The 144,179-nt window shown below is 38.7% G+C and overlaps 4 protein-coding genes across 8 annotated transcripts in view; 2 read left to right on the forward strand and 2 right to left on the reverse strand.

The window, feature by feature from the left end:
* Positions 1-16,169: 16,169 nt before the first annotated feature.
* Positions 16,170-70,940, reverse strand: BZW2 (basic leucine zipper and W2 domains 2). 2 transcript variants are annotated; one of them, XM_017836267.1, is made up of 12 exons: positions 70,801-70,940; positions 52,667-52,731; positions 46,166-46,342; positions 44,965-45,068; positions 41,591-41,656; positions 34,577-34,712; positions 31,542-31,651; positions 29,697-29,867; positions 29,079-29,225; positions 24,850-24,988; positions 18,267-18,389; positions 16,170-16,627 (listed from the first exon to the last, which is right to left on the reverse strand). In XM_017836267.1, exons 2-12 carry the CDS (start codon positions 52,722-52,724, stop codon positions 16,599-16,601), a joined length of 1,260 nt encoding a protein of 419 aa, XP_017691756.1. In that variant the 5' UTR covers positions 52,725-52,731; positions 70,801-70,940; the 3' UTR covers positions 16,170-16,598. The 2 variants fall into 2 exon arrangements, with proteins under 2 accessions (XP_017691756.1, XP_017691754.1); XM_017836265.1 differs by lacking the exon at positions 70,801-70,940 and adding an exon at positions 70,230-70,297.
* A 215-nt stretch (positions 70,941-71,155) lies between these two features.
* On the forward strand, positions 71,156-92,049 carry ANKMY2 (ankyrin repeat and MYND domain containing 2). Its single transcript, XM_017836264.1, has 10 exons — positions 71,156-71,342; positions 74,526-74,590; positions 81,019-81,157; positions 82,980-83,078; positions 85,157-85,317; positions 86,178-86,392; positions 87,507-87,642; positions 89,408-89,536; positions 89,947-90,088; positions 90,511-92,049. The coding sequence occupies exons 1-10, from the start codon at positions 71,276-71,278 to the stop codon at positions 90,732-90,734; spliced, it is 1,377 nt and encodes a 458-aa protein (XP_017691753.1). The 5' UTR covers positions 71,156-71,275; the 3' UTR covers positions 90,735-92,049.
* A 1,266-nt stretch (positions 92,050-93,315) lies between these two features.
* Positions 93,316-112,334, reverse strand: LRRC72 (leucine rich repeat containing 72). 4 transcript variants are annotated; one of them, XM_017836268.1, is made up of 10 exons: positions 112,094-112,334; positions 110,388-110,461; positions 107,001-107,070; positions 104,190-104,271; positions 102,846-102,959; positions 98,507-98,596; positions 96,382-96,546; positions 95,346-95,441; positions 95,153-95,180; positions 93,316-93,582 (listed from the first exon to the last, which is right to left on the reverse strand). In XM_017836268.1, exons 1-10 carry the CDS (start codon positions 112,124-112,126, stop codon positions 93,417-93,419), a joined length of 918 nt encoding a protein of 305 aa, XP_017691757.1. In that variant the 5' UTR covers positions 112,127-112,334; the 3' UTR covers positions 93,316-93,416. The 4 variants fall into 4 exon arrangements, with proteins under 4 accessions (XP_017691757.1, XP_017691760.1, XP_017691758.1 ...); XM_017836271.1 differs by lacking the exon at positions 102,846-102,959; XM_017836269.1 differs by lacking the exon at positions 98,507-98,596.
* A 30,335-nt stretch (positions 112,335-142,669) lies between these two features.
* The window catches only part of SOSTDC1 (sclerostin domain containing 1), a 4,148-nt gene continuing 2,638 nt past the window's right edge, over positions 142,670-144,179 (forward strand). Inside the window, exon 1 of the mRNA XM_017836272.1 lies at positions 142,670-143,296. Coding sequence (XP_017691761.1) covers positions 142,978-143,296 — 319 coding nt within the window. The 5' untranslated portion in view covers positions 142,670-142,977. The remainder of the gene's footprint in view (positions 143,297-144,179) is intronic.

Genomic DNA, 144,179 nt, shown 5'->3' on the forward strand with positions numbered 1-144,179 from the left:
GTTTTCGCTTACAATTATTTCACTTTACAAAACCGTCTATCAGTAATTTCCTGCTATTCGGTACCTAATTCTTATTGCTGTTCTCAATAGGCTCGAGTGGTGTCCCTCTTTGCTAGAACTCTCCAAAATCCTGTCTCCACAGTCGCCATGGGCTGGGCTCTGCTGAATGATGCTTTATAATAGCTACAATAAATCTAATAACTGACAGCTATTTCAACATGGGCATGTGTTGCAGGATTAATGTCCAAGACAGTTTCTTATCTTTTCTGCTGGGATTCACAAAGAGACAAGGAGACACGTGTTTCTCCCTCGGGATGTCTGTAGGGGTACATCACACAGTAGTTTTACTTTATCAGGGTTTGGTGTAAGAGAAGAAGTTGGGATGGTCAGTTCCTAGTAAGCAGAGGAAGCTGCATCTACTTTCTGATAAATTCACAACAATTCTTAATAGGAACTTGTCATCAAAACAGTTCAAGGAGGAAATTCCAAAAGCATTTTGTTTTCTGTAATTTGGCTGGCCTTCATCTGCTAAGGGAAGCCCCAGCAGGCAAATAATCTTTGCCAACAGTGAGACAGAGAGCAGTTGAACAGCAGCTTTGTCTTTCCTAGTCTGTCATTCAGATCTTTTGTTTTTCTTTTTTTATTTTAAACATCTTTTTTCCATGCTCTTTGATGTTTTGCCAGACTTCTGCAATTAAATATAACACACATTTTTTTCTCATGCAATAGCAAACACTCATTTTTTTACTGATGTATATCTACCTCTCAGCTGGTAGGCAGGCAACAAATTAAAATTCTCCAATATTTGTGACCACAAATTAAATCTGAAAGCTCAACAGCTGCTGAAGTTTTATGTATGTTTGTTTCTAAACTTGACAGACACAGACTATCCCTGCTGCTGGAGTTTTGTGAAGTGACAGGAGGAGTTACAAATCTGTTGGTTTGTTGGGGTTTTTTTTCACCTTGATAATTAAACTGACTTGACATTGTGGCTAATTTGGTCTATTGGAAATGCAGATTTAATGACTGGAACTACTGCCTTTACTGGTCCACGCTTCTGATCTTTTGGGCCCAAATCTGGCAGAGCATAAACCCAGTATAAAGTCATTTGGTTCAGTGCAATTTTACTGGCTGTTTTTAATTTCTTTGAAAATACCAGTTTCAGAAATTCTTTGATGTCTACTCAATAGGAAAGACTATCTTGAGTGTATACCCGTTGCTGAATACAAAAAGCCATCAGCATATCAAATGTTTTTGTTGGATTTTGTTGCAAATGCTCACGTCTAAAGTTACTGTACCATTGTTCCTTTGGTTATAGTGCTGAATTATTCAATATTATCATCCGCTGCCCTTGGGCTTAGGAGATCTCTTTCACAGTTAATTATTAAAAGATATACCTCCACTTTTTTAATTAATGTTGGTGTTTCTTATTAAGGGACCCAGCTCCTACAGCCCTTTGTGGGTGGGAAGTACCTCTTACATGTTTCCTATTTCATGTTCAGGCAGGCATCGAACCATGTCTAATGCAACTTGGTTCATACCCACCTCTGACCATAAACTCTGGGGCACAATTCAGCTGGTATAAACAATCAAAGGCTCCAATTAAGTAAATAGAGCTATGACAAATGAATGTAGGAGGGGTCTAGTTCTCCCTCCCCCACCCCCTTCCAATTTTGTTTACAAGTTATGGTACAAATTTGGATTTAGAATAATACTTTTGCTGATACAGCAGTTGTCTGTGCTGACTGCTGTAGTTTCTGATAGTGGTTAGGAGTACATCTGTGCTCCCATTCCACATCAGACTTCAGCACTTAGCTTGTATTTTGGCTGGAACTAAATTGGCTTAATTCTTTTAAATGGCTAATTATAATTTGTTAGTTATGGAAAGAGTCTCCTGGAGTTGGAAGGAAATCTTTCTCCCTTTGTAGGGAAAACATAGATAGTGTTTATTTGATTTTTTTTTTCTTAAGGTTATTTAAATAGCTGGTCCAAGTGAGGATTCTAAGTGTTTGTCTCCTCAGCCTTCGTCTCTGTAGGGGATAAATGCTGCACTCCCATCTGTTACATGAATTCAGAGCTGCCAGACATAACCAAGAGCAGAATACGCCTTCTCCTTTTCTTCCCTCACTTTTTTTTCTGATGCTTGTTCTCTGCTTCCTTGCACAGTCTTTGTTCTCCTGACCTTCTTTGGTGTATTTCAATGGCACTGCTGGCAACAAGAGGGGCTACAAACAGCGTGAATTAGTCTTTCTTTCATGGGAAACTGCAGCGGGGGGAGAGTACACTGGGCACTTGTAATGCTGCTGATGTGCACTTACAAGACAGCACAAAAAGTAAACGCTCCTGCAAAGGGAAAGGGGAGTGAAAACATAGAGTTAGTGGGTCTCAATGCTGGCACACTTCTTACAAGTCAGAAAAGCTTCAAATGAAGTTGTTTGGGTAGTTTACACTTCTTTTCCTGGTAAACTCACATCAGCTACAGTGGTTGTAGGAGGTTTTCTGCATGGGGCCTTCTGCTGAAACAATGTGAATGCAAACTCAGCTTGTAGGCAAATCTTTTCTGTTTCTGTAGCCTGTGACCCCATGATTGCCGCTGGTTTCTTTTATTTATTATGTGTGTGAAACTTTAAGGTCTGTATCACTTCTGAAGCACAAGCTTGAAATGTAAAGGCTCAAATATATACAAAATTCTCCTGAAGTATATACATTGTCTTAAAATTAGGAATGTGTGACCTCCTTTCTTTCTCTCTACTATTATGGCATGTCTGAAACTGTGATTGAAACATTGTTTGCAGAAATTGATTTTTATCACTTTATTTTTCCCAGGTTTACAATGAGTTGTTGACAGCACTTTGAGTATTTTATTTCACTCTTTGTTTTGCAAAGTCATTTTTCTTTCCCTGTTGTTTGTATGAAGTCTCTCATGCACATCAAAATCAGGGAGGGGAAAAAGAGGGTTAAAAAAAGCCAGTTGTTTCTATGAGTAGTATTTATTGTGTACAGTTGACATATTTAGATGTTAGTTTTGAGGTGAACAGTGTATACGCACAAAGGGGCAGGGTTTCAGCTGGCTTAACTTGGAGTAAATAAAGGCCTTATCTTACCTTTGCAGTTGACCATTAAAGTATGTTCCTGTCCCTGGGCCAGTTAAGTATGTCTGAAGTTTGATGACAACTGTAGAATCTGTCAGCAAAGTCTGTGAAGTAAAATGCTGGTTGTCATCAACCGTGTCTCTCAATGGATGTAGAGTTACCAAGGTCCTGTCATTTCTTGTGTCGTTGAACAGGGAAATCTGAGTCATCTCAGTCACCTGAACCGCCTCAGTTATTGAGTCATGTCAGTTAGTCACCTTAGTTGTCAGTAACCTATGACTGAATATACGGAGTCAATAAAACATACACTTGAAATGTTATCTGCAGTAACAATCGAGATTTTTTTTTTTTTAATTCAGCACAAATGTCCTGCGGATATACCACAGTTATTTCCTGATGTATTAGTAATGAATTGGCTGTGCCATGTTGTTTCCATGCAGTCATGACGTCCTCCCTGCTTCCTGGAACAAAACCAGTTCCCAGCACTGCTGTTGCGCTTGTGCCATCCCATCCTCCAATTTAAAGAAGCCCTTTCTGGCACCAGGGAGTGAGGAATAGCATGGGTAAGTGTAGCTGTTGGGTTAATCTTTGCTGTCTTACAGGTTGACACAAAGGTGTTGTGGTAGTGTTTCATGATGATCATTACAAGCCAGACACGATGGAGAGACAAGTCAAGCATACAGAATAAACTTGTTTATGTTGTTTGGACTGGAGGTACTTCTCTGCAGAGAAGAAAAAATGTACAAAATTGTTTAGCCTTTTTTTTTTTTTTTTTAGTGCAGTGGAGCATTGTAGATTGAGAAAGGGAAATTAGGACAGGAAAATAGGCCATTTAAGTACCGTGGCTAGAGCAATCCACAACTAGGTCAGAAATTAGCTCCTCCAAAAGCACAAAGACATAGCACATGTTCAATTTAATAAAGGTTACAAAGGAAATAACAGTTTGTTCATCTTTGCTCTTGGAGAGACAGATAATGAATCTGTTCTTTGGCAAACTTTCTGACCAAAATCCAAATGGCATAAAGCTCCCGCATTAAGCCTGGGAAGTTAAACTGCTATTAGAAAACTACCTAGAAGAGAGACTCATTCAAGCAAAAGCAGTTACAGGCAAGTGCAAAACTGTTGCTCTGGATGGAGCGTCCAGATTTCCAGTCTTGCATTTTAAGCCTTTCTTTATGATTTCCACCAGATCTACCATGCAGTGGTTGAAAATAACATTGGAGTGTAACAACAGCATGTCTACTTGTTAATTCGGTTGATGCCCATGTCTTTTGATTGTCTCATGAATAGCACTTGCCAGACAAAATATAGGCTTGTTTTTTCCCTCTAATGTTTACAGACAGGTGAGGGGGAAAAAAAACCCAAAAGAACAAAACAAAGAGCTAAAATAGCCCCAGAACACATTATAATCCATTTTTAATTAAGCTTATAGAGGATTAGGATAAGGAGAGTTTGTTTCATCTAATGTATTAAAGAAACAACTAGAGGCTGAAAATACCAGTATAACGATATTTCGAATAGTAGTATATGTGAAAGGCTTGACCTAAAGCCCAGTTCTTCTGTTCAAGACCAGGATTTGGAAATGTTCTGAAATTGGGCTGTTTCTAGGGAAGTCGGGAAGAGAAAAAGGCAGAATTCTAGATCCAGGAAGTGAAGCGATCTAGTGCTTCCTGCAGACAAATCCAAACTTACTTGTCCTGTTACGTATAAGGCACTCACATGTCTCTCTGGAGAGGTGGATAACTGCTGGGAAAGTAGCCTCTGGAAGACTGTGTGTATCATACTCTGCTTTCGCAGGAAGTGGGTCAGAGCAACACGCTGGCACCTGACCCATCACCACGTCTGTTCTTCAGGTCTGAAATAAACCCAGCAAACTTCAGCAGCAAACATAAGTTAAGAAAATAACTTTGTGATTAACAGGACATGTTAATGCTTGTGGACTAACAGTGGGGTGTAAGCAGCAAGAGAATAAATAGTTTTCAGATTAATTGCAGGTTTTATTGGTTTTATGTTATGTCTGCTGGAAGTTCTCATTACCATTGCATCCCAAAGATTTCCTATTTATCACATTCAGGTGGAAACCATCACCCTTTGATTTTGGTTTAAAGGGAAAATGGATACCATCTGCCCAATGCCCTCCCAGGTGATTCCCTGGGAGACTTCCAAGAAATCCTAAGAAGCAGAAATCCGAAGTCTTTACAAGTATGTAGCAGAACAGTAGAGGATGGTTTGAGCAAGACCTTGTACAGTGGGAGCAATAAGGGTGGGGAGAAAAGCTGGGTGTTACAAAGGAAATTTGAGCACCAAGGCTCTGATGTAAGCTGATTATTTAAGTGATAATCACCAGGTCTGTCTTTTGGCTGTGTCACTGCTCCTCCTGTGCATGTGAGCTGTGACAAGTTGTGATGTGCCCATCACAGAACCACAGAGAGCACAGGTTGGAAGGGACTCCTGGTGGTTGTCTGATCCAACCTTCTGCTCAAAAGCCAAAGCAGTTTTGTCAGAGAGATGTTCAGTCAAATTTTGAACATCTCTGAGGATGAAGGGCCACAACAACTTGTTCCAGTGCTTGAGTACTCTCACTGTGAAAACTATTCCATTATCAGAATTAACCTCACTGCAACTTGTGACCATTGCCTTGTTCTTTTGCTGTGTCCATCTGAGAAGTTTGGCTCTGTCTTCAGTCTAACTCCTTTTTGAGAGTGAAAGACTGTAGTCAGATCTACCCCCAGCCTTCTTCTATGTAGGTTAAATAAACACAGTTCCATTGTCATTCCTACGTCATTTGTCCAGGAGCCAGAACAGTAATTTTTTTCCCTGTGACATCATGAGCTGGTATTTTCCTTTGACATCCTGATAATGTGGGGTAGATCACTTCTGAGAGAACAGAGACATTTCATTCAAGCCAGCAGTCCCCAGGTGAAACAAATTCACAGGATAAAGAAAAAGAATGCCAAGCTTTGTTGTATCTGTTGTTTCTTTCTGTGTTTTATGTAAAGCACAGTCAGTGTGCTCACCCTGCTCCATCAGTGTGGCTTAGCTGTGGTAAAGTTACCTATTGTGGTCCTGTGGTGATGTAAGAATCTTTCAGAAATGGACGATTTGGCTATGAGCAAAACCTTGAAAACATGAGTAGTAAATGGCTCAAAATTCAGAAGGTAAATTTAAAGAACCTAATTTCTTTCTTAATATCAGATCTTAAACCAGTGTCATAACTAATTTAGACACCTGACATACGTTTTGAAGCAGCTGGTTCAGTGATAAAAATATGTGCCCTTAGCAAGTCATCTTTCTTTAAACTGTCGCATTATTAGAACAGTCTAGCTTCTTTTCTTGCAAAGAGAAGACCTACAGCCACGAGCTGCCAGTATTGTGAATGCAGTGTTTCTGAGCAGGCGTGAGGAGCATATAGAAAAAGCTATGACTCTTTAGTTAGGAAAACAACCTGCTCCTGCCAGCCAGTTCTGCTGCATCACCGCCATCATCTGTGCGCAAGCTGGGGACAAGCTGGAAAGCAGTTTCATCATCTGGTTGTTTCCCTTGACAGCACTAAAAGCGTATCAGGCCCTCACATAAAAATTTAAAGCAACATGAGTGCTCAAGAGTATGTTCATCTATAAGAACAGCTCCTTATTTTCCAGTAGTCTTCTTGCAAGCAGGTGACACTAACAGCAGAATGGGTATCTAGTAATTAGGAAATAAAAGAAAAAACCTTGTTTGTTACTTCAAGTGTCAGGTGATATCCAGAGTTTGACAGTGAAACCCTGAAGTCTCATGTTTATTCTGAATTTTCTGCTTTGCTCTTGAGCTATATAAATCCAGCTCCAGTACAGCAGCAGACATAACACTTTGAAAATCAGCCTATTTGTCTTGGTGTGGAGTGCACTTCTGACTTTATGTAAAATAGGCAGTATATAAGGTTGCACATTTAAACTTAGCTTCATATTTTATCCTACAAGTTAGCTGCTTATGGAGTCTAATGTCAGTGCTTTTTGCTATCACTGCCAAAACATCTGCATTAGGGACATTACACAAGCTGACAGGCAGACACTGGTATCTGCAATAAGTAATTAATCCCTTAAGCACACAGGAATTTTCTATCAGTTGAATTGACTTGGTACAATTTCCCTAAAGGAGAGATAAAGCTGATGGGGCATGGCTTATCTTTCACCAAAATTTCTTCTTGGAGTCCCAAGATTTGCCTCTTTATTGTCGCCCTACCCAACCTGCCCTGACAATTTAGGGTTTGCTCTTTTGAAACTGTGATGTTTGTGTTTCTAGTTGGTGCTGGTCAAGACAGCCATCACTTGAAAATGGTTTTACATGAATTGGACAGGTATTAGCTTTGGGTTGTTCTTTTTTTCTATGCAGTTTTTTCTTACTGTACAGTTTACACACAGAGAAGAATGTTCTGTCAGTGTGCTAATACAGTTTCCATTTAATTGTGTACTTCACAGGTATAAAGGACCATTCTGCAAGAAAGTAAGAGAAGCAAACAGTTAAGAATGAAGAAAGGACACAATGGGTTTTATACTGGTCTGTTTTCTTTTCTTCTTTTTTTTTTTAAGGGAATAACTGAAGAATCCTTAAATAGAGAATACTTGCAGTGACTGTTCTTTACAGAATGTACACTGACTGCTAATCATATCTAAAGGTAAATCTAAACTTAATTCTGCTGAAAAAGTTTAAAATAATTAGTTTACTTCCTAGTATCAGCTGGAAAGTGTTTTTGACACCATCTCGTGTTTTATTTCCACCTTCTATGTATGAGTGAGAGATGGCAGCTCTGGAAGCTGCCAGCCTGTCGCCACAGGAGTGGCTTTTCTTCTAGAGGTGTTTTGAAACTTAATGGCACGGTTTCCCTACAGTAGCCCAAGTCATGGCAGCTTGCAGCATGCTTGATTCTGCTTGTCTTGTTGATGCCACTGAGAGAGCCACAGCAGCTGACAAAGCAATAACTGGGATGCTGATGAAAAACAAGGCTGCTTCAGCAGTAGCAAACCTTGTTATATATGAACCCACCTTTTAAAGGATCCAGCCTTAAATTAATATTGTGTACTCCGAATAAAGTGCTCTTGAAGGCTGCTTTTCCCCAGGAAATATTTCTTCATGTAATTTAGAAAGAGCAAGCAATCTCATACTAGGAGCGGACAGATCTGGAGCGCTGAAACCTGTGGGTGCATTGTGATGCTGCTTTGCACCTGTTCAGTGGGATTGTTGGCATGAGTGATAAAATATATTATGAGTGCTATCAGCTAATACAAGTGATATTGTGATAGAAGCAGGCCAGCAAATGTCAGACAGACTTTATGGCTCTCTCCTTGTCAGCAGCAGGCTAGTGTCTATTTCTAGTCTCAACTCCGGCTATTGGTGCAAAGATTTTCTTTGAGAGAGAAAGGAGTGGACTTAGGTCTCTTTTTCCTGCTTCCCATTATTATGTCTGTGTTGGGGCTGAGACACTGCAACTTCATCCTCCTAAGTCTTTGCTGTCAGAATTCATAAAGTATTTCCTGGTGTCTTGATGTCTGCCTTAATTGTCATCTTTATCTCTGAGCCAAAGGACAGGAAAGTCACAGGTCTGATATAAAAAAGAGGAAGATCCCTCAGACGGTTTACTCCGAACACCGGGTAAACCCTTAACTGCTAAGACAGTTTGTCCTTCAAATTGTATGGGTTTTTTTATTTGACATTCCTGTGTCAAAGGCATGTACCCTGTACTAACCAAATACTGTAGGCGCCTCTGCATTTGTGGAGCAGAGCACACTTGATATTTTTATTCAATAGTTGAGGTTTTTTCACAGTACTTTATCAGATCTGTTTAATATTATTTTCCTGAGCTGGGTGATTTCTGGTTTTTGTTTGCCTCTGAAGAAGAATGTAGTTCTGCTCATTACAGACTAGACAGCAGTGAAACCTGGCTGGGGAGAGGTGGTTGAGTAACATAATGATACCATCTCCAAATATTTCTCCAAAACTAGAAGGAGTCTCTGGTTGTGATTGAGGAATCTGTTTCATCTTGGGGGAATATCTTAATTTCCAATGCTTCCATTTTATGGGGTGGAGTAAGAACCCTTGGGAATCAGAATATCTCTGGGTTCCTGATATTTTAAGTGACTTCTTGTGAGAACAATTAGCATGAATTTCAGTATGGAAACAAAATTCCAGCATAAATGTCATCTACAGCATGGTTCAGTTGATTCAGACTGAACAGACTGAACATTGTTGCAGGACTGGCAAGTTTTTGCTCTGCTGTCACTCTCTCATTTATGTTTGTAGAAGGCCACGCTTTTATGCTTTTCCTCTAGTTTACTTTTAGGTTCCCATCTATACTATTAAAATTGGCCCTAGTGGATTCTTCCATTGATGTGGGAAGAAGTTGTCCTTTTTCTTCCTCTCTGAGGATTAGCATTTCCAGGAAGACCACACTTTTCCTCTGTGCCTTTTTCATGTTACAGCTTCAGAGTTGCTTTGCAGCATCAGCACCACCATGTGTTTCTCTTCAGTCAGTTGTCCATATGTTGCTTACAGCTTTCAGACCTCTCCCAGATCCCATGGAAGCCATTTGGAGTTTAGGGTCATGAGAACCAGTCACTTTAGGACATCTTTAGTAGATATATTCATGTCTTTGATTTATCCATGCTGATTCTTCTTGCCTGCATCTGATTCTTGCATTTCATCCATCCTACTCAATTTTAGTAATGTATAAAGGTGAAGTTGCACACAGGCAGAACACAAACAAGTGTCTGTTTGCTTTTCTAGTCCTTGAAGGGAGGATTGTTTTATTAATAAGTCATCCAGATGTGTGACTGTATCATTTGAGCTGCGTTTTGCCCCAAGAATCCTTCAGTTTAAAGGAGCACCATGAGCTGCTGTTTCAGGAAGGTTTCTAAAAAAAAAAAAAAATTCAGTTGCTGTAACAACCACTAAATTATAACATAAATATGACACAAATGCTAAAGAAATCACTAAACTATAATCAGTTATTATAAAAATACTAAAACTAACCCACACAAACAAAACTAAGAAAACATACAAAGGGAACTGTGAATGTGATTATGCACAAAATGCTGTTGAAAGCTGAAATAGAAGAAAAAAATTGAGATAAAGCAGTCTCTGCTCATCAGTAACAGGTGTGACTGTAAGAGGAGCAGTGCATACTTGCTGTTTGGTGCAGAATGCACATGACCTTGAATGATACAAGTATTCTGAATTATCTTTCTGTCCTGTTTTTTGTGTGCTGTACTTCTCTTGGGACTGCTACTTTCCTCTCTGTCTTTGCAGTGTTTGCTGCTGTTTTCCCTGACAAGCTACTGGCCTATTTGGTGTCTCTGGAGACTGCATCCCTACAAGTCTGGGCTGCTGTGATTATTTTAGCACTCAATGCAGGTTTCCCTGAGGAACAGTGGAATTGTGCCAGATGTGGTTCATGTGCTCTGCTTCCCCTGGGCTTGGCAGGGAGGCTGTGTGCCAGCTGGAGGGGTACCAAGAGGGGACTGAAGCAATGGCACTTGGTCCCTGCCCTGGGCCCTGGGCAGGGAGGGATCCCCTTTCCTTCCTCCAGGCAAGGGGCTGCAGGATGTGTTGCTGCACAGGCTCTTCAGCAGCATGGGAGGACAGACAGCTCTGATTGCAAGTCCAGAAGTTTACCTGAGTGTCACAAAATGTTTTCCCAGTCTTTCTGGAAATCTGGGCCAACCTGTGATGAAGAGGAAGGTGAGAGGTGATCTGTCTGGGAGCAGAAAGCATTTCCATGTTGGATTTATTGAATTATGTGTGGTTTGTGATGGGAGAGAATTCAGGACGTTCCCAGCTGGGGACGGGATGACATACCCTTTAGTTAGAAATCAGCCTTAATGGGTTCTTCTGGAGCAGCTTTTACAGGTTCAGAGTTTTCTGGATTCACTAATGTCTTAAGCTCAAAGCAAAATGCAGAAAATATGAAGTCTGTGATAACAGGAAGAAATACAAGGTTGTTTCTATTAACCCCTGAATCCAACTGTCTTGATAAAATCACAGAAAACTGTTTTTTTTTATTATTTTCAAAAGGTAGGAAAAGTGCAATCTTCCACATCTGTCCATATACTGCTTCAATTTCTTGATACCAGAAAAATTTCTGGTTGTGGAAGTATAAGTGTCATTTCCAGGCTCTTTCAGATGCTATCTTTGCATTGGCATTATCTCAGAGCCTGGATCATAGGGACAGACTTGATGCAGGGATGGGCACCAAGCCTCATGATAAATACCATTTTATTCCTAGCTGTTGTTCCTCAGTGTTGGCTGAGACTCTTGAGCAAAGGTGGAAAAGTCTGAATTTCCTTTATTTAAACTTCTTTAGGTGATCAACACAGTAAAAGCGTCTGTGACAACTTTTAACCTTTTCTTTCACTGACATGTCCTACTTATTCTATGAACTCATCTGCCTTCTCATTTCCCTTTAGAATCTCCTTCAGTATCACAGTATCACCATCTGTTTTCTCTCAGGTGGTCTTATTAATACAAATCTAACTAAATTTCAGATCAGTTGTTCTCAGCTGATTTTTATTTTTTCAAGGCTGCTGTTTCTATTCTGGACCTGGGGAAGGACTGATGTATTTGAAAGCTTATTGATTTTTCCCAACTAGACTAGTGGGTTTAATAACATAGGTCTGGCTAAAAGCCTTATTTTAGTCCTATCCTTGGATACATCAACAACACTGTTTCGTTATTTCTTCTGGAATAATTTATGGCTGTCAGTGTTATGCAAATATCCCAGCAATAGCTAGTAATGATATGGACAGTGTTATGTTGGCCTGTCAGCAATGTTCCTAATCTTCATCAGGGAAAAATAAACAGAAAAATCTCAGGCAACTGATGTACTGGAAGAGACTGCAATGCAAAAGCACCTTCTTGTTATGAAGTTGCCATGATACAATCATTTGTTCATTCTGGATTGAATCAATCTTTTTCTTATTCCCGTGTTTTCCTACATCAGAGGAATTTGGTATTCAGGGTGCGTTTCTCCCTGTTGGTGGAGTTTCAGAACAGTTTGCAGTTTCCCTGAAGTCCCTTGGATGAAGGGTGCTGGACAGTATGGAAGCAGACACTTGAGTCTTGTAACACCACTAGTAGAAGAGCTGTGATGAGTGTAGGATGAAGTGGCAGTCATTAATGTTGAACTGTTAAATGAGGTACTTGGGCTGAGGTAATTGAGTTTCTGGGAGCCAGCAGCCATGAGAGTGACAGATCCAAGTACCAAAATGCTACCTGTCTGTGCAGCTGTGTCATATTAGCATCTCCAGCACTGGCCTCTTTCCTCATGCTAACTGGGAAAAGATGGTGGATCTTGGCAACCAGTCCAGCAACAACTCTTCAGTGGGTAGGGGACATGTTCTGTATGTCTGTAAAACAGAGCCATCCGTGTGGTCCTGCTTCGTGATGGCTGAGACGGACAAGTGCATTTCTCTCTTGCATCCATGTAGGAGAGGCAGTGGGAAAGCAAGCACACACTCTTCACTCTGCTAATCCACATCTCCTCAAATGAGTACAAGGGACACTGCTCTTACAGCATGGCCCCTGGTGCCCCAAGGCAGCAGGGAACAGTGGTGAGGTGAGAGTCCAACCTGCACAGCTCCTACTAAAGCTCACGAGGTCCCTTGTAATCCTGTAATTCTTTCTCATCAGAGAACAATGTTGGTAAACTGGAGAGACCCAGAGGGGGCCAAGCATCTGAACCTGCTAGTGTGTGGTGTGACGTGAGCTGTCAGGCCTCTGTGGGAGGAAACCGAGGCCACCACAGTGCTGTTAATCAGATTCCCAACAAGAAAAAATAGTAAGTGAGCAGGTCATCCAGGACACCAGCACAGCACTCTGTGACATGGGCCAAATATAGGTTATGTGTACAGCTTGCGAGTGCTCACCTGCCCCAGTTGTGTCTTCAGGTGTTGGCATTAACTTCTCCTCCTGGGATTTGTTTCCATTTACATGAAGTTTTAAAGGCCCATGTGGCTGGTAAGGAGCAAGAATTAACTTTTCCTTAAAATACCATAGCAAAAACAAAATCAAAAGCCTGTGAAAAGTGAATGAAGCCAGCTCTGATGATTTGCTTTTCCCCCCTCCAAAATCAAAAGATGTGGCTTTTTTTGGAAAACGTATACTTACGTAATTTGTCCTCATTTTGGTTCTTAATAACCAGCACAGCTCAGCAAGTGCTGACTGGTTGGCTGCAATTAACCTGTGTAATGTTATTTGTGGCTCTTTTTGAGAAAGAATTGGTTTGTCTCAGCCTACAAGCCTTATTTTAGATAATCCCCATTTTAAGTGCAACTATGATTTTAAAGGTAGTTACTTTTGTCCATGAACGTGATAGGAGCTTAAAGCAAAGCCCTTGAGATGCCAGAGGAGACCCATTACAATTACCAGGCAGTTTACCAGTGGCTCAGTAAGGGCATGCTTGGGAGAGACAGGTTTTATTCTCCACCTGCTGTTTAGACAAACCCAGCAAGGCTGAATCACCATGTGCCCTACATCTGCAACCACTCTAGGCCTGAAATAGCTGGTTCTGGAAAGTCACATTTTGAACAAGGGGTTCAAAACAGCAACCCCGCACCCACCCTTACATCACTGAATGTAAGGGATTGGGCCACCTTTTCTAGCTCTTTGGTTGCTTTGAAGTGCTGGTTTGTCATTGCTGAAGTGCAGAAACTGTCCTGAAATAAAATTGTGCCACTCAAATCCCAGCGATGATGTGATCCCTCTCCTGGAGAGCACTTGCACACCAGAGGAACATTTTAAAGCAATATAATTGGCTTTCTTAGTTAAAACCTCAGCATGATTTCAGAAGGCAGAGAGGCCAGAAGGGAAGAATCACCTTCAAATTCAGTAATCCTCATTTTGAAGTGCACCCTATTGCAATTTATTGTCAAGTAAAAGATGTATGTACAGTTCTGACATGTAGATTGCACTGATGTTTCAAAATTGAATGCAATATATTATGTGAAGCACATTTTCTATGAAGTATCTTTGTATTTTTACAAGACGGATTCCTTATTTGAAAAATATATATAGTGCTGACTATAGCTTTCATTTCTCTAGCAGAGAAACACTAATTCAAGGGTTGTGTTGAAGAAATGCTTTGGGTTGGGAACATTTTTAACTGAAAAGCATTCTGTGAAGGCTTCCAGGGAAGGGCACTTTGCCTGAAGAGAGTCACATCAAAAGCTCCACCTGGCTTCTAAATCACAGGTTTCTTGAAAAACCTTATCATTACACACACTTGTACTGAAATTCAGTCTGATACAAACCAGATCAATTTGTATTTGTGCCCCTACCTCGTTCAGTTACGAGCATATATGCAAAATGCTCAATGAAAAAATACACGTGCATTGAAAGTCCCCATCTGAACTGATCTCAGAGATTTGATGGGGAAAATTCCTGAAAACTAGATACAGAAACACTTAGTGCCTAATAATTTTGCTGGGAGGAGGTGGGCAAGCTGAGAGGGGCTCCCAGAAGCTACACATTAGACATGATATGAACACAGAAGATGCTGGATTTTGGGTGATCTGTGACTGAAAAATGGACAACTCCTGTCAGCCCAGAGTGCAACTCCTCACCCTGCTCTAAATCACAAGTCTCAACTTGGCCAGCGGCCCTGTGCTAAAAACACTCGTTTCTCTCCAACACAACATCTATAAATGGAGCTGGGACAACTGTGTCAGCCATCACAGAATATCTCAACTTGACAGGGACCCATAAGGATCATTGGGCACAACTCGATGCGTGCCTGGCTTGTAGGTACCTGAACTTCAGTGAAGTGGATCCCACTGAACTTTGCTTATATCTGCAGGATGCCAGGGACACAGTCACAGCAGCACCCCAGATTTGCTGCCTTTGGCCTCAAAGTGCCTCCTGCTGTTGATGATCCTTGTCTCCAGCAGATGGCCCAGCCAGCCCGCAGCCAGCCTTGCTCTCCCTGGCAATCTCACAGCAGGCACATTGTGTTATTCAAGACTGGCATCTCTGAAGTCAGTTTAAGTTTCAAATAATACAGAAAAGTGGTTTTACGTACACCAAGCTAAATATTCATTAGTACCTCAAAAAATGGCAATTTTGAATTTGAAATGTTTTTAGCAGTAGTGGCTCCATAACAATGACTCAATAGTACCATGTCACTGCTGCAGAGTTTGTGAAAAGATGGTCCCAGGACAGTCATGCCCGGCAAATTTATTTTCTGTAATAACAAAGAAAAAAATGAAAAGCGCACAGCTAATGCATCAGTTCTACTTTTTAATATGACTATCTTACGGTTTCCTCTAAGTTACTGGAAATATACCCATGACATATTTCCCCATCCAAAGATCAATACCTGTTACAAAAATAAATGCTGTTCTAGATGAAAAGCTGGCATTCAACAGCACTTATTTCCACTTGCTATTTGCTGTTTCCAGTAAAAGCCAGATATATACTGAGACAAGAGACTTAGATATGACCTGTGGTTAATATGAAGTGCTGAGTTTCCTATAGAAAAATCTGTACTATCTGTTAGCTTATTGGTTTCTAATGACAAAATACACCACTTCATTAGTTAAATACGCTCTTTCATGCTTTTCCCCTGTAAGAATACAAGCCTGTCTTTTCTAAACCTGATGTAAATAAATTTCAGATTTCACATGTAATGACTTCTGGTCATGCATGTTTTGAAGCTAATACTTCTAAAACGAGATGATTTGTCTTGCAAAACTCAGCAATCACCAGAAACCGAGTGTAGTTTGAACTGAGAAGAGCACATTATTCTACTTATCATTCACATAAATTGTACCTGCAAAACAGCAACTCCACAGATTTGTTCCTGTACATTTTCTTTGAATTAATTAATGGAATAAATCAACACTTGCTATGGAATATGGTTAATCTGTCCAAAGTTATATGGAAGGACAGGAATAAAGGTTTGATAGTGATCCCAGTTAACTATGGATGCTGTTTTTTTGGGTAAGAAGTATGAAAACTGTCTCTTGACATTCTTGTGTTATTTTCACTTGAAGAATCATAAAAACTTTGGCAAGCCAAATTGAGAAAGCATACACTTTAGCACCACAAAACTAAGATATAAAAGCCATTTATTCAAAAAAATGTGGTGGTGTCAAATCACATACACAAGCCAATATTGAGCTACAAACACAGACCAAACAGTTCTATAAACAGAAATTGGAGTGTTCATATACCATAGTACCTGAAAAAGACCGTTAATAAAAAGGAGTCCATAAGTATTTAATTTCACTTTTTCTATATGGCTCCTTGCTGGATGTCTTTGCCTAAGTTAGTGTACGATGAGCCAGAGGTAAGAGTCCCAAGTAAAGCATCTAATGCCTCAGGGCTCCATTAAAAACCTTTATTCTTCTAAACAAAAGGAAAGTCTAGTCTATAGTTTTCTGTATGACACTGAAGTAAAGCCTCTCTGCTTGAACAGTACGGCATTCCGAAGCGCATTTGGCATTAACCTAGATTGAGACTGGGCTTTGTGGAACCATCTCAGTTCTCCTCCCCTTCAGACTCCGACTCTGGAAGAGAAAAAAGTAAAACACATCATGTAGGTTGCACAAGGACAGTGATGTGAGTTATTCTATAAAAATAACAAGATATCCTTCCAAACTGAAAATTTTCATCGCATGTAGTACTTCCTAGGAAAGGCTGGCAGATCAGAGTAAGCCAGAAGCAAACACACAGCTTCAGAAGAGGAAGGCCTACTCTGCTGCCCTCCACAGTGGAGCTCTTCATTTACAGATCTATCACTGTAATTTTCACCACATTGCTATGAATGATTCTGGCCCTCATCTGCAGAGCCACACAATGCATATCTGAGCTGAGTTTAATAAAGGATCAGCATTATTTGCTCACTCTTCTAATCTCTACGAGTAGACGGTACTGCTATCATCCAGGAAGCACCCTTAAAACTATTTGCTCTGCAAACGTCACTCAGCATCATTATCCAGACTATCTAGAAAGGCAGAAGTGGTGTTACCCTACAGCAGGTATGAAGCCTGTAAAAACAAAATTTTTTTATGATTTGCACAGCCTAAGATAAAAGTCATTTAGAAGTAGAAGCAGAAGTAGCTTAGAAATAGGAATATACATGGTGATTTTGTCACCTAAAGCTACTTTGCATCATATTGTATTTCTGTGTTCACCTGACAGGAAAGGGCTCACTGCCAACAAATACTACACCATAGATCAGATTTCTCAGAGCAAACATGGTCTGTGTGTTCCTACAGAAACCTTTTGTCTCCGTTTGTACTGGACTTTGTAATGAAGACATCTGGCAGAGGGGACATGCAGGAAAGGATAAAAATAAAGAGCAGCCAAAAGGCATACAATCAGAAAATTAAAAGGGGAAAATACTGCTTAATTAGACCAAGATTGCCCATCCAAAATCTCAAGTGTGAAAGGAGCTGCCATTTTTATACTGCTATCTGAACGTGTGAATTGCTGCAAAGTTTTATCTCTTCCTTGGCATTTCTACATATTCCCTCCAAGTTTATAAAACTAATTACATTAAATATATTCAAATGAACACTAACAATTCTATCTCTATCTATTACACATGGATTTATCTTCCCAACTGATGCAGAATTCTTTTTCCGTGCAAAAAAAGGTAATTTACATATTCAGTACAAACTAAAGTATTTTCCTACGCAGAACATGAGAAAAACCAAGTTAGGGACTAAAGGAACTAGTTCCTCTCCCAAATAACCATTTTAAAGCAGCAAATACAGATCACATAATCTTAGTCTGAAGATTCAGCTAAATCCAGTTTCAAGAACCATGGCACAGGCAGGCTTATGCTATGCTCATGTTGCCATTAAACATGATAATAGCAGAGAAAACACCAAGACAGAAAACTGTTTGGTAGTGTGAGCTAACACTAAGGTACTTCATCCTGTCACCAGTGCAGAGTTCCTCCCTGCAGAAGCTTAAAGATCTTATCTACAGACAAGTGGTACCTGATGATTAAAGGACTTCATAGGGATACCACAATCATTAAAAAGCAGCAAATGTTGCCAAGCTTGTCCAGAAACAATTTGGACAGTGATGACTGCTGTTTTCTATTCTAAATCCTGTATATGCCTGGTACAACTGAAATCTGAAAAAATAAAATTGTTTTATAAAGAGACTACCATAGTTCTTCAAATGAACACGTACCTTCTTCAGCGTTTTGCAGCCACTCCACAAATTTCTTCATCTGGTCAAGAAAAACACTTTTGCCTTTAGCAACATGTGCTTCTTTATACCATTTGAGGATAGCTTCTTCGCTCAGAACATCAGCTGAAATACAGATCAGTGTTTGTAAAAAATCAACGTATTTTTTAGAGATTAGCAGATTTCAAACATGAGAGGAGATTTTTTAAAGGCAGCATAAAATAAGTTAATATGATCGCAGTGGAACAAGCTTTGCATGATCTATATTAGGCTACAAATACAGAATATTTGATGCATATTATGGGTTCCAGATGCAATAAAATGTGTAATGCATTAGGCTTAAAATAAAGTATTAAATATTGTGCCTCTGTAAAGAAGAGTTCTCTACTCATCTGTTTTAAATACACCACATTAGACAGTTAGATAAAACAAATAAAATAATCAGCCTGCACATCTTGGAAGTTACCACAATAAGAATTACCATGCTCTTTCTTGCTGTTGTATCACAGAACTGCGCATGGTTCTAGAAACCTGAAGTGTACAGACACCTCCTGACTGAACACTTAAAAGACAACCAGTAGGGATTTTTGCAGTCCCTAAAGGCTTTATATTGATTTTAGCTAATAAGTTTTAAGTTCACTGTTCAGACCACCCATTTTAAGGGACTGGCTTGGATGGACAGCACAGCTGACATTCTTATGACAAGCATCAGGAACAAAATAGCTCTCAGTGAGGAAATGTGAGGCTGAGTACGATTCAGAATAAAGAAATACTAATAAACAGCAAGGACACTTATTGTTTCCAACAGATGCAAATTTAGGTCTAGCAACAGACCTCTAGCCCCAGGACAAAGCTCCTGTGATCCAGCCAAGCCAAGTATCTCAGTAATTGACAGCTGTGGAGGCAAAATCTGGGATCGACAATGGTATTTTGGCAGTTATGTAATGCAAGAGGCAAGAACAAACAACAACATCAACCAAAAAAAAAAATCAAAATGTGTTCTATAAAAAGACTAAAGACAGCTTTCTACACCTCATTAAAATTTCCATTCTTTTTGTCTTTGAACAAACTGCTCTCCCTCCCTCTGCAAAATCAAGGCATTTATGTACTTCACTGCTTCCTTGAGCTCCTCAGTGCCATCCCACCCACTGGGTATTTGCTTGCCAAAGCACCGACCCTGATCACCACTTTCTGCTTCAGCCTGAAGTTACAGCAGATGTGGCAGGGAAGGGAAGACGACCAACTGAAATAAATGACAGCAGAACTCCAAAGCATCTGATCAAATGAGACAGAGGAGACACATTTCACATATGCTGTTGAATAATAAACAGATGGAAGCAACAGGGATACGTTTGAACTTAATCAAAACTATCCCAAGACATCCAACAGTAACTGAAGTCTCCCTGAAAATCAGGAATTTAGTAAGTGCATGTGACTGGAAATTTCCTTGTCTCTCAGACTCTTTTCCAAAATAAAACCTCTTCTGCAGTTTGCTGCAACTGATACTAATGCAGAGAAAATGCAGGGAAAACAGGACTACACTGGCTCTAGGCTTTTTTCCATACATATAAATTGTGCTTAGTGAACCCTACAAGTGGCACACAAAGCCACTACCTTTCTGAAATCACAACCTGCCACAACGAACTTTTTCGCCAATGCTACAGAAATGCTGGAGCTAAGAAAGAGGTTTCTAACACGTTGCATTAAATACTTGTCAATAGTCCTTAGCAACGGCTCAAAGGCATTACAGTATTTAACAAATCTAGATTTTAATTTAGCAAACCTGAAAATATTTAACATGGGCTCGTGAATCTGCAGTTTAATGTAAAAATGCATGTGAAAAGCTTATATTTACCACAGAGTCCTGAAGTTCCAACAACTACACCTGCAAAATTACACAGGGTATGACACATATTATGAATCTTAAGGACTGGTAAAGAAAATCATGGGAGATTTCAGAAAAAAAAAAGCAAAACAACCAAACAACAAAAAACCCCCAAACCAACAACAAGAATAAAAAAAATTAGTAGAGCAACCCCCTCCCCAGCTCAAGCTCTGGGGTACTGTGGACATTTACAAGCATGAAGTTGCTGTATAGAACAAACTGCTGAAGCTGTTGCTGCATGACAGTTCACATTATGATACTGTACAAGGCAGCTGGTGGGCACATAGCTCAGTTCAAGAGTAATAGAATTTAAGTCTGGCTTTTTGATTTGCAGTCTGTAAGCTCAATGGTTTTGTTGCCAAAGAGGAAAGGGGAACTTCTCCCTCTCTCTCCAAAAGCCCAACCTGATAATAGCAGCATGCAATCTCAGGTGTACCTTGAAGATTAAAACATTCCAAGTCCGGAGGATGAAAAATTTGCCTGTATATAACTCCAAAGCAATAAACCTCCGACCCTAACAGGGAAGACCAAAATGCACTGAACTACAAAAGTGACAACTGCAACTCTCCTTTCATTTCTGAGAAATATTATGTGTAATACATTCATGCCTCCAGTGGTCATAAGGGATGACATTCTCCTGTCAGCACAGAGATGCTCAATCCAACAATCATGCAGGACAGGGTGTAGTTAATTGTACCTCTAGGTTGCTTTGAAGCAGTGGGAACACTGGAGAAAAATGGAAGGAGGATGAAGGGAATGATTCATTTTGTATATATATAGTTATTCCTCATTAAAGTTGATTATAGATATATTATAATGGCTGAAGCTGAACACTGTGGCTTGTGGGCGTGTGCACATCATTTTCACTGCAGTCCCAGGTGATGTCAGCCTGAGAGAGCTGGTTTTCCTGCAGGTGCAGCCAAGTGCCACTCAAACCACCCATGGCCAGAGCCTCCAGGGATGTCCCTCATAAAAGGGAGAAGCTGCACAGCAAAAAGACTGAACAGCCCAGTGTCTTTACTTCAGGGTTAACTGGATAGTTACTTGAAGTTCAGGTCTCAGCTTTGTACTCAATCACCCAGTTCAAATGAATTTCTGCTTTCAACTCAAACCACATAGCCACAGGCAGTAAAGGGAAAAGCACACCCTGGCAGCTGCCAACACAGTCAATCAATCTGTAAAATTCAACTCTATTGCAGCTAACTCAGCTGGGAGAACAGAGCCTTAGGGCAAGGGTTCTTTCAATGCAAGGAATGTCACCCACAGTATAGTTAAGGCCTTTATGGTTTGGTTTGGGTTTTTCCCAGGAAAATTTTGCATCCAGTACCACAAGAAAGTACTTTAATTATGAAGATATTTAAAGATAATTGTGATCCATCAAAAAACAAAACTTGTCTATGAAGTGGAACTTGAAGATTCCAATCATGTAAGTGCAGAGTTCCTGCAGTTTGAGAATCTCTTGACAGTCTGCATCATTTGGTCACTGTATCTCCATACTGCAAAAGACTGTATCTGAGACCTAATTATGCCGCAAACCAGTCTTACTTTACGTGTACTTGTGACCAATTATTTTTTTTGTATTTTGTAAATGTTGTCTTGAATTCTAAAGAAAAAGTACACAGAGGTTTTGTGTTTTCTGTTCAAAGGGTGAAATTCTGATTCTCATGAAAGGAATGGGTATTAATTTCAACAGCACCGATTTCACATTTGTAATTTTAAGGATGGAAACAAACTAAAAGAAAGGAGTTTCAGCAGATGAATATGATATATAGCATGTAACCCAATGACAACTGTGCTTGTTTTACCCACAGTTATGAAACACACCACAACACAGAATAAACTAACAAACAACATATAGGAGGAGATGGGCAAACTTCTTGGGTGTCACTCAAAAGAATTCAGAAATTCTTATTCTGCAACTGGCTTTTAGATTATTGGTCAAAATGCAGATGGCAGATTAACAATTGTACTGGCTTTAAGTGAAAACCAGAGAAGCAACATCATAGGCGAGGATCAGTACAGAATGGCATAGCTGTCCTGGTTTCAGCTAGGACAGACTTAAGGTAGCATAGATCCAGTCCATCCGGGCTTACAGTCACGACAACAGCTTATTTTTCTCTATACTGTATCAGAAACACAAAGGTAGACTAATAATAATAATGATGTCAACAAGCTTTAACTGACTACATAACTGCTTTTGCAGATTATATCTACAAGCTGGTAAGAAGCTGCTACTACTTAAGGGAAAATAGGGCTTGGGTTTCCATTAGGGAAAAAGTTCCTTCTTGTTGTAGAGACAGAATAATAAACAAAAAAATCAACACCAGAGGCTTCCAAGAGCTTTTAGGTGCTCATGAGCCCCAGCTGTCAATATGTTTAGGTATTTCCAGGTAATTCACAAGAAAGTAATCCAAGGACTATTTTATGATAGAAATATGGAAAGCACTGAGATGCAAGATGTTGGACATGCTGATGAGAGTAGTCATAGAACTAAATGTGTCAAAACTTGACTGGCATCTGGTGCTTATCACCACGGATGACTGTTTTCATGCCCAGGAAGCACTCCCTCATAATGAGTAACAAGCAGCAAACTGTCCACATTCATACTGGTAGAAAGCCAATTCACAGATACTTCAGATACCTTTATTTGTCACTAGATAAAGTTCCTTAGGTACCTTGAAACCTCTCCAGATCCTATGCAGGTTACACTTCATTAAAACAGAAAGGGGAATATGGATGGATGTTTGCTGTTCCCTCACCACTGCCATGGCCAGTAAGCAGCTTTAGGGGACTGTTTTCCTTGACTATTAGGAAATAAAAGACATGCTGTCATCAGCAAATGATCTACAATAAAGTGTATGTCTCTAAAAAGACTTGGTGGCTTGTTTCTCGTGGATAGGTATGAATGGGGAGAAAGAGAGGGTGAGATCTACCAGCATCGAAACAATGAAGAGACAGGCAGCATGGCTCTGGACAATCCAAACCATGATCCATCAAAGCTCAATAGCATCTTGTGGGAGAAACAGGAATTGAAGGACAAGTGCTCCCAGAATCTTCCCTGGTTAACCCAGGAGCATGTCCTCACCCAGTGGACACTGTTTAACTCCAAAGCTGCCATAAACAGATGGAGCTGACTACTTCCTCACTGTGTCCAGAGCTCAGAAGGGCCCTATGGAAGCAGCTGTAAAGTCGGGTGAGCAGTTTCCAGCAGGCAGAATTTTGTTTGCCAAACAGGACAGAGCCAGCTTCAGCCTAAACGGGGCCAGGAAGGGCTGGCAGCTGTGTCACCACATGACTGCATCAGATGGCAGAGAGGCAGGTGCTGCTCCATGCCTGTCCCAGATATTCAAAGCAGAAATATAGGTACAGTGCGTATTGCACGTTCTGGACCTGTTGAACTCATGGCTTCCAGTGACAGGCCATACAGTAGCTCCAAACACTCTTCTAGACATCAGGTGAATCCTAAACAATATTGTGGCACCTGTAGTGCTGAGGCTAAAGTCTTCTCATACCTCTGAACAAACCTGCCCAAGTACATCTCCAGAGTCAGAACAAGAACATGTGGGGTGAGCAGAGTAGATGGGATGTTTCATATAGAATTTAGTGATTTATTCTCTTTTTAATTTTTAAATGCTTTGGAATGTTAGGGTTGCTCTTGCAAGCTAACCCAGTAATGAATCTACAAAAATTCTGAAGGCAATCCTACACAAGACTATTTCTGGTTTAACCATCGCTTATGCTCTAAGTGCGCAGCAGTTATGCCTCTCATTCATCGTGTCTGAAGTGAATGTTCTTTTCCAAAGAAAACTGAATAAAGTGCTTGCTGCAGATTGCAGTTTCAAGTTGTTCTACATTCATTAATAGTATTTAGGAATTGTAGAATTTCAGGGCAGAGGGACAAGGTGTACAGATTTTTCATTTATTGTTGAGGCCACACTATATTGTCACAAGGATGGAAATAAATCCCCATGATTCCTCTTCTGCCTTCTGAAGCCATGAAATTATTTTAACAGTCTGAACTTGTTTGTCTTGAACAAGTACCTGGACTCAACAGGGTGAACAAAGATCAACATTGGGTTTCTACTCTTGATATTTCTTCTTCAACTATTTATAGCAAGAACGTCAGAACAAACTGTTTGGCGCCCACCTATCACATGCAGTGCAAGACCATTAGTCTCTATGACAACCTGATCAGAATAAACTTGTGAAGAAGTCAATTTCACAATAAAAATTAAATCCTTCAAACTACAGCACCTGTAAGAAATTGGCAGGGAAAGAAGAAAAAGGAAAGCTCCTTCTGGCAAGGAGTGAGTTGAAAAAAAACAGCTCCAAAACCCTGAAGGATCTTCCTGACAAGAAGGTTTTCACTTTCAAGGTTTCTTAAAACCAAGCTCTAATCTACTTTTTATATCTGCCAGAAGTTTATAGAAATGTCTTCCTAGAACTGGTTTTATACAAAGACTAAACTGCACTTAGATAGTCTGGACAGTGCTTGGATCCTGCTCATGATTCCTGACTATAGGATAAGAGCAACAGAGAGAGAAAAGGGCTTCTCCTGCTGCCACACACTCCTTTGAACTATCAAAGCATAACATATTTCAGAGTTCAACACAGTCTTCTCATATGCAATACAGAGTGATAAGTCATAGGTTGGCAGAGAGAATCCAAGCACAGAATACAACAGTGGATATAGACTTTTACCTTTATAAAAGAGTACCACTATCTTCTGAAAGGCTTTCATGAAGTGGATGTTATCATAACAGTACTCCTGCACCTTCTGGAGAAGGATCAACTCTGACTGGCCTTGAGTGCTGAACACAGCAAGCAGGGGGGCATATTGCTGAAAGGCAGAGAAGGTAAAAAACAATGTCAGTATACTAAAAATAAAAAGAATTTTTTAAAATATGCATTATGAATTTCATCCCTGAAAATCTGTTTCACTGAAACCTTAGATTTACTTGCACACCGTATTTTCTTAAACACACATGACGGATATACATAAATATCCATGGGTTTTTCTAGCATGTGCTGCATGCTGTAAGCTAAAATTCAGTACCACTTAGATACTGCATTTTATAAAATAAATTTATAAAGCCCACAGTCTGGGAGTACTACTGTCACACATTTCAGCATGCTGCTGATTCAGGAGTGATGCTTTACTGAGGTTCATAATGTAAGACATCCCAAGATGAAATGCATGAAAATAAAAATCTCTAGTTTCATAGGGGTTTCAGAAGTCTCAGGAAACTGAAATAAATTAAATTATTCCAAGTGAACTGTGATCAAGTGGCATTAATTTTTCTCATTAACACAATCAAGAGTATCATGACAACCTTTTCTTTGGTAACAGCAACATTTTTCAAGTACAGTATTAACTGCTAATGTTACTCTGACAAGACAGTAATAGTACATTTCACTGTCTTTTCCCGGAGCCTATTCATATAATAAAACATAAAGCAAAAACTTACTTGTTATGCAATTTCCCCCTCTTATTTCAGATGTTAAAATTAAAAATTCCATTAAAGGACGATATCATGTTCACTCTTCCTTAAAAGCTAGTGTTTATATCCACATCTCTCTAATTTCCTGTCATCTTAGCCTGTGATGAGTCCAGCTAAGACTGCAATCTTCAGGTAATATTAAGAGCATGTTTCAGAGATGAAGGGAAAACAAATTACCCTTGATCTTCAGAGCCCCAGGCCAAATACACATTAATGTCACCGTTTAAATTGTTCTTGCACTGACCAGCTCAGCCTTTCTTAGTTGTTTTCAGTAACACTCAGTTTGACATTTTTCAGCTGCATTTGCAATGGCCTGATATCACACAGTTCTGGTATGTGAGACCAGGGCTGCTGATGGTCTTGGTCAGGTAACAAATCACCCATCACTGATGGGCATATTTAAAAGTACATACACTTCAGCACTTCTCTGAAAGGGACTAAGTCCTGAGGGTTTTACCCAACAGAATCCACGGAAATAATTATTAAAATGCATGAGAATCACTGAAATTTTAACAGTTGGTCAAAAAAGTATTTTTTAATAATTATCCGCTATTAATTTAAAGACAGAGAGAGAGCAAGAAATTACACAGCAACAGTAACGAGCAGCTCAGCAGGCAGACAGTATTAGTACTTAGGGAAGAAACTCCCTTACCTATGAGAAATGGTGAGATCTAGCTAACAACAGAGGCTAAGTTTTTCCACTTCTGGCAGGTATAGCCACATCTTAATAAACAATGTCACTGCTTTGGTAAAAGCACTGAAAAACTTGTGCAGGTTTTGGGTAGCTTTTTTTCCCATTTTAGCCCTTGCAGCATCCAGCTGTTGCAGGGAGGCAGGGCAATATACATTGCAGTTGGTTTATTTAATAGCCTCAGCAGAACTCACCCCCATCCATACATTCGTGAAGAGCTGCTGTCTATAAACATTAAGTAATTTCTAATAATAATCTTATGTTGTCAGTTTAGAAGTAAAATATCTCCATTTTGTCACATCTGGCTTGACTCCCTTTGCATTCCTCTCTCACCTCTCAACCAGTACAGACTTACAGTTACAAGTTTCACAATGTCTAAATGATTAAGAATCCATAAAAGTAGCTTCCTCTCATTGCTGGCTGAGCTGAGTGGCATTATTTTCCATTTGTGCTAGGTTAGGGAGCATCGAGTCAGCACCTGCAGTGTCATGAAGCTCACCACAGCCTTGCCTCCAGTGAGAATTGTCTGGAGGATTCTCCCCATCCATAGAGAACATCTCTTCTCTGCATTGGAGGTGGCCTAGGCGCTATACCCCAGTGTCATAGTGAGGTTACTGGGACAATGAGGAGCTTATTCAATAAGATTCAGAGTTCAACAGCTTGCCCTGTCTCCTCCTGAGTTCAGCTCCTGCCAGTCCTGCCATATGGATGGGACACATGACTTTTACTGCACTGCCTGAGTATGCTGGGTCATGGCTGTCCACCTCCTCCATTAGGTAGCTGCCCATCCAGCAAGGCTTTTTAAGGTCTGTAAACTAGGTCAACATTCTGTTCCTTGACACATCTTTTCAGGGGTGCCTCATATACAGCTTACCAAAAGAAATCTAATAAATTAAAGAGACTGGTACCCAGATGTCAAAGCTTTTGGAATGTGCTTTGTGAAGTTATCTGTCAGTTAGAGCCATACAAGAATAAATTCCACCATCTGACATGTTGCACATCAAGTATGTATTTATACACATCCTGACTCACGCCACCAGATCAAAGCAACCCCCTGATTGTTTTCTACCATGTCGATGCACAGGAGGGCCCAGAACTAACGTCTGTATCATACTAACACTGTTAATCCAATTTCTGGAGTTGGCTCACACACTGGGTCAGCTGAGAGCCCAAAGAGAAGAATCCAAGATCTGCCTCCACCTATCCTGAGGAAGGATGTGAAACAAATGCTCTTAATTTTGAACACTGAACTGCAAAAGAAGCAGCTATCAAAGTTTAAATTTTTATTTCTAATGCTTCCATTAAAATCTTACCTGTAAGTGCAAATAGTAAATACCCCATACAAATTCATCCTCTGTTTTTAGAAAGTGGATGTAGCTAGAAAGTTGCCTATCTTAGGCAAGATGCCTTACCTAATTCAGTGAGAGTACATATAAAGCTGGTGGCTTGGGTCAGTGAGATGCACAGGACTAAACATCCAGTCAACAATATTTGCACAAAGCCAGCTATGTTTTTTTTTTCCCAATGTTCAAATATTCCAGAAAGTGTTTCTTAATTTGCCCTGCAGCACTAGACAATAAATCTCAATGGATACTTTGTTACAACTCAAAGAGATATAATCAATTTTTACATCAGAAGAACAAGAAAAACAACGTCTCCTCCTTCTGGAAACTATCTCATCTCTACTGCTATTTGGGTCACTTGAGAAAACTTCAAGGCTTTCAATCTTACCATCAAAGACTACACAATATCCCAAGTGACCACATTTCTAGGATAACTGACTGGGAAACCAAATTCAGATGAAAGGACAGCAGTAGTAGGAGCTAAACCAATGTGGGAACTCCCAAGTATGGAGAGACATCCAATATGAAAAAGAAAGATCTATTTTACCATAAACAATAAAGAACAGATTGCTTTTGTCCTAGGGCAAATCTTTACAGCCCTGGCTATGAGAGAGTATTCTCTTGGTCATGGTTTACCATCTTAAAAGGAGTAATTCTGCTGTAAAGCCTCTCTGCCTCTGTTCTCAGCTCAAGTGTCTTGTACTGCACAATTCCTTCAGACTTAGATGAGGAATACCAATGATGGGAATGACTCTGCATGGGTTTTTGGTTTGGGGATTATTTTCTACTTCAAGTTCTTGAGAGTTTTTGTATCAACATGCAGTTGGTGATTCCCTCATCCACAAGGGCAGTACCTGGATCAGAGAGTAACAACACTAAACAGCGTACACAGTCCCAGGCCAGCTTCTGGCTCATTAGTTGACAAGTTGCGGAGTATCCAAATGGCAACAACCATTGCACAGATTCTGGCCTCAGCATTCCTGCCTGGATCTAACCAGCTCTGTGCAAAGCCAGCACAGATGCCACCTCACCATGCTCTCAAAATGTCTTTGCTTCTGGCAAAGACATTCCAAAGGCAGCTCCTGCAGGCTTAATAGTCAGATCTGAGTAGGCTGAATCCCAGCAATTGCTTAGCATTGTCCCAGTGCACAACAGAGAGGTGCTCAGGCTGTGATCACCTCAGTTCCCCTGGCCCTCTGCACTGAATGCCTAAGGGCACTCAGTGATCTGAACTACCTCGGGTTTGCATTCATTTGACTGAAGTCAGACTACACACAATGCTTGGTGTGCTCAGCGTCATACTTCAAATCTCTACATCTCCTGGATTTAAACAGGTAAAAACTTGACAGCCATAGGATGTATCGTTAATTCACAACTTCCTTCCCATGCACGCACCTTCAGATGTTTGAGGGCCTGCTCTGCAACCAGTTCCTCTTTCTTGTTCCATTCCACAGCGTTCATGACACAGGTCCAGAGGAGACCGATCACTGCTGGCTCTGGCAGCTCATTTCTTTTCATTTCCTCCTTTACATAAAGCACTACCTGGAGCAGGGAATAAGCGACATTTCCAATGAACCAGAAATTGCTGACTTTCCAAATACTTGCAGTCATTTACAAGTGACACCATGGTGTAGAAGTAATAAGAAAGAAATTAGAACAAGAATAATAAAAAGGAAGAATTTAGCATGACATTACTGTAACATGACTACAAGTTTTGTCCCTCCCCTCAAATCTAACAGTTAATGCAGATAAAGGAAATACTTTCTCAAGCATAAGGGAATGGAAAAAAAAAAAACAACCCACCCCATAATCTGCTGCACTTGTAAATCCAGAGGATATTTTGTTGCTTTAGCCTTAAGCACAGAATGAACAGATGAATAAATTAAAATAATTTAAAGAAAAACAGAGGAAATCTATGAGGAAAACAGAGGAAATGTGTTCCTCTCTACCTAGTGTTGATTTAAGTCTTTGGCTATGATTATATAAACAGAAGTTATAAAAAAACACTTTTACCTCTTTAATTGGGCATTCCTGAGAGAGACGTTCTTGTAGTTCTTTTTGAAGTTCTTTACGAGTCCCCAGTGACTGCTGAACTCTAAGGAAATCTGAGAGTTCTTTTAGACCTGCTTCAGTAAAATACTTGGCAAAATGGTCCACATTCTGCCGGTTGGCTGGAAAGAGTTCCTAAAAAGACAGGAATGCTCTCTGTTAAACAAATAACCAACTATGACTCTCGACAGAATGGAAGAAACATTTTTTCACAATGAACAGTGGGAACAACCTGGTACTGCACTTAAAAAAAAGTGAATGCTTGTATCCACACTGGAAAAGTCAACACTTCATTCATATTGCTATGTTTCATTATAGTGGAGAGAATGCACAGCATGTTTACCATGCCCTCCCAGTGTGTCCATACATTTATCTCAAAAGAAAAATATGCTCAGCAATATTCAATAAGTGGCCTAAGTACCCTGGCCTACCACTAATGCATCGTTTTAACAAAAATCGCAAAATCCACTATGTACAGTTAACATTAACTCCTGTACGTATTTCTCATTCAAAGACACTGTCAATTTTTGAAAGTCCAGCTACTTAGAAAAGTTAAAATTATTCTTAAAAATTGCTATAGCAAATGCCCCATATTAGCAAGGATTCAACAGCATTTATTTACCACCCAGTTCTTGGTGTCTTAACAATGATCTGTGGGATGGATGGCACATTTTTTTTAACAAAGAAGCTAGAGACTCTCCATCTGTTTACTTACTGACTCATGAGATTAAGACTACAGTTTTATGAAGGCATCTGTGCTAGGTAACATCATCTGATACTTTATAGTTGTTTAATATAGCAGCATAATAAGAGTCAACAGCTGAAAGTTTTAGTCAGTCAAGTTTGAAATACAAATAAGATGCAGTTTGCTTTTCATCGCTCTCTAATAAACAGCGTAATTAGCCCAGTTCCCAGCTTAATGGCAAATTATTTATAACTTGGACTCTTAAAATCAAATACATCAGACATGAAGGGGTCTGGAATGTTGCTTCACTTTTGAAAGATATTTGTTTAATTATAAATTATTGAAGCAGAAACAGGAAATACTGCTGAGTCTCCAGGCAGTGCTGCTACACAGGATGTGTATTTGATTGGATTATCGCAGCAGCAATCTTTTAGAGGTTTAAAAAAACCCTACTGATCTTCAGAAAGACACTGTGAGAGAAAGGCACATGACATTGCTACATATTCATATATTCTATCAATACCTTGCTGCAAACCCAGAAAGCAGGTTTTGAGTTCAAAGGCTGAAAGCCTTCCTGCACTGCACCTACTAGGTCTGCTGCAAACACTGTAGGACCATTTATGCTACCCAGATGGCTAGTGCTGCAGAAAATTAGCTTACTGTGCATTCACCATACTATTTAAACACTGTTGCTTCAGAAACTTACATTCTAATCATAATCCTTTATACTTTATTTATTACTTACAAAAGGAAAATATATTAAAAAACACCAACTTCTCATGCCCTGATGGTTGAGATGTGTGGTTGCTGGTGATGTGTGTTTTCTTAGCAGTAGTTAAGAAAAAAACCCATTTAATTAATCCCCAAGCCCCATATATACAGTCTCTCAGAAGGCACTTGACTACAGGAAAAATAGACAGAATGTAAAAACATGTGATATTTAATATTCCTGAACCTGTATCAATGCTACAGCCATAACAATATTGCTGTGATTCAAAATATTTTAAAAACTCTAACAGAGTCTGAGGGGGAGTTAACATGCTTACAGCAACCTACCATCTGCATTTTATTTCCTTCTTTTTCCCTGGGAGAGATAAAGCTTATTGAAAATATATTGTACTTACTAGCAATCTCTTATCAAGGTTGGCTTTTCTTAAAGCAGAGGTAACAGAATTGGCATCTTTCTCTGCCATCCATGCTTTAAAAAGCTTTACAGCAAAAGAGGCTGCAATCCCTGTTTGAGAAAGGCATGTTTCAGCGATTTTCAACATGAATTAGAGTTGACTATAAGAATTATAAGGCTACAAAAAAGTTACAAGACTATGGAACGAAAATACATTTACGACTACAGGACCAAACACATAGAGCTGAAATGCTTGGTTTTTTTCTTTAATGCAATACTAATTTTCTGAAGTATGTGAGATTGAAAATCTTTTCATTCTGTATCACCCATCTCCATTCAATTGTTCAAAGATTTTCTTTGCAATTATTTTTCCTACATTCTCAATTCACAGACTGAGTCGAATGCAAAAGGAAAATTAGGCATTAAATCAGTTAGGAAATGATGGCACAAAACAATAAAGGATAGTCAGGAATAAGAACTGAAAGAACAGATTTTCAAATGGTTTTTTAGCAAGCCCTGGAATAGGGTTAAAAAATTTTGGAACTTCAAGGTGACTGATTGTATTATGTCCTCCTAGGAGGCATTTAGTAGCTGGTAGGACCAGCCACAAATACTATTTTAAGTGGAAGAATTCCTTCCTCAGGGCACAAGTTAGTATTTTGTGCATTACATCACACCTCCACTAGCAGGGGAGCTAATACACCATCAGGCCCATATCTCCTATTTCATAGAGCTGCACCACCACAGCTCTGCTCCAGCTTCTTGTCTGCGAGCAGCAAGTGCAGGGAGCTGAAGGAAGCTGAAAGGTCTCAGAGATGGAGGCCCAGCTCATCCTTGAGCTGGTCTCCTGCAGGTCAGTTATGCTCCTCTGTAATACACTCATACCAGCCAAGACTCACAAACCTGGTCAACCAATAGGTGACTTAGGAATAGCTTCCACCTGCAAACACACTTCAAAATATCCAATATGTGCTTATGTGCCCAATATCAAAATTGAATGGAATGGTCTCTGTCACCAAGCACTGTCCTAATACATGTCCTAAACACTTTTTCAAGTTTCAGCTTAAAACAAAGTAAGTTTTACACCAGTATCAGTATTTGAGGTTGTTCTAGGGCTTCACTACCCACATATGTTCAAACTTGCTTCTAATTTACTGCCCAAATTTATCACTGGCCAGTTCCTATACTCTATGAATGTATTGCCAACTGTCTTTGCTTTTAAACAGCTCTTCTCTTTTTAATTTTTTTTTCCCTATTTGCAGAAAGTAACTTCAGCCATTTATTTTATTGATTAACGCCATTAGCTGCTCCTTGCATTTGCATTGTTTTTCTAGCATGGGTGACAAGAAGGGTACACTTAACCCTGATGAGGTTCCACCGTGGCCTAGACCTTTCTCTGTCTCTGCTACAAATATGTCAGCAACCCACAAAGGACATCCTTGTTTTCCATCTATATATGACAGTAAAAGTAACCACAACACTGAAATGGGTAATCTGAAAATAAATTAGGTATTTGCGCTCCAACTTGTTAGCTCTCCTGTCTGAACAGTCTACCCTTGTCTCACTTCCAGCCAATTCTTTGCCAGTGTTACAATTACCAAGCTGATCAACAACTCTCTCAGCTCACCTCATTGTTTCCTTGTGTATTTTAACCTTAATTGCCTGCAGTATTGTTTTTTTGTAAATCAAAAAAAGCTTCAAGTTTGTTAATACGTGATCTACGTGTTTTGCCTTGCTCTTCTTCTAATTTTTCAATTATCTTTGCATCTTTAATTATTCTTCCATACAATATCTATTCCAGGACACTGACTGAACAATCTTTTCTCAAATGCTGTTACAGGTACATTTTTAGTACATATAAACCAAGAACTAAAAGTGTATGTAAGCTCCTAATAAAAGCTGAGGGCTCCTAGAAACTTAAGTTCATAATGCAAATAAGAATTGTATTCCTAAAATATTAAATTTAAAACATAAAAATTTACATGATTTTTAAAAATTTGAATTTTCAGATGGCTATTGTCTTCCCATAACTAGGAAGACTTCAATGTAAAAACATTGCAGACAATCACCCTAAAACATAGATTAGTGCTTTTGTTTGATTTTTTCCTAGTTTAATTCTGATTCCAAAAGCTGAGAATGATGACAGAGCAAAGCTGCAGCTGTGGCTTTTCTTTCTGCAGCATTTAGAAAACAAATATAATGGTTAGCATGCTGCAAATGAGAACATGAAGTTAGAATAATTTTTTTTTTAATCTAAGTTAGAATACATTTTAGCTAATACATAACTCTTTAACAAAACCAAAAAAAGGGTCGCAAAAACTGTTCCACACTGAAAGTACATTTGCAATTATGTCAGGTAGTCAGTAACTGTCAGAGAAAGAAATTGTTGAGCAAGCAGATGGAAAATCAGGATTCCAACGTAGATGGCTACAAATATATAACGAAAATCCTTAAAAAAAGTCATCTGGAAAAGGCATTATACCCTAAGACTGAAGAACATTTATGTTGTATTTACCAGCATATGGTAAATACAAGTCCATGGAAAGTTTATCAATCACTGATCACTACTAGTATGAAGGCAAAACGAGGGACTGATTTTTTTTCTTCTGCAATATCCGGTTGGCCTGCACATGCTCCCTCTCCCACTTCCCACTCACATGCAGAAGATACTGGCAACGCTTGAAAAAACGCTCGCAGACATATCTCTGGGATAGATGTTATACTTCACACCTTTATAGTATCACAGTAATACATGCATTCTATAATTTGGCATGCACAACTATGACTTCCATAAAAACACAAATCCTTCGGGGTTTGTTTTTGCTATTTGTTGCTTTTTTCTATGTTTGACTGTCCTCTTAGTAGATTCCACAAAGTAAGTTGGTCGTTGCTGTCTGTATATGCTTCTGCTTTGAAATACTGATTTCTGTTGTAGTCACAAGTTTCTAACTTCCATTTTATTGCAACATATATATTATGTTGCAACAAAATACATTTATAAAAAAGCCAAGTAATAAAAAATGTACAGAAAATTACCTTCTTTGACTATATTGTCAGTGAAGAGGCTTGTTAAAATTGTAGCAGGAAGAGTCCCATTGGCTAACAGGATGCCAGAAAGCATTGCCAGTTTTGTCTGCTCTGTCTCAGTAAAGGCTTTAAGAAATAGCAGGAGCTGTGGGTCAGAGAAGGAAAAAAAAAGATATATATTTGAGGCACAGGCAATGATAACAGGTAGAGATGAATATTAACAATCTAATTTTTTTATTTCTCAAAAGTCCCACTACAAATAATAGCAATCACATCAAAATCTATCCTGAAGCATGGCAGTGCCACTTCACTGATCCCCTGTAATTTTACTTTCTGTAAGGACACAAGCCAACACCTGAAGTGAGCCTACAAGAAAGATGAAGAGAGATTACTGACTATTTACAAGAGCATGTAGTGACAGGACAAGGGGGAATGGCTTCAAACTGAGAATGGGAGTTGGATTAGATATTAGGAAGAAATTCTTTACTGTGAGAGTGGTGAGATACTGGAACAGGTTGCCCAGAGAAGTCTCATCCCTGGAAGTATTCAAGGCCAGGTTGGATGCTGCTCTGAGCAACCTGGTCTAGTGGACAATGTCCCTGCCTATGGCAGGGGAGTTGGAACTGCATGAGCTTTAAGGTCCCTTCCAAACCAAACCATTCTATGATTCTACATGGCATATGGCCTTAGTCAGGTAGAAAAGACCCGTCTTCTCCAAATATATGTATATATGTGTAAAGATAAAAGTGCTTGCTACAGGCTTGAGATGCACAGAAATCACAGCCAGGAGCCTGCCTATTCACATCCTCAGAGTTCCAGCCAAGCCACACAGAGTTGCAGTTCATTTTCTAGCTTTCAAAAACTATCGCTCATGGGAAGAATAAAAGGATGAGAAAGTTTCCTGTTTTCTTTTGGGGAAGGGAACACAGCACAATTACAATAGATTTTTTACTGGTTAAAATAAGAAATATATTTCAAGTTTAGACATTCTCAATAAAGCTGACAAAGGACAGATAGGTACACAAGCTGCTTTAAGACCTTCTTACCATTCCCACCACTAATTACAAGAGAAACAAGCAGGTTGGGAAAAAAATTGCAAATCTCATTGTCTGAAGTGTTAGAAGATCTAGACTACATATATACCTCTTAAAAGTCTAAAAATGGCAATTAAGCCCTTATTTTTAAAATCCTAATTTCATATGTTAAGATGAATGACTTGAGAGCGTACTGATGAAGTACATTACACCTTTTCCTTTACATCAGAAAAAAAGTCGTGCAAAATGAGATTTTGTCAATGGCATTATTGTTAAGCAATCACAATACAGATGATGGGTAAAAGGAGATGAGACAACAAAGGACAGCTTCATTCAATGCAAAAGGCTGCTGACTCCATCAGATGCTGGCTTACAAATTTACCACCACCACAGAAAAAGAAAGGAAAAAAAAGAAGAGAAAAAAAAAATACTGCAGATACGATTTTCTGGAGTTAAAAAGGAATTAATTTTCTTCTTCATGAGGAAGAAGAAATGATACCCCTTCAAAAGGCTGTCATGACCTTCTGCTGTCATGACACCCTTTTTCCTTTTCCAAATGAGCAACAGATGCAATCAAAGCAAAACAGCTTGTTTTGATGGAAAATTCCCACCAGGTTTCCACATTACGCATATTTCTTAATTACCAGATTCCACCCATACAAAAGGACAGAATACCACACATGTACTTGTGCTTGTTTGTTACCATAGTCAGGAGAGATCTTCTCCAAGATATCTAAGCAGCTTATTAACTATAAGCTTTCTGAATGCAGTGATGTTTTAGAAATCCAGATAACTAATGAAGTTATTAAAACTCATGCAGTGTTTTATGAATAGTTCTGCTCTGTATCAGAGAACAGAACTGAAAAAGACCTCATTCATACAGCAGTACTTACGTAATAACATCAGCTTTAAATTACAGCTTACACAGGCTTGAATGATTCAGCCACAGACAAATCATTTGGGATTTTTTTTTTAGTGGGCTTCAGCCAACTCACTGCAACACGCACTTTTAGTTTAAAAGAAATATTATGAAACTATAAAATCTCAAGGTGTTAAGTTTATTTCAACAAACTGTGACTCAACCCAAAAAATATACAAAAATTTCGGATACAGAAGAATGGAATTATTATTTCTAAATATATGAATGAGAAATAAGTGGTGCGCTGTATTTCCAAATGCAGTAACTAACTGATGTATATAAATGGTGCAGGTAAAGGAACTCCAGGGCCACATTTAAAGGGAAGATTGAAAATATTTTTACAGAATTTCAATCTAAACCTAGTGTAAAATGGAAGCCTGGGGATTTAAAACTTTCTTTATACAAGCTTTGTCAACAACACTGTACTAAACTGAGATCCCCACAAGAAAAAAAATCAGAATTAGACCTTTTGCTCTTTGCTGTAAGTACCGAGATTGTTAACAAACAGCTTCAGATTTCTGTGTAGCCTACTTAACTCTTTTTTCTTTTGCTTCTATATAAGCAAATAGATAAGGATTTTGATTAGAAACTGGCCACACTGACTACTTTACCATGACAGACTGGGTTTTGACATACTTCTGAGCTGTAACCTTCATTAGGTTTTGCCAGTAATGTGTAGATCATGCACAGTTATACCCATTCATGCCAGATTTGAGTCAGGAAAGCAATGATGTCAGGAAATCCATCTGCAAAACCAGAGTTACACAGTCCAAGGCGGAGACGGAGTTTATGAGAAGGACATCCAAAAATTTATCAAGTCTATTTTTGAGAAATCTGTATTTGTTCAAATGTTTTAGAAGGTCTGAAATCACATATCTATGCAGTTTGCAGCCTTATCTTCTTCCCTTTCCTCTGAAATGTGCTCCTTGCAAGTCTCTTAGCATGACTGTGGCTTCTGGTGTACCCCACTGCAGTACGTTTTAAGCAGCACCCTCATCTTCTACACATCTCTCACTACCTAAAGTATTGTTAGTGCTACTAGCATAATTTTTGTTTTACTACTGTTTCTTAGAAGCGGCTCAAACTTTGACTTGTAATTTTCTGCTACTTAAGGCAATTATTCTATATTTTCAAGCAATTGTGAAGCATAGTCTAATTTAGGGGGAGACTGGGTAATAGAAAGAAACAAAACCTTTCATAAACCCATTTTAAAAACATCAAAAGGAACGAAAATCTCAGTCCAAGGTTGTTATTTCAGATTTTTATTGCTGATTATTTAAGAGCTCTTCTTTTACCATCACGATTACAACCTCAGCAGGGAGGTCACGAAATGTCCAAGTCACTTCAGAATAGTACCCAACCACCCACAGAACATTCCCCAAGCTGATGCTTCCCTGCTGTTAGCCAAGCATGGACATTACTGCTTTCATTAGAGATACAGACTGATTGCAGGCATAAAAAGCGCAATTCTGGCTCACAATTTTGTATTTCTATTATAGCTATAAGAACTCCTACCTGCGTAAGTGGGAGTTCAGAATACCTAATAAGTACTAGGCCAGACCAAATGTGCTGTTCCATGCTATTTTTGTCTTTTAAGCTCAAATTTTGGGCATAAAAGATATGTACAAGTTAAGACACACATGCAACATTAAAAAGCACGCAGGAAAAACTTCCCCTCTCCTCCTGCGATCTATCTTAATGGTGAAAATTAAGGAACTCTACCAACACAGGGAGCATGGTGTCTTTTTATATCTTCATTATCTGAACTGGTCTGTTGCTGACAGTTGATCACATCTGTAGACAGCACTGAATTGTCAGCAGTAGCGAAAGCAGGTAACATAACAACAGATTTCTGTAGGCTGATTCTTGCCTTTCATTTAGCTGACTTAAAGCATCTCTGTTTACGCCCCATTTGATCTCAGAAGGTTATTCTCCTCCTATTTCCTAATTCTTAGCCTGATTTATGGTTCTTTCATCAGGAAAATAGGAACACGAATAAAGGACATCACATCTCTCAGTACTTCCAACATCCTCACATGGCTCAGTAATATTTACCACTGTTAAGATCAAAAATAAACTTACCTGTACTTTATCCCAATTTTGATAATAAAAAACCCTTATAGAACCTATATACTTAAACATGCAAAGACACTATACATACAGCTAATATTGCATTCTTCAACCACTGACCTAAACAGAAGTACATATGTAAAGAAAGATGAACACAAATTTGGAACTGAGAATTTTACTGAAATTATTGCAAAATGTTGTCATAGGTCTGCCAGTACACTGGGCAGTGCTCATATGAACTTAAGCTGCCTACATCAAAAAACAGCAATGCATTTAAAAGTATTTGTCTTCTGTTGAAATCACTTGCACAAAATAATTTAGATGTAAGACTTTAGAGATATGGTTTGCTTATGGCATTAGAAAAAAGAATAACTGGCAATTTTGGGAATTAAGAAATAAAACATCTGAAAGCTAGAAGCAGACAAAAAGGGGAAAGATGCTTGAAAATAATGTCCTAATGGCAAAGTTATGACTTAGAGGACAAATACTTGTGCAAATACTGCCATTTAAGATAATCTCTCTTGAAAGAGAAGTCCCACTGACACCATCTGCTTCTTTAGAGTGAAACTGCTGGTATTGCCTTGGTTTTTTAGCATGCCTTTTTCTGCAAGAAGAGCTACTTTTCCCCCAAGTGCTCTATCTGCCTAATGAGTATGCCAGAAAAATCACTTCCATTGCTGGGACAGTGACCCATGAAAAAAACATCAAGGAGTCGCTCTCTCGCATTTCTAACCACCACTAACTGCAGCAGTCTTTGAACTACTTGATCTTGCAGAAACACCTTCTAAAAATACGAATGTACCTATCTTCTGGCCCTCTATGGGCAGTTACTCCTGCACAAATTACAGCACACAGGGATTAAAGGATTAACTAGTTAAAAACCCAGCAGACTCATAAATGAGAATACAGTCACTTGGTGGGTTCCCACAAGCAGGGGGAGAGAGAAGGTAAACAAAAGGCACCTAAAAATAGTTTCAAGGGTTTTAAGGGCAATAGCAGTGCAGGTGCAATACAAAGGCCCAAACACCTTTACAATCACCTTCTTAGGTTCTAGTTCTCTAATAAACTGCATTAACTAAGGAAGAGACTGCACCTGGCAACCCCCAGGAGCCACACCAAGATCCGCACCAGTGCCATGGACGGTGATGGAAGGGCTGATGGAAAAATTTCCCCTCAGCCTAGGACCACTATGCAAACCTCATCCTGTGATTTGTCATACAAGATGTAATCGGACACTGAAAACTACAAAAAAAGCATGTACATAAAAGGCAGTCTGCAAGGTGAACAAGCCCACTCTGATCCTGTGCTGCCATGGCTAGAATGTTTCTAATGGCTTTAAATGAGTGGCATGGCTCCAGTCATACTGCTTTCTTTTAAACTGGCATATGGCTAAACTTCACATCAGAGGCACTTGTTCCTCAGCTGAAGAGTTAAATTATTATGCATTAACCACAGTCTCATCTTGTCACTAAGTGTACAAAGTGAATTTTTAAACTCAGAGGTTTCAAAACCAAAAGCAAGTTACAGAAGAGAGAGGAGGCGGCTTGAATTGACATGGCATTTGCTTAATATGCTGAACACGCTCTGAAACTTGAATGCTGTGAGTCAGCGCTTCTCATGTCAGTGATTATAGTAATTAACAGCAGGAACATTAGATTTGTGTGGGGATAGAGGTAAATTTAGGTCTTTAGAATGATGTACTGAGCAATCAGCATCAGTTGATAAGCATGCTGGCCATAAGTGTAAAAATAATTTCCTATATGAGAAAGAATGCATAAATCAGAGCCAAATTCATTCAGCCACAAGAGGTGGTGGTGAGGCATCATGCTCCAGGCATGCCCTTATTTGACCCTTGCAGAAATCTTTCTAATGTCTAAATAGTATGAAACCCATACCTTTACATTTGACAAACATGGTATTTTAGTCACAGGACAGGTTTTGCCATTATCAGCATGCTAGTTAAGTTACAGTACAGTACAGTGTTTATTACTCCTTCAGGCCATTAGAAAAAGATATTTACATCTGTTACTAGGAACTCAAAATAGACAAAAGAAATCTGTATTTTGTTTTTCAAACACTTCTACCCTGGTTTCTCCTGTCTCTTTAGAATTCAGTATCACAAAACAAACCAATATCCACAAATATCCACTACAGTCTAACAGGCAAATCCTGAGCACACTGCCAGTGGTGAGGACTGGTCTCAAAATACAAAATACAAAATACAAAATAACTGGTGGTTAGGATGCATTCCACAAAGCAGAAGTGGTTTAAAACTCATACATCAAGTGACAGTCTGCACAGCAGATTTGCATCTATTCTTTGGAAAAAAACAAAGAGAGCTTTTCTATTAGCAGGACAGTAACACCACCTCTCTTTAACAACTACACCCCAAAGTTGTGCACAAAAAAACTGGAATAGGAAAGTGATTTTGGTCAGAGCAACTAAAAGAATAATTAATTCAGAAATACTCTACATCATGTGCTGCCTGCAGTATTCCCACAGAGCTAAATTTGCAGAGTAAAGCTGCCCTCCTGTAGATTCCATCCTCTTTTCCAGTAGAGCTAAATAAAACACCTAACAGTGCCACATTAGTACATGAACAATTATATAAGAAATAATAATGGCCAGTCTTCGCGAGCGAAGATTTGGGAAAGGTCATTGACCCTTCGAGCCTGCGCAGTGGATTTTTTAGGTGAGACACAGCGTGCGCTGAACTGAGCCCACCCTTTAATCCTGAGGTTCATCTGCCGGGGCCGAGCAAGCTTGGACAGTGGCAGTGAGGTCCCCAGGACGTAGGTTTGTTTAGAGTGACCTTCTCTTAGATGGATTGCCTCACAGGGCTAACGAGCTCCATCTGCCCGGGGGGCTGGGAATCGAACCCGGGTCGCAGCGGTGAGAGTCCTGCACCCTAACCACTAGACCACCAGAGGCCCCGTATATAAGAAATAGGGTAAAAAAAAAATATTAACATTCCAGGAAAGATTGCCATCTCATCATTACCTTTTTGATTTCATCTTCAAATGCTTTCTCCAGATATTTGTATCTCCTGATAAGTTTATTGAAGACCTAAAGAGAAACACAGATTGACTTAAAAAGTGTAACAATTGCAGCCATCTTTCTTTACAAAAAAAAAAAAAGCCAAAGGAAACAAGACTGCCACTACTGAATCCATAAAGCCCATCTTTGACTAACCCGTGACTTTTTTTCTTTTTACTATCTCCACAGCAGGAAAGGAAATGTAGAAAGCACTGCTGGCTTCTCACATTCTTATATTCCACTGCACAGTTTTCTTTAGACATGTTTCCAGGAAATAAGCAGCTTGCAGAATGGTATTTCTGCAGTTATCTATTGCATTGTTTGCCTCATGGAGACCATGAAACATTCTTCTCTATCAGTTTGTCCACAAATGGAAAAATACAAGTTTTGAGATTCTTGCTTCACAGAGCGATACTTGAGTCAGGGAATTTACTGCAGTTTGAAAGTCTTCTTTTTGCATTTCTCAGAATTTTATTCCTATTCTACTTTTCATCCTATCCATAGATCAAAAGCAAGGGAGAGGAGGAGAAGGTTAACTCTGCACCCTTCCCCTGGTAGTGCAGCTCTGGGGAAGTTGTCAGCTGAGGCTGATGGAGTGAGGCAGTCAGGATGCTGAGCATCTTCAGCAGATGCAACATCTTTGCAATTCAACTAGCATAAATGTTTAGAACAAAACACGCTCCTGCCAAGGAAAGAGGAAGAACATTCAAGAAAGCTTTTACAACAATTATGTTATTGGAAACACTTTTTCTACAGTTTTCACCATTTGTTTCCCATCATGTGACCACAGATTATGAAACCAGCAGCAGCACAGGTGCAAAGTGCATTAAAGGTGAAGAAGGAAGAGATAAGAAATTAAATAAACAAATAATTGCTCGCACTACTGTACAAAGGCACAAAACATATGACTCACTGTCACAAGTAATAGGGTTTATGTGGAGAACAAATGACATTATTGCCACATAATGTCATGGATGGGGGGGAATCAAGCTTAGAATGTTTCAGTTCACTTTTCAGAACATAAAATACATTCTAACATCCTAAATGGAAGTATTCTGGCTCAGAACAAGTGAAAAATCAAGGTGTGGCTATGCTGAAAAGCAGAGACACAAAAAATTCTAATAAAATAAGGTGTAAGATGAAAATGTAAGCTACTTCCTTGTTCATATTTCCAAACAAAAGTTTGTATATTTTCTTAAGTCCCTGTAAATGACAGAAGTGTGCTTGATATGCGTATAATCTGCTAAAATATGAGCATTAGTCTTTTTACTTGATGACTTTTCACTCTTCTAATGGTTTCCATGACTAAATCCACAAAAAAACCACGCTACTGGTTTATTTGGGAGTCAGAGTAAGAAATTACCTTATAGGTATCTTCTAGATAAAGAAGTTCTAAACACTGTTTTAGACTTACTCCACTTTTTGATAACAGCACAAGAACTCTATTTTCTATTATGCATGGAAAAAAATCTGGCACACATCTCTTCAGGCATTAATTACAAAATGTTGACTTATTTTGCTGGCTTTTGGTTTGAAATGCAGAGAATACACTTAAAATTCCACTGCTTCAAATCCTGAAGTAAAGCCTTCTTTTCCATTTTCCAGTGTGCAAGTTCCACTTTAAAGTTAAATTTCTTCTTGGAGGATTGGTACTGCCAATTTTTGTTACAAAATCATTAAAATATTAAAATTCAAGAAGACATAATCAATGCTTTTACAAGTAACATGGATTTTCCTGAAGCAGAATACCCTGTTTTAAGAAGTTATAAAGCTGATGCACAAGAAATATTGACCATTTTTTCAAAAAATAAGTATATTTCACTTCTTTAGATTGTCAGAGATGTGGTTTTAAAGAAGCTTTCTGCTATTAAACAAACATTTGTTACTGATGCACATTTTGATCCCAGCACCCTTAAATCAACCAAGTACCTTTCCAGCAGCTTGACGCTCTAGACACCTTAGCAGGGACAGTGGTGTTTATGCATCTACTTGCTGTCTTTAGCATTCCAATAATAACTAGTTATTTTATTAGAAGATATTTTATTAGGAAATAAATATATTACTTAATTAATGAAAGATTTCTGACATCTGGGAATTGCAATGGTATTGCATTTTTATGCCACCCTTCTTATATCCAGAATTGAACAGTGGATTTGAATTTTCCATAGAATTCTTACTGTACTTTCTCATATAATCATTATCTTCCGTTAAGGAGTTAGCTTCTTGTCATGAATGTTTTAGGCTTCATTGCTTTTTTTGTGTTAATTTCACATAGGCCTATTTGTGCAAGCCTTATTCCTGCAAGACGAAACCATATATCACATACGTAGGAGAAATGAAAGCTCTTGGAATATATGCCCAATTCCTAACTAAATATACAACTAAAGGTTGGAGGCATGAGCTTTTTACTTTTTGTCATTTTTATATTCACAGAATTGTTTAGGTTGGAAAATATGTTTAAGATTATCAAGCCCAAGCGCTAACCCAGCACTGCCAAGTCCCACTAAACCATGTCCCTAGGCACCATGTCTACCCATCTTTTAAATACCTCCATGGATGGTGACTCCACCACTTCCCTGGGCAACCTATTCCAATGCTTCACAACCCTTTCAGTGAAGAAATTTTTCCTAATATCCACTTTTAACCTCCCCTGGCACAACATGAGGCCATTTCCTCTTGTCCTGCCCCTTATTACTTGGCAGAAGAGACCAGGCCCCGTCTTGCTACAACCTCCTGTCAGGTAGTTGTAGAGAGCGATAAAGGTCACCTCTGAGCCTCATTTTCTTCAGGCTAAACAGCTCCAGCTCCTTCACCCACTCCTCATAAGACCTGTGCTCCAAACCCTTCAACAGCTCCATCTGCCCTTCTCTGGACATGCTCTGGCACCTCAATGTCTTTCTTGCAGTGAGGGGCCCAAAAATGAACACAGGATTTGAGGTGTGGCCTCACCAGTGCCAAGCATAGGGGAATGATCAGGCTGTATTTCTGATACAGTTCATTTGTTTCTAAAAATACGTTCATATAAATCTTTCAGTCTGCATACAGAAAAGGTCAACAAAAATAATAAGGGTGGTGTCCAGAAATAGACCCAAACAACAGCAGACTGAGATAAGCAAAACTGCTTTCTGTAAAAGAAAGCATTGCCGACTGTGATAGGATTATCTTAGACATCCTATTTTTTTACCTAAAATGTACAGGTTAGGATAGATTACTGATTAACTGGATTTTTCAACTGGCCTATAACTAGCCTACTGCAGCCTAGACAGTCTGCAGATGTTCCACTGTAATCCCTTTTGATACATAAATGGAAAACAGTAATCGACTATGCCTTAACTGACCTGAGCATAATTTCGGATGGCATCATGATCTTCATCTGCAAAAAATACACAGTGGTTGGTCATCTTGGTCTTATCATTGTCATCTATGCGTGTGCCTCCAGGAGCTAGAAGAAAGGGAAAAAAGGCAAGGAACAATTTCTTACTTTAGAGGATGTTCTATATGCAACATTTAATAAGTCTGGTCAGTCTTACGTTAGTATCACTAAGGCAAAAGGCCAGAGTAAGAGCTGGAAGGGGAAAAGGAGGAATGGAGAGAGACCAAGGTTTGCTAAGCTATGGTGGCATCTGACAGAAGGTAAACCTGGCCAATATGCTGCACCTCAGATCACACAGACCTCACAGGACTGAGTGATTCAGTTCTCTCACATCTCAGTAGGTTTTGAGAACACTGAGAGTGATCAAATAAGCATGGGTTGGAGGACGACCCTTGTGCGTATTTCAACTACTGCTTTAAACACCAATGAAAATCCTTTCCAAAGAGAAAAGTATTAGCACTCTTAGTAATTTGAGGACTTGGAACATCCTAGTAATTCCTTTAATGCTTAGCAGGCTCATGTAAACATTCAAAACACTAGCTTATTTTGTTGAGAGTTTTTTACCTAGGTATTTCCACTAGCTTTTGTTTCTTGCGTTACCTCAAACCTTACAAAAACATCTTTTCTTCTTACATACCAAAGACCAGGAAGCAGGAATCAAACCAACATGACCAGTAAAAGGAGCTAACTTATTCAAAATACAGAGGAAGGTGAAAGGCACGTTTTTGCCAAAGCTGCCACTGATACCTGGGAGAAATGTCCCATGAACATCCATAAAGCACTCCTCATTATCCTTCACTTCTCCTCTCAGCTAGCCTTTGTTGCAACATCTACAAAGGAAGATTTGCAACAGCTGGAGTGCTGTATTAGCCTTTTTATGCTAATAAGTCCCTCTGTTTCCCCTAGTTAGTGTATCTCTCATTTTCATTGTTGCAATTATATGCTGGTTTAGCTCAGATACTGCTTCTCAGAGCAGTATCCATCAAGTGCCGAGGTGTTACTGCATGACAAACAACAAACAGTGCTATGATATGAGATGCAAGCAGTGTCTAGATAAGTGAAATTGTAATACAGGTTATAATTTCCACTGTAGAGGAAGACAGAATCTTGAAAGAAGCAAGCAAAGCTGATCATCAAAATTCTCTGTCAGATATTCTGCAGGTTACCTAACATGCTGCCAGCTACCAAAATATCAAAGAGTGTGTCAGCATAGCGGCGATAATCAAGCCGTGAGCCTGCTGCATCCAGAAACTTGGCTATAGCCTCCAGGTCATTCCCAGCTTCATTGAGGCCTTGGACAATTGTATCCCTGAAGACTGTGGGTTCAAATTTCTCCTTTTCATCTGAAACAGAGATAGGAGAGAAAGAAAAGGAGAGAACCAGTTTTTAAACTGTCTGTTAAAATTCTGTATCAGCCAGCAACCGAAATGATCATAGCACCTAAATATATTCTTCTTATTCTGGTCAACACAACAAAAGTTTCTTTGTTTGGCTTGTACTGCCTCTGGAAATTCTTCAGTGTTTACCCTTGCTTAGCTCTCTTCCTCATCTCCCAACACCAAAACACACACAAATATATCACAATAAATAAATAAAGGAAAGGAAAAGCAACTACTGAAATTGTTTTCAAACTTCATACTCTTACTTCTCTTCTTGAAGGTATTATCACGTGTGTATCACTGTGCATTGCTAAATCTGAGAGCAGACTGAAGGGAATGTCAGCTATGCGTACATAATGTCACTGTAGGAACACTCCATTTTTCATTTCTTGTTATTTTTCTTTAAATAACTATGGTCATACAGCTAAAATGTTTTCAAAAAGACAAGTCTTCAGGAAAAGAGACCAAGGTATTAATAAAACTAGTTTTTGCATAAACATTTAGGATGAGGCAACACAGTGTAACCAAGAATTTATCTTTCATATTCACAGATCTAAGCAGCACTAGGAACACAGAAACACAGCACTCACATTGCATTTTCTACAGCTGTCCCTTGTTGCACTCTATTAAGGTACAGACAATGCCCTATGTCAATGTCATTACTCACAACAGACATAACTGCAACTTCCAGATAAATCTACGTAGACTTACTCACACCTCCTGTTCCCTTTTCTGCAGGCTGTTAATAGCTTACTACTTGAAGCTTCTTAAGAAAAAAGGCCCTGGCTTTATGTAAGGGCACGTATGAAATGCCTGTTACTGTCAAAATAACTGAACTTCAAAAACAGAACTGCCAACTGGTCTGTACACTCAAAACCCAGGTTTGTTATCACCTGCTGACACAAATATTGATACAAGTTCTTGAAAAACCTGCAAATACTATCAATCAGAGAATCAATCCAGAGATTTTTACTTACTAAGATAAATGAGGATTGGTTAAGAGATCTTGCTTTCTAATAGCCTTTCTTCCCCAATCTCTTCCCTCCTGCCACAGTAGTCTTATGGCAATAACTATTTTCCACATAATTCCTACTTTAAATAATTTTTTTATTTCTAATACACAAAAGACTTTCTCTCTCCTTGTTCCCCTGCTCGTACTTGGGGTGTGCTCATTCTACCATCTCAGTACGTCATTTGCACATTCTCCACCACTTTCAATGCATCTCCTTCCTCCATAACAATCATACCTGGAAGGCACAAAGCAGTCCCTTCCACTCAAGTGTCTCAGGCCACTGGGAAGCTCAGGTGACTAGTCAATCTGTCCTTCCAAGGAGCCTGGCAGCACACAGCCAACTGCAGTTCAAAGGCTGTCTGTCAAGCATGAAGCACTGGAAAACTGTAGTATCCCTTTATTTTCCAGAAATCCCCTGCTTCTAGTGACTTACTAAGTCTACTTCCCATCTCCCTGTGGACTGCTTCCCCATCCTCTAAAATCTGGCATCCTCAGATCAAATCTGAGGATTACTCAACTCCATGGACACCCATATATATGCTCATGAAACCAGCTTATCCTGAAGTGATGCACACAACCATAGTGCCAGCCTAGATTCTCCCCTACCACGCTCTCATAATCCAATACACTACTTAATATGCCCCTTCTCTGGAGCGCAAATGACTTCTTCCCAGGCTTCTACTTCACACCAGATCTTGGAGACATTCTGGCTCTCAGCTGTGTTACCTTGACTTCAGCTAAAATCTGGAGTCTGCCATTAGAGCAACCACCTCTCATATCTGCAGGGTACGCTCGTGGTAGACAATCTGGAGAGGGTTGAGGGGGGAAATGGAGGAATGTGCCTTTGCTCTGGGGAAATGCCTACAGAGAAGCATACTACTGGAATCCCATATGAACAATCAGATCTACTACAAAATACTCAACTGCAGCTCTCTTCCAGCTTGAAGTACAAAAAACAACCCAAAACAAAGAACAAAGCAACCAACCGACCCACAAGCAAATCAGTCTTTTACTGAAGTGTAAGTACTCCAGTGTGTGTACTTCAGGCCGTTTTATTTGCTCAGAAGAAACACAGTTACACCCTTAAACAAGTATTTGAGTATAATTATTCTCTTCTGCATTATCAAATAAGTATCTATTACTTGCGAGGTAAAAAAAAAAAAGCTCAATGATACATCAACCAACAAGAATACAGTTCAGTCTTAAGAGAGGAGTTAAAAAAATAATCCTGTTTTACCTTTTCAAATGTATTTTGTCTAAAAATTTAAGATGTTCATATTTAAACTGAAAAGTGTTATATGCTTGGTATCATAGGTACGCAATGCTCAGTACAAACACCATGATTAATATTTCTTAACTCTTTTAAATATTCTTCTCCTGCCCCAGAAGTCCTCCTCTCATCTGTAGTACCCTACTATTTTCTTGTCTATCACAATCTAAAAATTTTACACAGGAGGAGAACTCATTGCATGAAAAATTATTTATAATTTTACTGAAACATTTTCCTACCAAGCTAATGTACTGAAGAGGAATATGCTGATGTAGTACAAGAGGGTGAATAAGAAGCCATCATCAAGAAGGGGTGACAGTATGTTGAGCTGTCAGAAGCACAATTACTAAACAAGCACAGCTCCAATCACAGGCTAGCAGAGGCAGGTGTAGCTTGCAGATGTGATGCACACAATATCCAATGACGCAGTGCTATACACAGCTTTTAATTTTCTCCATGTTCCCAGATCCTTATATCCTTTCTTCTGCTTCTAAGAAAATCACAAAGTACATTTATACCCCTCTCCTTAAGAATGAATTTTAACTACTCAACAGAACGCCCACAACTGTATTTCTGTGGGAAAAAACAGATGCCTTGTTTGGACCCTCTTCTTAATTCATATTAATGTAAAGGTGTTAATATTGACTTCTTACTAGATAATTTTCTCTCTGAAAGTGTTACACATCATTTTGCTTAGCTTATTTTGCACCATTTTTTTAGCATATATCGATCCTATGTTATCTACACCATAGGAATAAACTTAGGTATCAGGTATTGCCTGTCAGCTTACTTCAAACAACGTGCACTGTTTGTTCCTGTTAATGCTTTGTGATGCTTTTTGTCTTTCACGTATTTGTCAATTGTCTGGATACATAAATTTTCCTTTCTACCTACTGGCATTTTTGCTACTCCTATTTCTTGCTCTTCCATTTCAGAACACACAAAGACATTACTCTGCACGCATGCATGCAGTCAATGCAGTCTGCATCCCATGTATCTGCTCCATAAACACAAGTACTGCCCAGATGCCACTACTGCTCATCACCAAAACAGCATTATTCAACAAGTACAGAAACTATACTGAAAACTAACAAAACTACTTTCTTTGCCTAAATTGCTAAAACCCTGATATGGAACTGCAAGATGCCTCCCTCCCTGGCAAAGTTTTTCCTTTAACAACATCATTCTTCCTTCAAATCATTTTTAAGCAATTTTCATGTCTGCCACTACGTATGCTGGAGGCAAGGCTTATTCCTTTTATTTGGTCAACTAATAGAACTGGAAAGAGTGGGATTTACAAGCTCCTCCTTCATAGTCCTCTCTCAAAAACGTTTTAGACACTTTTAAACTTTAAAGAAAAAAACATTGTATTCTTCCTCTTTTGCTCTCTAAAAGCTCAGAAGTTGTTCACAATCAGAGACTAGTCACAGCTAGCTGACCAGTGATAACAGTTCATATAGGCAATTAATTTTATTAGTTGCCTGACTGCAGTGTCACACCTCACTGTCTCCCCATAGGGCAGTGCTCCAGGGAGCTGCAGAAGGGAAAAAAGGAGTATCATGGGACACAAGTCAATTGGTAAAAACACGCCATCGTCTCTCAACCAGCACACTGCCTGCAGCATTTGTGCACTTCAGACCCCGCTACCTGCCTGCCTGTTACACACAACAGAACAGTCTCTGACAACTGAAATGTGGTCAAACCACAGCTACTGCACTCTGTCCTACCTGAGCGACATTTCGGGATCCCCAGATATACTGAAAGTCATCAAAAAAGGCCTAATCTATCTTCTAGTCTAAGTCCAAGACATAACAGTCTGTGACACTGCTGTGATATAAAAAGTATATGCAAACAGAGGGGAATAAACATACTTGGAAACCATTTCTCTTCTTCAAGCCCTCTGCTTCTAGAAAGAAACAAGTATCTACAATTTTCTAAGCAGGATATTCAAATATTAAGGCAACCAGGATCCCACTGTGTTTGAAGAAGAGATTTTATGCTTCGAGCACAAAAAGAAATGTTTGCATATTAAAATTTCTATATTAAAGCTATTTAATATCCACCATTCTGTTTAAGTAACCTCTCTGAAGAAAACTAACCAAAAACCCACCCCCCAATCTTTCAGACCCCACACCATGTCTCTTACTTCTTCTATGTAACAAGTGCCACTCCCAATCACTGTAATAGCAATCCAAGAGATAGGCACTGAAATACAAATCAGATCTCTTTATTTATTCTAATTACTGCTTGTATTAAACAGGAGTCAAAGACCAAATTATGCCACAGTGCAAAACACGGGCTGAAAGTCTTCATGAGAAAGAGGACATTTTCTGAGACAATTTTATCAAATAACATGTACCACAACTGACTGACCTAGACTGAAAAATACATAGCATCAATCCAGAAGTGTGCATGTCTCATTGCTTTCACTGGTGAATCTGACAGATGTATTTTTTAGGGATTGTTAATTCCACTCCTCCAGCTATGTCTATGTGGTTGCTAGTTAACACAGTGTACAGCTCCTATGGAATAACGCTCTGCACCATGTTCATGGAAAGTTAATCCCACTAATTACTGGAACATCGTGACATTTAATTACAAACAATACTGGTTTCTTTTTTAATGAGTTATACTTACAAACGTTGTATATGTACCATAAAAAATACACTTTCCATTTAAGACACTCCATCAGTCAAACAAACTGAAGAAATGCTGGGTGCAAGGAAGTAAAGATGACAAAGCTGGCGCTGCTTTTTATCATGACTGACATCAAATAATTTTGCAATTCTCTTCTAAGCTTCGTGATCATCCTTGATCTCACGGTACTCACTCATTCGGCTCTTCAGACTCGTGACAGAAGTTGCAATTTTCTAAGAAAGGTTACCAACTCCTTTTGTTTCTCTCAACCACACTAAGAAAAATGCTTGTATTTACATTTTCTGTCACAAGAGATTAAGACTAGGTGTTAGTTTTTGATTAGAAACAGGGAAGTCAAGATGGAAAAAGTCTGTTTCATGACAGACAGGATCTTCACCTGTGTCTGCTGTAATAATCTGCTGTTACACCAGTAAAAAATCTGAGCTTTCTTTTCATAAACTAGACATTTTTTTGGTGGGGGGAAAATAAATTATTACACATATTTTTGCTTTCTGCCTCAAACTGTTGGGCATTAATCTCAGCCACCTAAAACATGACAAATGAACTCTGAGTATAGTATCACCAAACATGTTAGGACGACACCCACTGTACAGAATACTTGGATAACCAGTATAATTAGCACCATACAGCTTTTTTAAAAAATTGATGCTTATTGTACATAAGGAAAAAGTGTTGGTCATGTTTACAGAAAATCAGTATCACAGTGGGATTCACACAATGGTAATTCCTTTATTTTAACAATAAAAAAAGACTACACTAACACAGTAAAAAGAAGTATTTCTGAAAAAGGAGCTTTCTCACCTCTGTTGTTACAGAAAGTAGGGTCAATGAGATGATCTGACCATCTCATGGAGAAGGAAGGTGAGAGAATTCCTTTCTAGATATGAAAGGTTCATTCATAGACATAGCATTGATTTGAGTCAAAGAAATAAAAACCAAAAATCAAACCCCAAAAAGTCAGATAATTTTCTTTACACAATCTTTAAATAAAAGTTCATATTTTGCTTTCTTACTTGAAAAAAAATTTTAAGAAAAATGCAAAACAAACATCTAATAAATTTTCATCCTTATCTGTAGATATACTGTAAACTCAGAATTCCATTTTTAATGGAGGCTTCCACAAGATTTCATACCTAAGAAACAGAAATTTTAAATAAAGTCCTAAGATATACAGTGAAAATAATAAAATTCATAGAGCTTAGTTAAACATAACATCTGCAATCTTGACATGACTGAAAAGAAGGGGAGAAAAACTTTAACGTTATTGAACTTTAAACTATTCCACCTGCCCTGTTTGCAGTCATTTTAACAAACAGGAAAATAAAGTAAGAAATGTAACGCAACCTACCCCTCTTCCTAGTTTTGAACCGCTGGCCTGTTAGCACCGGCTTCTGATTCTTATTCATAAAATTTCTGGAGAAAGAAAAAAAGGAAAAATATTTTTATTCTGGCATTTACAGACAACAGTTTAATCTAAAGGCAAAATAAACACTCGCTGTAGTAAAATCCCAACATGTGAAAGGGCAAGAGAGTTCCTGATGCATATTCAAAAAGTAATTCACATTATCTTAAAGATGAAGAGCACTACAATCCAAGAATGACTTTGACAAGATGTGCTTCTGCCAAAACCTGGCTCTTGGCATCTCTGTAAAAAACCCTGAAGGTTCAAACCTGGACAGGAAGGTGATGGAGCCTCTGCCCTTACTCCTGAGGCAGGGGTACAGCACCACTGCCCACCCAGCTCATGGGGATGCTGTGGGCACAGAAGCCACTGGGGCAAAAGTCTAAGAACCATCCTGGTGGGGCTCGTCATGGCACAGGTCTCACCCTCGGGAATGTTCAGCAGGCAGATCAATCCCAGGGCTACATACTGTCCTGCTAAAGATGTGACTTTGTGGTCTAACCATAATTACAATGTTTTAATCATCAAATCCCAATAAAATTCTTAATAACATTTAGTCCTTAAAAGCAGGTGGGTTTTGTAGAAATAATAAAAGATAAACAAATCCCTTGCTCCATCAACTTTGTGCATAAATATACAGTTAAGGACCTACATGGCACATCATGTAACAGTAAAAAATATTGGGCTTGTACAACTTCAGACCTTAACGGTGAGTCTCGACAGACAATGTCAAAAAATTTGGGAAGTGCTGATATATTAATGCCATTTGATCTAAAGAAAACAAAACTATTTTTCAGCTTTGGATATAGTCAGTTTAATCACACAGACACAGCTTCCACAAAGAGCAGCTAAACCGAAAGCTGAATGAAAACAGCAGCGAATAAAAGGAAGCTTTGCTGCATGCAGAAATCATCACAGGTCATCCCCCTGTCCTGCCAACAGCAAGTGCCAGCCCTGAGACTCAGAGGCCACCTATTTCACACTCTGCAGGTCATTAGGACACTGTTACGTATGATTTGCTCATCCAGAATTAAGCCTTCCCATGCAAGACTTTGAGCATGTTCTTCTAATAACTTCAGTTCTTAAAAAATCTGTATTATTTCTATTCCTTTATTGTAGACTCTGTGGGTCTAGTTTAAAAGTACACACATTTCCAATATTTCTTCCTACTATGAATGAAAAGAAATTCAAGCTCCACGGCTAGAAAGACTCCATCAATCACATGTTACTATCCAAGCAATGCTCTTTCTACCCCTGAAAGTTCATTTAACTCTGTTAACAATGCTACAACGTGTTACTATTTGCCAGACTTCCCTTTCTAGTTGCAGCCTCCCTAGGTGCCCACTCTTGCAGCATTTCAAATTGTTAACCTGGCAAACTACTGCTTTCTAGTGTAGGCTTATCACTTATCCACAGTCAAAAACTGCCCACATGCACTGGAAATAGCCAGTAAAGTTCAGAGTCAAGACTGGGTTTGCTTCCTGCAAGTCATAAAAACACAAAGATATAACAAGCAGTTAAACTGAGAAGTTCACACTTATGCCTGAGGTTTAAAGTTGGAGTTTTAACAGACCAAGGAGCATTTCAAAACAACTGCAACACTAAATGGCCTTCTGGAAAAATGATTTGCTCATCTGCAAAGAGAGTTAAACATGGCAAACCATGATATCATGGGATCTTTTAAAGTGCTGTAGGACCCAAGATCTTTTAAAGTGCTGCAGGACTCCCTTCACAGTAGAGCCCAAAAGGCTCTTTCCCCTCCTGAGCTGTCTCAGTGGCAGAGAACAGGAGGTGCTTTCCAAGTTAATTAGGCAGATAATCCAGCAGTCTATAGGGATAAGCAATAGCCCAGCCTTTAGCCACTGACAGGCTAGATTTGACATGCTTGTCTGGTTTGTCTTTCTGACCTTCAGTTATTTGTAAAGAGACTGATCTATAACATTCACCCAGGCACTTCTGATTTGTTTTTATACTTGGCCTGGACATCTTACGCCTTGTTCTGGGTCTGAAAATGCCCAAGAGATGGCAGGAGCCCATGAGGTTTGGAAAGAAAGTGTCAAGCAAGTAACGCAGCAGGTAAGAATTAATCTGCTCGCTCACAGATCTTCCTGAGCACAAACATGCCATCAGGCTGGGATGCACAGTGCCCATTTCCTTAATGAACACACAAAAGCCTTCGATGCAGCCATACTGGTACAGTTTCCCAGTTTCTATAAACGGCAGAAATGCATATGCTAAATTTTTAGCACCAGTCTTCTCGTTCCCTTTGATGCAGTGTATTTTTAAACTGCAAGAGTTGCATGCACCTGAAGCATGACTATCGAACATGACTGTTCCCTGGGAATATAAAGTATGTCCTTTAAGATAGATGGGAACAAGATTTAAAAAACCCGAAGTTGTTAAAGTAAAACTCACCACTTGTGGCAGATTTAATGACCAGAGGTTCAGTACAACAGAAGAGACTCTTTAATAGTTAATTACCAGGAAGACAGGATATGCCTTCTTCTATATTTAGCTTTACATGCACTGTGCTCTAATCTGCTACAGTGAGGGTCTGGCTTTATAAGGCACTGCCTCAAGCACTGGCCCAGGATCTTTCATCAAGAAATGGCAGCATGAGGCTGTGCAAAACCAACCCAGTGATTTATATGACAGCCCGGGATATATCTATAATACAAATAGCAGCAGCTCCTGCAAATGAGATTTTAAAGTGCTGTTGCCACCACAACAGATGCCTGGATTTTTTTTTTACTTTTTTTTAAATCAAGAGCACACCAATAACAGGACAAAAGTAATGGCTAAAGATTGTAAATTCAGGGTGGCAGCATATAAACTTGCACAGCACATTTGATTGCATCAGAGTGCAGCCAGGTGTCTTGTTGCTGTAAAACCTTGAAATCACAAGGCCTTGAACTATTACACATATTCTCCATTCTGAAAGGTACAGCATGTGGGCAGGCTAAAGCCAATAGCAAATTTTGAAATGGCAGCTAGAAAAATCATAATGGTTAGAGAATAAAGAACTTAGGGACAGATAGAGGTAGGAAGGAAATAGCCTCCAAAAGAAAACCCAAACCACTAGTTAAACTTGGATCTTGCAGCCCAACACCCTCCAGGACTCCTATGAATTGTCAGCAGGAAAACGAGCGAGTGTGAAAATGAGAGCTCATTCCTTTCACAGACTCCACTCTTCTACAGAACATGGGAGGGGCTCAGCAATGGAAGCTTTACTCTCAATTTACCGTTCGATACTCAAGCGGATGTCAGAGAGCAGTACGGAACCAGGCAACATACTCCAGTGTGGACATTTTTCACACAAACCACAAATGTCTAAGCCTGCTAATTGCTAACTTGCAGCTACAAAATTCATCAGAAAATAAAAAATACATGACTTAAAAGTCTCCCAAATTCCACTCCCACTCTTGTTAACGGGCTTGTATAAAACAGATTCATACTTTAAAAATACGTAAGTTGGTGAGCTGGTACATTCTCCTGAAACTGCTTGAAGTCCACATGCTCAGCTTTCTCTATTGCTGCTCCTCACTTACATGCTAAAGACCCTACACAGTTAAAATAAAATGGAAGGACATCTGCAGTTGTAGACAACTAGACGTATTATACAGTAGTTGCTTTAATCCACCAATCCTTCTCACACAATTAATAAAAACTGTAACAGTTTTAATTACTAAATCCAGGATTAATTAAAAAAATTAATTTAAAAAACCCACAACAGATTGTAGAAGTTACTTTAGAACTTCAGCAAGTATGAACTTGCTTAACAAGTTAGAAAAATGCAGTCTTTTATCCATACCACAGGGAAATTCTTATGATGATTAAGTTCTGAATTATTTAAAACCTTGGTAAGGCTGAAGTTTCTACCACACTAAAATACTGGAAGCACTTGTTCTTGGAAACATATTGCACAAAGTTAAGAAAAAAAAAATACTGAAAACCTTTATTCAAAGCAACATGATTTTTCTAAGCATCATTTTATACTTCCTTTAACCAAAATCTCAGAATCACCTGAGATTCTTCAAACATTAACATGCTCAGATGAATTCAGGAACAGCTGTTTCACAGCAGCGACACTCCACTGCCCTAGGTATGGAGAGAGGGAAATCAGTCCCAGACAACATAAGAACAACAGTTCATTATTAAAGTCCTTACCAAGATTTTATGGCTCCATGTACACAGAGCACCAAAAACAGTCCATGAGGGCAAGCAGTGACCCTTTGGGTGGTGCAGCGGAGGGGTGGCTTTGGCAGCATTGCTCCACAGGACGCTGCTGCTGTGGGGACTGGCACCAATGGCATTTGACTGACAGGGAGATGGAGAGAGATGCCAGAGCACCACCAACACAGCACCACTAGCTTTCACAGGAACAGATGCTTGGCAGGAATTATTTCCATCTCCTTCCCTTGTTGAGATATCATGTAAGACAGGGGCACTCATCAAAAAGTCAAATAAAATAGAAGCATAGATGGAGTGTGTTGCTATGAAGGAAACACCCCAACCTACAAATCAAGGGCAATCTTTTTTTTTCTCCAAAGACTATCTAGGACTTTACTGGACTTTAAAAAGGACTTTAAAAGGCTTTATTGGGTCTTTTTCATCCACCAATGTTACTGGGCATTTTCATCCTCTCACAGTTCCACTTCCAGGTAAAGAGGGTTTTCCTCTTCTTCCAGCAGCAAGGCAAGAAGTTACATTAAGAACAAATGACCAAACTTGAGTAGCACGGAGGAAAAGCTGCCCCTGCACTTCTGCTGGAGAGGAAACATGTCAGCACACAGCCAGTAGCTGTCTCTGCTCTCTGGGAAGGCAGCAGGCAGCTAGATTATGAGCTAACAAAATCCGTAGGTGGAAACCATTTAAATCATTACCAGCACAGAGGAACAAAGCGACGTGAGGGGACGACAAGACAGAGTGGAAGCAATGCAGCCACCAGTTCTCACCAAATCCTCATCAGGCTTCCCACTTTCCACTGGGACACTGAGTCCCTCTGGGGACTCTTTACAGTCCTCCTTTTCCACAAGCACTTCCCAACACCCGGGTGCGGCAAGTGATCCCACTGCACATTGGTCACGCAGCCTACATGGTTGCTGCAGTGTTCACTGCTGAGACAGCTGTGAAGCATCTGCTGCTTTAATACAGTTTTTGCACCCTCATAAAGCTCTGAAATCCACCTCAGCTCCTGACATTTCCCAGGATTGGTCAATGTGAAGGAAAAGCACTTTATTTCCATATTCAAGGCAGTACAATGGCTAGCCCACAAGGTGAAGAGTAGTTCCAATACTCCGTATCTCCTGCTAAAGCTCGCTTTGATACTGTTGAAAAATAAGAAAATAAGCAGCTCTATTTTCTGTTTCCCAGGATCCCAAGTGCTCAGAACAGGACCAGAGTGGTGTTAAGAAGCTACCTCTCCTCTCCTTCATTGCACATCTGGGGAGATGGCAAGACCAAGTATCTACACTTAGTGAGACACACCAGGTTTTCTCTGTGCAGGTTGACTTGTGCCATTTCATCAGTACTTTCTGACTCTTGCCCCCTGTTCCTAAAACATAGGGGTTTTTTTAAGAAGTCACTGATAAGCTGGAGGTCTGTAACCTCAACCATGGCACAAATCACCAGGAAGGGCAACACTGGCAGCCACAAGGTTTATCTTGCTGTTTTGCCCCCAGTTACAATGTTTATGAAATCTTTACTCCTAACGTGCCATTCGCAAGGGACAGTAAAGCCGGAGCCAGGCTCTCACCACATTAAAATCACCTCACTGATTTTATTGCACAAATGGCCTCAACAGCAACAAGCAGGGACTAAGCAGTCATGTAAGGATGTGCAGCAACCTTGTGTTTTAATATTTACAAGAAATAAGCATATTGCTAATCCACATATTTACAGCTGAAAATACCTTTGATTGCATACTTGTAAGCATGCCCTAGTCACCAGTGGCTATCATGTACATAATCTTAAGACAGTGTTGTAGCAGGTTTTCAACACACACTGAATGCCCTGTCTTTCCCAAATGAGCCTTCTAGAAGCATTCAAGGCACTTAATTTTTTTTTTAAATGTTTATTTTTTCATCACAGAATAGTGTTTGTCCACAGCAAGAAGTCTCTACTGCAATAAAAGTACTAGTTCTTTATTAGTATGCCTAGTGGGAGAGAGAAAAAGACATGAAACAAGTGGAATTGGTTTCATTCTGCAGGAAGTACAAACAAATACCTAAAGACAATGAAACTTACTACGCATTAAATAAAAAATAAAAACCTATGCTCATGCAAGATTCTCCAGCCAAGAATTGTGCAGGCAGCCTGGGAGTAGTTATCTTGAAGAAAAGGAGGCTGAGGGAAGACCTTACTGCTCTTTGCAGCTACCTTCGTAGGCTGTAGCCAGGCAGGGCCTAGTCTCTCCTTCCAAGTAATAAGTGGCAGGACAAGAGGAAATGGACTGAAGTTGTGCCAGGGGAGGTTTAAATTGAATATTAGGAAAAATTTCTTCACTGAAAGGGTTGTGAAGTATTGGCATAGGCTGCCCAGGGAAGTGGTGGAGTCACCATCCCTGGAGGTATTTAAAACACGTGTGTATGTGGCACTTAAGGACATGGTTTACTGATGGCCATGGCTGTGCTGGGTTAATAGCTGGACTCAATGATCTTACAGGTCTTTTCCACGACTCTAAGCCGAGAAAAAAAATGAGAAGACAGACTCACCAAAGTTTGCACCATAAATCACATCACCTAACTGTTAAACTGGGATGCGTAGGAAGACGTTTCTTGAAAAACAGTCAAAAAAACCCACTTCCCACTGCCATCAATGAATGTACAATCACACACTGCATTAGAGATTCACCTCACTGCACCTATTTCAGGAGATTGGGTACTTTTTATGTCATTAACCAAAAATTTCTACAGAAGTGGCTCAGATGAATAAGACTCCTGAAGCACTCCAGATGCACTTCAGAATGTCAAGAGAACTGTAAACTGAAGCACCAAGACAAAGGACTTCTCTGTGTTGTAACTAGCAACCATATGAAAAATGCATTAGTCATGGCAAAGTCAGAGAAAGAAAAAAAAAACAGAGAAAAAAAAATCTTAACAATTGACAGGTAGAAATACAAGTCAAGAAAATAATCACACACTCAGGCTGACACACATAATGTTGTCTTTCAGTAACAAGGTTTCTTTCAGCAACTGAAGAGGAGGAATTAGATGTAATTCTTCAAGGACAAGGTATTAGTAGGAGCTTTTCTCACTGCTGAGAGCTCTCTTAGGCGCTGTGCTCTTAACTGGAGTAGGCTGAGATAATGGAGATGGGGTATTGCTACAGATCAATTCATATCCAATTAACCATCATTTTAAGGTGATGGCTAGTCATCCAACTCCAAGCTTGCATGCCTTGGCAACGGGAAAACCTCTTAGAAAAAGAAGGAGATAAAAAGGATTGGCAGAGATCCGGGTCAGGTGAACTGAGAAAACAAGAGGAAGACAATACTCTTCCAAATCTAACAAGGTTTTTTCTTATACAAGATACCATATACATTTACACTTTCAATGGACTGTGTAAATGTTAGAACAGGATTCTTGAATTCAGAGGGACATTGGATGCCCTGTTTATCCTGAAAAGAATTATTGTCTCAGCAATTGCAGTAGAGATGATTTCACTACAGGAAAAATGGTATAGTTGAAATTCTGCAAAAACATTTTTATAAAGGTACTGCTGCAACTTAGCTCAAGCCTTCATTAATGTTTGGCAAAGAAACTGCAGCAGCCACTGTTCACAGAACACTTGCAAAAAATCATTAATGGAGTTACTTTATAGGGTCCCCTTGAACTAGGTCTCCAATAAACCAATATACACAAGTATTTGGAAGAAGACATGTCAAAAGAATTACCAGAGAAGCTTCATTCCAAGTGGTGAATTTTGTCAGATACAAGACAATAAAAAACAGTTCAGTAATAAAGGCCACTGCAGGAAGAGCAGAAGGACACAGCACTGCAGCACCTGAAAACCCAAAACTGCCTTCAAAATTACAAAGGCTAAGCTTAAAAAATAAAAAAAAATAAATACAATCTCTGCATTCTCCAGAAAGCAATGCCTCCCAGTTGCTAACAGTTTATTATTTCATGAACTAAATACAGTAATTGGAGGAGGGATATATTAATAGCCAGCACCTCCTACACACTTGCAAGTGGTGAAGGCCTTGGCTTTGACAGAACAACTGCTGTAAGCATTAAAGCAAGTTTCAATTTAGACCTCCCTAATTATTTCTTCAAAGCATGGTGCAAAGAGTTCACCAAGGTAATGCACAGTTTTTTACCTGCAGAAAATTGAATCAGCTTCCAGATATCTGAATTCTGATCTTTCTGGCACAAAGAGATGGCACAAAGGGCACAATGCTTTGCACCATGTCAAGTATTCCAAACATACCAGCTAACACCAATTATGCTGTTAGCAGCATTCACTCGGACAAAAAAAGAGTCCATAACTGACTTGTATCACTCTGCATCCCAAAAGCAATACCATGTTCCCTGTGGCTGCTTCTTCCTCCGCAGGGCAGGTTGAACATTTTGACAGAACACACTAGTTTTGGTGAACAAAGTCCTAGAGTGAGGAATAAAGCAGTCAGTGCTCAGACTGCTTCAACCAGCAATTATTTTCTAGGTAGTCATGGGTACAATTCCTCTCAGATCAAGCTAAGAGAATTCTATGGCAATAGATACTGATTCATATCCAATAGGTGTTGGGAAAAACAAGAAACAAAGCTCACCCAACAGTATATGGCACGCGGTGCCTACAAAATCAACTACTTTTTAGGTGAGTCAGAAAAATAACTATTACAGACTGAGCACACAGAGAGAGGGCACTCACTATCCTACCCATAGCTTGGCAGCTCACATACCTGGTGCTCCCAGGTTTACTTCAGAAAGGCACTTCTTCACCTCTGTGTGGAGGCCTGGTAGCTCTTAGATGAATTCATGGAAGAAGAGTCTACCAAGGCTATTAAAAACAGGGATGATAAAACCTTCTAAGTTTGAAAATTGCTGTGGGTTTGACAGGGCATGAAAGAAAGAAATGCAGAAATTCATACCACCACGTTCTCCTACCTCCCCATTCTTTTTTTTTGTTTTATCTTCACATCTACCCAATACTGCAGGCCACTTTCAGAGACAAAACTCTAGACCAAAGGCAAATTTCTCCCAGTAAGCCAAGCTTTGGCATGAGAAGGTGCTCTCTTAAATCCACAAACACACAAGACAAGCATTACTCGCCCATGACAGCATACTCCACTTAGGTGTATTATGGCAACAGCACTCAGAGCTGGGTGGCAACTGAGTAAGGCCAGGTGAGGAAGAGAAGTAAAACAAAAATCCCAAGAGGACTGTCCTGGGTCAGCTTGTTGTACTACCAGTTTTGTAGCTGGACTTCACGTTGCTTCTTCTAAGATGAGAGAAAACATTCAAACTAGTTATCTTCAGTGATGAAAACAAAAAGTTTTGAGCCAGTCTGTACAGAATATTGTGATTCAACCCACCAATGTTTCTTCCCAGTGATTGCGAACGCCCAGCATCGTGCCCAGTGAGCACCGTAGAGACCGATAACAGCAACCACACTGATATTATGATTGAACTGTGTATTGCAATTGCTTTACTTTGTTACATGCATTTAAAACGGTATTATGTTTTCAGCATTATCTGTATTACTCTGCTAAATCATATATCCCATGTAATATCAGCTATCTCCAGATGAGGAAATTAGATATTGAACATCACATCCTCCACATGTGGAATATCTAAAATTTGCTGATCAGAGAGTACTGGACTCTGACACTACTCACATATCAGAACTGGGAGATCAGTCTTGGTTTGGTAACGAAAGACTCAAATGCTAAGCAATCATGTTTCCCTTATTTTGGTACACCATGCACAGACACAGTCACAGAAGTGCTCAAAGCACCACATCTTCTCTCAATTTTAACAGTTCAACTTTGCTTTTCTTGATCTTTTTCCACGCTTTATCCAGACATAATTGACATTAAATGCAACACTTATCTGAAAACATAAATGCATAAACCCAAGAATATGTCTTTGTTGGTAATCCAGACTCAGAAGACTTTTAATTCCATCACACTAAACCCAAAGAATTCACAGTCTATCTATAAACACAACATTTCAAACAATGGCTATTATGAATGCATCACAATAGTTTTGCTTCTCAAAAAGTTATAAGCAATTTTGATAATAATTGCACTCAGATGAAAACTCAGTTCTCAAAAATAATTTATATACACAGGTAGCCAAAATCTCAGAATTAAGAAACACTGCCATGAAAGGAAGTCGAATAAAGAAGCAATGCAAATGATGTGAGCTAGAAAAAAACCAGAGTAACTAGCCGGTTGTGTCAACAATTTGTATCTATTTTCCAGTATTAGCGTCATCTCCTAACAGCATAATCACATCACAAGAAGTTATTGAGACATCTGTTTCACCCAGATGTAGACCAGAGCAGGTATATAATATCTTACCCCACTCCATCACAGGGGCAGCAAATCCCACCAGCTGGCAGTGCTGGATACACTGCAGCACATTGTGCCCACACACTGGTAATGGAAGCATGGACAGCCGTCAGTCAGCCCAGTTCAATGCAAAACCCAGCAATTTAATTGATACTACTGGGTTTGAGGATCACTTCCTATTTCACTGTCCATGATTTCACAAGGCAATCAGCTAAGCCAAAACCCATATCCACTTTTCTCAAACAAACAGCCAACTGTCAGAACCCAAAAATGGGGTGCATTTGACCTAACTTTAAAAATGAACGGCAACAGACATCTCGGTCTGACCCTGCAATCCTTGCCTCTTTTCAGCATGACGAGAAACATAAACATTTCCAGAAAACAGCTAGTCTAAAATATTCTGCTTGCCCATCTTAGAGTGAAATGGGTGAACAACTTCACAGCTTCAGCTTTAGGCACTTTTTAGATATCCGAACCAGATCAAACTTCACACCTGCAGATTGGCCATCTGTGTGAAAGTCAGTGATGCCTATAAACATCTCAGGCAAAGAGTTTAGTTACCCACCCAAAATTAACTATAGGGCAATTACTATTGGTATATTATTCAGTTCTATAGTTAATTCAGCACACCTGCTTGTTTATCTTTCTGAAACGATTCACAGAATTTTCATTGTTGGCTGAGAAGTTTCAAAATCCAGAGTACCCCAAATAGGCTGTGAGAATAGGCTCAGCATAAGACCACAGCTACCCACCCACACCCAACTCAGTTTCTGAAGCCAACATTACTGCAGGAGTTATGGATTTCTAACTGGAATAGGTTTAGTATCTTTTTTAAAGGGCATAAAACATCACTATGCCAAATAGCCTGGCTTCCTTCAGAGAAAGCACTTGTGCACTTTGTGGTTGTTTGGACTATATCAATGCCAGCTTGGCACAATGCTATTTGACACTATTAACAGAGAAATCTATTTCCTTGTTTACAGCATCACTGTTCATGCACTGAAAAGACCAATATCAGCAACCTACTTCTGCAGATAACTCAATAAAGGTTCCATGGAATGTGTATTAGTAGGTGTATGTGTATACATCTACATAAAAGAGAGCAAGAACAATAAAAGCTACATTAGATTTCTACAACTCACTTCCTATGAGGATGCAAGATATGAAGAATTTAAAACGTTTACTAATGAGACAGCTAAAGGGTTTTTTTTTTTTTCTGGACTGAGAAACCACAATGAAAAGCTTGCCTGGTCTCTCTGAGGCTTCAGAAGGACATGCCAGTCAACCTTGGGCTCTTGAATGTGCATCTAGAAAAACATTCTACAAAATACATGAACTTCCAGTGAAAAAGGGGCACACACCTTTCAGTTCTACACTGCCTTTCCTTTTAAAAGGAACAGAAGCTCTTTAATAGCCAAAAAATTGTTAACAGCTACTGCATCTATCATAAAATGAGGAAAATAAAAAAATTCTAATTTTAAAAAGCGAATTGATGCGAAATCCCAAGATGTAGAGCTGTTCAATCATGGACACAGTCAAACTCTCCAAGTCAATGAACTGACTGCTGAAGACCATGCAGACCACAGCCTTTGCATCCCACCTCAAATGTTGCTCTTCCTAGTTTGATACTCTCTGGAGAGTTTAACTGTCATATGTTCTTTGCTAATGGAGGATACAAATGCAAAGGTAGTAGAAGTGCCAACCTAAATTAATTTTTTCTTAATTCTAGAAGAGAGCAGATATTCAGTATGACTTTCAATTGGGGGTTTTGCAATAGGTGGGGGTTTTTTTGCTATCCTTGACAATGCTTCAAAAATAAAGTTGATATTTCAGATTAAGAATATGTTGATATGGGCCTTTATTAACCAATTGCTAAGGACACAAATTAAGGTAGTTTATTCAGTAATGTAATAGCCTACTTTTCAACAGGAATTGAGTAACTTATATTGGGATTACAAACAAATAATGGAAAAGTACGTTGAAAATAATAAATGGGGAACGTGGCACTAATGAGACAGTGCTCTTGTTCCCATCACTAACATTTTGCTCTCCCTCAGCTTCAGAGGGCTTTTTGTTATGGTATGTCTCCTCATACTATAACACTGCTTTTGCAGACCTGATACCCACTGAAAAGGTCAAGAAATGTTTAAACTGACAGGACAAAGGAAAATGGGGACAGAATCAGGCCTTCCTATAACCAGGAAACAAAATACAACTTAGGAAGGGCACTAAACTACTAAACAAATCCTAGCATCAAACAGGCTACCCATGAAATGCCTTGGTTTGACACATTTGGCTTCAGGGAGCTGGGGACCACTGCTCACAAATAAACGTTCAAGAATCACCCAACTTCCTCACAGGAGAGACCTGACAGTCCAATGTCTTGATGATTTTGCAGTGTAGGTCACTAAACAACCAGTCCAATATCATCATGAAGGATCTTGAAGGCAAAACAGCAATGCAAATAAATTGACATACTGATGGCAGGGCACATTTGGAAAAAGGCATTTTTCAGCATACACCAATAAACATTTTAATAGGAATAAAACTGATGAAATAAAGCCCTTCCCTTGACTCCTCTAGAAAATTATGCTTTCTGTTCTCTAATTCAAGAAGCCTTCTAATAAAGCTCCACAAAACAAGACAGCCAAACCAAAAACCTGGCAAAAGACCTTGAGCACGTGCTTGAGCACTGAAGAAGCAGGTGTTTCCATGTGCTGTGCAGGGAGCTGAGACTGATGTGCAGGATGATAAATCTCAAGGGCAGAGCCAAAGATTCACATGGCCCTGGGGACACACTGATTGGGGGTCTCTTTTCACACGAAATGCAGGCGAAAAAAACCACAAACATCTTGGCAGAATATGGTATTCAACAGCACAAAACTGGGCTCCAATAGCACTGGCTGACGATTTTGGGATCCTCAGGTCTCAGTCATAGGAAACCACACATTAAGACAATGCAATCAAAGTAGACCTAGGACAGAAGTGATTTGACAAAACAGACCTCAGAGAGGTGCAGCAAAAAGACTCATACCAAACTCATATCAATATTGGTGCATACAGAGAAGGTGGTAGACTGAAAACTCACCATACCCTCTTCTTTCTAGAGGGTTGACTCCTTGAGCATTCAAAACAAATAGCATACTTTGTTTTGCTAATTTTCTATCATTCAGGGAATGAAATGGTAGTGAAAATAAATGACAAGCCCTGTATCTGCTAATGTTCAGTAGTATCTTCCTGAGATTTCAACCCTGTGTCTTAGCAGAAGAAAAATGACTAACGTTTAAATTGAATGCACTGAATGAATCTTCCCTCTTAAAAACATTTCTAGAGAACTAGAGGATTTTATTTATGGAAACAAAATCCAAAATGAAAGGATTACTTTAGCTTGCAAATTACAAACCGTTGAACCGCTTAGACTTCTTTTTCTGCATGAAAACACATTTAAGGAAAACACATGAAACAGTGGTTATTACAAAGAAGTACAACCCCAAAGCCATATTTAATTGCTCTGCCTGCGGTAGTTGAAAGAGTTGTAGAAGGGTGTAACTCCCTGAGATTTAGGACATCACAGGAGACGCTTCCTTCCTGTATCCCTGGCCAACCTCTCTGTCCCAGACTGTGTCTAGTATTTCCTGTTTGTACTCACTCCTAATTCTCACCAGAGGCAATCCATCCTTCTTACAGGCTGACTAAAAGCAATAATCTTGCTAGTCTGCTACTATGAGTCTGCAATAATTGTAAGTGATCTCCATACAAAACTTCTCCATCTGACCTAACAGTAACTCAGATTTTGCAGAGCGTAAAGAAAACCTATGTTCGTGCAAGGTCCTACAGGGAATAGGTAGCAGATGAGAATCCCTATCCATGTCTCAGTATGCATCTTAGCTGGAATACCTTGTGTATAGCTATTGTGGTTATACCAATTGTGTTCCAACATGCATTGGTGCTCCCCAGTTTCAGTTATTCTTTTGTGGTCTTTTTATAGTCTACCTTCAGGTACAAACACGCCTGAGCAATGCTGACAGATGACATCAAGGATCAAGTGGCTGTGCTGAGATCCAAAATTAGATAAAAACTGAAAAAAAACCCACGTAAAATAAAATAAAAATACTTAAGGAAGTCAGAGTTATACAATGCCAATCAACTGGGCGGGGAGCAACCTATCCACAGATTGCTATTTGTGAGATCTGAGATTTAAAAACAGAGGATGTTTCTAGCAATAAAAAACCCTTGAACTTGCATGAACTTGAATTGATCTAAATGAATAATCCTATTAGAGCCTCTTAACTTTGGCCAGGATATAATTATAAGGATTGGAGACAGCAGGACCAAAACCCAGTGGGGGTCTGTCTGCAAAGCTCAGCTCCACTCGAAGGATATTTCCTATAGCCCAGGCCATACAGGAGACAGAACCATTTCATGAAAACACACTTGGCAACCATATGAAATGGCTTTTACATAGGAACGACTAAATAGTCCTAAGACTTCAACTTCACAAAAGACAATGGCAGGGATAACGCAGCTCTGTCAAGGCATGACTGCATGTCAAGGGTGAACAGGACTCATTGTCTCCCGAAACAGGAACTGGAGGTTGGGGGATCAAAGGAAACCATGAAGCACTGAGTCCAAAAACAAGTAAAAAGGGGTCCTCTTTCAAGCAATCGTGAAAGTTATAATCACAGGATGCTGCATACACACAATTTACCTAAATTCAAAAAACTTACCACAGGCTATCAAATATGAAGGTAAACACAAAGACACCACGTTTTGTTGAGGAAATCCCTAGCAGTGAACCAGTGAGATGTAAGCTAGAAGAATAAGTCACAGAAATATGAGTACTTGTTTGACCTATTATTTTATTTTCCCCTAGACAAAATGTAGTGAGTCAGACCAAGTTTCTGATCCTGACAGGCCCAGGCACAGAGAGACGCTATAGGATATTTGACCCCTGCTACCATTAGCAGAGCAGCAGAGTACACAGCCATAATTCTAGCAAGCCTCCAAGACACAAGTGAATGACACAAGTGGTCATTTCAGAGAAAACAGCTTAAAACCAGTGAAACCAGTTGAGCATTTCATTTTCCTCTCTTCTGTGTCCAAAGACTGAGCATTTCATGGTGCACTCTCCAGGGCACAGGACAGTCTTCTCCCCCAGCTTGATCCAAGAAAAAGCTTACTGATTTGTACATTCACCAAAACCAAATGTTCCTTAATTAAAGAAATACTTATTATTTTCTTGCATGAATGTTGCTCTCAACAACTGCAGAAAGTGTCAGGCATTTAGGATCACCTATACACTGTTAACAACAGCCATCACAAATCCCCACTAATGCACCTGCACACACTAGAACCAGCAAACCACTGGGGAAAAATGTCCCCACTGGTCCCCGCTTTCACAAATCACATGTATCACGTGTATCACCTGATGAGGAAATAAGGAGTTTTTAATATGAATACTTAATCTTTTTAAATCAAAAAAATATCCTCGGTCACAGTGAGGTTAACATTTCCTTCTCCCTCTGTAATACCCAAGACGTAAATGATTAATTACCAAACAGTAATACCCACAACTTAAATATGTAAAACAAACAGATGCAGCAGATAAAAGAAAATGCATTAAGGGACAAGACACAAAGGTACAGAACCTACATTTTCACATTCCAGTTGCCTGCCCTGACACTCACTCTCTACACTGCCTTGAAAAAAATCACTTGTTGCCTCCATGCTTCAGATTATGTTCACAAAATGGAGGCAACACCACTTTATTACCTCATCACAATCTCACAAGGATGAACTGAAGATTGTGAAATGCCTGCATATTACAGGATTGAAGGTCATACAGTCCTTCCACAGGTAAGAGCGAGCAACATTTTTACCTAGTGTTATTTTATTACCCTTGCAGATGAAGCACTCCTGCAGCCTTACTCACCAAGTGAGCTCCAGTGACGCCGCCAAGGAAAAACTGATTGCCTGTTCACTCTGCAAGCTAGCGTGCAATGACAGTACTGACATTTTCATATTTAAAAAAAGGGAATATAATATGCATACTTTTGTATATTGCATGCCTAACACGTTTTGGGGATTTTTTTCTGGAATATGAAAGGAAGTTTGAAGGCACTTGTTATTTAATAGTGTCACAGACGTTATCAGTGCACTGTAATATCACAAAATTTGTTCACAGCAGGTAAAAGTCACACCCTGCTGTGAACCAACAAAAGAGCACTTAAAGCCTAATTTCAGCCTTCATGTTGAGCCAGTGACAGAATTCTGTTAGCACCACATAGGGATATTTTTCTGGATCAGAATATTAAAAGCACTTTTACTTTTAGGCAATGCTTTGAGGGTATTTCAAGGCATTTTTGTTTTGTCACAAAAAAAAACCCCTCAAGGGAATCTGTTATAATATGAACTCCAAAGCAATCTATGTGATTTACACTTGTTGATGTAAGTAAAACTAGATGGTGGTATGCTCCTGTACTTCCACAATTTTTAAAATCACGAAAACATAATTTTGCTGTTTTGTTAAAATAGAAGTGCATCACATTTTGGTTTTGTACCCAGTTATGAAGATCCACTATATTCAGAGAGCATGCTCTTCCCTGAACCAGGAAGCAAACAATGGGACTTCACCATTTCTGAAAGTCAGTCAAGCCATTAACAGATGTCAAAATACAGAGCAAGATTAGTATTTCAGAAAGAAATTCCAATACCTAAGTAACCATGAGATGACCTGCAAGTACTATGGAAAGAAAAATAATCAGCTTGCTGATAAAGCTATGCCTTCAAAATTTAGCTACAGGAAAAAAATGGGTTCTTTAAAAGAAAGGGTACAAAAAATCTACATTGAAGAGTAGGGCAAAGGAGGGCAAAAAGTCAGCACCAAGTATCAGGGTCCAGCTTTTCCCTCTGGTACAAACATAGGCAGAAACCACGGATGTTAAACCTCAGCCTCCGTCCCTTGGAGATCTGCAGGATCGTCCTAGTGCCTACCGAGCTTCAACTGGAGGAGTGGAAAGTTGGACCCGTAACAAAGATCATTTTTCCACCGACAGTTTAATTTTAGAAAGGCGCCAACAAAAGGCACCGCTCTGAACACCCCGAGCTCGTTACTTCCCTTCCCGATCCATCAACGCCCGCTTCCTCCCGGAGACGCGATGCCGCGGCAGAGCCACGGCTCCACTCGGCCGCTTTAGCCGAACAAACCGCTTTTCCTGCCTTGGAAAAAAACAACCTCTACCCCACAATCCGATGCCATAAAAAGGCAGAAAAGCAGGATCGCGGAGGGAAGAGCCGGCGGGCACCAGACCGCGCACCGCTGCCCTCCCGCAGCGGACCCGGCGCCGCCCGTGCGGGGGCCCCGCACACCCGCGGACGGCGGCGTTTCCAGACCCGCGGACCTGCCCCGGCACTGGGGCTGTGCCGCCGCCCGCCCTGCCCCGCCATGGCCGCCGCGCCCGCCCGTCCGCCCGGAGCTGCCCCACCGCAGCCGCGGCCGCCCGGGCAGCGCCGCCGCGGGGCTCCGGCGCGGCCCCTGCCTGGCGCTCTCCCTTCCCGGCCGCACCTGTCGGGTGGTTGCGCGGTCCGGGGCGGGGAGGGCGAGCGAGCGCGGCGGCGGCAGCGACGGCGAAAGACAATGGAGGAGTGAAGGACGGACACATTGACACACGGGCGCCTCCGCCCGCCCGCACCACTCCCGGCACCTCCCCGGGGGGGGAAGAACGGAAGGGAAGACGCGCGGAAGCCAAAAAAGGGAAACGAAAGAAAACCAGAACGCGTTTCTCAAGTTGAAAATCATGAAAAAGAGCGGAGCGGTCCTTCTCAGCGGCAACGCCGAGAGGGGCGGCCGGCGGAGGGGAGCAGTCCGCACGCAGTGCCCCCCATGCCCAGGCGGGAATGGTTCGCCCCGGGGCCGGCCCCGGCAGGGCGGGGCTGCGGGCGGAAGGCCCCGCGAGGAGCGGGGAGGGGGCGGTGCCGCGGGAGGGGGCGCGGGAGGCGCTGCCGGCACCGTCCGGGCCCGTCCCGCCTTGCTGTGCGCGATGGCTCCCCCCAGGAAGGGCGACCTGAGCCCGGAGGAGAAGGACTTGCTGGCAGTGATCGCCACAGGTGAGCCCGCCCGGCCCTCGCTACTCGCGGCCCTGGGCCGCAGCTCCGCTGGCCCCGCCGGCCGTGCCCCGGGAGGCTCTCGCGTGAGGCCCCGTTACCGGCCGCGCTGCCCCCACTCCGGCCCGGGCCTCTCCGCGCTGGGGTCACCGCTACGGGCCCCGCCTGCCTTCCCGCCTTCGGACCCTGCCATCCTTCTCCCTGCCTGCAAGAGGACTTCCTTTGGTCCACTTCCCTCTCAGGCAGGCCCGTGTCACCCAGGGAATGCGGTGGGGGCGCGGTGCGGTCCAGTGGGGCTGGAGAAGCTCAGCTGGGCGGGTCTAACTCTGCCAGGGAAAGCTTACGTCTTATTACTAATGTCTGTTGACATTTACTTAATGACTGGTGTTAATGTGCTGTGCTAAAAACAAACAAAAAGTTTTACTGGGAGTAATCCGTTCCTCTGGTCCACTGTACGGTTTTCCCGGTGCGTTGTTGCCAGAGTAGGATGTCCTTGCAGACAGGTAGTTCTTAAATTAACAGAACTCAACTTGTCCAGGGTGTTGTGCACCTCTTATCCCTTATACTATTTTATTACTGTTCTCTTAGAGAGAGGAGAGGGGACCCCATCAATGTCTAAAGTATTTGAAGGGAAGGTGTCAAGAGGTTGGGGCCAGGCTCTTCTCAGTGGTGCCCAGAATAGGACAAAAGGTAACAGGCAGAAACTGATGCACAGAAAGTTTCACCTGAACATGAGGAAGAACTTCCTTACTGTGCAGGTGACAGAGCACTGGAACAGGTTGCCCAGTGTGGTTGTGGAGTCTCCCTTCCTGGAGATATTCAAGAACCATCTGGACACAGTCCTGTGCAATGTGCTCTAAGATGACCCTGCTTGAGCAGGGAGGTTGGACCAAATGCTGTGATCCCATCCAACCTGACCCATTCTGTGATTCTCTGGTTTTGCATTTCACACAAGTGTCGTGGTTTCACTGCACTATGTGGCACACATGCTTATTGTTGGGGAGCTTTCTGTCATGCTCGCTGTTACACTTGGGTTTCCTGGTCCAGCAACATGAATTCCACAGCCCTGTCTAAATAGTTATAGTCCAAATGGCATTTTGAAAATCATGACTGGTGATCATTAGTCAGAGGTAAGCTAAAAACACTTGATGTGTCCCATGCATTTTTATATGTAGTTTTCAGTCAAATTGAACCCTTAAGAAGTTTTATTTTTAGTTTTGGGGCTTCACTCTCAGCTATATTAAAATGTTGCTCTGTGTCAGAGACGTAGGCATAGGACAGCCAGGAATGAATTTATTGTGAATCAAAATCAGTCTGATTTTAATCAGACACTTTAATTAGAGTTTCAGGCTTTCGTCTTGCAGGCACTTCTTTCTAACTTACCTGATTGCTTATGTGAATCAGGTTGGAAGGAACCTCAGGAGTCTCTAGGCCAAACTCCTTCTCAAAACACATTAACAGTGAGGTCAAATGAGATTGCTCAGAGTTTTATCCTATCAGGCCTTGAAAACTTCCAAGGATGGAGACTGCACAGCGTATCTGGACAACCTGTTCTGCTTTACTGGGCCCGTAGTGAAAATGTTTTTGCATGTATCCAGTCTTAAGCTTCCTTTTCTGTCAACTTCTGCCTGTTGTCTGTTGGCCTCCTACCGTGCACCACCATGAGCAGCCTGGCTCCAGCTTGTAGCTCTACACAATTTTAGAAGTCTGCCTTCCAGCAGTTCAGTGTCATGTTTGGAAATCCTTCAGTGTTTGAGAACTCTGAACTTGTAAACGCAACTTTGCTTTGCTTGTATTGAAATTTACTTGAAGATCACCCCTTTAAGACTTGCTCTTACTGATGTTCATTCTTTTGCTGGGATGTTTTTCTGAAAATTTCTCCAGGTCTTAAGAAGCTTCCCAATGTTTAGAATATCTATGTCTGGGAGAGTAGGCTGGTTGACAGTTCCCTGACTGGGTCTTTATCAAGTGTGTGAGATGACTTAGGTGATTATTTTTTTCCCTAAATTAACAATAAAGGAAGAAAGAAACCTGTAGTATAGTTAAACCACACCAAAAGCTTGGTGAAAAAAAATTATTTGTAGTATTTGTAATGGGGTTTTTGGCCAAAACTGAAGTTGCAAGAACTGCTTTGCTGAAAATTTGCTGGAAGAGCACCTCCTTGTGATATAGTGAAGATAAGCATGAATCCTGTCATTAAAACGAGGGGGGCAATGCTTATTTTTATGAAGCACATCACTGCTGAAAGAGTTGTGCTTGCGATTGATTCAGTGATCAGAAGTTTCTGTTAATTTGCAATAGATTTAACTCCCCAAACTCAGAGTCTTTGAATGTTCTTTCATTTCTATTTGTTTGAATGCTTGTAGAAGCTGCATTGATATTAAGTGAATTGTCCTTCAATGGGCTTTAAATCAGGTTCATAGACCTGTGACTTAACCGAAAAGATTCTTGTAGCAAATTGAAAATACAAAGTTATGACTTGTTTTTCCTTGCATGTTTTTTTCCAGACTTCAGTCTATTTATGTATTTGGCAATTTTTAGAAATGTCAGTGATCAAGCTACTTTTGCCCTTGTCCTTTCCACCTCTATTCTCTATTACCAAAAGCAAATTCCTTCCACTTTTGTGGACCTGGGAAGCGGTATGTTGCAAATTTCAAATTTAAACAGGAAAGATGATGTGAGTAAATGATGAAGCATGTTTCATTCGGACCAGAAAGTGTTATAAATGAGATAATTCCCTTTTGTGAGAACTTAGATAACTCTTTCAGGCATGCTCCAGATGCTCCAGAAGAAGTCAAAGTTCAAAGTGTGTTAAAATGCTCAGCATCATTGTACTCATTCAGAACTATTCTGGTGCTGTTTATGAAGAGATGTATTAGTGTCCTGTTCTTGTGTGTGTGTAGATCAGTTACTTCACAAAAAATGGATGTTTATTTCTAGTGCATGCTCTCTGACTTCTCCTTAATGTTGTGACTTCTTGCCTTTTAACTTCCAGAACAGAACACTGTTTATTCCTAAGCCTCTTCACTAAGTGCAGTTGATTTACTGGTGGTTGATCTACATCCCACGTGGGTAATCTGCAAAGATTTCTGTTCTAATGAGGAACGGAAATGATAACTTTCCTCTTGATTCTCAGTTTATTCTGTTTCTCACTCCCCTTTCTATCTCTGTCTTTTTAAATTTAAGGAAACACCGATGAGGCTGGAAGACTACTGGGCAGCAAGAATGTCCGTGTCAATTGCTTGGATGAGGTACAGCAAAACTACAAGCATTATGCTGAGTTTAGCAAGGAAAATACTAGGTCTGAAGGCCTTCCTGTTAAATATCATTGCTGTACAGACTCGTAGAAGTCAGAGTTGTTCTGAAGATATTACCAGACTGCAGCTGAATAATGAGCCTTTGAGGAGTTTTTTTTTAAGAAAGTTTAAAGATTAATGTTACTTAAAGTACTACACTGTTTGTATTTTCTCTCAATTTCCAGCATGAACTTTGGTGTCTGTAAGGTAAGACAAATACTGCAGCAAGAACATGGGGGTTGCTCCCTGGCTTCTTGTCACCTCCACCAAGCTGTAGTTCCTCTGCAGCAGACAGTGGGGATAAAGAATACCTGCCCCCATCTTGTGTTTGATCTCATCACCCAAAACCCCGTCTTTGCTAAACCGTAAACATACTGGGAGGGTGAATAGCTAGATCAAAAGTGGAAAACAGAGTCTTTTCAGAGGCAGGTGTGATGGACATGTAGAAGATAAAACACTTAAGTGTTTCCTGATGATGAGAGTAAGGTCGTGGGGAAAGGAGCCTTGTGGGATGTTCATACGTTTCCTCTTCTTTTTCTTTTTACAATGTTTTTCTGAAGTGTGCAGCACTAATAAGAAGTGTAACATGCAAGCAAAATTGTAATTCCCCACCATGCATGTTAAATCCATGTGTAATTTCTTAATTTAAGTGTCAATTTGTGGTTTTTTTCACAATTTTATAATTTCATAGGATCACTGGAACATTCATGCTAGAAGGGAGCTCAGAAGGTCTCTAGTTCAACCTCTGGCTCAGAGCAGCTTCAGCTCCGAGGTCAGATGAGGTTGCTCTGAACTTTGTCCTGTCCGACCTTGTAAACCTCCAAGGATGGAGACTGCACAGTGTTTCTGGGCAACTTGTTCCACTGCCTTTCTGGTGAAAATGTGTTTCCCTTATGTCAGAACCTCAGCTTAGGCTCAGTGTCTTTTGCCCTCCTGTTACCATAACAGAAGGGTTTGTCTTCTCAGTGACCTCCCTGCTGGCTCTGGCAGGCTGCTCCTGGGCTCCACCAAAGCCATCTCTTCTCCAGGCTGAGTAAACCCAGCTCCCTCAGCCTCTCTTCACCACACAAGTGCTTGAGTTCCCGCCATGTGGAACTCTGTTGAATTTACTGCTGTTTATACGTGTCTTTGTTGCACTGGTAGACCCAGAATTGGACAGGGTATTGTAAATGTGGTCCCATGAATTCTGAATGGAGGAAAATTGCCCCTTCATGTACCAGATATCTCCATGGAATGTTGTTAGCCTTTTTTGTGCTACCAACAGATCCATTTTCTGAATGCTCTTAAATAACAGTTAAATATTTAAACCTTAATTACCACTACATAAATTCTAATAAGCTTCTGACAAACTCGTCACACTAAGCTTTACAGTGAACTTCAGGAACCCCAGATACAATATAAGTATGTTTGCAAGTGTGCTTTATGGTAAGATTTTCCTGTAGTGAATTGCTGACTGCACCCTTGATGCAGTATTAGTGCACCATACAGGATTACTGTCAAGAGGATATGGTTTATATAATAGAAACCATAACTGAGTTATGCACAGAGCTGTTGTTAAAAAAGAAATAGTATTAACAATACTTGCCTAATGCTAACATCTGAATAAATACAAGGCACATAACACTTTGAATGTTTATGCAAGGGACTTCCTGCCATCTCATTTTTATTCCCAAGAGTGGTATGTAATCATGCATGTTGAACAGGAAAGAGTTCAGATTTGTTTAGGATTCTTAAATCCATCAGTCATCTTACCTCAACTTTTAGAATTTTTCTATTATAAGCCATTTTTGCTCCAATATGTTATTCAAATATCTATACAAAAGTAAGTGTGTGAAATCCCAGTTAAGCATTACCTTCATCTATTATTCAACATCACCACAACTGGAGACTTCTCTCAATGCATCAGGTCTTACTTTTTTTCTCTGTTGCCTTAGTTGTTTATCCTGAAATTCATGTTATTATTTATATTACTATTGTTACTTATTTTACTAATGTTAGGACGTAAGGAAACAGCCCTGAACATGGAGTGCTTAGGTATTGAAATGGGAGCACAATTCAATTGGGAACTTACTTCCATCCCTAAAGTCCTTTATAAGTGAGAGAATCCACAGAATGAGCACAGCTTTAATGTAATTCTCTCTTCTAGTTATACAGCAAGCATGCAATCACAATTTAATAATTTCCACAGACTCAGTAATTCACAGCACATCCAGAAGCAGGCTGTTACATATTGCACTTCCTAGTGTTAAAAAAATATACACATAAGCTATTCCTTTCATTTTTGGTTTGACCGTATATTCTAACTGCTTGGATCTGCTTTCTTCCAGATTAAAAACTACTGACAATCAGCTGTCTTTTCTCTATGTACCTTTAGACAAGTACCAAGACACATTTTAACATCTTCCAGATGCACTGACCTTTTAAGTATCTTGCCTAAAGTTATGTTTCTGCAGCAATTGAGCTATAATTGTGGTTCTTTTCCAAATCCTTTCCAGTTGTTTCAGCTTCTTACTTCAAAAATGTAGGCATGAGCTGGACGCAGTATTTCAGCATTGCTTCTGCTGTTGGTATGTGTATTTAAAAATAAAAGGTTACTCTAAGTCTACTTGCTTTTCCTTGTGCCAAGACTCATTCACCCTTCAGCTCCTGCTATCTGCAGAGCTCTGCTGGCAGCAGTAAGTCACTTGAACGCAGAATAAGATCATTTCTTCAAATGAGTTTCACAGATGCCCATCTTCCTGAAGGCTGGAGATACCCATTAGATACAGTCCTGTTTTTTGTCAGCACCCTTTCTGACCAAATAATTTTTTCTGTTGTTGTTTCTTTCTGGATTTAGGTAGATGAAGAAAGGGAAGGTATTTAGGCTTAATCACTGTCTTTATGAAAGCAAATAAATATAATAGTTGCTTCACAAAACTAGTCTTTAACAGCTTGGCAACTTTAAAACTTCAGGGACATTTAAGCTCAGGTGTCCTAAAACATTAGGACAAATAGATGGGCTATGGAAATGAATGCAAAATAAATAACAATATATTTTATTTAAATGCACACCACTTAGTCATTTTATTGTCCTCTTCTACATGAAGTGGTTTCTAATTTGGAAACTTAGTGTGGAAGAAAGTGTTCAGAACTTTTGTTTCCCCTGACAGGGCAGAGCTTGTAAATAGTGTTGTGATTTCATGTTGGCAGTTTGCTGACTTAACTCCGTCCGTTTGCAGTGTGTGGCCAAGATATTTTAGCTTATTACATGCAGAAAGGCAGGCTAGAGGAAGCACATGGGCTTTCTAGCCATGAGTTTCCTCTGGTCAGGTTGGTAGTCAAGGCTGCAAAGGAGCACTGTAGTACTACAGTGCCCTATTTTCTGCAGATCAAACAGAGACTTGACCTGAAAAGGCTTCACAATTTTTCTGTATTTAAAATAGTTATAAGGTCATTTATAATCTTCTTATATACAGAACTATCATCTGGCATTAGCAGCTTTACTTTTTGCCTCTAGTTTGGTAATTCGGCTGTTCAGTTCTGTAATACATCTTTTAGAAACAGTGCCCTTCTATATGCTAATTACAGAACAGAGCACTTCCCGGGAATTACAGCAGCAGCCTGCTTATTACTGCCTGAGATGTGTGTAGCTTTACTTGTACTGATTATGTTCAGCAGAGGGTTCTTCAGTTAATCTATCTTGCTATTCCAGCATGAACATCGTATGCTGGCAGAAAATGCCCGGATCCTAGGCCTTCATTGAGGAGAGTTTTGTCTTTTGGTGGTTTTTACATACTTCAAAATATGCAAACCAAAGAAAATTCAACAGCTATTAAGAATTATTTGGTTTCAGTTCACGTTGGTGACTGATGTAGATTTTAGCTTTTCATCACTTTCAGATGAACTGAAAGGTCATCAGAGGAATGAAATGCATTACAGATGTGAAACCAACACTTGAGCAGAATGACTGTAAAGGAGAACAACTAAAGCTATTATCGACACTGAACAGAATATTTCATATTCTAATTAGTTCATACTTAGCTGTAGCTAAAATTATTTGTGCATGTGACTGTTGACTGCCTTCCAAATCATAAGCCCTGCGGAAGATTGGAGATGTTACCATGTAACATCCCTGCAAAACAAACTAGAAACTAGGAAGGATTCCTTCTTGTCCTAGGGAATGAGGTTAAAAGGCCAGATTTTTGGTCAGAAAAATGTTACATAGTAGCTGTTAGAATTCTTCATCTGATGTTCCATAGTGGAACAATAAATAATTTGTTTCATCTCTATGCTTAATAAACCATCTGCTAGTTTTGTCATATAAGTACGTTGTATTGACAATCCCAATGTCATCTGTGAGAAAACATACTGTTGCTGGACCTGTCTTTGACATTCAGGATGAGAAAAATATTTGCAGTCGTTTCAGTTTCTGTGTAGGGATATAATACAGGACACTGAGCTTTTTCAGATAAGCATGTGTCTAGCCTGACCCTATTTTGTTTGCCATGAATGTGCAAAGCTGATATTAGTGTGACTTTAAATCCAATTTTCTATTAACTGTCCATGTATTTTCTACTTGATATGTTTTTTTTGATCCACACCACAGCCTGACACTTCCAAAATTGAATCAAAGGATTATAAAAAAAGTTTTCTGGGAGGAGGGGATGATCAAAAACAAACCCAATTCCTTCCTTTGTCCTATAATCTTCAGATCTTAATTGAAACAACTGGCATTCGAGATATAACCAAACTTAAGTAATTGTTTTCTAAACATTCCTTCTCCCATTGAAAACCATATTGTGTTCGTATCCCCTTACAGCAGTGCCTTTCTGTGCTGCTAAAGGAGGTGAATCTGTGCTGTGACTCTCATTTTTATGGGATTGGCCCCTAAAAATTGCTGTTGATGTAACGTAATGAATGTAATATATTTTATATATTGGGACAAAAAGTCTTTACTTAACATTTGTGGCATCCCAAGTGAAACCTAGCAAAACCAATTTTTTTCATGTTCGTGGAGCGATCTCTTCAGGTCTTTTGTTTCTTTAGTAGCAGTTTATATTGCAGTTTACCAAAATGTTTGGATTGCTAGAATATGAAACATCAAGTAATCACTTTTTACTGTTTTCAGTTAGAATGGAGAATAATGAAAATATAATACTTCAAAATTGTTATAACTTTCCCAATTTCTATCATCTTTAGAAATTTTTTGAAAATTATACTGATAAAGTAAACTCAGTTGAGTTTTATGCTATCGTAAATCGGAACAAGGAATATATTAAGGCTCAAACTGACAATTACATTATTTCAGAGTAAGTATCACATTACCATGCATTTACAGAGCTGCAGTAATGATGTACATGAGTGCATTCATGTACACAGCCTTGACTGGCAAAAAAGGAACAAAATGCCCTTCTGATTTCCTTCAGGAACAAACTAAAGCACACTCCCATGTATTCAGTTTTGGAGTGTTCTTGGGCAATTACTGTGTCTTGGCTGATAACATGAATCCTGACTCAATGTTATGTGAAAATAAACAGCATATTGGAAAAAGTGTATTAAATTCTAAAAATTGAATGTCGTGCAATCTTCTCAAACAGAAATGTGCTTCTCCCTGCCCCTGGAGAGAGAGAGAGAGCCTGCACTCACAGTTCACCCTAGTTCTGAAAATTTCCCCAGAGGTTTGCCCAGGTTTACATTTATAATTACACCAGCACAACTCCAATAAAACCTGCTGAAGTAAATCCGTTTTTGTACCAGGGCACTTGATCAACAGCAAGGTTTGAGGCTTGGTTATTAAAGTCCAGTGAGAGCTGAGTATCTGCACAAGGGCTTTCAGAGCTCTGGCTGATTGTGCACACAATACCACAAGGGTGGAGAAGTGGGAAGGAGTAGGATAGCACAATTACCAGTAATCCTGACTAAAGATGAGCAAGATGGGTTTCAGAAACTGCAGATCTTTGTAATGTTTAAAATAACAACAGCCTATTCCTAATTTTCTTATTGCTTATCATATAAGCAGCAGCAGGGGAAGAAAGAAATCATGTCTGAACCTAACAAGTTTTCTAAAACAAGCTTTTTCTGCTAGCAGAAGCATTAGTTGTCTTTAACACTAATATCTTACACAAAAGGCCAATGAGAAATTGGCAGTAAATGGTTTTCATTTATTCAACACTGGTCTGTTTTCAAATCTGTAGCACAGCATAATCAGAAAAGTGATTTGGAAGTGGAAAATCTGCTAACCATATATTTTTATGAAGATTTTGTGAGTGTTTTTGTAACTTAAATATTATGTGAGGCTTTATTAGTTATACTGAACATGCCTGTACAAGTAAAAATTATCAATGGTATGAAAGAGATGTAACATTCTTCTTTATGTGTTACTTGCTTCCACTTTGCTTTGCCAGCATGGCATGACCCCTCTGATGCACGCAGCCTACAAGGGGAAGGTGGACATGTGCAGGCTGCTCTTGCGACACGGAGCTGATGTGAACTGCAATGAACACGAGCATGGATACACTGCCCTGATGTTCGCTGGACTTTCAGGTAACTTCTTACTAAACTTGGGTCACTGATTTTTATGACATCGATGTTTGCCTTAAATTAATAATTTAAAGGGAAATATTGATATGCTTTTATTATTCAGGTTTACTGTTACTTATGTGAACCATGGCAATATGTCAGGAGCAGTAGAATCATAAGGACTGTGGAACAGGAGAGCTACTGTTCAGACTCATATAAAAGTTGATGCTTTTCTGCATTTTGAGGCATTCAGTCTGTCTTTACTTTGTCCTGTTTTTACAGATCCCAAAATTCAGTTTTCTGTGACAGTCTTCTTGTGCAGTGGGATAAATTTGGTTTACTTCCACTGTGTTACATTGAAAAAGCTGCTGTACTAGACTGCCTTATTAGCACTACAAATCCATAGCTTTTAATAGTATTTGAGACTTCTCAAATCAATCCAGTATTTTTCAAATTTTGTCTTTCTCCTACATTATTTTTGCAATTATCTTGTGGGCTTTTAAAAATGTATTTAGTAAGTTTCAGTAACATTTTTCCCCACATTTTTTTTCCCTCTCCTCTTGCATTATTTTTTCTTCTCATAAGAGTGCTTATAGCTGTACATATCTTCTCCTGTCTCAAGTGGTGGTTTGCAGCTTTCCTCCTTTTTCCCTGATGACAGGAACAGTTATTTCCTCGAGTGGGAAAAAGACAGTACATTAAAACATTGTTCCTTCTGGGGAAAAGATTAGATTTGGGAATATTAGGTTATTTTAAGTATCTTCTTTACTAGGCCGCTTATCTCTTCCCGAAAAGGAGATTCTAAGGAAGTAAGATTTCTTAGAAGGTAGAGTTTAAACTGCTTTCTTCTATCTTAAGTATAAAAGAAAGGCAGGCTTATGTGTTTATCTGAACCCTAAGTGGATCATCAGATTGCTTTTTTGCTGAAACTTTGGTAAAAAGATTTGGGAAATTTCAATTTTCTGTGGCATTGAGCAATATCAGAGCTGCAGAAGACAGATGAGAACAAACACTTGGAGGTTGTTAAATTACTGCAGCTTTATGGAAAATGCTGGACTTTTACCATTTTCTCACAGCTAAGCTTTTAACCTGTCATCCTGGGTGTGAACACTTCTGAATGTTGACTTTAAAGTCTGTTGTCTGTGAGTACACAAGGTACATGAGCACTACTGACGCAATGACTTTGTTTTTAAACCAGAAACATTCATTTTCATCCACCACCCACTTTTTATATTCACTTTTCTGTACTTAGCAGCTGCATTAAAACTGATACAGTAAGAATACCTTTGAAAGCAGAACCAACAGGAGTGGTGGCAAGTGTCCTTATTAGTCTCTGAAGGGCACCAATTAAGTCATCTAATCTTCCCATCAAATTTTAGCTTCGTTTTACTTGGTATTTAGCCCAGTCTGAACACCCAGTTCCCACTGTGGAGAAAGGAACAATCTGTTCTTTTCTCTGTGCTCCTGCTACATCATAATCCTGAATTTGTTTTTCTTCTTAGAATAGCAAATGTAGTTGAACTGTCAAACTAGATTAGCAGAATTTGCTTCTATACTGGTATCCAGAGGGACCAAGCTCTAGTGTAGCTACCTGCATATGAGTCCCATAAGCTCCATGGGGAGCTGAATGTGCATTACAGAGAGCAGAGTTATACCCTCTGGAACCATAAATAAGCACCGTGCCTTTCTCTTAATCCAGTCTTAAAATAATGACATTAAGAACATTCATTTCCCTCACTGTTATGCTCGGTCTTTAAGAAATTCAGTCCATGTTTTTCTAAAGCATAAAGAATTACAAGTTTTGATTTGTTGTCACTTATTCCCCATATCTTCCCTGCAAATTCAGGAAATAAAGAAATCACCTGGATGATGTTAGAGGCTGGAGCAGAAACTGATGTTGTCAACTCTGTGGGAAGGACAGCAGCTCAGATGGCTGCTTTTGTGGGTAAGGTGAAAATCTGTTATCATTTCCTAAATTCCTAAAGAAGTAAAATGTTAGATTCTGATGCTTTTTGTTGAAGAAACATTTTTTAATGACCTATTCTGAACTGACACAGTTGTTGACCTTTTTTTTCCACATCTCATCCTGTAAGAGTCAATTTGTGTTCTATTCCCATGCTTGGTTTCATAAAAACACAGATGATCTTACCTGTGAGAACAGATGCTGCTGTTTGAGTGTGTAAGTTTTTGCAGTGTTGCCACTTTGGAAATAGTAAGAGGAAGCTGGTAACATTGGAAGTGTCTGAAGTGCAGTACAAAGTGCCTAACTGGAGCTTACTTTGTGGGAAAGAATGACCTTAGGAACTCTCATCTGAGCTATGCCACTAGCATGCTGTGTGCTGGCAGGAAGCCACTACCTGCCCTTCTCCCTCGGGATCTGGGAGAGGTCTTGGAACCTGTTTTGAGGTAGTCACTGCTTAATGACCTGAACTTCACTAGAACAAGATAAAAGATTTCCCATTCCAATATACAGTGTCATCCCTAACAAAAGATGCAACAGGCTTTTTTTTCTGTTATGTTTCTTTTTCTTGTCTTTTTTTTCTTGTTTTTATAAATCCTTTTTACTTTTTTTACCCCCCTTGACAGTACTAGGAGATTCCTGGATTAATGTTTCACTCTTTTTCTACTTCTAGCAAGGAAAATTGATAAAATATTACTAGGCAAAGGGGAGTCATTTTAGTGATACAGCTATTGCTGTCCAGATGACCTTCCCAAAAAAGAAGACCTGTATTTTCTTTCAAACACAACCTTCTCATGGTGTTTAAATGCTTTAGAACCTTGCTAGTCCATTAGGTGTTCTGGATTCAAAAGCCTATCTTGCTATTCAGATTTACCTCCTTGACTAGTAATTTAGTGCTAAATTTCAATTTCCATCTTATCTCATTCTGTTCTTGTAAAAAAGGAAAAGGGTGGGGTTGCTCACTTGAGGTTTGAGCAACAAAACCTTAACTATTCACTTAATGTGTCAGAGAAGTTTACTTCTATTAATTTTACTTTGGATTTGGATAGTCTTTTCCAATGTGATGCTGTATGGAGTTATTAGTGAGTGGGGAATATTATCTCCAACATAATTTTGGAGAGTTCTTGTTTAAAATCTCATCATGTCACCAAGGTAGAAGAAATATTTTCAGGCATACTGAGGTACACTACTTTGTAAAAGTCAGAATATTGGAATCCATTACTGTTGTTTTTTTATTCTCTGCCCAATCAACACTAATTCATCTGTCTGTGTGTGAGAAGTGAGGATACTTCTTCCCCTGTCATTTGTCTTACACTGTGCTCTATTAGCTCAGAACTGTCTCTTCTAAAACAGTGGAGGATTTAAATGCTGGAATTTGGTTGGCTGTGTCTTGTACTGATTATAGGATTAGTGCCAAGACAAATTAGTCAATTTAAAGAATGTGGTCCTGAACTAAAGAAGATAAGTTTTACTTTCCCTATAGCCAAGTAATCCATCATATTGTCAGAAGTAGAAAACAAGAGGGTGTAACCTTTCTCATCTTGTTACTTTCATCACAGTCCTTTTAGTTTTGGTAAATTTTATGCATGTTTTGTTCTTAGAACTTCTCCCACTTTAGATTAATACACTACTATCTGTTTCAGGTCTGAAAACTTACAAGTCTCAATGCAAATGTCATTAATTTTTAGAAGTACAAAGTGGAGGAACTTCTCTTGAAAAATTTTAACGCCAGTATAAGACTGCTAGTATAGTATAACTTGGGGGAGAACTACCTGTTCTCTTAATTTTTGGCTTACCAAGTAAAGAGGATGCAGGAAGGAGATAGAGTTTTCAAAATGAATTTTCATGAGGGCACTCCCTGCTGGGAGTCAGTAGGTTAGACTTACTGAACATTAAATCTACACACGAAATCATGACAAGAGTTGCCTGTTTTCAGTGCAAAGTATATCATGCAAAGCTCCTTTGTGGGTGATTCTCACTTATATTGCTTCTATCAGATTTGGATTTAAGTATCTTTTTTGGTTATTATTTCACTGGTGATTTTTTTTCTTGTGTGCCTTTAGGTCAACATGACTGTGTGACTGTCATCAACAACTTCTTTCCACGTGAAAGGCTGGACTACTATACTAAACCACAAGGCTTAGATAAAGAACCAAAACTGCCAGTAAAATTAGCTGGCCCTCTGCATAAAATTATTACTACTACCAACATGCATCCTGTTAAGGTGGAGTAATATGTAAATTGTATGTGTTTGTTGGCATGGGAGCTGTTTCTTTGTGTCAGGAAGCATTCAGCTCTTCTGATAGTCCATCTGAGATCAAAAGCATTATCCACTAATTCACGTGCTTCAGAAAATGAGGAAGAATCAGGTTCAACATTTAGATATGATTAAAAAATTAAGCTATTTCAGTGTTTGTATACATGAGAATCTTGAACTAACACCTTTAAGTGGAGAGTTTCTTACCTCAATAACCATAAATAGCTTTCTTTTTTGGATTTTTTTCCTAGCCTCACTTGAAGTGAAAATATAGAACAATATCCTGTCTTAACAAAATCTCATTGTTCTCACAATGCTTTTCTCAGCATGTATTTTCCTAACTTCATCACTGGTTTTCCATAGTAACATCTTACCACTGCTGCTGTTTCTGAAAGTATGTGCAAGAGAACATTTATTTTTACTTTGCAGGGCATTTGCTGAAAATAATGGTTTGCTCCTCCAGTGTAGTTTAGAGAAATGAATACACCTAAATTCAAATACAAGTTCCTCGGGCTTGCCATTCAAAGTCCGGAATTTGTCAATAGTTTTCAACCAGGTGTCTGTGGTACATACAGATAGGCAGCTCATTTAGTGAGTGGAGCATACAGTTTCCTCATGTTTCTTCCTGTGAATTACAGTATACTGAATAATAATACTAAACAATGACTGAAAAAAGAAAGGGAAGACTGCCTAAGAAGGAAGTAGAGGGATATTAGAAACTCCACTGAAATGTAGCTACAATGAGTTGTATAAGCTTTAATGCTAATGCACAAGTTTAAAAATATTCATTCTTAACTGGATTACATTTTCTTCAATCTCTCTCCTAGATCGTGTTGCTAGTAAAAGAGAACCCTCTGTTGGCCGAAGTAGAAGCACTGCAGAAATGTTACAGGGTTCTGGATCTCATTTGTGAGAAATGTATGAAGCAGAAAGATATGAATGAAGTACTTGCTATGAAAATGCACTACATCAGTTGCATCTTCCAGAAATGTATTACATTTTTAAAAGAGCGAGAGGATAAACTAGATGGATTTATTAAAAGGTGTGTATTTCTACAGAGAGGTCTGAAGGCACATATGCACACCAGCTTTACAGACACCAGAAAAAAGACAGCTGCAATAATAGATTGGATTGTCTTGGATAAAGGCCATGCCAAATAAATTTTGAAATAATCCCAGCTTCATTTACTTCAGGGTGGCACTGACTCCCTTTTTTCTGTTTGAAGTGACACTGTCCTTTCCTGGGTACAAAGGAAGCATTCCTAGAGTTTCAGCTCTCTGCTGGAACTGGTTAGAGCTTGGCATTCACATACACACTATGAAGCAGCAGGCAGCAACATGTGATGGAGAAAAAGGCTTGAAAATAGAATTTCTCAATGTCTGATATGGATCATCTGGAAACATTTCTTGTGCCATCTTGCTCTCCAGCAGTCATACAGGGTGAGTTTTTTTCAAAAACACTTAAGCAGTGGAGAACTGCAAATCCCACAAACTGATTTGGACTCTTAAATCACTTAGACAGATCTTCAGAATCTACTCAGTTACAAAACTTAAATATCAAAGTAAGTTATCCAGCTTTTAGACGGATCACATTCCCCATAGACTTCTGTGGATTTTTACTGAAATCCTGTGTGATACTGAATATAAATTAAGAAGTCAGCTTTCATGTAGTGAAATCAAATAGTTTATTACTGATCCATATAAAAAAGTAGGAGCAAACCAGATAAATACAGAGGTGTTTAGGACTATAACATGTTATTAAACATAAGTAAGGCACACTTTGCATTTTAAAGTTTTGTGTATTTGTCAGTGTTTATTCTTACAATGCTTATTTTTAAACACCACAAAGCATTTTGATATTTTAGTAGATGTAGATCCTAGTCTACTTGTAGATTACTATTTTTCTCTGTGTGGTTGAATTACTAAGTTGTGGTTGCAGAGCATACATTTATTAATTGTGTATTTAATAATGATTGTGCATTAGAATAAAAATAATTTCATTTGCATTGAACACCTCTATGTATGAAGGTACCAATTAATTTTGAATTATAGTTCTTCTGTATAATTTGAAAGCGGGCAGAGTACAGCATGCTGTGTGTTTGTTCTTGAATATTTACTATGTGATTTCTTATTTTACTTGGGTTTTTAAAAATTTAGTCTCTTAAAAGGGAGAGATAAAGATGGTTTCCCTGTGTATCAAGAGAAGCTAATTCGAGAAAGTATCCGAAAGTTTCCTTACTGTGAAGCTACATTGCTCCAGCAGCTTGTGAGAAGTATTGCTCCTGTTGAAATAGTAAGTTTTTCCTATCAAGAAAATGCTTTCTAAGCAACTTGCATAGTAAATTCAGTTTGAGTCATCTTTCTCTTCTCAGCTTCTGCAATGTGTTATATTAAGCACAGGTTTTTGATGTCCCTGAACTTTGTGGCTAACTGGAGTTTGATTTACATATGGCAGAAAATGCTCTAAAATACTTTGACTGGTATGTGCCCATAATGAATGCTTAAACACCTCAGCTTTTAAAGAAAACTGAAGCAATTTGTTTCTTATCTCAGAGCTTTTTTTTTTCCTTGCCTGGGACATCTGTTCAGTTTTTCTCTGCCAGTTTGCTTTTAGGAATTGTAGATTCAGACATAAATGAAGCTTATCTTGCACTCTTTTTCACAATGTCTAAATTCAGTTTAAGATTGAATAATTTCCTAGATTTAATGCATTCATTAGTTCCATTGTACACAAAAAGTTGGTAATACATGATGGTAGAAAAAGAAAAAACCATTCAGTGAGTCTCCTTTTATCACAGAGAGAGGCAGGATGATGCAATGTACAGCGACATGTATATCTAAATTAGGAAATCAAAATTACAAGTAAAAAATCTTAAGTTTTCCTCATATGCCCTTGCTAACACACTTCATTATAGTACTATTTATTACTTTGTAATAAATTTTTCAAGAGTTACTGTTATTTTTTTCAAGCATGTTCTTTCTGGTCTCTGAGAGTGAGATGTATCCACAAATTCTGGGGAAGTGGAACAATTTTGTGACATGTTTGGATTATGCTGGGTGAATTAAAAATAGCCTCCATCTTAAGTGGCTGCAGGTCTGCTAAAATGTCCTGAGGTTTAGTGCAATCTCTACTGTTTGTCTAAGCCAGGAACACAGTGTGAAAACATAAGCCATCGTGATGCATTATGACTTGCTTTAGAGTAAACATTTTCCTTCCTATCCCTTTTTTCTTCGGAGAGCTTGCAGTCTTTTCTGCCTTTAAAAAAATGACTGTTTATTCCTTTGGATTTCTGTCCATTATGTAGAACTGAAAAGGAGAAGACGCTATAATTTTTATTTGTGGGGAAGCCTTTAACCTTTCTCAGTGCACGTTGGACTCAGTCTGGGTGTCTCAGTGTTGTTGCAGGAGTTATGACTGTGCATATTCCATGGTAGTCTAACGGTTTAAGGATTTACTTAGAGCTGGAGCAACTTGGCATTTTTTTCTCTAATGTTTACATTATCGTCCAAAAGAATAGTCTTAATTTATGATTACCAATAAAATATACTAAATCTTACTGCTTGCATTGCATGGGAAGAATTGCAAATAACATCTAAACAGTAATATGCAAATAATTGTTTTGAACATTTCAAGTTCTGACTATTTGATCTGTAGCATCTGAGTGCACTGAGTGCAACAGTATATCAGTGACAAGTGAAACATCTTTGTATGTGCCGGCACAGACTGATCTGCAGAAATAGGCTTCATAGGATCTGCAAGTGGGTGATGGTGTGTAAAGAACACTGAGTTCATTAACAGTATAATTTATAAGTTACAGAGTAAATTCTAGAGAAGCTGAGGACTTAAGTTAACTTCATATACAGCAGTTTATCTAATGATACAAACGTTTAGTTGTGCATGTTAGTTGAAGTTCTGTGATTTAGTTTTATGTTCTTGCTGCTGCAGCAGCTTCAGTGCGGCAGAAGCTTGCGCAGTCATTTTGCTTTTCCCGTGCGTGTCCCTCTTTGCAACAGTGCTGTTTTTTAATCTCATTACCACCTCTTGTCTTGTCTTTCAGGGTTCTGACCCTACAGCTTTTTCTGTACTTACACAAGCGATTACTGGCCAAGTGGGTTTTGTGGATGCTGAATTCTGTACAACCTGTGGGGGAAAGGGAGCAGACAAAAGATGTTCAGTATGTAAAATGGTAAGAATCCAAAAAATAGTGCCATTGAGGTGCTAAGAATTTTGAATGGTTCCCTATTTATTATGTAGACTTCAGAGGAGTGGCATATGTGTCTGCACTGAAAATATTCAAGCCATCTACTTCTGGGAAAGATACTTGAAATTCATGAGTAGGAGTACTTGGATTTCCAAGTGTGTATGCTTAAGAATGAAGAAAGAGTAAAATTTCTGTATGTTTAGAGTTAATAAAACAAACTGTTCTTTATAGATTCTTAAATAAGTTAGAATCACTCCATATGACCTTACAATTTTCTTAAAAATACCCATAAGTGCTCTACATAGAGAGATTCAACTTGGTGCACTAAGAAATGCAAGAATATTGTATATTTTCTTAGTACGTGAAAATTAATTGATAACTCTGGTAATTTTCAGGTGATGTACTGTGACCAGAACTGCCAGAAAATACACTGGTTTACGCACAAAAAAGTCTGCAAGACCCTGAAGGAAATTCATGAGAAACAAGAACTAGAAGCTGCCAAAGAGAAAAGGAAACAGGAAAAGAAGCAAAAGAAAGGTTAGAATCTGTAGTTTGCTTGCAGAAACTAATTGTGCATTAATTTGCACGACAAAGAGCAGTTGAACAGGTCTTAAAAGTGTAACAGCTGAGGTTGGAAGAAAAATCTTCGATGTAACATAACAGCAAGCCTGCATTTGTTGAGATTCAAGTCTTCAATTTACAAATATACTGTGTACATTCTTAACTTGACAAAACTGAAGATAAATTAATGAGAGCTTTAGGTAGGGTTACTTAGAGTAACCTTATACCAAGTTAAGCAGAACTTTAGTGTTTTGGGTCTGTTTTCCTTGAAGTTTGGTTAAATTAATAATTTGTAATTGATGCAAAATTTCCTAGTGTTTATTGTTCTTCAGTAATAAAAATGTTTGCTTGCAAATGAGTTGAGTGTTTATTAATTGTGTGATTTCTGTTTTGCTTAGATGAAATGCAACTAGTAGAGAGTAGTTCTACAAGTGAACAACAGTCAGATCCTGGTCCAGATCCTACAAAAGAAGTTGATCCAAATAATCCTACTGACCGAACAGAAGAACCTGAAATTACCAAAGAGATGGAGGCACTCGCCCTGCACCCTGAAAGTCCACTGGAAAGTGAGACTGGCTTAGCTGACATTAATCTTCAGAAAATTCAAGATTCTGAGGAGTAAGAAGAGGGTAGGAAGGGACCGAGGATTCTCAAGGGTACTAAACATTTTTTATGCTGACCATGTCTGAGTTCTTAGATCATGGCTTATGCAAGACTTCCTTTGAAAGACAGAATGTCTCTGTTCATCATGAGATGAAATACTGGCTACTTTGTCTATAAATACTCCAGATTCTATTGTAAATTGTCAAAATAGGTATTTATTATCTGCTAAAAACTAGAGTGGCATAGATCCATCTGTATGTATACCAGCAGTAAGCCTAGTGAAATTCTATGAGTATCTCTTGTTAATGAACCACTTAGTGAAAAATGAAAATCATTTGATTTGGATTATTCATGTTTTCAGAACCTAAAATTTATTTTAATTGTAATTTAAATATTTTTTCCTGCAAGTACATAGATCTGTAGTTAAAAGCACTGGGAAGCCAACTGTTAAATTGCCTTTTTTCTCCACTTTATGAAGCTTTATCTGAAGGCATTCAGTAGCAGTTAAGCTTCCGAAGATACTAGTCTGAACTCTCAACTTTTCGTGGCATTACTGTAAATATTTTTGGCTAGTGAGAGCACAATAATAGTGTCTATTTTGTGGCAATTTTAGTAAATGAAACTGCTGTTTCAGGTGTCTCAAGCTGATGGTGAAATTTGTGTTTCAACAGTATTATTTCACTATTGGTTTGGTCAGAAATATTCCAAAGTCTAATGAAGGGAAGACCAGAATGACTCAAAGTATTTTGACTGACGAGATTAATGGTTTCTAAATCAGTTTTCAGGTAAAGATACCTTAGAGTACACAGATGTTGCTTATGAATTCTTAATGAATCATTTCGTAAATGTAAAAAATGCTTAATATTTTTCATGTTGAACCTGGTCACAGATGGGGAAATTCATGTATGCATTGATACAGCTGGGATTTCACTTTGGCTTTCAGCTAAATACCAGATCTAGAAAATAGCTTCCCTTAACTATGCTTTTCACTCAGATTTATTCCCGTGTCTCATGAAATCAGTGGGAATGTCACAACTGAAACTATCACTTGCTGCATAAGGATGGCAGAATTGGAGACTGTCTTATTTTTGGCTGAATAACTGGTGTTTTGAACATGGCAATATTCTTCTAATTGGAGGAGTAAGGACCATCCTCAAAACAGAGGGAAAAAGCTATTAATTTTTTTACTATTTAATATCATGAAAGTTTTTGTTTAATATTCTGAAAACTGTACGAGTGAGGATACATAAATGCACCTGTGCAGGGAATGTACCTGTGTTTTAATTTCAAGGATTAGTAGATTGTGAAGAATAAAGGGAAATTTTTTAAAAGAAGGGGGCTATGTGACAGTTCTGTTTACTGGGTCTGTAACACCTGTTGGGACACACGGTGACATTCTCATGTGACATTCTGAGGCCTCCTGTAGCTTGAGTGTGCAAGTTTAAGTTCATGACAATTGGCAAGCAAGAGCTGCCTGCCTGGAACTTAGATCTGGACTCATGCTGTAGTCACCATCCACTCTTGGGTCGGGGAATGCAGAAGTGCTCCTGGTTCCCTGTTCCACACATAGCATTTGGGGCCCACAGGAATGTGTTGCTCTTCAAGGTTTCTCTGAAAATGCCAGCCCTTCAGGGCAAAAGGTTCAGGGTTTTGGAAGTGTGCTAAAATCTACAGCACAAATCCTGCTTTCATTCTCCCAGTGGTGGTGCCTTGCTCACAGAAAATATCTGATAGCCCTTGACAGGCCACCAGACAACCTCATCTCTAACCTGCTTTCAGCAGGAGGGTTGGACTAGATAAGCTCCAGAGGTCCCTGCCGACTTAGACTGTCCTGGGGCTCTGTGGTAACTTAGGAGAGAAGGATGGACTCAGAAGACAAGTCACAGGCTGAAGAAGGCCNCTTTGATATGTTAAAAGGCATCACTGACTTTAAGCCTTTGGCAGAATGGAGGGATAAATATGTGTAGAAATGTATTATTTTCCATCTATATACACACTTCCCACTGGCTTCCTTAGTGGTAACAGGTTTAAAAGCCAATAGTGTCAGGTGTAATGCTCCAGCACTGTATTATAAAAGAGTATTAAACCAGTCCAGCAGTCTTGGGGCAGTGTCCTGGGCAAGTCCTGTCTCTCCAGAATGACAAGTGAGCACAGGCCTGCATCCCGGGAGAGTATCAGCAGCCACAGACAAGAGACAGGTATCAGTATGCTTAAGAGCTTGTGGATCCACTGTATTGGGATCAAATGAGTATCCTTATATAACTGAGAGTTTCCAGCACATTCATGCAGCACACAAATTATCAAATTGAAACTTTAATCCCTCTCAGAAATGAGAAGAGCTTAATGGTTGCTTCCTCATATCTTTATTTTGATGGAAGAAGGCAAATTACTGTTAGAGAACACGATAAGTAATTCCCCAGCAGAAACTATAAGCAATGAAAGTATTTATTCTTAGTTCCTTAAAAATTAGCATGCAGTTTAGCTTTAGTACTTTCTGATAACAAAAGTCTGGTAAGAATTGCATTTCAAGCAACTTTTATTGTATCATTGACATTTATCATTTGTTATTTTAATTCTTCATTATATTACACAGTTTTTTCCTGGAAATTCATTTAATTTGATGCATGTTGTCATGAACTTGTTACTTATGGGGCTCCACACTAGAGAGAGGAATTGTTTTTTTTCTTAAGGAGGAATGGACTCATCTAAATTGGACTGTCAGCTTCTCAAGGGGTTCTTCTGCTTTATTTTGAAGACGTCTTTCTTGACAGGTAGCTACCTTGTTCCATTCCACAGAGGAAAATTCTGTTAGAGATCTTGTCATTGCCCGTACTAAAACCGCATCTTCGGGGTTCTCAAATGGTACTCTGCAAAAAGAACACAGCAAATGTCCATTATCTGAATGTTTCCAAACTACTTTGGAACTAATATACAACACACAATGTAGAAAGTGAAGTTGGCAGTCATGATGACACTAACAGTGAGGATTTAAAAATTCAAAATTTTCAGAAGGTTTTCTTCTTTTACCAAATTTCAGAAAGCAAAACAAAATGAGGAAAGGTTAGAGTCACAGGATTCTAATGGGGAAAAATCAGGTATAAATTATTTAAAATACATTTATAGTAAACTTAAAGCAAAATAATATTTTTCAATTTTTTTCCCACAAAAATTATAATTGTATACTTTTAATACTCTGATTCAGTGGACATGATTCAAGCAATTTGATACCGATTAATGCAAATGCACATTTATTTTGCTGTGTATCTTTTAACTAGCCCTCAGGCAAATCTCCATTCTCCAGGCTCTGAATCCAGAACACTGTGAGCTTGTGTTGTTCGTGTATCCTGCCACAGCTGTAGTCTGGGAGAGGAAAGCGGCAGATGCGCATCAGTGTAGGATCGAGAAGGACTTTGTGTTAGACCAAAACCTTCCAACTCAGATACAATATTAAATCTTATAAGAACTTATTTCTTAGAGGTGTACCAGTAGTAACACACACCTAATATGAACCACAGGACTATCTCCACCAAGTTTAAAGCACTTGGTCATGAAAAGGCACCTTGCAAAGCTTCAGCATGTACATAAATAAGACTCGAGGAAGCCGTACATCCATTCTACCAATGAGGACAGCTAACTCCACTGAAAGCAGGTAAGAATTAATCTTTCAACACAAATTAGCCTGATTTTAAATAGCTGTATGCAGTACTGTCAGAGGATACGTAGGATATGTAGGGTTTTATTATTTCCTTTAATGCATTTTTCAAATCTTTTCATATGTAAAGCTAGAAAGTAAAACCAAGCCTGACATCTAAAGTTTGTAAATTTACTCTTATAAAGATTGCACCTACAATGTCTACAATACAATGTCTACTCTTATAAAGATTGCATCTACAATGTAAGGTACATTAAAATGCAACCTTTCTCCTGCCTCAATCAAGACAAAGATAACCGAGGTAAGTTTTGCATTTATTTCCATGATTTTGAAACTGAAAAGAATTAAAAAAAATCAAGTACAGACTAAAAAAGTTTCATTCTTCAAGTCACAATGTTTTTCAGAGAGTATGTATTTTTGAACAGCCACTCAGGGGAATGTTTTTTGGGCCATAATATAGAACAGATATTCTGATGCTCTAATACTTAGAGCATGTTTTTTCTAGTGATCAGTATTTGATCTTACAAATAAATGGCAGTTGTATGTACCCAGTTCCAAATGTGGAATACCTTTCAATATTAAATTTCAGACACCAGCAGGTAGGCTGTCTCATCAGAATAGTATAGAGTTGCAACTATATTAAATACAAAGGCCTGAAATTTCTTTGAAAAGCTCATTTTTGCTGGATGTTTTCTCTGGTTAGGGTATTTTTTAGGCACAAGAAGAGGAAATTCAGTAAATGCTTCAGAGATGCAAAAGGAAAATAAATCAAAAAAATGACTTACTTATTTGTGTTATCTCCAAATTCACAACCTATAACAAAAAGTTCAAATTAAGACATTAATGGCTGTACAGCAGTTTGAGTAGCTCAGGATTACCATCCTGATCCTAATTTGCTTGTTCAAAGTAATTGAAAACTAGCAGATTATTTGAAATGTTTAAGATCATATTTTATTAAAGTACTGTGGAAGCAAATACCTGTCAGAATTTTTTTAAGTTTATGTAGTTCTCTTATTCCCAATAGACATACATTTCCAGGCTTTTTTTCTTTCACAGAAAATGATGCCACTCTCTCTATAAGTGAATGATTGCATAGTAGAGATAAAGACAACTGTACGCCTACTTTGATAATAATCAGCAAAACTAATAAATTATTATATATTATCAAACTATCCTCCTTTTCTCAACCTCTACAAAATTACTGTTAAATATATTGCTTTCAGCTTTACTATTGTGATATATACATTTAAAAAAACTTGCAGATATTTTATTACTTTCCAAACTTCATCTACACTGCTTTTTAAAATGCTGTGATTTCATCTATGCACAATATTGGTTTTCTTATCTTTAAAACATCAAAAAAGCAGACAAGATTTCAAGGTTTGTTCTGGATTGTGATACAGTACAAGTCGCAAGGTTCCTGTGGTATTCACCTGCTTTCTTGTGCCCAGGTCATGCTGTCTTCCAGATCTGAATGTTACAAGAACTCTAAAAGTTGCCTTATATGCTATTATAAGACATCATTAAAATATTCTCAGCTTTGAAAGCACAAAAAGGAATCTACTCATAAAACTAGGCACAATAAAATTTAAAACACTAGAAGAAAATAGTTTCTTTGAGAGATTATTTTATGAAAGCACTAGAGGGCATCAAAAGTCTATGAGGCTGTCACTGGCCTAGAAGTGTATTGAGATGTTTTAAGTTAAATAAAAGTAAAACCAAACACTCGCAAGACACGTACTGGGGAAAAAAATGTTGTTTGTTCATCTATCTTTAAAGGTAATTCTGTAACTACAGAGTGATTAGAACTTATTTGCCTCAAAACTGTCAGTGTAAGAAGTCATTTGTTTCCTGTTGCTGCTACTACTACTTTATGAAGCAATTTGGCTGAGTTCCTGATGCATTTTTATTCTATTACTAAAACCAACAACTTCTTATCAGATGAATAAAAAAAAAATGTTTCTAATTCTAATCACCTAAAAATGTCTGCTTTTCCTTCTATTATTATAAATACCTGAGGGCATTATCAGTCTTCTGGCTGGGTGAATGCATCTTCTGGATCCCACTGGAGTCCCCAGGGGTGTCTTTACTCTCTTCCCAAAAGCTATTGACTGCATGAGCAGAGACCTTTCAGGGTTATAAAGATGAAATGCTGATTCCCTTTCTCTTTGTGTAACTACTGTTAAGGGGATATAAAAAAAAAGATGTTTTCTACCAACTGAAAAGGCAGCATGCAAAAGGTGATTCACTTTTTTTCTGTGCAGAGTTTTGTAACAATAGCAGTGTAAGTTACATCATTTCACAACAATTCAAAATGGGAACATGGAATGATACTTTCCAAGGCTTTAGGGTGAAGCCCTGTACAATAAAGTATTTTCTTTTGAGTGCAGTAGGATGACAAGTTTTAAACCAAGAAACTAAAAAGCCAGACTTTTCATACTACTTAAATGAGATCTACTGCAGAAGTCAGTAAAGATTTGGAAGTTTCTTTATGAATAGCAAAATCAAATCCTGGTTTAAGGCCAGTTCAATTCCCACTGGTCAATTACAAAGAAAACTCTAGGAATGCAATCAAGAAAAAAGCTTGAAATTTTCCTGTTTTTCACTTTAATTAAAAATAACTTTAAATTTTAAACAAATAGTTTAAGGCTGTTAAATAAAATCAGGGATAGTAATTTCAATTATGTGAACTTTATACTAATCCAGTACTTCAGCTATGGAACAGAAGTGAGCTAAAGCTTTAGAACAAGTAACTGGCAGAAGCATTTTGAATGCAGGGAAGTTTTGGAGTCATAGTGTCTAGGGGACCAATTAGAAAGGAACTGCAGTAGTCATGCCTGAAGGTAACAGAAGTGTGAGCACATGTCTTCTGTAAAGGCGACAGCCAGGACTGTGCTGTGGTAATGTTCCACAGATGGTGAAGAAGCTTTGTAATGTTAGAGAAATAGCTCACTAAGTGGGAAGTCCAGGAGGCAGCTTGATACAAATAATTGCAAGTCTTAATCCAGGACTGATTACAGTAGAACTGTATTTGGAGATTAAGTCCAGGAAGTTTTACGGAAGTGTTTCTAGACATGTAAATGCAACACATATTTTTCAGAACATTAAGCTTCATTCATCCCTCCCCAGTCTAAAGTGATCATTAGTAACACAGTCTGACAGATGTGTTAAGCACAGCTGTAACACCAGACCAAATACTCGAGATTGGAGGTACCAGTGCAAAATGACAGGGTAAGCAAATGGCCACATGGTCAGATCCAGCAGCTCCTCATCAACCCCTGCCACATCCTGTGGCCCATCCACCATCTTTCCTTCGTGACAGAGCTGCACAGTCTTCCAGCACCTGCAGATGTCCTGCATCTGCCTTGCTCAAGTCCTACATCCTGATTCTCTTAGAGGCTGGGAGCAGGTTTCAAGATGGCCCTGTTTTACCTTGCTACCTTCTTATAAGGTAGAGCTGGGGTAGGAATCAACCCCTTTCTCAGGGCTCTCGAGTAATTTTCAATCCACTTGCCAATCAAATAGCTTTCCAAACACCAGAGGCAAAAATCACAAAAGGTGATTTTCTGGGTTCATTTTGACATTTTATGGATTCACTGATTTCACATCTGGCTTTTCTTAAGACATTTTTTTCTGTTGAATTTACAATAGAAAATCTGTGAAAGAGCTCATGATGATTTATGAATATTTATATTTGAAAGCATGGTCTGAATCTTCCTCATCAAGAAATGTGCATATTTAAACTGTACAGAAACATGTAGATAGCTGAGGATATTATCCATACCTAAGTAAACATGCTCACCCATGTGAATATGCCAGTGAGAATGCACAAATGTAGGTACATGTTTCTAAGCACAGGCTTTTATCTGTCTTACCCAAATAGACCAAGACACAAGAAAAGCATACACAGTTTAAGATGACAGAAATCAAAAGCCTTTGACAAAGTAAACTGTTTATGCCATGCAAACTATGTTTACTTGACAAATCTTGCAAAAAATGGGTATCTGCTCATTAGACCTTCTGCTATATCAAAAAATGCATGTAAAAGAACAGGCAAGATAATTTCACCCCTTTCTCCAAACTGATTGAAATCAAAAGCAACTGTCAATGCTTTGTGAGAAGAGGAAAGCAATCCTTACACTTCCTGTCAAGGAGCTGAACTGAAGGAAGGATGTATATGACATAAAGCCGGTAGTCTGGATCATATGCCAGAGGGTTTTGGAATAGGTCTGCAAAATGTATACAGAAAAAACAAACAATGTCACAAAAAAAACAAACCCAGCAAAAGAACAAAAGCTTTGCATGGCAGGAAAATTAAAGATCGCTAGGAACCAAAGATTTTGTACAAAATATTATCAACTCAAATTGTTCTTATGCTGGGCAAACAAAGCACAGTATCTTTACAGGCATGAAATAACTAAACATGGACTTCATGCAAAACAACACAGGCAAGAACTGAGTAAAGGTGTCATCGTGCACTCCAAACCTTTGAGGTTTTTTTCTATTTTTTAAGATATACATAGAAAAACCCATTAGCTGCTTGCCTTTGATTTTCTTATGTATTGTTAGCTGATGTCTATTTTAAATAACAGTGGTCTTTTAAGTGTGACAGCCTAAAGGTAAGACATAAAAGTTGTAGGGGGAGGGAGTTATTAAAAGCAGATGAGCTTTAGGACACCTAAGGCTTTTTCAGAGCTGATATAAAGGTGCTTTATCCCATAGACACAATATAAAATGCAAATACCCAGTCTTGTGACGTTTTGACAGATGATGAGTTTGAAAACTCCAGAAACTTAAGAGTAAAATGTTTAATGTGATCTAAGTTCTTTAGAACCTGGGACCCCCTTAGCTTACCTTGAGATACTAAGCTGCAAAAGACCATTAGCAATTGACTACAATGCTTATGTTCAGGTTCACTTTACCTGTATAGCCAAACCTTTGCAACACAGAGACAGGTATCAATCCCGTGCTGCTGCTTTGCCAAATGTGGAACACTTACCTAGCTGAATGCCAAATTAGTTTATTTCATGACAGTGATATCTAGGGTTGATTAAAATAGAAACTGGCTCATTCCCAGATCAACTAACAAACAAACAAACAAACAAGTGTTGTTGGGTGGGGCTTTTTTCCTAAATGAAAGACATAATAATTCTATTTTTCTCCTTTAACAAATGCTGTTCTTCCAAGACAGTAAAAATAATCAGGATGCTGCCACTCTGAGATCAGAGGAGAGAAAAAAAAATCTTAATGATTTTGACAATTCTGATACAACTCTGACAAACTTCTGCTACACGGATCTGCTTTTTCTCTTTTTGAGGAGAGGCTGTAGCTAATACTCACTCTAGGGTAAAAAATCCTGTTACATGTAATTTTAGCAGTTGGGGGGGGGAAGATGGTATTACAGAAACAAATAAGAGATAGTAGTAGAAGAAAAAAGTCTGAAAATATTCCAAATGGGTTTCTGAACTACAAGATGCCATTTCATGTTCTTCAGGACAAGTATGATTGCTGAAGGGAGCTCAGTGCTTGATGCGATTTAGCAGTTATTTTGAGGATGCAGTAAGGCTGGAACAGGCATTTTTGCTATCTCCTGCACAGAAAACACCTGTTCACGTGTTTAGAGGAGAACTTAAAATATTTTAATTCTTGAACAAATTTTTATAAGTCACTGACTTGAAATTAGTAAGAAACCCACAAGGTGGCAGCAAAAGAAAGTTCCATTTTTACTGAACAAAGTAGTATATAGCTATTTTTTTCCAGAAAGTGTTGATCAGAAAGAATAGTATGCATATATCTGATAATTCTGTTCTTGAGACAAGAAAATATGCAATAGCATTCCAGAGATAAAAATGTTTCAGAAAGATCTCTAAAAATAGGGATGTTTGGTAGTGGAATGGAATAAGGATTCAAAAGAGACTTTTCCAAGGCACAAACCAGGGCTGATACTAAGCACTTGTGAATCTGGATGCTACTTGGATCACGTCTCTCCTCATCAACACTGATTTGTAGGGTTTTTTTAGAGAATGTGAATTTTTTTACTGCTTATTTTTACAGTAAATCCAACCATTGTACAGATCAAGATGGTCTTGTTTTACAAAACATCTGGGATTAATTCCTGGCTCAGCTATCTACTCTCTTGTCAAGGTCATGCAGTTTTACTTCTACAAATGAGGGATAATGCTTTCTTCCTCCACAGTTTTGTCTGTTTTCTCTATTTGGAGTGTAGGAAAACAGTATGCCTATGCCACACGGGGCAGAAACATAGCGAAGAACACAGTTTTCTGAGGTCTAGCAGCAGGATACTGAGTACAATAAATCAGTTGAGACAATTTACAGAGTATGTAACAAAAATCTTGGATTCCAAAAGGGAGATGTGAGCACAAGGTGAGCCCATAAAGAAACCCTCTGTATCTCCCAAAGGCTGCTGTTGTGAGCAACATGTGCAGTAAATCTTTCGAAGCTGAGTGTCTTCCCTAAAGGCCTGGTGAAGGATGGTGTTCTGCTACACATCCAGTGGCTAAAAATCACAAGAGAGCCTTCAAGAAGAGAAATGCAACATTTTGGCAGCTGGATGCTACTCCTGAAGTGAACAATAATAGTGTGTTTTAATAGTTCTGTTGTCCCCAAGAGCTACAAAATTATAAAATCTTGTTAAGCATCCAGGAGCTCGGCTGAAGGCTAGCAAGTGTTTGTTTTTTTCTTAAATGAGATTGTCTGGCAATAAAAAAGATCTACCTCATAACAGTGAGAACTGTCACTGGTTTTGTTTTATAAAAGTTAGTTATGGGCACAGCCCTTTTCAAAGATACACAATGCAAATTCTGCACCCATTTCATATTTCTTAATATTGCAAGGAGTCACAGAAATTATATAGTAATATGATGTGATATATAGGATATGACTTTTAAAATTTATTTTGTTCATTTGTAAATTACTGATGTAATTTACTTCAAATGTGACTGCATTTTATTAAACAAATAGAGTACTGGTAACTTGAGAACTCATTATTATGAAATCTCCTTGAAACAAACACATTAACAATTTTTTCATGACTGCAAAGGTCAAGAAAAAATAACTTTAAAGTTATGGTTATTAAGGTTATTAAGCTTCTTCCGCTGTTACTGTTTACTCTGGTACAAATCTTTGAACTTTTTTTTTAATTAGGGTAGATTGGTATATTCTATATATTGTTTGATTGCTCTTTCAAACACTTCCTTTTCTATGGTGCTGGCCAGTCCAATTTGCACCCAGTTTTCACTATGCCTTTGTGACTGCCATTCATAATAACTCAGCAGCACTTTAACTATCTGCTATGTATTTCCCACAGATGGTTGAAACAAGTACAACAAACTTCCTGTGCTTGTTGAAGCTCCTTATTAATTTGTAGGGCTAACATTAAATTCAAGTGACTGCACCATTCATACATAGGATGTCTGTCCAGACTTTGCTTAATCACTTCAAACAACTGCATTCTTAAACGGACTATTTTTTCTATCTTGCATATAATGAAAAAAATTACTATAATTTGGCTGACATGTTGTCTTCCTAAAACCCTTGATTTGTTTCTTAGTTTTGGCCCAGTGTCAAGTTCAATTAAAAGTGTACTTTTTAAGTCATATTTTCCTTTCCCACAATCAGACATTCAGTTTTCTGAATGCTTAAGGAGGTGTTATGGCCTGGTGACATTCACCTCCTCAGCCGTCACTAAGGCGTGAAAATCGTTTCCTGTTTTCTCCAAGTACTGAGCCTCTGTCATGGCCTATGTTGACATTCCTTTAGGAACCACAGAAAACACTGCTTACATTTTCACGTTCAGTATCTTAATAGCATATAAATCCTACTTTCCCTGGAGGCTACTTCTTACATTGTAACTTAGTGGCATCAACACTGTCTTGTGTAACTTAATTTGAAATTTCAGAGATGGCGCTGTTTTCACTTCCAGCCAGTGCATCAGAAAATATGCCACTTAACAGACATTGTTGTGAAGAATACCTAAGTGTACCTATTCTTAGATTCTAGAAATCCACAGTCTGCCAAAAAGATGCAGAAAGGAAGTTCTATAAGCAACAGAATTAATGAGGCAGGAATTTGGGTTCCATAATCTATCACTCACACTCCCAACAGCAATAACATCTATTTTTCAACTCTACCTCTATGATAATCTCACTCCCATGTTCCCTTACAAAGAGGCAGCAGTAAACTGCTTGACACCCTCCAAGCTACTCCTCCAGGATATTGGCTAGGCAGCAGCCAAAAAGATTTAACTTCTGAACTCAGCAGGTTTTTCTCAGTTGAGGTACTCTTTGTGGAATTTTCATGTCCTAGAGATCTCCTTCTTCAGATTTGTCAAATTTGGTTGAAATTTCTAATTAGTTTCAAAAGCTATTGGCAAATGATGCAGAAACAGGCAAGAAACATCCCGATAAGAAACTAAAAATCTACTAGTCGCTGTTCTGCAGAATAAAAATAAGGTATTACTTAGAGTATGCAAGCTTATCATTCCTTTCAATTCCTTCACTGTTTTGCCAAGTTTCTTTAACTCGTTGTTGTGAAGAAACAGAATTTGTAACGAACATAAGTGTTTCAGAGCACCTGAAATGAAATGAAAAATAATTAATCGTTCTCACCATAACAGACTGCTTCTATTAGATAATTATTTTGTTATGCTGCACACTGAATTTGATATTTTAGTTATCTGTCTATGCTTGCCTTTTGGTAACACACTGCATGAGATATTAATTTTAAAAAAATTAGAGATATTCAATATCCCTTTCATATTTCTAATCACATCCTTTAAACACAGGCCTAACTTTTTTTCATTCCAGTTCTTTCCATTTGCCCACGTTACCCTTGCATCAACAAATCAGCATCAGCTGCAAACTCTCTTCTTCCTCCCTTCCTTACTCCTATATCCTAGTAATCCTTGATTAATTCACTTCCTTTTACCTTGACCTAATATTACCTTTTCCTCACAATAATATATCACCTTTGCCTCTCAAATAATAAATAGTGAATTCCTTAGAAAATAGTTCAGTTTCAAGTAATTACTGACATATTAAAAAGTTATTACAAAATATTGTTGTGGCTGTCCCAGGCTATTTGTTCACATTCTCACACCACATCAGGATTGGACACCACGTTTTCCAAATTCTATACAATGTTTCCTACCCATATTTCCCTATAAAGGACACCCTTCTGTTTAACCACATTTTGTTATCATCTGTATTGTCTCTTTTATCCATGTTTGTATTTCGAAGATTAATTTTTCTCAAAATCTCACAGAAACTAATCAACATCATTAATCCCTGCATTTTATAGGGACAGAGAAAAATAAAGTATTAACATTTAAAATGTCTAAAATATACAGAAATTTATTATGTTTTGGCCTCTTTGTTCACAAATTCATGAGTCTGGTATAGCCACTTTCATTTACGACAGCAAGCAAAACTGAAATAGAAGTATAAGACAAATGCAAATTTTGAAATAAAATAAGTTTGGCATTAACTTTGCAAAATACTTCTGGTTATAAATACTCAATATGCAATATGTGCATGTAAGATCAAAAATATTTTACAATTGCCTGACATAAAGTGAATGACATTTCATCCCTTAGACCAGGATAAACATATCACCTTATTGCCACTCAAGTATCCTGGAACAATTAAATATCTAATAATTAACATGTATTGTTATGCATATATAGGAGCTTTCAACCAGTAGGTAGGTTACTTGCTATCATCAAGCTGTATAAATTTTAATGCTAGTACATAGAAAAGAAAGCATAGGCCTCTGCTCAAAAACCTAAAAAGGGAATATTGGTACCTGATATATCTGTCAGTTCATTATTGTTGAGGTAGAGTTCAGTCAAGCAATAGTTTTTGATCAAGAAATTTAAATCTTGTATCTGAAATTAGAGTTAGGCAAACTATTATATGTCAGTCTAAATGTAATATTGGAGAATTATAAACATGGTCTCTTGAAAACTGCATAACTACAGGTAGTTTCTTATATTTCTGTTTAAGACTTGGTTTAAGGATTCTTTTGACAGCTGAACCTTCATTAGAAATACTAATTACACATCAAACACATGTAGTACAGCCATACCTAATTTTTTGAACTACAAATTTAATATTTTTATTTGGAAACAGATTTCCTTGAATGACTGGCCTTCACATTTTCTCTTCCTTCTATTCACATTTGAAATAATTTTTATTGTTAGGAGACCCTTGTAGGACATAATAATTCTTTGTTGGTTTAAGGATATTCCTGAAATATATCCTTAGAATAAACCCAGCATCTAGTTTTTTAAATTATTCCTTGACCTTGTTCTAAATTTCCCAAAATGTCATTTAATCAGATTTAGAGAATCAAGTACAATTACAGAAAAAAAAAAAACAACGCATGGGCGTATTCCCATAAAAAGTCTTCTCTGGTCCCTATGAAATCACATCCCCTTGCTTGGACCTCAGTGCTTCCAGTGCAAGGTAAAGTATCTGCAATGAGATAACAAATTGAGATTGAGATTGAGATTGAGATTACCATCGCTGAGAATAGGGAGTACTAATGGGTGCCCAAGTTTTTATCCTACAGTTTAAATGCAAGAACAACAAGCAGAATTTTATTCCTGACATTACTTTGAATTCTGAATTTACAAATGCAAATTTGTTAGTGGGAGAATGTCCTTGAATTGTGCCCCTGTGTGGTGGTTTGGTCTAGGCCTTCCTTGGTGACCAGTTTGTAACCAAGGAAGGGCCCAGATTTACCCAGTATTCCCTACGATTTTTACGTAAGCCAGGCTATAAGAAGAGAGGAGGAGAGGCCTTCGCTCTCTTTCCTTCTGGCAGCTTGGAGGTGCAGGTTCCCTGCTGTTGAGTCTGCCGTGTTGGGGAGCGAGGCCTGGTTAGGCCTTGTCGACCTTGGGAGACAGAGGTTGCCGGCAATCGTTCCAGAGCAACTCTTGGTTGTCCCAAGGAGAGTAGTGAGATATTTCTTTGCTAACTCTTTTAGTTGTTAGATATTGGGCTACTAATCGGGATATATATATATATTTTATTTTGGTTTTGTTCCTTTTCCCTTCCCCCTTCACCTGAAATTTACTTTTTTTGTGATAAAAACTACTGAATACATAAAAGCACGCTTCCTCTATTACAGCATTTAAGTGACACTTCTCCTAAGAAAAGCCACTGAGTGGCTATTCCACACGAGTTATATAGAAAAACAGAAGAATGCTCTTTGTTACTGTTTAGGTAAAAAACTGAGATCTCAGATTGATTTATCTTTTATGGTCAGCAAGATTAGTTCTGCTTAGTCATCAGGCCATTTCTTCTTATTCTTTAGCGTCCTTTAGAAATACAAGGAAAAGCCTTATTATACCTGTGTTCAATCTTTTAATGTATCTATACTTTTGCTTCTTTTGAAAATAGTTGGATAACCACAGATCTTTTGATGAAGTTGACATAAGATGCCATATAATTGATGTTAGCCTGGGGCAGCAGATATACATACACTCCAAAGAGACATGGAATGTAAATTTATTTTTCCTGCTGCTCACAGATCTACTTATTTACCTGAGCAGGCAACTCTGGTGTTTTAAGAAGTTGAGCTCACTCTGAAAGTCATGTAAGCTACTGTACAGTAAGATAGTTAAAAGCAGGTTAGAATTCTTGGGGTTTTATTATTTTTCTTGCTTTTTAATTACCAGTGGCTAATGAAAGTTTAGATTCAATTCAACCATTTAATAGTGGTTGGCTATGGATATGGAGATTTCTAAATCAGATAATTCTACTGGTCAAGGAGATGATTTTGTGTAACATACAATGTGCTTACAATTGGCTGGAAACTGTACTGTCTCGAGATTTTGACAGAACATTTTCTCAAAACCCATACGGGATAGAATAAATACTATAACCTGGATTTGCACAGAAGGAGAAAGTAAGGCATGTGGCTTGTGTAATTGGTTTAGGGCCATACACTCCATTGGTAACATGAGAAATTCATGTGGTCCCACTCTAACCACTCGTCTGGAAATCTCGTAAGTCCAACAAGTTTAGGTGACACAGTGACCTGTGTAACAGCAGCAGATACCCCATCATCCCGAGCATTCCAGTGCTGCTTCCCATGCACAGGGAGAAGCTCATTTCAAAGAGTTGTATGTCACCCTTTTGTGCATGAGGGCAAACAGGAGCCTCACTTCGACCACCATCCTGCCAGGAAATAAACTCTGCATGTCTGCAAGGGCGTGAAACAAGAGCTACGCGTTTCCTGCTGTCCACTCCTGCCCTAGAACCACATCACCCCTCGGTCTGTTCCAAGAGCTGCCGCTCTGCTGGGCAGGGTACACCAGCTACATTGGGAACTGCTTTCTTTTTATTGCTAAGGAATTAGCACAAAAACTCAGCTTCTTAAATAAACACAATTTATAAATCTGATGTGATTCTAAAGGAAAATATATTAGCTTAAACTCTGGGATGTTTAAAAAAAAATCTTTTCTCATTTCACAGTTAAATATGCCTGGAAATTAAAAATAATTTATTAGCTTGACAATTATATAATGCTTTATGCTAGAAAAAATTAAAAATAATAATCAGGGACCATAGATGCACTGTTCTGCTCTTTAAATGAATATCTTATTACCTTATTGTTGTTAAGCCACAAATACTTTAACCTATTAAACTGTGAGAGACTTGGGATACTTCTTAGTCCTCTGGTGGAAGAAAAGAAAAAGAGACAAATTTCTTAACAAGAGTGCTTAATAATTTTACAAACGGTTTAATTTTTTTATAAATAATATTATACAAGAACTAAAAAGGTACACTCCTTACAAGTTATATCAGAGAAAGACAAAAAGAACAAGATGGCAGAGACAGTGTAAGCATTCTACACACTTGCAAGCAACAAAATAAGTGATAAATTAATTGTTTTTCCATAATAGCATTTATTTTCTCAGGGAGTCTGAGTGCCATGTACTTTGCAGTTTGGAAATCCTGCTCAGAACACAGGAGGAGAAATTTGGCACCCTGAGGACACAAATCTAAAAGGAAAATTGCTTTGAAGGTGCAGTGGGGATTGTCTGACCACAGTGCCAGAGAAGCCAACAGAAGCCAGACACCGAGCACAACAATGCACATCTCTTATTATTTTTCATATTAGTGCATATTGTGAAATCTTTTGCCCTTTTCTCACTCCTCTCCTGCTCTCACATAAACTTAGTACATCCACTAAGGCTGAAACTATCTCCCATGTGCCAGTAGGGCTTTTTGTTTAATTGTGTATCTAGCACTTTGAGCTTGCTAGTGTGCTATAAATAACAAATTACACAGAATATTACTGAGCTGCTGAGTAATTTTCACTAATTGCTCATCTTGATTTTTCATTGTTTTAAATAAATATTCTTAATTTCCACTAGAATAATTGTAGATTACCTTTATATTACAAATTTTAATTGACATAATAAAAATTTCCTTGTGGATTTTAATGTGTTGCAAGACTGGGACCAGTGTTTCAGAAAGAACGAACAGAATTGATAAAAATTAGCTCACATCATCAGCCTAAAATCATGTTTGTTTTCCAGCTGTGAAGCCTAGTCTCTAGCTTCCCATGTTGGTTTTTTTTGTTTGTTTTTTTCAACACACCCTCCAGGTATAGACAAAGGGGTGGACACCTTTTTTGATCTTGCATTTGAAAATAAAAAATCTGTCAAAAGCAAACCCTGCAAAGTTGAGGTGCTGTACCTTTAGTGTCCTTTATTTCAGAAAGTCAGATTATCCCATGCTGTTACTTCATTAAACACTTTAACTTCTTCAGATAATTCATAAAAACTAACCCTCCAAATACGTACTTTTGTGTCTATTGTCACAAGTAACCAGAAAAGACATTAGTGCAAGTGGCACAGACAGGCAGATGACTGTTGACAGGACATACAGAACTCTTACAGAGCTACTATGAAATTCTCCTGTAAACCCCCGCACTACTTTTCAGGAAGCAAAGCCAAAATTTCCTCATGTTCTTTATCACTGCCATTCTATATCTAGTTTACAGGTTTACATTTTAATTGGCTTTACTCCCTGTCTAACAGCCTCATTTTGACTATCTCCAAGCCTTGATCTGTTTTTTTTGATAGTATTTAAGGCATTTAATTTGCCCCAGGTAGAGCTTAATTCCTCTAACAGTTTTAAAAGAGCCTGTCTCTTTCTAGATGCCTTCCAAACTCTGTATGTCTTTTATAAACTGATCCTTTTTGGCCTGCAGCACTCTTTTTCTACCTACTGCTAAGTTAATCAGTTTTCCTAGGATGACAGCTTTCAGTGTCCAAATTTACATTGTTTCATGTCCCTTTAAGAGCAGTGTTTTAAAAAATATAAACTCATTCCCTCTTATTTGATTGACTTTAATTATTATTTTTTTACTTTCTTATTTCAGCCAGCAGAAAAATATGTCAAACCAACAGTTAAGGAGGCATGGTCTGATATTGAGTTTGGCTGTACTTCAAGTTTATATAAATTGGTATAGAATAAAAGGAGTTCACTCCTATCCAATCATCAAAGAAGCCATCTTGCATCATCTGTCTCAAAATGGTTTCATGGGAAGACAAATCACTTCTGTATCTGCCATCTGAACATTTCTTTTTATTTATACCAAAAAGTATGGCCAGTGAGGGCACACATTCAAGCATTTAAAATAAAAAAAATGTGCCTAATAAGACTGTATACACAGTCTTAATTCTCTTACGCATATGCATTATAGTAATTTTCTTGTCTTGTTTAGAATATATATACGTATCTTGTAATTTTTTCGTTATTTAAACTTCTCCCTTAATTTTTATGTTTTCTTCTTTCTAAAATGCTTATTAAAAAGAAATTTGACAGTAACTACATGCTTTAAGTTTACTTTTCACAAAGCATCAAATACCTTCCCAGTATAAATCAAGAGATGTGATAAGGAATTCAAACACACTAGTGGACACATTTAGATTTTCAATACCACCCGATTTCCACTAAAAACAAGCTAGACAACGTTGAGATTCCATAATACCTTTTTTTTTTCCTTCATTCATTGGACCCAGGACCTTGAGAACCTTGTCCCGGAATTATTAAACTGCATTAGTTCCCCATATATGTTATCAGCCTTACGAACAGTAGATGCAGTCGTGAGGCTGCAAACAGGTATGCAACACTTGGAATTATGCCCTGCCAGAAATTCAAAGCACGCCTTCCAAAAACTTTGAAGTATGTCCTGTCATGCATCCATCCCTCAATGGTAGCCTCTCAGCATGTTCATACTACAACATACACCTCTATCAACCTAGATCACCCACAGGTTCATGAAAGCATTGCCTTCCTTCAGCATGGCTTCTTCTCCTCATCTGGCCTACATCTCAAGCTATTTCATAAAGCTCTAAGAGGAGATCAGTTCTGTGATCACTACTGCCTGCCCAAAACAAGCATTCTTGTGCCTGTATTCACTTCATGTTGCCCTGCCCTCCCTTCAGTTCTTAACAGTAGAGATGCAGATAATTTCAAAGGTGCTACCAATAAGTTTCGCTGTTGCAGTAACAGATTTCTTCAGGGAGGTCAAAAATTTGGCAGTCTTTAGACTCTGCAGATTCTGTGTTTTCACATTTGCCTTCTTGATACTCCTTCCACCCAGCCTTAGGAGCCAGTTAGAACAGGCAGAGATTAGCCATCCAGCCTCATTCCTCTGCTCCTGTGGTAGAAGTTCATGCAGAACTCTGTGAACTCACAGATCCTGGAGCAACTCTGGGTTGCTGGAGATGGATTGTGTATCTAGAGCTGAGGCAGGTAACTGCTTCACTGTGAGAACAGCTCTGCTGTGTGTCTTACTGTACCTTCACCATTTCTTCATTCGCAACATGTATGGACTAGGTACAAATATATTTTACTGGTATTTCACATATAAATGATGTTCAGAAAGTACCTGATACAGAAAGCACTATGAAAGGTTACAATTTACTGTGTGCTCTACTTTTAGTAAAAGTCAAAAGGACAAACATATTTTACTTACTGTCTAGCCAGATACAATCCTATGACATCCCCATTGCTCTTAAAGCCGCAGATCTTCAGCTGGTTTTCTACTGCCTAGCAGTATATAGTACATTTGTCAGTATAATATACTGCATCATTATGGATTCACTACAACATATGCAAATTTAGTGTTAAAAGTAATATGCACAGGAAAAAGAATATCTATATCACAGCACCTTGCAAACTGTAATATAGTCTGAGATAAAGATATTAAATTGGCAATCTCTATTTTAAATTGATAAAAATAGTCCAACAATTATGCTAGACTTACACTAATTTTCTTTTCCTGTGGAGAATCATAGTTGATAGACGTGAAATGAGAAAGTAATGTATGTTGACTGCTGACAGGCTTCTCACTCAGGTCAGCCAAACCCATACACGTGATAAACATGAAACTGTTTACTTTGCAATACAGTTGCAACTTCATTCTATGCAACTTTACTATATGCATGACATTCTAAAATTATGCATCCAGTACACTGCTTGTACATTAAACGTTGAAAAACACAGACACAATTTTTATTTTCAGAGTATATTACTGAAGTGTTCTAATTTGTAAAAGCAGTGAAACCCATTAACAAGAGAATTATGAATCTCTGTTACTAGTGGCTGATAAAAAGTAAAATGTGTATCAGAAGAAATGAGTTTTCTACATGAGCTATTATGCCCAACATCATTAGGATCACTATTGTTTAAACCACAAAACTGATACAATTTTACAAATATAAAACGCCTTGGGGGCACCAACAGGCATGTCGAGAATGGCCTGTATTGGCTGCACAACCACTCCAGTGTGTTCTGGGCATGCTGAATATACACAGATTAACTTGCAAACGAGGGAGACTGTGGCACTTTCTGAGCTGAAGCAGCCAAGCACTCCCGGGACTCCACATAGGCCACTCGTTCCACAGAGCGGGTGTGGGACAGTGCCCATTTGCCCAGCACTCGGTATGGCTCCCAGACTGCAGCTGTCACAGAGGGGGAAAACCTGGGACAAATGCCTGTAGTTTTCTGTCTACATGGGCAAAATCTGCCTAGGGAACACTAAGTGTTCTCTGCAGAAAAGCAGCTCGTTTCTCTCTGGAGAAAAGCGACACCCCAAGCGTGCTGATGTCTGTCCCCGGCACAGAGGGACAGACCGATGGCGAGAGTGGAGGGCCAATGGGGAACGCGCACCTACTCCAGACAGCACAGATCCCGGGTTCCGAGTTCGACAGGTCAGGAAGGCTGTGCCCAAAGATTTGTATTTTGCATACTGCGTTACGTGTGATCTCATCCTCTCCCCGCCCCAGAGCCCTTTCCCGGTCATTCCCGGCTCTCCGCCACAGCAGCCGGCGGCCCCGGCGGGGCTGCAGACCTCAGGGGTGCCGCGGTGCCTGAGAAGGATCGGACCGGCTCGCTCAGAGGAGCCGCGCCCGCTGCCGCCCAGGGCGGTCGGGGGAGCCGAGCCCCTTCCGCCGCCGCGGGAGGACCGAGCCCGCCTCGCTTCGGGGGTGTGGTGGCGGTGCGGAAATCTCCCGCTTCTCCCCCCCCGGCAGACCGGGAGGGCGAGGCCGGGGGTGCTCCCGGGCCGGGAGGGCTGCGAGGGTTCGCGCCAGGGGTGGCCACCATTCCGGCCGGCAGCCGGAGGAGCGGCGCAGCCGGGGCGGGGGGAGGGAAGAGAAGGGGAGAGGCCGCCCCGCTCACCTGCCCGCCGGCGTCGGCGGGAGCCGCCGCCATCTTAGAGCCCCGTCCTGAGCGGCCGCGGGGAAGGAGCGCGAGGCGCGGGGTGGGGGGGGTAGGCAGGGCTAGGGGGGACAGGATACGCTGTCGAGCCCCTGGAATAACAGAATCAAAGAATCAGGTTGGTTGGAAAAGACCTCTGAGGTCATGGAGTCCAACCTATGACCAAACACCACCATGTCAACTAGACTATGGCACTAAGTGCTACATCCAGACTTTCCTTAAAAATCTCCAGGGACAGTGGCTTCACCACCTCCCTGGGTAGTCCATTCCAATGTTTAATCACCCTTTCTGTGAAGAAATTCTTTATAATATCCAATGTAAACCTCCCTTGGCGGAGCTGAAGACTGTCTTCTTGTCCTGTCAGTGTTTACCTGGGAGAAGAGTCCAACCCTCACCTGGCTACTCCCTCCTTTCAGGTACTTGTAGAGAGTGATAAGGTCACCCCTGAGCCTCCTCTTCTCTAGGCCAAACAACCTCACCTCCCTCAGCTGCTCCTCATAGGACATGTGCTCCAGACCTTTCACCAACTTCTATTGCCCCTCTCTGGACACGCTCTAGCATGTCGATGTTGTTCCTGAATTGAGGGGCCCAGAAGTGGACACAGTAGAAATGGTATAACACTGAAATGGGAGCCCAAGCGTGGGCATTAATCAAGGCAGGGCTTTGTCCTGGGGGAATGAGCTCCATAGTGAGCAAGGGGCACCTCTGCAGGGAGCTGGGGCTCAGGAAGGTGGCCAGGGTGGGCTGATGGGAGGCCCTGGGGGGCAACAGCTGAGAGGGAATTGGGATACCTCTGGGAAGCCCCTTGGGTCATATTTACTCACAATCCTGAAAAAGGGTGCCTTTTTTTTTTTTAAGAAAAACAACATTCCTATGGTTGGTTGGTTGTGGTTTTTTTTTTTTTTTTTGGTTGGTTGGTTGGTTGTTTTAAAGCACAGATCCTGTGTGCATTTATGTATACGTGTGGGAAAGGAGTGCGAGCTGCATGGTGGGCGAGGGTGGGGCAGGGCTGGGGGGGACAAGACCTGTCATCATGCCCCTGGAATCACAGAATCAAAGAACCAATTAGGTTGGAAAAGACCTATGAGAGCATCGAGTCCAACCTGTGATCCAACACCACCATGTCAACTAGACCATGGCACTAAGTGTCACATCCAGTCTTTCCTTAAAGACCACCAGGGACAGTGACTCCACCACCTCGCTGGCAGTCCATTCCAATGTCTAATCACCCTTTATGTGAAGAAATTCCTCCTATATATATGTCACTTATAAAGAAAACACTTGTGTGATTAATTTACAGCTAATCCACACCGTATGTGTTACTCCCTTGAAACTTGCAAATCACCTTGGTGCCTGAGAGACCCTCTCCCGTGCCGGCTCCTGGAGGAGGCCCACTGCTGCGACAGCGCCTTGAATTGAATTTGGCTGTAAAGGAACACAAAATGTTTATGACATCCACATGTGCAAGCAACTGTTGCCATGTTGCTATTTATATAACCATTTTACTGCATAGCACAAGCTGAAGAATAGAAAAAGCCATTTCCAGTATGTGTGTGTGCACGCATGCATGTAGGACAATAGAAAATGTTTGATCAAGCAACAACAAAAATATGTCTGAAAACTTGGAGCTTTATTTAGAATTTAATTTACACTGAGTACTCGTTAGCAGAAATAGTCATTGTAAATTATATGCAACTGATACACAAAGAGCAAACGTTGTGTGTGCAAATATATGAATAAGCTGTCCCTCATGGAATTAATTATGTGCATGCCTTTGCTTGTTCAGACCACTGAAGCTAGATGTAGTATGTATAATGGAGGAATGGAACTACAGTACAAGTATTACATTGCAAATATTTAATTTTCTTGGAAAAATTATGTGGGTGGCTTCCATTTCAGCTAGGTAGCTTTAAACAAATAGAAGCCTCAACTAAGAAAGACTAGACATCATAAAGGGATAAAACTGACAACAGAAATGTCTTTAATACCTTATTTTAGCTTCTAAAAATATCTCTAGGGTATTTAAAATCATAAAAAGAGGAAATCAATGGAGAAGAAGAATCTGGTACAGAGATCCATATTTTTTTCATTCTGCATTCAAGTTCAGTGTTTTTAATCAACAGGACAGATCTATCATTTTAGAATTGCAAAAGACAAGATGATTATTAAAGAAAACTTTAATAATAACAGTGACATATCAACTAGTCCAATTAACATGATAGGACAGGCAAATTCAGTAATAAAGTATGGGGAGAGAGAGAGGGAGGGAACCACTGGAAAGTATTTTGTGTGTTCTGTCACAGAGGTGGTACATACAAGGGTTGAGGTTTGTTCAGATATGTTTTGGGGGTTTGAGGTGCTTATCTCTTAACTGGTAACTACAGACTTAGTCTGGATGGAGACTTTAAATGGAGACTTTAAAATTCAGTAAATTTAATATCTTTTTCTTTCTGCATCTGCAAATTGATACTTAAAATCCCCACCAAGTTTAAAGGAACTTGAGCAGAAAATGAGTATTTTTTTTGTTCAGACTGAACGATCACCATGTTTTACACTAGCTTGGTGGTGTTTTTTGTTTCCAAAATACATAATCTGTCACCTATGTAGTCCTATTCCTGGATTGGTGTCCATAAATGATCAAATGAGATTAGCTCAGTTGGTTAGAGCATGGTGCTAATAACACCAAGGTCATGGGTTTGATCTCCGTATGGGCCATTTATGTAAGAGTTGGACTTGATGATCCTTGTGGGTCCCTTCCAACTCAGAATATTGTGTGAAATTTCTGTGAAATGATCACACATCCTTCAGGTTACCCAGAATAATGACTGACTTCCTGTACATGTTTTTCCAAAAAGTTCTCATTATATTTATGTAGTAAAAATACTTAATGTTCTTATATAAGGATACACAGTTGCAACTTTATAGTATTTGATAACAGAACATAAAAATAGGGGAAAGCACAGATAGATCTGTTTTTACTGACAAAGGGGATAGGGCAGAACAGGAGATTATTACTTTTGTAAACCACCAGGTCACAGATGCCTTGGGGAGTTCATCTGGCTCATAGAGTGACACCTTTTCTTCCCTACTTTGGAGGCCTCCTGGTATGTCCATGCTTCAACCACACACCAAGGGTACAGGAGATTGTCACTGTATCACTTTAGAGACCACATTATAGAAACATGGATTTGGTTTGGATAGTAAAATTCAGATTAAACCTGGTTTAAAACATAACCTGTCTCATTGGATGCTCTCTAGTTCAGTCACCCACATTCTCCATCCTCTCTGAGGAAAATACCTAAGAGGTTTATCACAGTCTAGCAAGTGAAACTTGGACAATAATGAGGTGATGCGCTAAACCATTCTGCCATTCTTTTACTTCCCAATGACTTGGACAGGGCTTTACTGGAAAACTGATTGCACAATAGCTCTTTGTAACTTAACCTGTTGTTCCAATGGCTTCGAAAGATGGAACAAATGACTTCAAAAGATGGAACATGCTAAAAGCAATGTCTAACATGATATTATTAAATACCAAAGTTTATTATCTTCAGAATTCAATTGTTTTTTGGCTATGATATTAGAATTGCTCTGTATTTTTCAGAGTTTATATTCAATTTCTGTTTTTCAAGTCCTGTATAATTTCTAAAAATTACCTTTTTGAAGGTCTCCATTTCTCAATATACAAGTAGGGATTTTTCTTTCATGCAATGTCCCAAATATTTTAAGTAAGATCTATTTTCATTTTCATACAGAAAATTTAAACTACTTGCACATTAATCTCATCTTTGTAGTCTTATTGACCTTAATTTAATGTTGAGTGAGTTTCAGTGCATCTCCCTGACAAGACCTACATTTTTAGAGCGCATTTATTTACTGTAAAAAGAAAAATATTTAACAGTGAAAAATAAAGTAGTAAGATCGCACTCATTCCTCCTTTTTTTTTTTTTTAGAAATTGATACAATATACAACATTACAGTAGGGTGATCACAGAGTTCTTTATTATCTCCTATGATTAAATACTTCTTATCAAAGGTACTGTGCTGTATGGCTTTTTCACAGAAGGTGTTTTTAAAAACTGCATCTTTATTTTATAAAATCAACTAATTTATGTTGGAAGGGAATTCTGGAGCTCATCTAGTCCAACTCCCCCAAAAAAGTAGATCCTACTACAGAATTATTTTCCATCTCACATGTGTATGCAGTTCTGCATACTTACAGAACATCCATCAAAAACCGCATTATCTAGGACTAATTTAAAATTGCTCGTGTTATAGTAATGATACTTAGACATTAGTGCAATTAACTTGCTTTTGAGGTTGTTAAATAAATTTCACTTGGAAAGTGAAATGAAAAATATTGTTGATAAATGCATATTTCCTCTTTTCTTGTAACCGGAAATATGTTATCAGTGTTTATCAGGTGAAACGCAGAAGCCTGAGGAAAGATCAGTAGGATATCCCACCTGCATTCCAGCTATTCCTCCAGAGGAGTGCAGTTCTCCTGTAGGTCCAGTAGCTGCAAGCCCTGTGCAGATGTTTCAAATACTCCACACTGTCTGAAACATTCAGGAATTTGAATCTCTTCTCTCACTCATGCTATTAATCTCGTGGATGGCACTGACGACATCCTAGTGACCCTGTAACAGGTTCAGGAGCAGACTTTTGGGAGACTGCTTCTTTTCCAATAAATAATACACACTTGATCCTGTATCTAAACAATTCTGACTATTTTCAGTTTGAAGTTAGTGATTAACTGGAATGGTTAGGCTCCTGCCTCAGAAACTTTATTTAGTTCTTCTAGTATTATGTGTAATATAAATTAATATATTATACACAATGGTAAGTGTAAGGGAAGAAGATAAAATAGTCCAGATGCAACCTATGGCGAAATTCTCCCAGCAGACTGCATCATATGGATGAACTACCTTGTTCTAATCCAGCTTCACTCTGAGTTGACAACTGAATACTATCCTGGAGAATAAAGACCACCACCACCAAAAATGTGACAGGCCTGCTGGAGAGGAGTTCCAAGATATATATAAATACTGTCTTATGTTTCTGTCAGCACAATGTGGACATATCTTTCATTTCAACACAGCCAACTCTTAACTTTGTTCTCTGGCCATTCTGCCTGCTGGGGTGTTCCTGCAGGTTGACTTCCAAGTCTGATCAACAGTCAGAAAAGAAATTATTGTGTGCTGCAGCTCTGCTATGGGTATGTAAACAAAATTTTGTAAACAACATCATTATGTCAAGTGATCCTGTTACTCTAGTCTTAGAAATTTACATCCTAATCTTTCAAAATCTTGTATGTGCACTTCCACAATGGTTTGTATCTATCCTATACATATATAAAATATATATCTCCCTTGCTATGATCACATATGCTATCCAGAACATGATAACTGGAATTTTTGGTTCTCTGTAATGTGCAAGCTTGGAATGCCTGAGGCTTAATGGGCAGATATTTTAATAGAGAAGTTTCTATAAAAGTATCACTGTTAGTCACATAAGTAAATCTTCTGTATTCAATACTTGAAATCAAGTTACTAACATTGTTGGTATTTTTCATAAAAACATATTGTGCATGTTTAAAACTTTTAATACTGCTTCCTAACAAAGTTGACTACCTTAACCTGTAAGTAATAACTGTTTTCTAGAAGAATAATGTCTGCAGAGCTCTCTATAAGTAGAAGTCAATACTGTTCTTACCAATGACTGATGGCAGTGTCCCTATTAATTCAAAGAATTTTTTGTCACTGGGCTGCTTTTATAACCTGCAGATACTGAAAAAAGCCCTTAACTTTTCATTTTAATTTTCATGGCTGCCAAAGTAATTTTCAGATGTAAACTTCTGCTATTCTGTCTTCTTAATATATTGGCAGTGGGGCTGTGTTTATATGGTGCAAAACTCTGCCACGTAGAGATGCACAAAAGCAGGTCTGAATGAATTACATTGGGGTTTGGAGGGCCCATGTCCATTGCTGGCCCCTGAACACTACCTGTTGAACCAGAAGTGTTCAGGAAATGTGTTCAGAGAGCATAGGCATTCCCAGTGACAGCAGCAAGTGTAATAACTTAATTGGTCAGTTAATGCTGTGAAGATATAACATGGCAAATACATATCCTGTAGTGAATTCATACTGTAATATTAAATAGATGCAAATGATTACACGCAATACAAAATAAAACTGAAGTTTGAAGAAGAGTTTGAATTTATACATGTAAGAACTTGCATGTACATTCATTAAAGGGAAAAGGAGTGCAATCTCAATACCAGAACTCTTAAAATTATTATCTGAATTATATAAAAATTCTTTATTTATGTAATACTTATCACACATCTTAATCTAAAAATGGGATACATTATGTTTATTGGCTACCCGGCACTGACATTGTTTCTTCATGCCTTCTGCCCTGGGAAAAACCCTGACTCATCTGCCTCACTGATTCGATATATTGAGATCAGGTAACTTTTGTTTAGTCTATCAAAGGTCTACTGACCTAGGCTGTGTGAATGAATTACTTATACACTACGTTACTATGATGACTATTCTTATTTTATAATTATTACCATATACTCAGTTCTGTACCTAAGTTAAAGGTGCTAAAAAGTAGCTAAGCTTGTAAAAGAACTAGGATCAAATGACATCTGGACACTGTAGCAGTGTATAAAAGGCAATTAATGGATTAATTCTCAGTGACCTCTTTTTGTACATAGCAAAAGCCACCATTACAGTACTGTCCTGCACAGAAAACACGCTCAAAGCTTGGAACAGACCTTCTGAATCAAGTCCACTGTTTTTCTCTTATGTTCATGTAATCACATTCATAAATTAGTTGTTATTGACATTTAGCAGCAGAATGAAAATAGCATAATTATGTTTCACAACTGTTTCTGATTCTTTCTTCCTTCTTGCTGTCATGTTGGAGAAGAAGGGAGCAGGTAACATTGAATGGTGGAAAGCAGAAGAAGGTGCTTGAAAAGCAACTTCATGAACTTCAAGATTCTTACAAACTACTGAGTCAGTTGTGACTGACTTCAGAGGTTTTCTACAGCTGGTAGGCATGATGACTTCACTGACAGTTTAATAAATTTAGATGAAAGTTTTCTTATGCCCCTGTTCTCATTTTTCGTAGTGTTTTCATGCAATGATATGTAGAGGTATGGTAAGTGTACTGATATGGATTGGCATTATTTAGGCCAATGACTAACAAAGATATGAGTTCAAGATCACAAAACTGTACTGGGGAGGAAGATACTTGAGAGTATATTTGTAAAAGTGGTGGAGAACTCGAACAAGTAACAGTCACCAAAGCAGAGTACAACTTGAGTCCAGTGTAGACTCTTCGAAACTGTCAAATGCAGAGGAATTGTTCGAACAACATGGATTATAAAGAGAACTGCTTGGACTTCTAAGTACACTGATCCTTTGAGAATTTGACTTTTTGTCTGTCAGGATGAATTTGCAATTTCTTTTTAAAAAGATGCACCGTTACAAAATCACATATGAATAGAGTCCATTTCCACTTCTACAGAAAAACTTTTTTTTAAAGAAGTGCTAGATGTGTATACCAGCAGACCTTAAAAGGAATTATCATCTTAGAGTACTGTTCTACCTTTATATAGTTTGATGCATAAACACAGCTTTAATCCATAATACTGCTGTCTCCTCTTATTTCGTCCTCTTGTTATATTTGATAATTGCTCTAACCCCACAGTAAGCTAACTTTTAGTGAGTTCTAGGAGGATTATTAGCAAAATGTTTCATGATTGCACAATCTGTAAGCACCAGATGAAGTATTTTCAGTCCATTTACTGTATTTATATTTCCTCAGGCTTCCACCAGTTTGATTTCTTCTTAGATGAATATTTCCAGTAGCTGCAGGTGTCAAAGCTACCTGATTGTTTGCCTTGAGGGAACAGATTTGGTTAGTTAAAGCTTATTGATACAAGGAAGTCCATGTTTTGTGTGGCTTCTTATTGCTAAGTAGGAAAAATTTTCTATTAAAAAGTATATGTATAATGCAATAAAAAAATTCTAGTCACACGCACATGCACAGCTTTTGTTTATTTGAGCTCATTCAAAGTTATAAGAAGATTTTTACCTAAAAAAATATTACTGTTTGTTAAAACTGAACATTTTTAAGAAGTTCTAGAGATCCAGGAAATTTATGTAACTTCAGAGTGGAAAGAAGAATTGCAACAGCTGAACTTTTGGATTTCAAAAATGCTACTTTGAAACAAAGCATTTCGTGTGTTTAAAATATTTTGTTCAACAAGGACAGGAATAAAATATTGCCTAGTCTACACTGGGATAGTTTTCTACAAGATTTCCTGTGTTTGTCAGTGCATTGTTGGGAATTTGCTGGAGTTGGATATGTATCTGCAAGCTTTTTATACAGTACCATCTTAACTCTCAGAACAGACTAAACCACATATTATTAGAACATTAATAACTGCCAGTAAAACTTATGCCTTTTATTGCTAGTGCTAGGTCACTAGTAAGCAGTGCTGAATATTTGACTCCAGAGTAGATGGGATTGTAGTTAAATACTGGGTTTTTTCCAAAATAATTACCAGCAAAAACCCCACCACAAACAAGAACAAGCTGAACTGCCTTTCATTGCAACCGGCTTTCTGGTTTGGGATTTTTGTTGGTTTTCCCCCCACTCCCCTATATTGCTGTGCTAACCACATACATAAACAACTGGCATACAGTGTGTGTGCTAAAATTAAACAGTGCATCCTGAATAATTTTCTCTGATCTTCTCCCATACTGCCTAAAAGAACCAAAGGAGTCCCAATTATTGTTTTGGAAATATCTTCAACAAAGGTAGAAAGCAGTTCTGCAGAATTCTCACAGAACTTCAAAAGTGATACAAATAGTATTTGGAACTGGCCCCTGAGACATCCCACAGTAAAATTCCAAAATGGTGTTCCACAACCTCAAAGCATCCTCATCCACCTCAGCAAGGCAGGCAGACCTCATGGCCCTCGCAGAACAGCCAGCATGAACAAGTGCCTTTGCAGCCTCCTGACAACATCATGGTGTGTCACCTCTATCCTCAATGCTCTGCTGCCCTTCAGGACTTCACCGTTGGGCTTTAAAACTCTTAATCGTTCAGCTTCTCATTATACCCTGACTCTCAGCAGACTCATCTACATCAGTGATACATTATCACTTTTATTGTATAGCCCATGTCATTTTGTATCACAAGGATGGTGAGGAAGAGTAGACAAGAAGCAAGAAAAAAATTAAGTAATAGAGACATAAGGATAAGATCAAACCCACCAGAAGTAAGCACCCCTGTCTTAACAATCCCTAAATTGCCTTGCTTCAATGGCATTCTTCTCAGAGGGAAGATTATCTTCTTTTTATCTAATGCTCAAAAGCAGAAGACTTTTACCTACATTCAAAAGGGACCCTGAGTTATAAAACTTAGTATTGCTTTGCCTGTGTCCTGGAAACCCTCTCACTTACAGAAAGTCGTAATTGAATTTGCCATGCTGGAAAAATTAGCTGTCTAGAAGGGAATTAATTGAAATCAGTTTGCAGGGCAGATTGTAAACTGATCTAGCCAATAGAAAATGCAATTTGCAGCTGTGACATCTGTTAGGTGCCCAAAGCAGCCCAGTGCTCTTTTCCTCTGCCTGTAAAGAATGAAGAAAACATCCACAGGTAACTTTTGGGCAAGGGCACAGTACTCAAAGGGACTCCCCTTGTCACAAAGACTGTCCAGCATCAGCACAACATGCCAGTTCCATCAGTCTTTCTGTGTGTATTTTCTTCTGAGAAAATCTTCTACACCCCAAATCCAGTGAGTACAGAGGATCCCAAATTGCTCCTCTGTCAGATTTGTGTCAGGAATTTCTGTCCAAGTCTTCCATGAGCAAAATGTAACTGCTTGTTCACTGGATATACTGTAATGGTGAACCTATTCCACTTAGGGTTTTTAGGTGTCAAATTTGTTCTAGGATATCTAGATACCTTAGAACTTTTTATTGTGAGCCCAGCAACCAAAATTATTCTCATTGGTTTGTGTGAATAGATACTTTAATCAAGAAATCCTGAAGCTTTATACTTAAGAACTTATTTTTATCAATGCAGAATTCAAAGCACAGAATTCTAAAAGCACAGAACAGCAGTGATGGAAATAAATTTAAGATCTACTGACTCTCATCTTGAAGCCCAAATATCAGGGCTTTCTGCAATTGGAAGGGGGAAAAAAGAAAGTGGATTGAAAGATACTTTAATAAAATAGTTTTAAAGACATTTAAAATACTGAAATGCATGCAGTGAAGTTTGAGCCTGAGAATAATTTTTCAAGTGCCTGAAAACTGGTATGTTAAAAGTGATCCTGCGTTCTTGCTTGACTGGGACACTCACAGGATATAGTGATTGTTTCCATGTTCCATCAGAAATATTTAAATAACTTTTTATTCCAAATCTTGTCTGAAAAGCAGGACATTTTTCAGACAGGAACATACTCTTCCCTCAGCCTGTGCTTTGTCAAAATGAATGTGGTCACTCTTCTTGAAAGATGTCTTTGTATTTAATACTAACTTTTGAAAGAATTTTTAAATGGAAACATTGTTTTGTTCTCTCAGCTTCACAAACTAAGAACTTCCTTAATATTTCATTTTGTGAGAGCAGATAGCTTACTATAAGAACATATAAAAAAAAACCTGGAGGTTGAATTGAATCCAAGTCCAAAATGAGAATGAGAATGTATTTTCATCTTTATAGGACAAAGAAAAAACTTACACAAATAAACAATTTTAATTGAAAAATGCTGTCAAAATCCTAACTATTTGGACTGGTTTTGATTTCAGACATAAAAGAGTCCTAATTTTATAGAAAAGACATGATGGGACTATGAATTATTCAAGGTTCTCAATTATCAATATAAATATTATGGTCTTGTTCAACAGTGAGGGGATTGTATTCATTTTGGCAATATTCAAAATGCAATCAACCATAGATTATGAATGCCTTTAGACACTGTGCAATGGTGCATAAAACCAATCAATTATCCTTTATGACTAGGCTTATCTGGCACTGAGACTGGAAACCTGTATAAATGTGAATTGTATGCACCTCAAAAATACATACAAACTATTTTATTGTTTCTGTTTGCTTAATTAGTATACATAACATTCCTAGTTGATCTGGGCATGGGAATCTTTACCATCCAATTTTCACGTGTCCCACATCTATGAAATTTATTTAGGAATTAAATAAACCGAGTTTATCACTCCTTAGAACCTTGTTGTATGTCTCTTGTCTCAGTCTCATGAGATACCTCACCACATCATTAATCTACGTGTGCAGCATGGAACTCATGATTGTGCAGCATACCATGAGATTTTTGCAGCATTTTGAACTCCAGACCTAAAGAACTAAATGTGTTTGCACTACAATTCCCTGAATAATTACTTGAATTATTCCACCAGTATAGGTCAGTTTGAATCTTTGCCACCACTGGTATTTGTAATTCAGATCAGAAGTAGACAATTGTGCTAAACTGTGCATCCTGTTAATGTGCTCATATGAAACAGCAGCACCATCAAGGAACTTTCTTGAATGCTATAAAGTTCCCTCCCACAGAGGAACAAAGGAGCCAGAGAAAGATACTGTATTCTCCGAGCTTCCTGCACATCACTCTGCTATATTCAAAATGCAACGCCCCTCTCTTTTTGGCTAAATAAGCCATTTGTTTAAGGCTTGATTCCAACCAGTATTCCACTTCACCTTTATATTAAAAATGCACTTCCCATTTTATTACAGCTGTAAGACATGGAAGTTTTCTCCACATTCCTTAGTATATGTTGCATTTAGAGGATGCTCTCTTCAATCATACTATTACTGCCTTGACAGTTTAGTCATTGTTATTCATGAGGCCTTCTTGATGTTTATCTGCAAGTTGTTCAAAGAAGATCACACAGCGATGACCTTAAAATGAGAATGAATGAGGCCTTTGTGTTCTATAAATCACTAACAGTCAGCACAATGCTTGTATTTTTCTCCTGGGAGAAAAAAAGATAGCTACCTGTGGCCATAGGCTTCTGTGCTTGTACATAATACCAGTTACTAGTGCAAAATTAAATCTCTAACAGACAAGGTGGAACAAAACACCGCTCAAATGAAAGCAAAAGTTTTCAACACCTGTGTTCAGCCTAAGTTGCTAGAGCAGAAGAAATACTGAGTGTCAGAGAAGGCAACGAATATACATGATTCAAAGTCTCTGAGCAACACTTTAAAGACATTCCAGGAGAGCCTAACATAATTAAAAGAGCTGTAGATATAGATAAATGCATTAAAGGAATAAGCCAATAGCGTATTCGAGGAAAGTGTAAGTATTACTGAAGCACAGCTAAATATATTAGCCTGCTATGGCAAAAATGAGGTACTCTTCAAAATATTACATTTTAAGTTAATGAATACTTATGAATAAAATAGTTGGTTGAATTGAGTAAGGAGGAAAATCAAATTATATTCTCCCAAAGTAATTTTTTTAAACCTCTACGAATAAATAATAGGGCATTTACCTATCATACTAGAAAAGTAACAATCAGATCGATAATATGAAAAGCTTCAGTTTTCTTTTCACCAGTATGGCAGTTGAATCCCAAAGTTGCTGAGAAGCTCTCAAAAAAAATTTAAAAATGCCTTGGCATTCTGGGTAAAAACATGTAACTCCAAGGGGAACTTTAATGATTATGCAATTGAGCAGCTACCTTATGTGGAGAGACAAAAAAGTTTGTGCGTCTTCAGCCATGAAAGGAGAAGGCTGGAAAGAAAAGTGATGAAGGGTTACAAAGTCATGAAAATCATGGATGAGGTAGAGGCAGAACTTCTGTTCGCTCTATTCTATAATATGAGAACTGGAAAACAATAGAACATCAGCTTAAAACAAATCTAAAAAGCCTTTATTTAAACACAAAGTAGTGGACTTCTGGCACTTGCTATCACATGGAATTTCAGGGGCAAACTGTGTCAGGAGGTTCCAAAAGGGATTAGACAAACAGATGGACAATATCACGATAGGGTGAGGATGTACCTCTTGCCACCCTGACACAACAGTGGTGTATTGTGGGAAGAGAAAGAGGAATGGATCTCTGAGAACATCTCGGTTTATAAGTCTCTGAATAGCTTCTCCTATTGCCACTGCTGGAGACAGAAAACTTGCCTGGATATGCCATTGGTCTGACCCAGTAAAACCTGTCTGATATTCTTAAAATGAAATTAAGAGCTTTATGTAAGTGCAAGCATCAATCTGATAGGCATTATTAATACTAAAAGTGAATGTAAAGCTTGAATAGTTCAATTTGTTGTTACTTATCTAGGCCTCATAAAAGTCAAAATTGGGTGTGCCTAGTAAAAGTAATTTCTGTAAATTATGTCCTCCCTTTACAGGAATATTGTTGCTTTCTGAATTGTAAGAATTTGTGGTTACTTTGTTTTGAATATATAGCTTCTGTATTTTAAGATTCTTTATTGTATGATATAAGGGGAAAGTACTACATGGTTGCATGTGCTTACAAATTTACAGCCAGGCTTAACCTAGAAACCAGCAAACAGAAATGTATTATAGCTCATTAGAAATACAGTGGTGCTGATAATATTTCCTAACACGCCACTTTATTTTACATATATGATGTGGAAAAGTTCAGGCTATTAAACTCATTTGTTGCCATTAAAAGGGGGTGATTGTGTGAGGTTTTGCTGAGGGTGAGCTCACAATAGATCTGCAAGTTTTCAGCTGTAATTATACACAGATGCGATTCTGTCTCCATTTTTTTAATTTAAAAAAAGGCACCCTATCTCTCTATTTGTGTCCTTAATGAGAAATAAAAACATAGCAGACAAAACACATTTTTCAGGCAAATGTATAACATCATCATCATAGCTAGGCTTTGCGAACAAAGATTTGAGAAGGACTCTACCCACATTTGCTACAAAAATGTATAACATACATTATCAATAATGCTGTCTTCAAAATTCTTCTTCAAAATTCTTTTGTTGCTGCTAGGAAATTCAGTAGAATATCCTGCTTCTAGGGAAATCTCTCAAAACATTCATCCTATCACACCAAGGGTTGAAAAAAAAAAAGGCATATTCTGGAAGTTAATTATTCCAGACTCAGTTTGACTAAGGAGAAAAGTTTCGATCCAGGGCTTTTTACTTAGCTACTACATTGCACACCTGAGGTACATGCAACAAATCCTCAAGCATAGAGGAGCCTGCCCCAGTTTTGTTTCCCGTTTGTAGTTCACTTTGCTGGATGGACTGAAATTTCCAGTCAGATTTGCAAAGCCCATCAAAGTAGTCTCTGCTCTGTAAGTAGGTTCAGATGAGCCACATGAATGATGTCTACATTAGTTAAGTAGTGCAGGCTAATGGAAAAGAATTTGTGCCACGAAAAGGTTAGTGCTGAGAACTTAACATCCACATTACACGTTTCAGGAAGGTGTTTCTAGCCTGGTCCTGTGGCTGGAGAACGTAAGGTGTGCTTTTGGAGCATATCTTCTAGTTCAATCTCATTCAAAAGCTACCTGGTTCCTATGCTTTGAGATTGCTTTGTGNAAAAGCATGATAAATACTGAAGAAGCACAGGCTAAAATGTCAGTGGTTAGATGCTGCCATGGGTATCAACAACACTCAAAATTAGTTACATTTCAGTACTTTATGCACAGAGGTCTTTGACAGTCTGGGTTACTTAGAGGCTGTGCTTGTGAAGGATTTTGATTAGAATAGTGCTTCTAACTTTCTTTTAGTATGAGAATGGATAAGCCTAGGGAAGCTGTAAGATATCTAGGCAAAAACGAATTTCATAGAACAAAGAAAAAAACAGAAGAACTTGTTTGCAAATGTAAACATGTGCTTTCACTACATTTATCCACCATATGGTGGTGCACAACATAGCCCTTTGGATCCACCTGAATGAATGAGGAAGGGTTGTACGTCTAGTTCACAAATACTGACACCAGAGTTTTGAAACTCACAAACATTTTTCGATATTTGAATGCTCAAGGAAAAATTTTGCATTTTATCAAACTGCCATATCTGGGAAAAAAAGTGGTAAACAGTGCTCTTTATTGATGAATTACATTTTGCCCATTTTTTATCTTTCAATGGAGGCAGGAAACTCTCAAGTGCCTGTATTTTATTGAAACTGTAGAAAATCTGCATGGTTTAGAGAATATTGACACTAAATTAATTAATCCAAGCTGGTTTAGGAAAAGATCAGGCTTATATAAATAGAAAATGTTCAACTGTCTACTCAATGACAAAATTTTGAAAAAGGGAGGCCACTAAAAAGTGGAAAAATAGATCCTTTTGATTAATGACTCAATAGTGGAAGAATGTTGCCCATACCCATCTGTGTCCCAGACAGAGTGAAGGAGATGGTTTATCTCCTGCCAGGACAAAAGCCAGCACAAAAGAAAGATCTTACAATTGAGCATTCTGGTGAATCTTCACTTATGGTACCCCATGGAGGCTGTAGTAACAATAGGGAGAGGAAATGTGACAGACTAAAAAAATCTCACAGAAATCCAGAAGATGAGAATTTAAGCTTTTGTACTGAATGTGGCTATAGGTGTGTATTTGAGTGCAACCTGGTTCTGTGTTTATGAAAGAATATGGTATCACTTTAAATTCTCTACTAGCAAAATAGTAAGATAGGAAAAAACAAATAGAAATAAAAATAGAATCTATGGTTCCTCCAGTGTGTTGTTCATTATTTATGTGTCAACTAAACTGAAGGAGCTCATTGCAATAGGCTGTACAAACTGCTTCATAAATTCTTGATATTTAAGCCAACACTTCCAAAACCTTTTCAAAATGAGGAGTCTAAAGCTGGGTCTTAAATCAGTGGACCGATTCTCAGTTGTACCATGTGCCTAACCATATCTGCTGAGTCAGCAAGAACTACAGCGATCAACGTTTTAATAAAACTTACACAGGTTTTCAAACTTTTCCCCTCACCTTTGCTACTGCTCTCACCAAGATATTCTCCTTTGCTGTTTCCTCTTTCCTCTGCAGAATGAGAACTGCTTCTAAAGGGCAATTTCTCTGTTGGAAGAGAAGATACATTGTCACAGGTAAAGAAAGGTTGATTACATACAATATAATCAATGTAGATTCCACACTCACATTTGTGATTGACTTCATTAACTTTGAAGAGCGTCAGTGTTTCTTTTCCTGGTGTGCCTTTCCATCTATTTTGTATGAGGAAGTAGATTCTAGAGCTATCACAGTTCAGGAGGTGGTTTCATGGTTCCATGGCTCCCTCTGCTCCTGCCCTGCGCACATTAGTCCTTTTCCCAGCAGACATTTCTCAGCACAGCTTTGTGTCTTGGCCTCATCCATCTTTTAGCATCTTCTCAAGCACTGTGATTTGTGATGAGTGACCTCCTATGTAGAGAACTGGCCTAGAATGACAAATAAATAAGTTACACAAAGAAATAAAAAACCCAAACCAATAAACCAAAGAACTCGGGCTTCTTTTGACTTGAAGTCATAGGTTTTTATGAAATGGTTGAGGTAGAACTCATAATTTGATATAAAAGTGATTAATGATGATATGAAGATATTTAGCACCTTTTTCAATACTATGCTCCACCTTTTGATTCACTGTATTCCATCTCCGATTTTCTGATTATTTTCCAATCTTTATGTTTAATCCTTGTTTATTAGTAAAAGTTTGTTGTTTTTTACTTCTCAGTGATTTCTACAGCACTTATGAAACAGGAGGAGCAACTATATGTACCTTTCAGTTTTTTAAAATGTCTGCATTCACTGCGTTTATTCCTTGGTATGCACCTGGACTGTAGCATTCTGCTGCTATGTGGGGCATCAATGTAATTGCTAAGGTCTTCTGCAGATTCATGAGTTTGCCCTGATAAAATACAAAAGAAATAGACATCTAGGGGGTGGAAATTTTGGTGTGAAATCACAGTACTCTCCTGAAGACATAACCTTGCTCCCAGTTCACATTAAATGGCACCAACTTTCATCCCACAAGTTCTAGGAACATATTTGTTTCATATCTCTGAGAGCACCAACTTCCCATTTGTGTACAGCTTTAGGACCAAAACCAATGTTCTTATACATAAACCAGTACATTTCAATGAGATAAGTGTAATGAATCTGATTTTTCTACTCTGAGATGTTTCTAGAGAGAATGCATAAATGGACTGTGCAGAGGTACAGATTACCAGTATTCAATGAAAAATTAGCAATCAGCCTGAAACAGACCTACTTCTTGTTATAAGAGGCAAGGGGAGTCCACCTTAACTAATTAATTTTCTAGAGGTATCTATTTGCATGGTGGAGCAAAGCTTTCAAAAGGTAGGCACAGATATAACTGTTTTTATCAAAGTATTCTTCACTCTGACACTGCCGAGAATTTGACAGCACTGGTCTTACATTAGATTTTTGTCATGAATGCCTTGATATTTTGTACTTAGCGTATAGCAGGCCTCATGCCATATTCTTACAGACAAAAATAACTCCTTTGTGTTCAGCGGAGTAGCTTGGTAATATCTGAGAGGCTGAACAATGATAAATGAGAGAGAAATAAAATAATATTTAAGAGGTCACTGAAACCTAGTGGGCCTGTACCTTTACAAGGGGAAGTGCTGGGTAGTATAATGGCTGAGAAGTCTTTTTGCGGCCAGAAAACGAAAGCCCAAACCATCAGGCTACAGATAAGAGATATATTCTTAATTGCAAGGGTGAATGTCCAAATTAGCAGAGAAGAGATGGATTTTGCATCTGCTGAAGTCTTCCTTCACATTTCAGTGTCTTTCTGAAACACGTTCTTTAGTCAAATACAGGTAATGAAGTTCAGTACAAAAGAACCTGGATGTATTGTATAAAATCACCTAGCAATCTCCCCTGGCCTTCTAATCTCAAAAAAAAAATGCTTTGGGAAATGAAGCAACATTGGAGTCATGCGCTGTTTGGTCTTCTAATGAAAAAAGAGTAACAAATAACATCTGAATACTTTTCTTGTGTATGTCAAGTATTTTGCCATATCTGCAGTCTTTAGAATTAATTATTTGCATCAATTTTTGTGGCTTTCATGGTCTCAGATTCTTAGACTCTAAGAAAAATAATGCCTTGCTTTAATGACTATCTTTTTCAGATAAATATCCAGCTGATAGAAAATAAATCATCCTTGTGAACCAACTAAAGTAGATGGCTGGTTTTCCTTGCCTCTTGTAAAGCCTTCATCCAAAATCAGTTTTCCTTATTTTATGTTTCTTGTACAAAACTCAGAAACAAGAAAAATTTGCATTCCATATACTTAAAAAGAGAGTATTTTTCTTCTGTTTTTCTAAAGAGTTATCATTGAAACAAAGAAATACTATATAAAGACTTTATAGTTTGTGGCACAGAACAACACACACAACTTGGCCAGTAGACCATGTGTGGAAAACTAAAAAACAATTTTGATGAATAGCAGGTCCCAAGAAGCAACATCAATTGATATAATTTCTTTCTTTTAAAATGAAATTGTCCCAATTTTAAGAGAATTCTTGCAAAAACTCATTAAAAAAAAGGTATTAAAAAAAGGAAAATATGTAGATTTTAGTTTACAGTTTGAAAGGGAAGAAGCAAATGTACATTTTAAAATGTTTTATATACACGTTTATTATCTATACCGTATGAGTTGTGTTTTGTCCATAAGTATTCTATTGATAATTTACATACAATTCTTGGATAAGGACTGGCCCTTTGGCAGAAGTGAGGTAGCATGGAGTACCTAAACAAAGAATCAGTGAAATCTCTTTCTTCTGGTGAAATAAATTTTTATTTTGTTGAGACTTTTGACTCAATATACAAAAGCACAGTTTCAATTTGATTTGGTGTTTCTAATGCCACATACTAAGTCTTTTATATTTTCAGTCTTAACTAACAGCATTTCATTGAATGGTGCGGCTACTCCTCAGCAAGCTCGATCGCGCCTCACTTATGCACAATTGTAGTCGACCTGCAGGAGAGTTCCTGCTTCTAAAGAAGTGTACACTTTGGTCCTAACTTGTGTTGAGCATTCTTGGGCTAAAATACAATCCTATATGACAGTTCTGTAAGCTAACAAAAAGAGCACTCACTATATCCTCCATTTTATTTCCACTGTAACAAAAAAGCTCGTGATTTTAACATATACATTCACCTGATACTATTACTTGTATTAGTTGCTTGCACGCAGTACTGCTTTTTTTTTTTCTAAATTATTGCTATGTTTAGTATTTTCTTTTTAGTAGAGCATACCAATCTGGCAAATGATTGGTAGTAACATGTAGTTCATCACTCTCCCATAGGAAAGTTCTTTTGCTTGTCTGCAGCCTCATTAAGGCTTTGTACCTGGCAACTGTCTCATCTGCATGCAATACATAGGAACTAATATCCACATATATCTGTCAAGGAAAGCCTAACACTCTAAGCATTAGCTTCAAGACACACAGACTACTACTATTCCAGTCCCAACCAAATAATTTCAACTGCTTCTGCCTTCCCAGGTACTTAGTGGAGTGGTAAAGTCTACAATTAACTGAGTATTTTGAAAAATCCAGGGTCCTGGACATTTCATGTAAATAAAAAAATGTATTATTCTTTCAACAGTGTTAGAACTTCAGTCTAGTGTTCTTGGCCAAAACTTCTGTGGTCCAAGGTATGTGTTGTGCCTCCATGTCTGGTTGTTGCTCCCTATGCAGTGTAGTCACATTTAGGTGATTTTGATTGAATGCAGTTTGCAAAGTCTGTTGGGACTTTTCAGGATGAAAAGCACTTTATAAATGTAAAATATTTTATTATTACAGCTGCCTCCAAGAGAGGAGCTGTGTTTAGCTGAACGTTCGGAAAAAAAATTTACAGAAATTTATCAGAAACTTTAATTTTGTTTCCAAACCACAGTCACTAGAGATTCAAACTATTTATCTCGAATAGTACCTGCCAAATTTTGATGACATAAAATTCCCTCCTCCCCATTTAAAAGTGCTGGATTGACCACAGTCATACTGCAGACATTAAAGTAACCTGCATTATTAGGTTTTCTCCACATTCCAACCTATCTGCCTCAGGGTATTTAAATCCTACTTTCATCTCCGCGAGGTTCAGTATTTCCAAATCCAAGCCATAAGGCCATGTCTAGACTACAAACTGAGAAGTGGGTTTGACTGCACACATGTTCACGCTAAGCCACATGTCCTGCAAATTTTCCATCTCTACTTTTGTACGTAGCCCACTCACAGCTTGACTTTAAATAATTTACACTCTTATAAGGAAAACCAACCTCCCAGCATTAGCTGATGAACCATTACTATGATTGATATTGCCTGGGTGCAGGCCAGGCAGGCTGCCTGAACAAAAGCTTGGCCCACACAAAGCCACTGAGTATAATCAGCGTTTCTGAGTGTAGCGAGAGTTTTTCCATTCCCTGGTACTCATGGTAAAATGCCGCCTTGGTATTAGTTTAAGGGTTTGTGGTGTGAATTATGGGAGAGTTAGGTCTTGAGAATATTCTGAGATCCCCACATGCTTGACAGTAGAGATGCAAATCCTAGACATAAAAAGCACTGTAAAGGCCCCAAAATCATGAGATTAGATTAATGAGATATTTTCAAGTACACCATCAACTTTTGATGCTGAAGCCCAAACCAATTAAGGTTCAGGATACAGCCTGAACTTTTACCATGCAAAGATTATGTGCACCACAAAGTTGAAGGCTAGATTTGGAGAGCAAACTCAGTGTTCTTCCTCCTCAGATGTTTTGCTGAAGGTAATAGGCAAACAATGAGCAACTTCAATCCTCTGCTAACATCCTTAGCCAAAAAGGACCTTAATAGCCAAGAGTAATCCTGAAGTAAGATTACATTAAGCAGTGTCTATATTCTTGGGACTGTCTGCCTTCCTTTTATCTTTTTGTGGGGGATAATTAAGATATTTTGAATTTTTTTTAGGTACTGTAGTTTCACAAAGTGGTGTTAAGTCTTACGTGGTGACATGGTATTAAGTCACTGCTACATTACCTATTTTATCAAAACAAAGAACAGTTAGTGATACAAAAAGGACTCAAATAGAAATGGAAAGATTCCCAAGCTTCCCTTCCAAAGACGATCACAAATTTCTTATAGTGGCATTACTGCATGTGGCATGAGGTTGAAATTGGAGTCTCAGTGATGAAAGTCCATAGGAAGCAACGCATATTGGGGAGGAAGGGGCTTCTAGGGTATGATGCGTTCAATAATGACCTCAACGCACACTAGACTTCTGTCAGGAAGAATGAGACAAAGTCCTCCCCCAGATGTTTGGAACAAGTATTTGGGAAGGACTGCCATCACATAATTAGCACAAGTGTGCTGACATTAGTAATAAACATTAAGTAATGGAAACACTGAAAAAATGTAAATGATTTTAACAAGCTGGATAAATCAAAAACTTTAGAACCATGCTATGCATAAATATGATGTTTCTTTTTAATGTGCAAATGTGAATCTAATAGTGCTAATTAAAAAAAAACTAATAAAAAGACTACACTGGTTGCTGCTTATAGACAGTTAGAGTTCCTATTGGCCTTTCAGACCAAACTGGTTAAATACCAGTTTCCTGGGCTGATGGTGACATGCCATTGCTGTATTTATATTTTAGACTATGAGATCTCATGTACTACCTGCAGGGAAAATGCTTTGGGTTATTTTAATGTGCATGCTCCAAAAACAGATTATCGGAACTCGGACAGCTACTCCCTTGGTGAGTGTTTTACTCCATGGAGGCTTTAAACCCAACCCCTGTAAGACAATTGCAGGATTTCTATTGACTTTAGCAAGATTCAAATTGGACCCTTAATGCATAGATTTTCCTTCTGACAGTTTATAAAAAAATGATCTATCTTAAATAGCTTATTTTTGACAGTTAGTGTTTTCTAGAATGTAATTCATGGCCATATATACCTTTGTCCTTAGTAATCATCATATCCCTTCATTTTTGTTTATAATGACTGAATTAATAGTAATGAAATAACAATTTTTCTCACTTAAGAACAGAGAAAGTCATTAATGAATAAATTGGCTCCAGCACTTCAGTTTTAGTTCTTCTTTTAACAGACCTTATACTGATACTGAATGTTGACAAGAATTATGTATTGGGTTGCCCAGAACGAAATACTTTTTTCTGCATAAGAGATACTTTTTTATGTTGTCCATATAATTTTTTAGAAGGACCACAAAATACCTATTCTATGCACAATTTATAACAGACTACGTATGTAAATGTGGTACAGTTCAAGTAAAAAGCAGTTGTAAAACTGGGTATAGCCTAGAGTGGGCAAAATCTAAAAGTTCATGTAGGCATTTGAGAGGCATTTACTGACATCCTCTACACCTATTAAACAGAAATTATGCTATAACTTCTTGTACATATAGAAGTAATTTTTAATTAATTTTCTTTTATGTAATTCATTTAAAGGAAAGAACCTTAGATATGGTTCTTTACTATTGTAAGGAGCTCTACAGTAACAGGTACTTTGTCACTGAAACTGCTAAAATTCTTTTCCACTAATTTTTGACATAAATTAGTGTAAAATGCATTAGCACCTACCAGAATCCCATCAGAATACCTATTTTATAAAATTTGTCCCCAGATCGCCTCCTGGACCTCCATATTCTACTGGCTTTTTCTGACATTGTGCAAGTATGTACCCTTCATAAGCATCTCTAGTGCTTTTCCTCTCTTCAACTGTGCAGAAAATTCTCTGGAGACATACCTTGGTTGCTAAAGGTGCTGCCTGCACAGTGGAACCAGGCGGACAGACATGGAAATGACAGGCAGTTGTTATCACATCTCTTATGCTCCAACAGCTTGCCAGAGTTTGCAATGGAAAAAGAGAAGGAGGGATTCAGCACGGGGTGCTAATTCCATTCGTCTGTACAAGAGGTAGATGGAATTGAGCATCTGTGATGCAAAACTCTGAAGGGAAGCTTGAAGACAGAATTTCATGATACTACTCTCCTTAGAAGTAGCAAAGGTAGTAAGTAACAAGAAAAACAAAAATTAAGCAAAACACCATCTCTTACTGGCTTGTATACCAAAGTGGCTTGATACATCTAACCTTATGAAACAAATATGCATCACCTAGACTTGCAGGAGGCCAGACTAGTTACCAACAGGGAAGAATCAGCCCAGGAATTTTCACCTGCAGGATTTTTCAATTACAGTAAAAATCATTTTGTTGTTTAAATCAAGCAAGCATGAATGTGTGAGATGGAGCTACATTTCAGATGAAAACTCCCAGAAGGGAGGAAACTACTCTGTTTTTCCTCAGTGTGAAAATTTATTGGAAATATTCCTCCTGAAAAACAAACTCAGATGTTGACAGTTATGAAAGCTTTATTTGTCTAATGTTTCCATGTTAGGATACGTTTTAGAAAAGCAACCCTGTGAAAAGCTTTGAAGAATTGCAGAAAGGCCAAGTGAACAAACAGAATGTTCTGACATTTCCTTTCTTGAATACTGTTTATATGTCATCTAAACCAGTTTGTAATTCCAAATAGACCAAATACTGAAGTCCCAAAATAAATGTCGCTCACAACAACCATGCTTTGCACTGGAAAGAGAATGTCTTCATTGCCTGAAGGTTACAGGCATAAACAGTGGCAAGGTTTGAATATGGGGTAACACACATTTGTTGTGAAGCCTATTTAATTCCTGGACAGTGATGTGAGGTCAACAATGACAAGAGCTACTGTTATAGCCAGTTTTAAACAGTATAGACAAAGTTTAATATTTGGAGAAGCATTTAAAAATAATCATTGCTGATTATCTCCGCTGACAGCGGCCTCATTGTCAAGTTGTTTTGTAACCATATTACTTTAACTATATTTTATTTCAAAATCTGTTGTGATCATATAGATATATAAGGCATTAGATGAAGACTGAAATCCCACTGCACTTCAGGCTAGAGGACAGTTTTGCTTAAAACTCTGTGATCAAGCAAGTACTGCTTACTTATTACCATGAAGGTACACTGAGAGACTTCTAAGCTTAGATAAGATAAATAATCCCTTAAAACCTAATGCCATGCTTAAGGCAGGGATTATCCTGCTACTGTTGAACTACCACTATTAAAAGTCAAGACTAATAAAAGCAAAAATCAAAATAGTAACATTTGGTTAGATTTTCTTCTTTATCTAAAATTTATTCTGTAAAGAATCTCAAAATGTGAGGATTTTTTTCTGACTTGGATTGAAGAAAAGATTTTGAAATCTTGACATCTACTGCTGCAAAGAATTGCTATTCTTGTTCTTCCCTAAAGTGTTTTGATATTAAATTTTACATAGAACCTGGAGAATGTACTGAATATTTATTCCCACCTCTCAACATTATGGCAATAGCATTTGTCATGCTCTTCGCCAGGCTGACTTCACATATGTTTCTACATATTATATTTGTGAGTGACATGAGTCAACAACAACAACAAAGTGTTCTCACTGTAAAAATACCTAGAAAACTATTAGGCACTTAGCCCTAGGATTTTCGAAACTCAGCTCTTGGTGTACATATTGCCACTTCATTAGCTAAGGTTCTACTGTAGTCATAGTAAGTTTTATTAAGCTTTACTTTTGTAAAGTAAAGCTTAATTTTATGTTTTAAAAGAGATCCTAGAGCATTCCACTGAGGAGATTTTCAATCAGCAGGGATCTATCAGCTCTTTCTGTTACATTTTCTTTTACATGTGAATTCAAGATAATTAAAATTGCTAGAAAGGAAGTCTGGAATGGGCTGTAGTGCCTGTGTAGTCAGGTGATACTTGGTTCTGTGTCTTTATTTCATTCGGGCTGACTCATTCATTTATTGCATGAAACAGTTTAGGACTTAAAAGAGAACTAGGTGACTGAAACTAACTTCAGGTAGGGAGGAAATATGCTCAGTAGCTAAGAGTAAAACCAACACATCAAGATAGATCCTTGGAGAAAGAGACAGATTTCCATGTTAATTAAAGTTCCCAGTGTTTAAAACTGTGTCTGGGGTGATAATGTGGAAACATTTGCTGGTTTATAGCAGATCCCACGTGTGCAAATAAGAAATTCTCAGTACTGTACCAATACACCATTATATGGGATGGATTAATTTTAATAAAATAAGCTCTATACAGTTTGATCAAATATATTGTGGTTCACGGGCTAAAAGCAAAATCGTGATACTGAGTGCATGGTAAGTCTGTGAATTTGTTGTGCAGAACAAGCCATTTCTGTCTCTTGGCAGGGAAAGGATTACACAGTATAACAATTATTAAAATTCTCATTTGGGGCCAGGTTTTGCCCTCAGGTACTTCCTTAATTTCAGCAGGGAGTTGTGCATGTTTATCTGATTGAAGAATTTGGACATTCTTGGTAAAGGTAACTTTTTTTTCTTTAACAAGAATGTGCACTCGTCAAATCTAAAATCTGAACGTAGCAGGGATAGGTTTCCTACCAGGAGACAAATGTCAGTAACTGTTCTGTTTTGATAAGGTAAAGTGATTCCCTTGTAAGGGAGTGGGAGATGGTGCAGAAGGAAGGAAAGAGCGATCTTCTTCTAGATACCTCGTAGGCTTGTTTTTAAATTATGACTTTGGATCTAACAACAGGTTTGGCAAGTGTTTGCCTAGGAAATCCTGACACTGTGCCAGATTCTCTTAGCTGGTTTGTTGTAGAGTGTGCATTTTTTAAATACACTGTAATCAGTTCAGACCACATAATTAGAAACACAAAGCAGTTTACTGAAACATAGTGATATATTAAGAGTTCAGTTAATTACATGTAAAGAAACAAGTCAGACTTCAAAACCCTTACTCAGTTTCTATTTTATTTGCAACTAGGGCATGTTGATGGGACTTTGCCTGTTTAACATTGAGTAGGAGTTTCAGAATTTTAACCTGAGGGTAAAATTTTCAAAAGCATTTAAGTGACTGGCTCACTGAAAATCAATAGGACTTTCACTCCTTAGGGCAACACTTTAGAAAGTATGCAGATACTGAAGTCCAGTTGACTTCAGTGTCTATGTGCATTAAAAAAAAAATAAAATCTATATTTATTGCCCTAAATCTCTTTAAAATAGAAGTGTTACATTTTGGTGTCATTTAAGAGTTTCCAAAAATGTTATCCTGAGTGGACAAGCTGTTATTCTCTTTTTTTGTTTTCTTTGGAAAACATATTTGGTTTTTCTTCTTCAACACATGCGGAAATCATAAAACTTGTTTTGGATGATAAGCCACATTGTCTTTAATCTTGTGTTAAAATCTTACTGCAAATGCTTAAGAAGAGGTGGCAATTATAATTAGCATGGACAGTTCTTCATTCTACTGTACATTTTCCTAGAATTTTTTTAAAAAATTAGATATTCCCCCTTTTCAGTGTCTTTTTTAATAAAAGTGATAAATTACCTGCATTGAAGCCACAGTCTGACCTAAATTATTCTGTCTACATTATGTATAAGAGCAAGTAGAGAAAAAATAAAATTGTAATTCGGCATCTTAGAGAGACGAAGGCATAAATCAGAACTAATTAGTCATTCTCCCTAATAAGAATATATGTTATGTTTTCCATTTAATCTCTCAAATGTAATTTAATTAGAAAATTAACAAGTGTCTGTCTAGAAAAACTTCTGTCTTTAGAGAAAAAAGTATTCAAAAAATTTTGGTTTTAGAATTTGCAGCACGGGGACATATCATGGTTCTCTAACATGTTTTCTGTATGAGCTTTAAAATTATGCTAACTTGTTGCACAACACCTTACAAGTTCTCAACAGTTGCACTTATTACAATTTTACCTCACTTTCAGACAAGTTCTCTTATCATCCTCCAAATCACATTTTATGCTGCTTTGAAGTGCATTACTAATATGCTTATTGCTTAACAGAAAATAGCCTGACAGTCATTTCTGTTTTAAGGTGCAAAGTAATAAATGTCAGTTTCTTTTTTGCAGTCATTTATCTGAGCCTATACTTACTCTCAAAGTATCTGCCTTTGAAAACAAGTCAGAAGTGCAGTGCTCTAATGGTCTTTGGGATTAAAAAAAAAATAAATAAAACCAAACTGTCAACCTTTATTTCCACAGCGCCTTCATTCTAATTTTGGCCTTTTCCTGTCATTACTAAAACAGGACAGGCCTAAGTTTATGAAAAATTGAGGATTCCTTCTTATTTTGTGCATGTGCAGTGATCATGTGATTTGCAAAGACAAGGCTCTCTGACAGTCATTTGTACTTGTCAGTGCATACCCTTCTATTCCCTGTGGCTGTTTTGTGCTGCTAGACAGGTGTGTGCACTCTGCACAAAACTTTGCCCTTTGGACATCATTATAGTGTCTAAGAAACATGGAGGATGGGATCTTGACAGACTTATAAATGACCATAAAGAAGTGAATTCTCTTCTAGGATCTTTAGGGAATGTATGCCTAATTCTACATCCATTGAGAGAAACGTGTTTTTTCCATCACAGAAAATGGAAAAGGCAAGAGTTAAAGTGTGTATAACTCTGGATACCATCCTCTCTGAAGCATGATGGATGGCTTTACCACTATGTTTAGGTTCACTCAGAAGCAAGGCTGTCAAGACAAGAGGAGCAGTTAAGCTGAAAAAAGTGTGTAGTTAAATGTAGCACTTTATTTCTGAGTATATGTACAAACATTTAAATTATTCTGGTTAATGGGTTTCTGCCCTGTGCCTTCCCAACAGTCACCTTTCAAGCACCTGACTAAACAATGGCCTTTACTCCATGCCAAGTAGTTGAACAAAGCTCTCTTGGATCCTTAGCAGCAGTGAAATCCAGTCTCCTGGACCTTTCACACTGAGCATTTAACCTCTCCAGACACTCAGGTACAGTCAGTGTGCCCCAGCTGATCTTGAGCATCACAATGGAAGATAAAGGAGATAGAATTTATTGCCTAGGACTCAAAGCATATAGGATTTTATAGATCAATAAGAACATCCTGAGTTATGCCCAGAGGCAAAAAGGAAGCCAGTACAGACTTCAAAGACCTTGTGTAATATATTCCTTATGGCCAATATTACAGATTAAGCAGAGCAATCTTCTAAACAAACCATTGAATCTGACTAGAATGAGGATAGACTATATGTTGTATAAGTCTGCTTTGGAAGCTACAATGGTAACTTACAGCCTTCACCTTTGTGAACTTATCACAACATCTAACTAACGATAGCAAAAAATATGTAAAGTCTGGGAACTCGTTCTGAGCTAAGCAACAAGAAACACCTTTTGATTCTGAAGTTCATTGTGGAAGAATGACCAAATTTGACTGACTAGAATCCCTTCCTCTCGAGCAACTTCTAATCTCTCTCAGGGAGACTCAGAAAAAGTGGAAGACTGCAAGCTCTAGGTTTGATTAAGAAAGTATAAATCAAATTAACTGACAAACTCCTCAGAAGCCTGCTTACCTCTCAAAGCATGGAGGCTGACAGTACTGACCAAGGAACTGAAATTATGATATTTTCATACCATATTTTTAACAAGTGGAAAATACATATAAAATTATAATAATGTCTACTCTGTGTCTAGTGCACAGAAAAATGAGGTAATCTGTATTCTCTTTCCTGTGGCAAACTCTGGGCCAAACTTTTCCTTTACAAAGGATGTGAGAGGCTTGTCTTGAGGTCTTCCTTCTCTAAGTGACAAGACCAAGAGATCTACGTGACGAACTTAATGGTTTCAAGCAGACTAAATTTGAAAGGATGACTTTTAGCTTTCATTGAAAGCTGAAAAGACTTAGCAAGCTCCTTGTAGACCCAGTTCTATAACCACTCCAAAGCCCCATTCATTTGCCCTGTGAGAAGATTATATGCCTTATTTCAAAGAAAACAGTTTTCAAGGAAACTTCTGACTTTCTTAAGTCTTGTCTAATGTGGGAAAATCTCTCTACTAGGAAGAGGTCCGCTGACGCGTACACACAGGTACTGTGGATAACTGGAAAATTGGTTCCATGCTTTTAATTATAGTGGCTCAATTCAGCACAGAGACTATCCTGCAGGGAAGGTGAGATATGTGAAGATCTTTATGATTTGTGAGTATGAGAAAAAATGAAGTAGGACCTGAACATCAACAAAGCAGACCTTTGGTTCACTGCTATTGAAAAAAAAAAAAAAAAAAAGAAAAGCTCAAATATTAATGGTCTGTAATGTACATATATTTTTTGATATTTGCTTAAGAAAACTTTTTTTTCAAGGGAAGGTAAAACACACATCTTTGCTTTTGTGGTTGAATTAGATGTTCCATGAGAGTGGAACTTGCAGCTCTGTCAGGGGATAGCAGTGATCCCACTCCTCCATACATTACTCTGCTGAAAGATCTCGCTCTGCCTTGCAACATTCTTGTTATTCCAGAACTGGGTTGGGCTAGTCATAATAGATGCAGGCAATCAACTCAACTTCCCCACACACAGCTCTGCCAGTAAAACTCACTTCACCTTGCAACACTCCTGTTTTTCCTGTGTCCTTTAAGCAAAGGCTATCAATTTGGCACTTACGGTGGATCTGTTCTTACTCCTGCTGAAATCCAGGATAACTTTCTTAGTGATGCAAGAGGAAAGTGTTGCTGATGCAGACAAACCTCTGCTTGTGACTAGGATGAAACAAAGTTGTCTTCTCTGAATGACTGAGATTTTGATCCTGGCAGTAGAGGTAACTAACCTCTGTTCCACTTCTGCTTTTATTACAGCAATAAAATCCGGTATGATTATAGATATCAACTCAGTTACTCAGTGTGTAAGCGAGATTAGAGTCTAACCTTTACATAACGTGGCCCTCTGCAAGGTTGTGTTTTTTCCCAAGAAAAACGTTCCATTTAATTAGAACGCTAGACCTTTCAGTGTTGATCACTGTTGTTTTATTTATAGCAAAAATCTATAGAACATTCACCAGTATATAGACAAGCATTGACCTACTGGCAGCATCTCAGTTTACACTAGTGTTTGGATTTGGGCCATGTAATTTTATGTAAAATCAAGTAACTGCCTGACACAGTAAAACTGTGCCAAAGTAAGGATTATTCTTCTGAAAATTTGAAAGAGATTTGCATGTTTTCTCTTTGTTTCCTTTATCACATGAAATAATGCATTAAAAATATAAGAATGCTCTAGGCAATGTACAAAACTAAAAAAGACTAGTTTGGTGAATGAGCATGGTGAGAGGCTATGAATATGGATATGTTTGTACTAAGAGCCTAGAGGAGATACTTTTTATGTGGTGATACAGAAATACATACTTGTAACTTTGCACACCAGGGAGAGAATATTCCTCTAAAACAAGCAATTTCTTTTGCAGTGCTCCCTGTTGATCAAAGCTGCATAATTTAAAGCATCTAGAGGCAGCTTTAAATTATTCACAATATTTTTTTAAATGATCTTGGTATACTGCAGACAGTATTTGTGTAACTAGCAGTCTTCTTTAAGTTCTATAAATTTTTGCATCCTTACAGAGTTCATCTCAGTTTGAGAAGATGGTATGAAACTTCGCATAAGAGGAGCAAGAGAGACTCATTCTGACACCGTGTTAGTCACATCACACAAAAGTGCCAGGCACACGGGGCTACAGGGAATGGCACAGTAGACACGGCCGTCTCTAGGTCTCAGTCCGAGTTCTGCTGTTTGATGGTGCCTAAGAGTTTTCTGTATACCCTCAAAAGCCTCAAATAGGAATCCTGCAATTAGTGCATCTAACTCCTCCTTTACTGCAGTCTTCTCTCCTATTGGTGAAAGGTCTTCGCAGCTCATGTAGGGATCCCACCCCTTTTGTGGGTTTTCATTCTGAAGCTATCCACAACTTTACACCTGAATGAATGCCAAACCTCCCTGAATATATAAAGGAAATCTTCAAGAGCAATTGCAGAGTTACCCAGAAGAAGCAGAAGGAAAAGATTTCATCCAGCTCTGTCAGACAGCTTGAACCAGCCATGCTTCTCCCTGCCATTCACTTCTATGGCTTTCTCCTGACTTTCATCTTCACGAGAAGCTACTTGGCTTTCAAGAACGATGCCACAGAGATACTTTATTCACACGTTGTTAAACCCGCTGCAGCGAGCCCAAGCAGCAACAGCACGTTGAATCAAGCCAGGAACGGAGGCAGGCACTACACCAGCACTGGATCCGACCGTAACAGTGAGTATCCCACCGGCGGTACTTCCACCGCGTCCCGCAGCCCCGGGCGGCAGCTGTGCCCGTCCCGGTCCCGGGAGCGGAGCCCCCGACCGGAGCCGCGCATCCCGCCCAGCGCCCCGTGCTTCCCCCGGCCCGAGCGCGGCGCTCCAGGGAACCGGCGCCTGGGGGGAGCCGGGGCGCGGGGAGATGCTGCTGGTTCCGGGCCGGGATCTGCCTCGCCAGGCGGCCCCCGAGCCAACAGCCCGCCCTCCCCCGTGCTGGGGAGTCCTGTAGGACCGGCTCGCTCGGCCAGGTTACTTCCTGAGGGAGGTTCATCCAGGAATGCCGCGTTCTGTGGGTTATCCGGCAGGGAAGCGAGATAAAGGAAGAGGGGTGAAAGGCATTTCCAGAGCGCTCGCTTTCTTATCTCCCACTACGAGCAGGGAAGGTGTCTGAGCTACTTTTCAAATGCAATGAAATACTCTGAATTTCGTTCCCGCTGTTTGGTTTTACTTCCTGCTATAGCTCTTAACCGCTTAACACCTCCAGCAAATGTAAACAAATCAGCTCATAATTTACCTATGATCTCTGCTCTAACTTGCCTTTTTATATCTAGTCTTCTCCTGCTGAGTTTTATGTATATATGTCAGATACACGGGGATCTGGAAACCTGCTGACTTTATCTGTTCCCTCCCCTGCCCACCTCCTCAAAATGAAACAAATCCAAACAGAGAAGCATACACACACCAACCCACAACAATTCGATAAAAATAGTCATCCCTGGAAAGTGAAGGCAACAAGTGACACCGATACCTTTCAGCTAAGCCAGGTGTGTCAGCTTCTGTGAATGCTAAGGTTTTAAGCGCACAGGAAACATCTCATCATTATAAGATTACTGGAGCAG

Source organism: Lepidothrix coronata, unplaced genomic scaffold, assembly GCF_001604755.1.
Source record: "Lepidothrix coronata isolate B3197 unplaced genomic scaffold, Lepidothrix_coronata-1.0 Scaffold273, whole genome shotgun sequence".
In the NCBI taxonomy this organism is placed as follows: Eukaryota; Metazoa; Chordata; class Aves; order Passeriformes; family Pipridae; genus Lepidothrix; species Lepidothrix coronata.

Coding starts and splice junctions, on each gene's coding strand:
- BZW2 (XM_017836267.1), bottom strand. CDS start 52,724: ATGAATAAGAATCAGAAGCCGGTGCTAACAGGCCAGCGGTTCAAAACT. Junction 24,989..29,078: donor AGGCCCTCAAACATCTGAAG/GTGCGTGCATGG, acceptor TCTGCCTTTCAG/CAATATGCCCCCCTGCTTGC. Junction 16,628..18,266: donor GCTGCAAAACGCTGAAGAAG/GTACGTGTTCAT, acceptor TTTCTCTTCCAG/AGTCGGAGTCTGAAGGGGAG.
- ANKMY2 (XM_017836264.1), top strand. CDS start 71,276: ATGGCTCCCCCCAGGAAGGGCGACCTGAGCCCGGAGGAGAAGGACTTG. Junction 83,079..85,156: donor TCAGATGGCTGCTTTTGTGG/GTAAGGTGAAAA, acceptor GTGTGCCTTTAG/GTCAACATGACTGTGTGACT. Junction 87,643..89,407: donor GTATTGCTCCTGTTGAAATA/GTAAGTTTTTCC, acceptor CTTGTCTTTCAG/GGTTCTGACCCTACAGCTTT.
- LRRC72 (XM_017836268.1), bottom strand. CDS start 112,126: ATGGCGGCGGCTCCCGCCGACGCCGGCGGGCAG. Junction 107,071..110,387: donor GGATTGTATCTGGCTAGACA/GTAAGTAAAATA, acceptor TTCTTCCACCAG/AGGACTAAGAAGTATCCCAA. Junction 95,181..95,345: donor ACTTAAAAAAATTCTGACAG/GTATTTGCTTCC, acceptor TTTTTGTTATAG/GTTGTGAATTTGGAGATAAC.